Genomic DNA, 144,179 nt, shown 5'->3' with positions numbered 1-144,179 from the left:
TCCTGTTGTGAAGGCTGATGGAGAGAGAGAAAGACAGAAGAGTAATGGATAAACGGTTACAAATTCTGGCCCCCTCCTCACCCCTTCTTCTAATATACTCGTCTCCTGAGGGAGAGGTATCCATCAACGGAGACGGCCGGGCTGTTATGCCACATCACCTCGTGCATGTGAACACAAGGTGACTCTGGAAGAGACGCAGCTCATGTGTGCCCGGTCTTATAAATGCGGCTCCATGTTTCCCCCATAAAGTGTCCATCAGCGCCTTAATGCATCTCCCAGTGAAAGTGACAGAGCCTGGGCTTGCACATTATTAACTCCAGACATTTTTATGAGCCTGTGGAACAGAGTGCTCCTTCTGAATAAGATATGTGTCCAGTGTTCAGTGGCTATACATCAGTGTTTTAGTTTTGGGAATAGCATTACAGCCTCTGATAAGTTTTAGTGTGTTTTTATATGAGTCTAAACCAAAGAGCCCGTAAATACTGTTATGTCATTATTATTCCAATGGAATCAAAATAAATTAGGCTTAGTTTTGCTGTGTTGAATCTATCATGTCACCCATTTGCTTGCATGGGAAATACATCCATATTAATGTTATGTAAACAGTGTTAACAATGATAAATTGTGGCATGGAATCATAAGCAGCTTAGCAGAGTGGGGCTAAAGGCACCACCAAATTGGCAGGCTCATGATAAATGCATGGGATTTGTTTAAAATATTCATCAAATATAAATGTGCAATGAATTTATTAGTGGCTATGAAGGAAATGAAGGAACATGCACAATTTTCCTGACACAAAGAATAAAATATGAATTAAAGTGAGGAAGGGGAATCCTAAAATCCAAGTAGCAGAAGGAGAGTTTTATAAAACTTTACTGTGAAGATTTGTTGTTGTGTTTTCTACATTTAGTGGCTGTTATCAGTGGGGAACAATACAAGCACAAGCACACCAACAAGCACACCTGGAGTCACGTGGTTGGGGAAAAAACCTCGTTGTGCAGTTAATCATTGTGTTGTAAATGTAATATGAAGCACAGTCGGGTCCCTATAATATACATGTAGGCTACCACATCCACGATTGTTTCCTACCATGTGACTGCAGAGGGGCTGCATAGAAGAATAACACTAAAACAACTTACAATTAAGTCGTGCAAGTAATAAAAGCAATGCAAATACTTCAGGAAACTTATCTTGTGAGTCTGCAAAATATGAACGCTGGCTTATGTTCTCAAATATATTTCAGTGGCTATCAACCGGTTTCCTCTGCTTCAAGGCAAAATAGCACCTCTGGGTGGGCGATAAACCACAGCCAGCACATGAGACACTGAGCTGGATGAAAACGCCCAGGAAACGCAACGCAACGCAACGCAAGGCAAGCAGTGTTTGGAAATGTCAAATCCGTGGTCGGTATTAGAGTTTACAGCGCGCCGCATACAGCCAATCAGCTGACTGGAGTCAGCTCAGCCTCTGCCGGAGTTGTATTGGAGAGTGTGAGCTCAGTGTGATAGACTACTGTGCGTAAAATATACCTGTCAGACGCAGCAGCGGTGCCATGGCAGCCAGAGCTCTGCGAGCAAAGTCCATTCTTATACACACGGAATAAGTTCCTTTTAAGCGGATGTCATATGTTGCGCTGCGATGGCAGTTTTCCCAAAACTGATGATGTGAAGTAGAAGGTGCGTCCGTCCGTCTCCATTGACTCAGTTGCGCCGAGGAACGATGCTGAGCAAAGCTGCGGGAGGATTTTCCACTACAGGTAAGATGATTTTCGGAGGTGTTTATAGCAACTAGTATCCCAAAAAATATGTTTTTGCCTGTTAATCCGAGGTAGCTTTGAGATTTGTCTATAATACAAGTGAATACATATGAAGATTTCCCTCATGATCAGCTACATAACATTTGTAATTTATATATTTTATGAGGTACAAATGTGTCATGAATGTAATGAAAATGATGTGCGTGAGAGAGAGACATATGTGAATAAATGATAGTAAAAAAGACAACAGACAGAAAAGGATAATATATACGTGCTCATGATCGTTAATAATTGAGTCTAAGCACACACTCACATGTGCTAAGTGCACATCTTCATGGTGTGAGATTCATTATTTGTGGATGTGGTTTTTGTTGTCTAATGTAGTGTGTAATGGAATTCTTTGTTATCTGGAGAGTGGCTCAGCAGCATTACAAGCATGTGAGAATAGAGACCGCAGGACACAGTGGTGAAGATACTGAGACGGAGTCTTTGGTGTTTGTATGGGCTCAGATTCAGCCACTAGCCCACGCCGATCAGCTCTGACTAGGACTGCATGAGTTTCTGTTCTCTAGGGGTCACGAGGCCAAAAGTCTGCTGCATATATACATGCCTTCTCTGCAGGCCAGGAAGTCATTGCATACATATATGATATATGTAAATCTAAATATGTAAATGTATATATATAAATATTAAGGCTTTCCGTAAGGTTGTTGAACTACAGATGGCATTTCATTTTCTGGTGCTTGTGTTATTTTGCCCAGCCCAGTTTGTTCGTGTTCAGATCTGTGCAACTCAATCGCCTCCCGAAGCTCATAAATCAAGCCCTGCCATGCTCTTTTTTTTTCTAATGTGTGGAAAATCTCTACATTTTCTTGTGTTTTCTCAAGACAGCACTTTCAACAACAAATGACAAATGACTCTGACTTGATTTGCTAATTTCTACAAATACCAAAATATGATGCAGTGGCCCCTGTGGCTTTTATCTTCTTCTTCTTTTTTTCTTCATCATAACACATAGGAGGAAAGATTCATTTGATGGATGAGGTCTTTGTTGGCCAAAAGAGACTGGTGTTGGACTTGAAAAATCAAGTAGTGTCTTTGCTTACTCAAATCTGGACATGCTCAGATTCCACAGTCTCTCATTGGCGGATGTGTTGCCTTAGTGACGGCCTCTCCTGTTACTGTGGGTTTTTTATAACATAAAAAAAACAATTTTTTTTAACTGTTCTTCAAATCATTTGAAAACATTCAGGAGGACTCAGAGAGACCAGTTCACAGACAGTCAAAGTAATCAGTATGCTGGGAAAAATACAGCAGAACCTGCTTCTTTTCTGGTTTCTAATATAGGTAGCTGTGACATGTGGAAGATATATTTCCCCTACATATTTTTCTGAATCAGAGTGTGTGAGATGCAACATTTGAGCATACAGCAGATGGTGATTTTATAGCCCAGACTAGTGAGAAGCGTGTGAGAGGAATGCCGATGAAATACTTCCTGCACTGAATTCATGTCCTCGATTATTACATTACTAAAAACACAATGTGAGCTGTGACTGGATATCTACTGGTTCAGATTAACTGCATTGTCAAGAATGTACCGTGATTTAATTGAACTTCTTACTGCTTTTAAAGCTTTTATGAATCACATTTAATTGTAACGGTTCTTATTTCCAGCAACCAGACTGGCACATCTTTTTTGGACTTCATCCTGTGATCCGCTAAACGTTTGAACCTGTCGTCATGGAGAGCCTCAGTGAGCTCCAGAACCCCCTGCTCGACAAAACCAGCAGACAAGTGGTGCACAGCGATTATCAAGGTTACCAGTGCGACTACCCGAGCCAGCCTTACCAGGACAGCCTCATTGGCTACTACTACACTGGGACTAATGGCAAGCATAAGACTCAACAGTTCCTGGACGCCACATCTCTGCATCTGGCTGTGGAGGCCTTCTACAGGCCCAACTTTATCCTGTACAAGGACGACGTGAGCCTTCACAGCAAGGACTCCAAGAGCGAGAGCTTTGAGACCACGTTCACAGAGAGTAAGGACGCTGTGTCGGATGGAGTTTCAACAGAAAACGCTCTGGATAGCATACAAGGAGAGAAGGATGCGAAGATCCAGACGGTGTCGTACGAGGTGGAGGAGGAGCAGGGTCCTGAGTATGAGGTCAGAGGTCACACCAAAGAAAAATGCATATGTAGCAGTGTGCAGTGCTTGAGTGGTATTTTCATGGATGACAGATGCAGGTGCCTGATATACTGGCTCTCTACAAGCAGTATATAGTTCAATTGTAGCCTGATACACGATTGTACAGGTTTGTCCTGCTACAAACTATATGGGAATAATTACTGTGACTATACTGCTTGAAGAGCAAATTGATGCAAGTAAGAGTCATTTAGAAGTGTTTGAAAGAGTTATGAGAATATGCTATATGAAATTAAAGGCATTACAACACTTACTCGCAACCGTCAGGGCCATCTTTCAGCAGATAGTAAGTCATGGAGTGTATAGTGATGCTTATTATTTCGATTTCCATTCTAATAGACTGCCAGTGTGATTCACGCAAGTTTCTCATCTCTAAATGGTCAATTTGCTGGAGTCTTTCAAATCTAGTGCAGGGTAATTGTATGCTTTTTTTTGATATAATTACATTCTAAAAAAGAAATAACACATCTGAGTTTCTCTATCCAGACTTTCTTTTAGGAGTATAACTACAATCTCCAAAGAAAAGTGAGACAGCAAAAGAGCAAAGTCTTTTCAGAAGTGGTAAAAATCTAATTTCATCCAGGGACGCTTGTGAAGTACCCAGGGCTCTGAGCTGGCAGAGGAAGACGTATAGCACCCTAACTGGGCTGATGATCGCGCCAGCTCTTGTCACTCGGAGGCCTGGCAGATAGATAGAGACATGGCAGCGACTGCCATTAATGCTATAAGTAAGGCTGTGCTGTGAGGCTATTAGGTGGGACTTCACTGATGCATGGCTGTCAGAGCAGGTGAGCCTGGAGCTAAAGTTATTCCATGTCAATTTGAAAGGGCAAATGAATCTGATGAACAGTGATCAAATGAAAGTTGGGTTTCCCAGCTGGAATATGAGACTTCTTGCTCAGCACCTGCGTTTCTTTACTTTCCCTTCCTGCCTTTCTGTATGTGTGTGCGTGTGCGTGTGTGCTTCTGTGCTAAGATTTGTGTGTTCTTGTTAATCATGAAACACCCACACGAACAGTGCCAGATGTGCGTTGATGCATCAAATCAAACACTCAGAGGACTTTCACAGCTATAGAGATTAAAAATAAGAGGGACAGTGTAGAACTGGTGAAGGCACATGACTTGGATTTGAGTCAGACTCGAGACTTTAGACTAAAAAAACCTTGCAACTCGACTTTAACAGCAATGGCCAGAATCGGATTAATTGATGGATTACACTAGTCAGATTTTGTTTTTCGGGGCATATACATACACATTTGCATAATTGGTAAACAAACATTTTGACGCAACAAACAACAAATACTTCTACTACAGAACACGAGATTCAATACTCCTGGGGTAATATGCTACACAATTGAAATACATGTACTAAATGTTTAGCATTATACGACTATATAAGAATTTAGAATGAACTAATTAAATGCTTACAGAAAGTTTACGACAACAAGCTCGAACAAATCACAGTCCAAATCATAGTCGCCACAGAAAGTATCTGTGGAATAACAATGCAGTAGCTGTGAGCCAAAACGACTGCAAAGTTGAATATGGTAATGCAGAGACATCTTACGCTAGTGTGGAAACAGGAATACACAACTCCTGCTAGCTACTAGGTGCTTGTCAATAGCGTAAACATTTAGCGTCCTGAGAGATTTTTTAAAATTCATAAATATATATTTTTTTTTCAATAAATTCTATTTAACATACATTTTTGTCATTATGTTGGGAGTTGATATTTCTGTACCTCTGTGTCTGTGGCCCCCTAGTGACACGGAGGCCCTACGCATGTGCCTAGATCCGGCTCTGCCAAGGACTCATGACTTCACTTTTCACTTGAAAATACTTGATACCTTGCCCCCAAACCATAAGATTTATAGAATAGATTCATTACCTTCATTTCCTGAATCAACTAACATTAGCGCTATTCATTCCCAACTAGTCATTCACTTTGTTCGAACCAATTCGACAGCATCCAAGCAAATGAATATATTATCACTTTGTTGCTAGAAAGGCATTGCATTTGGTGAAGAGCGCATTCTGACTTGTTTGGGTCTCGAAACTCAAAGTTTGAACTCGGGACTTGTGACAAAACAATGACTGGGTCGCCCCTCTGCTTCATACACATGCTAACATTCCAAGATGTGGTCTGCGGCGGTTTCTCTTCATAATACTGTGTTTTTCTCTGCAGATGTGTTTTTTTTATACTTCTTACTGCAACCTATGCACTCACTGTACATCCCCATGGTGCCCCAGCCCTTGTTAGGACACAGAAACACAAAAAATACAAGCTGGTGCAACTTTACAACAGTAATTCCACAGCTAGTTTATGCCAGCAGATATTTGACATCTCTGCGACACAGCAAAAATAAATTGCAGGTAACAAAGTAACGAGAGCGTGTGGGTGTGATTTCCACAACTAACAGAGTGCAGGGGTCTGTGTGTGCCCTGCTGTGGAGTTGACTGTCCCCTCCACACTCTAATGAGGCCTCAGAGAGCGCTGTGGATATGCAGAGCCCCATCAGTTATACTGGCAGCAGACAAGACTGGGAGTTCATCCCTAGTCAGCCGGACTGTGTCAGGCAGGCTGTCAGGAGGTCTGAATGCACCAGTCACTCAGGACTGTTATCAGGTCTTGCTACAAAGATAAAAAGAGATTACTGCTGTTTGTACCCACGGGTTTAATCATGTGATGTCAGATTATGTGGTTATGACCAGCTGCTGTTTTGATGGATCACACCCGGCTGTCCAGGTGGAGAGTGTTCATAAAGCAGATAACAGCGAGCTTCATAATCTTCTCTTGGCAAAGGTAGCAGTTTGGAAACTGTTTGGATAGCACAGCACTGCTCTCCTCCACTTCCCTCGGACATCTAAATAAGGTTTTTACACAGAAATGCCCCAAAAATAGCACAAAATAATTTCATTAGAGCCTGTGGTTTGGTAAATCAGATTAGAAGCTAAGAAAGAAAATTACACAACATGCAAAAAAAAAAAAGAAGTGGTCGTCAGCGCACACGTATGGTTCCTTTCTGCTTTGCCCGCCTTCCAGACTTTTCTTTAATTACCTCTAAAATGGCTAGTTCAGTTCCTGCCTCAAATATTGATTTCTGTTTTGTGCCTTCCTTTTCTCCACTTTGATTGATCCCTGCAGGCAGCAAGACTAACAAATGAAACTTATAGGGGCTATTTATTTAGACAAACATCCACGATGTCGCCGGGACAGCAGAGAGAAGTAATGCGGTGTCCTCTTAAAGGTCACCCATGCAGTCACATTGCCATCCTCGCTGCAGGCGCAATGTGCCAATGTAGTCCGAGTGTTATTCGAAACTATCATTCATTAACCCACTCGGCCTGTGTGGCCTAGAGTTTGAGTATGGAGGCACATTATTGGGAGTCGGTTGAACACTTGCTGCTTTGTAAGACGCCGGGTGTATTGAGGAGAGACGGTGGAGGTCTCTCCCGCTGTAGAAGCAATTTAGCACATAAATGACACTGTCTTCTTGCCGTTTCCCCCGTCACCTCGCAATGATGGAACAATCCATTAATCCTGTGTTATCTGTCAGGCCGCTCATGGGCGTTGACAGAGGCACCAAATCCTTTCTGGCTGAGCACATCCTGTCCTGGGTGGTGGAACAAGGGCAGATACACTGGCCTGGGAGGGTGGGGGGGCACAAGTTGTTAAGCTACGCCACTTTGAAGACGTCCAACGTAGACCCGACTGTCTACACGTGTCAACGGTGCCCCATTATTAGTATTAAGTTGTCAGTCTCGAGATCACTGCATTCACCTTTTGTCTCATCCTGTCAATGTTTGTCTCAAACAATGTGCATAGTTGTACAAGCAGTCATGTAAGAGAAAGTGCATCATCCTCTCCTTTTCTGACATTCAATTGTTCTACATCAACCTCTTTCAGAGCGACAGCTCCAGTGACAGTGAGAGCGAGGACAACTTCATGGTGCTTCCCCCTCGGGATTACCTGGGCATAGCCATCTTCTCCATGCTCTGCTGCTTCTGGCCCTTGGGCATCGTTGCCTTTTACTACTCTCACAAGGTAAAGGCACAGAGTCCTCAAACCTGTCATTAACTCTAATTACACAGCCTTCTATTTAAGGTCAGCGAGCACAAGCACTCAGACAAGTGCCACGGCAGCCCATTTTCCTCATTCTGTGACCCTCCTTGCAGTTGTTTCAGATGATTGACTACGTAAATTCAGCTTGTTCGGACAACTTGTCATTCCTCTGTATTCACTTTAAAACCATTAACATTGAGGTTTGGGTCCAGAGTATGTTCTGTGTGAGTAGTTCATTGCAATTACATTATTTTTAGTTGTTGCATCCTTAGCTGAGCCCTCTAGTCTAATGTCAGCATCTCTCTGGTCCGAAAAGATTACAATCACATCCTGCAACCTCAAGCAAAGCACGCCATTATCTTAATGGTTTTGGAACATCTTCAACAATAATTGACAATTATATCGTACCAGAAAATAATGTGCCAGAAGAATAAGTAAAGGTCAGTCTCAGTCTCTCTCTTTTTGATGGGAAACCAAAACACCCAAATACACATTTGTCACCGTCAGAGGGATAATGACCTAATTGCCATGGTAACTAATGGTTCCCAGAGAGATTTTCTTGTTGTTTCTCTCTTTTAACTGTGGCATAACACCTACTCATACGCTGATGAGTAACACACCGGCTCATTTCACTCTCTGCTTTGTTTTGTCAGACAGGCAAGGCCATCGCTAAGGGAGACTTCTCCAGAGCAGGGATGAGCTCCAGAAGAGCTCTATTCCTGGCTGCGCTTTCCATCACCATTGGAACAGGGATGTATGTGGGGGTGGTTGTGGCCCTCATAGCCTACCTGTCAAAGCCTGGACACGTATAGCGCTGGGTTTGCTCGGGGGGAGATTGAGAGAAAGAGAAGGCAGGATGGGAGGAGAGGAAAAGACGAGGTTGGACACGGCTCCTGGAGGCATGTGCCGGTGCTGCTACCTGGATGTCTGTGAAGCTATATGAAGATAAAAGACTAAACCAGAAAAGAAAAAGATAATAAGATGTTTGGAATATAACTTGGACTGCACCTTGATCTAGACTGAATCTTTACTTCTGGGATGCAACACTCCCACCAAGGTATTCCACCACCACAAGAAGAAGAAAAGACAGCGCTAAGCAGGACGACTACTCCTCCACAAAGACTGTGCTGTACTAATGTCAGAAAAAACTGAGCTCGTATCAGTAAAGAACTACCTACCTTTTATCACATTAGTCGTTTACAGCAGTTTTATTTTACCTTTATAGTAGGTGTGTTCTCTGCCAATACTATTGCAGGTTGTGTATTGTCCACTTTGTAAAAATAATTTATTGGAAAAAGAGTCAGCCAGTGGGCTTTAATGTCATTAAACTTCAAGAATTATACCGTAAATTGATCCAGCCGGTAAACAGAAGTGGACCCTTAACAGAAAGAAAACAAAAGTGTACACAAAGTGTCTAAGCAGTGGTCAAGGGGGTTATTTATGTTTATTGTGTGCTGTAAAGAACGTCAATAAATACTTTTGGCATGAATAATGAAACATCCTCTGCCATGTCTCTCATCCTCTTATTCTGGAGTGTTAGAGCTGTGAGTCCCAACCAGGGGGGATTTTACTTACTTGCAAAATAGGATTAACATTTGGTGTGATGCTGATCTTTACTCATAACCTGCCCATGAACCCGAGCCAGTTGTAACACATTGACACCGTGGTTGTGGTGGAAGAGTAATTTTTGCTTAGGAAGGTTCCTAACCGAGTGAAATGACCTGCAGGTACCAGAGTGTCAGTCATGATACGAGCTGGTCAAAATGCTAAAGGAAAGGAGACGCAATGCTTCCTTTCCGATCTCCTTTAGCATAGGGTAAACTGGACCATCCAGGACATATCGTCCCACATTTCCTTCCTTACATTTAGAGTGAGGAACCATTCCGCAGATCATGTAAGTTACCGTTGTTTATTTAACCTTTTTCCATAACTTGCTTGAATGTTTATGTTTTCAACTTTCAACTATGAACATTATGCTAATTACTGTTTACATTGTAGCGTAACCGATATGGTTAGTTTGCATTAGTTACTTGTACACAGAAAGATACACTGTAATAAATATGACAAACTGTGTGAAAGAAAAGACAATTTCTTGAATTATTAATGTGAAAGCCATTAATAGACTTTACAAAATGAAATAATCAAAGTCTTGCAGAGGTGAGAGACACTGGTGTGGGGCTACCAGTCTGTCCTTGTGATGATTACCTCCATGTTCATCCCTTTGCACAGGTGGTGGCGGCAATGGATCATCTCAGCCGGCTCCAGGATGTCCCTAGCAGTGATGCATGACATGCACGGCAACAATCCTAGGGGCAATCCTTAGGTGTGATCCGCTGCCAGGGCTTTGAAGACAATCCCTCGCCACTGTGCCTTTATCATGCCAAAGGCCCTCTCTGGCATGGTGAGCGTTGAAGCACTCCTCCACTCTTCCCCTCACTGGTTCCCGGTATGGAGTAATGAGGTTGACTGGTGCACTCAGACATGGGTATACTCCATCCCCGTGAGGAAGTAACCAGCTGGTGGGTAAGGGCCCCTGACAAACACTGGACTATTTTGAGCACTCTGGTGTCTAAAAACAGGGTAACCTACAAATGTGTACAGATATATGCCAGTGCGGTCACAGATTGCCTGAAGTGGAAGAGTTCCCCGTTTCATTCAGACGTGTCATCCATCAATGGCTCCCACACAGTGGCTGAAGGCTGGGCTGTTAGCAAGGTGTTGAAAGCCATGGGCCTCTTCAGCACACTGCGGTAGTGTGTGGAAGTGTGTTACATGTGGATTGCGTTACACATCCAATGTACAATATCAAAACACTGTTGTCTTTGACGCAATGACGATCCGGGAGACAGTGTAAGATAACCCATGTGACAGCCAGTAAACCACCAGAAGGACGTCCATATACTTCTCCCTCCTGAAAGGGCCAGCAGTGCCTAGATGGCCTAGACAGGCAGTAGTCATAGCACACATCTAAATAAATATGTACCAGAGGGACATGGGTGTTGTGGGGGGCATACGTTGTGTTCCTCTTCTGTAAAAGACTAAATAAAGTGCAAATAGTATATTGTGTGTGCATTACTAGTGTGCTGTTTTTTCCTGTCTTGTTTTAATTTTAAAACATAAGAGATTTCTGTCAGAAACCTCTGAAGACTTACACATTAGATCAAGAATAGATAGAACAATCTCAGTTATGATTTGATGGTGTGTTAAATTCAAGCATGCTCTGCGATCTATGTTCAACGACAAGATCAGCATCCTCTTACCATTTGTGAACACAATCTTATGTGTCACCGCAATCGTACCCTCCTCCTCCTCTGGTTTCTTCAGTTTCGCTGCAAGGTGAGCACACAGCAGCAGAAAGCTCCCTTTTGCTCTTCAACTCTGCAACTGTGATACTCCCCAGCTGCCCCAACTTCTCAGATGGATGTCATGTACAGTAGTAGATGTGTAGGTTGAACGAGTTATGCATATATTGCATGTTTTATTTATTACTTTTGTAAAATCAAAAATAATTGGGACTCATGATGATTAATATCAGTGAACAGGAGTGCAGTCACATTTTACTTCAAGGAAACATGGTTAGGCCAGAGTGAAGATGTTCAGAAACTCTTTCAGTGTTTGGAACAGTTTGGAACAGTTGAACAAGCTCAAAATATGCAATAGAGGGTCGAAATGTCCATCCATCCATCCATCGTCTACCGCTTATCCGGGATCGGGTCGCGGGGGCAGCAGCTCCAGTAAGGAACCCCAATCTTCCCTTCTCCGGGCCACATCCTCCAGCTCCGACTGGGGGATCCTGAGGCGTTCCCAGGCCAGAGAGGAGATATAATCTCTCCACCGAGTCCTGGGTCTTCCCCAGGGTCTCCTCCCAGCTGGACGTGCCTGGAACACCTCCCTAGGGAGGCGCCCAGGTGGCATCCTTACTAGATGCCCGAACCACCTCAACTGGCTCCTTTCAACGTAAAGGAGCAGCGGCTCTACTCCGAGTCTCTCACGGATGGCTGAGCTTCTCACCCTATCTCTAAGGGAGACGCCAGCCACCCGTCTGAGAAAACCCATTTCGGCCGCTTGTACCCGTGATCTCTTTCTTTCGGTCACGAAATGTCCATGTTTTACCTATTAGTAGCCCATCATTACTTCATCATGTAACAAATTCAATGCAGGAAACAATATTGTAACAACTTATTTTATATAGTTAACCGTTAAATAACATCCCGTTTTTAATCCACACAGTAAATTTGGGACATGATGGCTCGGGTCGATGAAGAGGTAATATAGCCTAAATTAATGCTGTCGGGGTACATCAGACAACAAAGGTTGGGAATCAGTGAACAAGACATGGATTGTGTGGTGGAGAAGCCTGTCAGTGTATTGTCGACTAGAGAGTTATACTGACAATTTGCTATTGCTGGCACAAGCCTCTGCTGTGACTAGGATGGCTCCTCACCGTCTTTTGGCATCATTCACTGTCTAGCCTTGAGGTGACTTTACCTGCCAGAGTGCTTGTGAGTGTCGGGAGCAATTCCTGCTCGCTTAAGTCAGCATATTAGGACAAAATGGGAGCGGCACTTTATTGCCCTCCAGGACCATCATCTACGTCCCGTCCTCTTGCCCCACCTGCCATCCAATCAGAAGACTGTCCTCCAGAGCAACAGCATCCTAAACCACCCAGTGCCCTACAGGTTTAAACATGCAGATAACACACATACAGAGCTCAAGAAGCAAAAGGAGAACTCACTACAACTACATACACCTTCACTGCACCAGGATACAGGAAGCAGATGGCAAGAGAAGCAAGTTTTATAGAAACGCTTGCACAGCCTGACCCCTTATATTTGTCTACGTCCACCTTTGCAGGCTTCTCTTCAAGCAAGTCTATAATGCATGAAATGTGGCTCGATGGGGGCAAAAGCGCCGCTCTTATTAATGGGAGCTGTATGGGGAGCTGAAGTGGGCTCACTCTGCGAGCGAATGCAGCGCTGCATGTGTTTTCTCTCCCTCAATAGATAGGGAGCTTCACCCACGCCTGCTCGCTCACAGCATCCATAGCTAGCTCAGACCAGCTCAGAAGCACACTGATATTATTAGTCATCCACCTCCACATGAATAGAAACTTTCCAAAAGGAAGCAGCAGGTTGAATATGAACATTTGTGCAAATATTTCATTACAGATGTTAGTACACGTTATCCCTTTTTGTGGGAAACACAAGTCTTTGTTTAAGAATTATTCGGTTCTGCATTTCTAAATATAATCCTTTAATCTAAAATTAACCAAAAGTTGTTTTTTGTCAAGTAATACCGCAAACTTTCACATCTACCAAATGACAAAAAAATAATTACTGGCTCTTGCACACAGTAAAGCAACTAAAAAGGGAGAAACATTTCTAGAGGAAAAACAATGATGAATGGGTTGAAACAAAATGGACAGAAACTGAAATGGAGTGGAAATACAAAAAGACATTAGAGCCGAGTGCTACATTAATAAGGAGCATGACACTCTTGACTGTTCATGCGAGTGAAAGCCATTTTTTTCGATTCTTATTGTCGCTTTGATGAAATACCTGTCACCACTACTTTTTGCCCGTGGACAACAGACGCGGAAACAATATCTTCAGTTTGTGCCATGCTTCTACAAAAGAGGATTTATTAAACATTGAATGTCAACATTATGTCCTTTCATTTGACTGACAGCTTTCGAAGATTTGTTTTTCTACCAAATGTCAAAGAATCCCCCCCCCCCCCTGTGAAAAGGATAGAAAATCAATTGTAATACTCGAAAAGAGGACTCAGACATATTTCCAGCTCTTACAACCACAATGGGAGGATGTGAATGAGTAGAATGAAACTGTCCTGAATTTCCAAGCTGTTGGGGAAATCGTGGTTATGTTACTAACCTCGTGGCTCTGTATTGTGTGACAGATATTAAAATCAGAACCACAGTTCATTCATGGTAGATGACAGACAATTGCATGCCGTTTGAAGTTTATCCAGAGGTCATTTTCCATGCTGGCAGATACACTTAATGTATTTTTGATTATTCCTGGGACACTTTCTGGGTCAACAGCAGCACCAATAACGTCTCTGGCAATGGATGAAACCAAAATCATGTCTGGCGCCCGCTGAGATTTCAACAGTTTACATGCAGATATGAAAATCAATTAGCATATAATAGTACCAGCTCAGCATTTCTACACACCAGGAGTTTCAGACAAAGGTATTCTAACACATCCAGAGCCAAACCTAGATGCTTTTTACTGCATCGATTTTATTTTACATGCATATTGACTAAATTAACTAGTGATGTACAGAAAATGATTGGATTTTGCAAGTTGTTAGAAGGGCTAATAACCTTTGTCTACCTTTTGAAAAACTGAAAATGACTTGCATAAAGCAAGTACATAAAAGTAATTATTTATACCAGAGCAACATAAAAGTCTTTGGTTTTTAGGTCCTTCTCACTCAGTGCAACAGTCCCTTTATATTTCAAACAGAGTTAATGGAGCTGTTAAATAGTTGAACAAAAGGAATGGGGTAGATCTAATAAAAAGCAACACCAGGAATCCCATAATGATTCATAGAAAAGCTACTTTTGATTTGACGTCCTAAAAATACAACATTTAACCAACTAAAAATGCCAGCTATTATTAATCTGGTTTTAATAGTAATCTTGAAGGTTTAAGTTTTATAACTTTGTGGTACATATATAATTTAATGTATTGGTACTTTATACTTTTACTCAGCTACATGCATTTGACATTTCACAACCTTTTTTTGCCTTGTGACTTGTTAAGTGACCCTTAAGTCTATGAGTTGTTAACAGTTTCTCTGATAACTATTAGTTTAATTTAAAAATGTTTTTTTTAAATACAAAGCATGAATGCAAATGCATGTAGCAGAATATTATGTCACAGGGTCCATTGTTTTATTCAGAAAGAGTACATTTACTTGTAATAGTTTAAGCATTAATGCATTTTAAAGTAGTACCATAACTAAACCCAACAGTGGTTTTGTTACCCAACGCTTACGCGACGTTGTGTCACTGAATCACATTTTAACCACACGCAAAGCTTCTGCATCAAGTTACTACGCAGAAGGCTGCCCCAGTATCATAGTGAAGAAACATGGCTCCCGCTGCGAGGCCTGGCCAACATTACTGTCCAAAGTAACAAACAACCGTAAGAATCCTAAAGAACTAGAATTAACATTTAGGTGATTTTAAGCAAACATATTGTTTAGTGAAGTTATAGGATCTGTGAGCCAAACAGGTTTTTCCAAAGCACTTTTCAAATGTGCATGAGGAAATTAAGACTTCCCGACAGCAACTGTCGTCAGCATCTATTTCTAAAAACTTCTCCCCCCCATCCACCACCACCCCCACCCCTCTTTCAAACCCCACTTTAATCTAAGATCATCTTTGAAGCATTTCACATATGCACGCTTATCTGCCCTCACACCTTTGTCGCACAGCAACATGACTCTCTGTGTCGCCCGCATTTGCCAGGACTCTGGACTGATAAGGACCTCACAGCCTCATATTCTTGCTTCGCTTATCACCGTTGAGCAACAAGGGAGCAAGTCTGGCTGTTCATGTTTCTCTTCTCTTGATATGTATAGACTGGACTTCTTTTCTTCCTCGAGCGTTCCTCAAAGCTGCCGTCTTGTGCCAGCAGAAGCATAAAAATGCAGCTCTCAGATCGACTCAGAGAGATGTGTTGGTTTATTAATTGCAACGAGAGAACCTGACACTTCACGGGATGGGTTATGTCGGTTTCTGAGACATGAAGCAGGTAGAAATGCAGGCTAGGTAAACCCTCTCACACATATCCGTATGACAGAAACATATGCCGGCGCATACAAAATATCGGCAATAGGTTGATATAAATTAAGGGTAAGTTGTGATCGTTTGAAGGACGCAGACTTTACACGGCAGACATACACAGTTCTGTACGGCAGAAACATGCCGGCGTATATGAAAATTAGCTCAAAATTTGTCAGAGTCCAAATACGTCCAACTTTTCCACAGCGGTGTTGTATCTGACGAATACATAACAAATACATAACGAATTATTATACGCATGTCAAACATTGATATCGTATCACTTACTTATACAAAACGTATCAGAGCGTCTGGACAACAGAGCTGGAGAAGTGCCATCTGGTTCACGTCATGCTGATGCTGGAGAACGGCTAACATGCTGAACGCTAGCTGTACTGTAGAAACACGTTTAATAAGTTACTCCGTCGTCAGGCATCATCTTAACATAGGGTAGGAATAGGGTATCCACTCGTTATCAATACATTGTCTGTAGGATTCACCGTCAGCCGACGTAGCCTATATCTAACGTACCTCTAACGTAGTCACGTAGGTATTCACGTATGTCTAACGTAACGTCTGCATATCTTATGAAACACGTCGGGTACACTTTTCCCATCCGATGAAAAGTTGGACGTATTTGGACTCTGACAAATTCTCGTATGCGCTGGCGTACGTTTCTGTCATACGGATATGTGTGACAGGGCCTTTAGATAATATGAAAGTAAACGGAATACAGTTTATGTCCGCACGGATGAGCAGCATCTGTGGTGAATTCAGGAGGGCAGCTTCAATGGACGGCCGCTGGGGTTGTGCCACACATCCTGAATCTTTCTGGGAAAAGCAGTCAAGTCCAACTTCTAAGAGATAACCAATATCCATTACTAGATCAGGCAGCAACACAGAAGAGTCTTCGTCTATAAAGCTGAGCCAGAGAAGGTTATCCGGGGACACAGAACTCCAATCATCCAACTCTAATCGCTCTAACCTTGTAATCCTGATGAATAAACAGCTTTCACATTCATTCAGTTTGTTTGGAAAAGGGAAAGAAAAATGTATGTTTTTTTTTTAGAGATTTTTTAGAGATTGACAGTTTTGGATATCCAATATCAAGACCACTGATGGTTAATTTCACTGACAGATTTTGCACGGTCTCATTTTTTTGATGATAAAAGGAAATGGCAGCCAGGTGAAATAAAATGGCATTATGTAATTCCCTTCTAATTTTCTCCTGCTGTAGTCAGACTTTAATCTATCATAATGAAAGCACTCAGTAAACAACAACATCAAAAGCAGACTTCAATCAGCCGCTTAATCAAACGGCTTGTGTGGCCAAATTAGCATTATAATTTTAGCACTAATATCCTGCACAAACTATACTGATTTCAGCCAGTTTTGAGTAAATATAATGATTCCTACCCAGTGAAGAGTAAAAGAGAGCAGGTTGGCTATGTGCAATCAAACCCTTGGGATAGCCTTGGGGAAAAAATAAATAAATAAAAAACCTTACAGATTAAAATCAGCCCACAGGAGATCATTTAGCTTCAGTGTGAATCCCGTCTCCTTTAACCCACAGCAGACAGCCTCATCACTGAGAGCATCAGGGCACTGACAAGAGATGAGCATATTGATAAAGATATTAGATCATGTCATGCTCAAAAGCTTGCATTATAACTCATTTTCGAGCAGTCTGACAGATGAATCAATGTCAAGATGTACATGAAGTTTCAGCACCAGGATTTTCATATATTGACTGTATTATGTAAAAGATGCAAGCGGTAACTTGTAATTTAGTTCACATGTACACCAATCTACAAAGGGTTCGAATGAAACTCAACACTGCCCCCATGTGGAGAAAACTGTGAAATACAAGCAGGCAGTAAAACAAACACTCAATGCCAGTTTCCAATATTATGCTCGCTTTTTGTCAAATTACTAAAGTAAACACTATTAATAAAGCACATGTATGTGTGCATAAATGTAATGCGAATATGTACATACATATGTGTTACAGTGTGGAGTGCAGGTAGCAGGAGAAAGACCCAAAGACAGAAAAGGAAGAGAAGGCAGCAGGAATAATTAAATGGTTTACATTCATTGAGTCTATAAGGCAGTCAAGGTCCCGGGCAAACAGGTCACGGGAAACACAATTCCAAACAGAAATGGTGTAACGAAGACGAACAAAAAACAATTAAAAACAAAGCAAGTGGCCCGGTATGTGAAGGGAATGACTAATGGGGAAGTGGGAACAGGTGAGCAGAGGTGACTTCAGGTCTAATGAGGAACAGGTGAAACTAATCAGTGCCGGGCTGTCAATCAAAGCTGGCGGGAAAGCACACAAGGGCAGGAAGTGAACAAGTGATCTGGAACGAGAGGAGAGGAGAGCTGAGTAGCGAAATAAATCAGGAAGCGATGCTATGCTTAAATAATATGAATAAATGCAACAAAGAAAACATAACCTCAGGTGCAGGGCGGGTATGACAATATACTTTTCATAAGTACGAACATCCTGTAAAATACATGTGTGCATATATGTAGGCCTATATATATATTATACAAATACGGTTTTCATGCATGTCTCGTAGGCACTATTTATCTGTTTCTATATGTATTGGGCCACATATGGAGTTTAGAAGGCAAACAAAAACTATCTCGGAAACAATCAACCTTTATTATGAAATTGTTTTCTCAACTAGATTTCAATTTAATTCCTTAACTCAGCCATGAGGCCAAACTGCTTATGAGTAATAGAAAGAAGTTGATCACAAAATAATTATCATAGAGAAACATTAGAAGACAAAAATGATGCTTGGATAATCCTTTCTAAAAAATCTGTTAAATGTAATTTATTTATTTGTATTTAAATGTCTTGTACAACAGCCAGCTCTACATGATTCTGAAACATACTTGGACTTTAGTTGTACTGATAAGTCGATGCAGCAGAGGGCAGAACAACACCACATTTCCAAAGCTCTCCAGTTTAACTACAGTTTGTGTTTAATCTCAATTCAGCAGCATCTGGAGTCTTCCCAAAATGATCGGCATGCATGTAATCTTTCTATAACCAATGAAATCATATTGCTCACAACCCCATCAAAAATAAATAGAATGTTAATGTTGCATTAGTCAAAATCTTTCCATAAACCCTCTGATCTCACTCTGCATGGATTGAGATGATATGGTCTTCAACAAGCAGACTGTCCATCATGAGGGATACTGTGAATTACCTCCTCATATCCAATGCAAACAGCTTGATCTTCAGCAAATCTGTTCCATCATAACGTTTCTATTCCACTCTCAGGGGATTAAATAGCTTTGCACTTTAGAGGAATAATCCTCACTCTGTATATGTCTTGGCCTCAATAACTGAGTTGGGTTTGAGGGTCTGTGGAGGTGAGGACTTGGCCTATTGCAAATCATTTCAGTCATTCATCCTAAAATGGTTATTGGGCTCCATGAGAATTCAACCTTAAAAGACAATTTGTTTAATCATAGTTCTTGTGATGTGTGTTGCTTAAAAGGTTGTGTAATTCTTCTTAAATGTAAGACTAAACCAAATGTTCTAACTTGTGTGAGTTCAAAGATACTTGCTCTGATACTGCTGCCAGAAAATCCTTCACTAGTTTTAAATTTTAAGTTTTAATAAGGTTTTGGTGTAGTTAAGGGCCAAAGAAAGTTAGGCTCAGTCATTGTGTCAGTCTTGCTCGCTGCTCTATGAGGCCGTGCTTTGAGTTACATACTGTGACAATGCTAACATGCTGATGTTTAGCAGGTGTTATTAATGATTATTTACATCATTAAATCCTTTATTTGCCATGTTCAACATGTCAGATTAGCCTGTTAGCATGCTAACGTTGGTTATTAGCACTAAAGACAAAGTACAGCTGAGGCTGATGTTGTCATTAGTTTGTCAGGTTTTTGGTAATAAACCATAGTATTGGACACATTGAAATTGTGACCTGATGACGGCACCATATGAAACGTCCAAAGTCCTGAGGGGAACATAAATGTCTGCACAAAATGTCCTGGCAAACCCTCCAACACTTGTTGAGATATTAAGAGTTTCAAACAAACGACAGACTTGTTTGACAGAAAACTGAGAACTACTTTTGTCTGTTCGTGTGTGTAGCTGCAGACTTGTGAAGGAAGCACGCAATGAGATTAGCCTTTCTGTCAGGTTCAAGGCGATGTGTTAAAGGGACACTTCTGCTGAACATACTGAATCTTTGTCAGCTCAGGGAAACGTTTCTGGAGTTCATTTCATGTTCTGACCTCAAAATAAAATCACAGTGTTAATGGATGAGGATTTATGGTGTCTGAGTCCTTCGTGTATTTTTAATGTAAAACAAAACTTCCAGAATGCAGTGACATGAGCTTACTCTTCAAACCTCAAGCATACCTCTTTTCACTTCTATGTTACGCGGTCAAGCATCTTCCTAAACCTACATTTGAAAATACACCAATCAATACTATTCCCAGGTTTATTCTATCAACATGTATTATTACTCCAGTCCATTTCCTATTCATCATTAATTATTGTGTATGAGTTTATCTATGTCAACAACGTAATAAGCAACCTTTTCCCCATCCGGTGACATTATGGTTCCAATCTGAGGGCCATTCAGTGCTGAGACGTGCAGCAGCATACTGATAATGGTCGTCCCTTGCCCTTTGAAATTGCTCTCTGTTTAATTGGAGTAGAACTCAATTGTTCAACTCATTAGGAAGCCCCATTAGCTAACTGAGGATGAGATGTTAAATGTGATATGGATTACGGCTAATGCAGACACATATGGACGTGTTGTGTAAAGCTGAGTTCAAGTGGCCTGATCCAAAGTTTTATGGTGAAAATGAAGATTGCCAACATATAAAGCTGTTAGACTTGGCCTAAGTATATGGATAAAAGGATGAAACAGCTTAAGAGGCGGCTGGTGATAGTATTTTTCAAGTAGATTTGAAATCAGGCGGAGGTCATCCTACTTTGGGGGGTGCTTTCACTCTCTCTCCTGTCCCAAAAGCACTGGTCCCCTTGTTCAATCTGAAATTGAAGGCTCTCAACTGCGACAGATTATAGGGGCTAATCCAAGCATGCAGACGTGGACTGTGTCCTAATGAGCCCAGCCAGCAGAGCATCAAGTGACAACAAGTAGCTATTCCAACAACGATGGCAACTTTTTTAGAGCTTCAGTAATGCCTTAAAAGCTGACCATGTATTTGAAAGGAAAGCAGAATAAGTAGACATCAAAAAAGACATTTAATAAAAGGTGATTTCTATTTTATGTTTTGAGTTATACATAATTTTTAAATAAAAACACAAACATTTTTTAAGACAAGAAAACATATGTCAAATTGTGCCTTAGTGAGAGAGATTAATATATCAAGTATATACAGTGCGATATAGGACAATTACTTTCTGTCGGTGGGATGGTTCTTATTTCAAATTTCACCATTTAGTAACTGTACAAGCAACATTAAAATGAATGCAGATAATGAAATGCACTTGACTGGGCATGTGTCATTGCTAGTCCTTAAGTAATATGATATAACTGTTGTATTTGATAACATTTGACTCATCTGGCTCTCTATATATAACTGTGGGATCTATATACACCAGTATTAACACTTTACTCCCACTCAGTCAAATCTCATTCACTATGCATAAGCAACAATAACTGTAGGTTTGGAAGTAAATCAGAAAAAAGTGCATATTGCATCTTCTGTGCAGCAGTGACGACCAGACGAGTTTTCTTCTTAAAGAAGTCCAGATGCAGGCCAGTTTTAGAGAAGTCAATGAGAGATGAAAACCTGCAGGACAGTGAGTTATGTTGGGTAAGTGCAGCTAGCCCACTGCATTCACTCATGTGAATAACAGTCCACAGGAAAGTCTCTACGGGCTTTTCTCCTCCTCTGCTGGACTCAGGGGATCACCAGCTTTGTCCTCGGCCGCCTGTCTCTCCTGTTTGCGCTCCAGCAGTTTGTCCTGAGAAACCGTCCCCAGCACTTTGGCACTGTGCTCCTGTGCCTTGGCCCTGAGTGCAGCAATGCTGTTCTCTCTCAGTTCCTCTTTAGAAATGGTGGATTTGCCCTCTGACCTCTTCTCCTCTGCTTCAGCTTCTTCCGCCCTCTGAGAGCTCGGCTGCTGCTGCTGGGGCGCATCGCACTGTCCTGTCGCCTGGGGGGCTGCTCCATCTGTGGACTTTTTGTGCATCCCTGCAAAGAGTTGCGGGTATTCAGATTTAGAATAGCGTCTGTTGATTGGTAAGCCATCTTGGACTGCAAATAGCAAACACAAATAGTTCCGGTTTAGAAGATAATGTTTGAATGGATGTGTGACCGGCGTAGACGATGAGAATGTTTTATGTAATGTAAAGTCTGTGCCATGTCTCTACATGTAGGAATGTGCTTTGCTTTAAAGGGTCCGGCTTAGCTAAATAAAGCATCTACCATCTGCACACGTCACTGCAATGGGGTTAGGAATACGCGTGAATAACTTTCAAACAACCACATAAAAAAAGGCTTTACTGTTACTAAAGAGACGAGCGGTAAATATTCTCTCCACACCTATTAAAACAACCATGAACTGTTGACACAGTGAGACATGATGCTGAATATATGTGGAAACAGTAAGACATCAGCCTCACCGAGCAACCAGGGGGCACAGGACTCCATGATGCCATCCTTGGCAGACTTGAGGATGGACTCTGGCAGGGGGATGGAATGCCTCACCATGGCTCCATACAGCCCATACTCAGCCATCACAGTGCTGCGTCCCCAGCATTTCTCCCTCTTCCTCCACTTAGCTCTGCGGTTCTGGAACCATACCTGTGACCGGAGGAGAAAACACCCAGTTATTAGTCTGCAGAACTTTCACCTGCAAATAAGACAAATAAGTGCAGTGAGGAACACGCAGTATGTAGTGGATCACTTGAACACTGGTTAGTTTGGCTACAAAACACTTACGCTCGTGAGATGAAACTAGGTGCATTTTTAAAAATGTTTTTTTTAGATTTATAGTTATTACCATAAATATTGAGATTAGTGTTTTCTTTTACGGACAATCCAACTGCAGCATCCAATTTACATTTCCTTATGTGCAAGATATAACTATTGGTATCACTTTCTAATAAGGTTTTATTACTGATTAATACATTATTTACATATACATTTATACCTCAGTTAAAAGCTATATTTGAGACTACATTTTGGGTAGTTGGCTGCTGTTTATCCTTTCTATTTGGATTTTTGTCCATATTCTCTGGAGCTGTTTTCATTATTGATGACTTAATACTCTTTATACCTGCAGAAATGATGACGTATTAGAAAGTGTAAACCCATCAGTATTTATTAATGCATTAAAAACATTTATAACTGCATTATTAAAAAGGATAAACACCATAAAATGGGATTTTTCACAACCTGTGAAGCTTTGGTAAATGATTTATTAACCATTACTAAAGCCATTCTTAATGTGGTTCTCAACTATTTATTGTTTGTGCATGAAAACTCGATTTTCAGCATTTCTGTAGTAGGTGACCTATTTTGGGAATTTCTAGTGAGATTCAAAGTAACTTAAGATAACAACTGCACCGTTTGGATTGAGTGTATTGATTTCCCATAACCTCCTGGCTACAGGTGAGGGATCTGTGCCTCCTGTCAGTGCTGATCTCCAGCTACCTGTGGCCGCATTATAGATGGTTTGACACATCATGACACTTCACTTGGCCCCAGCCAACAACAGTTTGAGGCTCTGCAGGCTCTCTGTCAGCTCAGAGAGAGGCCAAATTGATAGCATAGCACAACACAGGATTGTTAAACACTCTGCTTAGGCACCTCTGTGAGGAGAGGAGGGGGCCGGAGAGCAGATTCAAGCGAGGGGATAGATATTAAATTGAAAACGATCAAACTGTTTTCATGCTTTTTATCTTCTTTTTTTCTAGTAATTCTGACGATAACCCTTATTTCATACACGATATAAAAAAAATGATGAGAAATTGCTTCTCTGGTTCTCAAAAGAAGCCAGTGTGGAAGCTGCGAGGAGGAGTGACCCAGGGGCACGGCGAGGCTGATTGAAAAATAAGTTAATTTCAGGCCCAATCGATGGCGGGCAGGCGGGCAAATATCACGGGAAATTAAACTACCGGGACTCGGGGGAGCAGCGCTATTGACCCGGGATAATAAATTCAATGTAGTTATTTTATTTGAACTCCCTGCGTCTCTCCAGCAGCAGCCAGCCAAGCATCCCGAGCTCGTCTGATTTAACTAATTACACTTAAAGAGAACACTGGGTGTTAATTTTATTTAGGATACAAGCAGGCCCGGGTTTATTTATTTATTTCCTTTTTATTATTTACTCGCGGCTGTACTGTTGCAGCGCGTAATGAGAATGAGATTAAAAGGTGCCCCGGCAGATGGATGGTCCAGGTCGCACTGCAATCTTCTTCCGCCTTGATAGCTTGATTAGGTCGTTAGTGGCTCCTTCTCCGAGAACAAATTGTTTCACATCCAACTGCGCCTGATGAGAGATTATCTGTCCTGGCGAGGAATGCTGGAGCTGGAGGAGAGCGGGCTGTGTTCAGACGGGAGGGGGGGCATCGCTGATCGATTTACGGGGCTCTCTTAGCCCATCGCCCCTTTAACATGAGAGCAGCTGGCGGCCTCTACTCAAATATTACAGGAGTCTATTAGCACTGATGGGAAAGTGAAGGATTACAGGTGAATATTCATAAGGCACATACTAATATATGCCTCATAATACTCACATAAATCAATTAGAAAATAATAATTAATTAGGTTTAAAAGACACTATTGCTTATTACAAGAATGATCTATGATGCGCACTTTGCAATGTGCGATGTCAGTCCATATAATTATATCGAATCTTTTAAACACTAGGAAGTTAATATTAATATTAGCTTAACTTCCTCATTTATTTAGCTTTGATTAGCCAGGCATTCTTTGTGTATAGCCTATTTTATAGAGAGTGTCCCAACGAGAATAGGCCTAGAGATCAAACTTTATTTAAAAACATTATTTTAAAAATTATAATTTTACGGACCTATTTGAGTCCTTTGCTATTCGTAGGCTACATAGCCAAAAATGTCAATCAAAACGGCCACAATGTCTTATTTCCTTTTTAAATGATCGCATTTTTATTGGAAAATTGGCTAAAAGTATAATCTTCTAACAACCTTGATGAATTGATACATTTAAAATATAGACTAGTTTAATTATAAATTGATGAAAGCTGTAGCTAATTCATATTGAATAATGAAAACCCCTAACCCACATGAACACAAGAAAACTGGCAATGAGAAAAATTAAAATAAATAGTGTAAGCATGATGGTCCAAACATCCACAGTAAAATCTTTGGATTGAATGATGCCAAATAATTATGAATACCTTAAAAACACAGGATGTATAACTAGAGTGTTACCTGTATCCTGTCTTCAGGTAGCTCTGTTTTCATGGCCAGCATCTCTCGGGCATAAACATCCGGGTAGTGCGCTTCATTAAAGGCCTTTTCCAGCTCCTCCAACTGATATGAGGTGAATATGGTACTGTGGAGACGGGTTATCAGTTTAAATATGTAGATATAGTATAGATAATATTGTATCCTGCAGATAACAAACTAAAGTGTAAGACAATCTGATTTTAATTAAAAAAACACAAAAGGTAAAACAACATTGAACACATTTCTATAAATAAAAGCCACTTTCAATAAACGAAGACGTTTGTTATCCATGTGTATGGATATAAAAAAATAGCTTTTAGTAAACCAAGCTACATTTCTGGATGACAGTAATGACAGAAAATACAAGCAATCTGTGGCCAACTTGTAGTACATTCTTCTCAGTAATTTGACTAGTTCATTATCTGTTTCAATAAGCCTATAATAAAAACAAAACAAAAAACAATTAGCATTGCACATTGTCAGTCAGTGAATTTCTGCAAATGTATGAATTCTAAAACTGTATAAAATGAACCATTATTAACCAGAAATCAACACTAACCGGTGGCGTCTTTTCTTGCGTTTCTTGCTCTGACTTACTGATGACTTTGAGAATTTTCGTTCATTTGACGATAAATCATCTGAGTCTGGATTTTAAAAACAGAAGAAAGCATTCAAGTTAATAACAAGAGCGTTTTTGAATTTTATGAATAAATATCTTAAATAACAGTTGACACTGTATTTTATTATCAGGCCATTACATTTTAAATATTTCATTTTAAATTCTCACAACATACATACTAATAATAATAATAATAATAATAATAATAATAATAATAATAATAATAATAATAATAATAATAATAATAATAATAATAATAATACTGCTATAAAATAATAAGAATGCAATGGACACTAGTAAGAGAGAAAAAAGAGAGAGAAACAAAGCAATGCACAGTTGCACAGTATCTCCAAGGTTAGAAATAAGCTATACAGAAATATTGTAGCGGTGAGATCAGAATTTATTCAGAATAAATATAAGGTGGTTGCAGATCACCTGAGCTGGCAGACTGGCTGGTGTCCAGCGGCCCTACGGACCTGCTGAGGGGCTGCAGGTGAACATGTTGTGCGTCCGACAGCACAGTCTCCAAAAACGCTGGTTGTCTGTAAAACGACGGAATTCCACCAGGGCCGATTAATCCCATCCCGACACCCATCCCCATGCCGGCGGGGCCCAGCAAGGACCTGGCTGCGATCAGGTGCGCCCCGGCCGGCAGCGAGCTCAGCGGGCTCCTCGGGAACACGGACGGCTCCTTATTCAGCCCCAGTATCTCCTGGATGCCAAAGCCGGTGCACCTGGGCGGCGGATGGGTCGCGCTGCTCTTCGGCTGGTGGCTGCCTCCATTTGCACCCAGAGAGGTTTTCTCCGATAAACGTAAACTTTCCGACAGCACGGCGCCTTGTTTCCCCGTCATGGTGTTTTCAGATGCTACTTGAAAGGGCCTATTTCTTACAATACCGTTTTACAGGACGGTCCCCAGTGCATGATCCTCTGTATAACACACCAAGAGTCCTTTAGAAAATGGTCCTTTTATCCAACAGGTCCATCCCAACAAGAGGCAGGAGCCAGCAGCCAATCAGCTGCAAGGATTCCGGATTCCTGTGGATCATAGATGCGTTATACGCCCTCTCGGATACAAATCTGCATTTTCCTCAGGACTATATGGATAAACGAGGAAGGGATTTAGGCTAAAGAAAGAAAGGAGGGAACGAAATGTCTTCAAGGCTGAAGGCTGCAGGGAGAGGGGTGAAATACTGAGGATGAAAACTGCATGAATCCTACACTTTGTACAGAGACATTAAATATGACAAATATAATGATTATCAAAACTACAATTTTACATCAATACATGTATAGTAACAAACACCATACCTTGTTTAAGCCATTACAAACTCATTGCAGATATATCATTGCTCATATAATTTTTCGTTAGGAAATCAGGCCTAATTAAATCTCCTATTTCACACCTTTTACTTACCTTTGAAATGCTGCAAAATTACCTCAATCTCCTAGAATAAATCAGTATGTATTGCCTTTCACTGAGTGGTTCACACACACGCACACGCACACACAATTCAACCACTGGCTCACACCTCAACCACTGGCTCACACGAATGGATAATTGATCTCCAGATGCTATGGGAAACTCATCACACGCAAATCAAAGGCCCTCCCAAAAATCGGCAGCTGGACGATATGGACCCACACTGCGCTGCACGGCCCTGCACTGCGCTAATCCCACAGCAGCAGCACAGACTACAGAGCAGATTAAATCACTGGGACATTTCCCCGGAGTAGAGGGAGAATTATACTGAATATGGGACACAAGTGTAAGACTAATACATAATTACCTGACCTAGTATTAATGATTCATTGTATGCATAATAACAATAATAAACATTTACAAAATATTATTATACAATAAAACTCATCTGAACATTATAATGAACAATGTCTAATCTTCATAGGAAAGTTATGTAGGTTTAAACATTTTATGGGAAATTGTAAATTGAAGAAATATGCTGTTTGTTTTTCTGCATTTTTATTTAACGTCAGTCTTATTTAAAAAATAGTTGTGTATATAATTATAATATTTAAATAATTGTGACTTAATTGCAGAAAAAAACAAAACATATGCTTAATGTGGGTTAATTGATTATTTTAAATTACCCTGAAACATTCTAATAATATTAAAGATGCAGACCAAGTTCCTCCTTTCTTGTGTTGAGTAAAAAAAAAGAATACTTACTATCATCATTTTACATATTTGTGCAGAACATTTAAACTCATGGAGTGACATGAATACGTTGATTTCCTATGTTCTTATGGAATAACCTTTAGTGTTTATTGGCATGAACTCTTTTGAGGTATGATTTTCAACAAAAAAATAAGGATTGGCCCATGTTGTGCATATAAAGTGCAAAGTGTAAAGAATGGCTTCTGATAGATTTACTTTGCACACATGGCATCATCAAAGTGATAAGGAAATAATATCTCAAGTAAAATAATAAACACATGCCTTACAGAGCAAAACAAGAAAACGCTGGGGAACTGGGCCACACATGGCTGTCGCGTGGATCTACACAATACACAACATGACTAATGTAACCTAAACCTACACAGAGCCTCAACAGATCCGCCCAGCAAGGTCATATTTTATATCAAATAGTGTGGAATGAGCTTCTGATTAAGAGGGAGAAAAATTGCTGCAGCAATTAGTGGCCGGCCAGTAGAAAATAATTAGGGCCTATTTAGCGGAAATTCTATTAATGAAGAAATCAATGTTATAAGGGTATGCTAATGAAACATCCGCTTGTTGGGATCAAGTCATATATTAACATGGAAGGGTGTGAGTCAGGATAACCCGTCAATTACAGGCAAGTTACTGCCCCCTCTCACTCCATCATCATGTCTGCTGCAATCTATACAGGCCTTTTTTTTGTTTGTTGATAGTGCAACACTTCTCCTCTCTGTATGGCTTTTAATAATCCATCTCCTATGAAAATGGTTGCACGCTGATTTACATGCAGAAGAGAGGCTGCCTAATAAGGCTCTAGATTAAGGGAAGATTTAGTTCAGTCATTCGTGTAGATTGGGTTGCCCATCAAAGACCTGCAGGATCTGACGGGTGCAGATTAAAAAGCAAACAGCTGTTGGACATTTTTTGTTTATCTGCATCCCTCCCCACCCCCTCAACCCAACATCCTTTCTCTGCTCCCCTCCTGTTTCCACACATGGCATTTTTTAGGCGTATAATACAAAATTAGGAACAAAGTACTCTCAAACCTTTACAAATGATGTTAACAGCCCGGATATGAATAAGCAGTGATAAACGCATCCATGCCTGTAACCTTCAAACAGGTATACCTCCGCTGCAGGTCAAAAACGGATAAGCAGCTGCAAGCAAAAACCGCCCACTATAATGAATATCATAACCTGCTGATGTGACTGCTAAAGCTTGAAATGCATTGGTGATAATGAATGAATAAGCAGACAACTTTTTCTTTGCAGGAAGGTCACAGCAGCACTGGAAATACAACTGAATGCATTAACTGAACAACAGCAGATAGATTTTTGCACATATATATGAAGGATAATTTCTCAAGGAGTCATGAACTTCTGTCTATTTTTCTAAAGGTTGATCAAATCTGTTAGTGCTTTCTAAGACTAAAAGATTGTGAGCAAATGTTTCCCCTCAGAAATAAAGATCCTCTTATGCAAGATGCTGCTGTGATTCAGTCTCTAGTGCTAAATCCTAGGTGTTGAAACAAGGTGCAGGACAACTTGATGCACACATGTAGAGCCGAGTCAGGGGGAAAACTAAAGCACAGCCAGAGCCTTATGCTTTCCCAAAGCACTTGCAGGGCGTGATGTGATGCGAGGCCTCCACCTCCCTCTCCCCCAGTACAGAAAGAGTTTGCAAGCCCCGCAGCTTTCTCATGGCTCCTCCACAATGGCATGTTTGGTAGCTGCCCTTCGGCATTGCTTAATTAGGCGAGGAGTTGATTAATTTGCACTAATTGACAGCTAATTTAAGGACTCAGGGCACATCGGATTGACGTTTGTCGGGGCAAAGAGGCTAGGGGAGGTCAAAGCAACGCACTGCTGCGGATGGATGGATGGAGGAGCTCTGATCTTTTTTCTTTCTCCATATGGATGACCAGCTCTGCGGGGACTGACCCGTTTCTTGAAAAGGCTGTCTGGCTGGAGGGAGGCTGCGGGTGACAGGCAGCCACCAGTGCGTGCACCATATTAGGGATGTCAGGTCGCTTACCACGTCAACGCTCAGCAGACTGAATGTTCATCAAGTCAGCGTCAACAAGTGTCCAACCAATCCCAATGACAGCAGGGTCACCTCCTGTTAATACTGGCAAAAACGTAGAATTGAAACATTTCACTCTCACTTTCTTATGAAGGGTTTAAAGGTTGCAGTGATGGAATTTTACTAATAAACTCAAGTATTGTACTTAAGTAGAATCACGACGTACTTGAGTATTACTCTCACTACATCTTCGAGGTAAAAAATGTAGTTTTTAAAATTGCACTACATTTATTAGACAGCTACTTTACAAATTAATAATGTGCATAGGGCCTACAAAACACATGACCCCCCCCCCCCCTCGCGTTCAAGGCTTCACAAAGTCCTCTCCCTGTCCCATGACACTCCAGCAGCACACAATGAAGAAGCAACTCTCTCTGAAACATACAGAACTCTACCAATAACAAGGAGGGGTGAGCCAGGGTCCGCGTGAGAGGCGGGAAGCCACTGAGGCAATGGCGGCATCTGTCCGTGTGAATCGGAAAGGCGATTAGGGGCTTATTAACGGCCCGGGGAGAAGTGTAACTTGTTGGGAGTGAGCGGTCAGAGCCGCAGCGACATCTCCAGCCGAGAACAGTCCGAGGCATTGTCTTAACTAATTATGGCGGATGGACTTCTTTTTGTTTCCCATTCGGTATGCCTGTCTGATTCGCTTTTTGCCTGACCGCTAGCTCCGACAACGCTGAAGTGTGCTAATTAGAAAATAAATGGTCCTAGTAATTATGTCAGCTCTCATTAAAGGCGATGACAATGAGCAATATTATTTTTACGCAATGTTTTGTGTAGGAGACCCTGCTTCCAATGCTCATTAACTGAAAAACATGCCCTGGTAGACGGGAAAGCACTCTCACGGAGCTCCTTACATGTCCGCAGCCGGAGAGGTGCTGCACTTAAAAGTTGAACTAAATATTCACAAAAGTTAGCTGCTTTGGCTGCAAACTTTATCATTTAAGGGGACTTTAAATAAAAGGCAATCATCTTTTCATTTTAAAACTTTATTATACAACTTCACAAATTGCAAAAAAATGTAAATCATGTTAAAATAAAAATACGAATAAATAGGAAACATTTGATCAAGGCAAGCCTAAAAGCGACAGAGATATTCAGCGAGAAGTAATACATCATTTTTTAGGTTTCCATAAATGTTAAGGCATCTAACTAAAGGGGACAACAGGAAAAGACCTCAGCTGTGTGAATTTTTGCTCCAATTTACGGGTTGAGTCTCAGTCTCTGAACTTTGCTGTGAAGGTCTGAACATGTACAGAGCACATTGTTAAATGTATAGAACAGATTCACCTTGCAGTCCCCACATTTCTTGTTGCTTTTAAAAAAACATGTCACTTCTTAGGCCTCTCCAAGATGTTCAGGAACTTCCCCCTGGTCATTTCTCTGGCTGGAAAACAAATAGACACAACATCACATATTAAAGATGAACCACTGTTCAGGTTTAGAGATTTCTTTTTCATTAGTATGCATGTAAGAGATCAAGACTCTAGCTTGCTTTACACCTTTCCAACAATCCTTCATAAGTTGGTAAAATCAGTCTTCCAAAACATTTGCCTGCAGCTCTAACCACTTCAGAACTGTTGTTTAGTAATGCAAAGCATGTATTTAATATCTACAGTGTCACACTGGGAGGTAAATTATACAAACATCTGTTCATTCAGGACATGGAAAACAACATAAGATGGAAGCGTAGCTACCAAAGAGTCTTGTGATTTGCTTGATTGCTGTCTCAATGTAGTGAGGCACAAGTACTCAGAACTACGCATGCATGAAAGTGTGTGTTCGTGTGGATGCAAGATGATTGAGAAGAGAAGCAAAATGTCTCCATTAACCTCAACGTGGGATTATGGAATGTGGCCATGTATAGAATAAGTGACAAATGTCTAGCAAAATAAGAATAAGGCAACCACGAGCAATAATCATCTAAGCAGTAACAAAGACTATAAGCAGTAAATATGGTTATTACAATTAGCACTTTACGCCGGTGGTTTCCAAACCAAAGGAGGGTTAGGAAATAATGCAAAACATTCTGCTACACACAATTAATGTTCATGGCTATGTTTTTCTTATTTTATTCTTATGGAAATTTGTATTTCTTGAAACAAAAAAACATCAAATAATCAAAGACGACAAAAACATTCAGGTTAATACATAAAGTAACGTATTAAAATGTTTGAGAAGCTGTAGATATTTTTGCTTTGTTTTAAAAGGAAACGAGTCTAAAAAGAAGTGTAAAAGATTGGGAACCAAATAATCTGGATACAATTGTCCTGAGAAGCTGTTTCCCTCCTGTATTCTCGTGTTTGGATGCTTGAGGCTGGAGCTATAGTTGACACTGCACTAGCATGAGATGAGGCTGGATATCTTCTTGGATTTTGCATTATTTTTGGCTTAAAATTCTATAATTTCAATACTGGCTATTGTTATTTTCTCTCAGAGACCATATCAGTAACCCCTGTGAATGAATGTAGCAATACTTATACAAACATTACAGCTAAATAATTGACATTATTAGTATTGATTGCAAAGACTTCCCAGCTCTACACCCTGTGGAGTCCCACCGACATCTGTGATGCAAGTACAACACATTGTTAAAATTGCTAAAGGCTCTACACACCAGGATGTCTGGGAGGGATCCGGTTAGCTCTGTGCCATAGACAGTCCTACAACAGAATTGTCCCTGCTGAAGGCCCTTTGTGAAACCGGTCTTCACCGGGAGAGCAATCATTGCTGAGGCTTTTCTGTCAAAGACAAACCCTTGTGTCACCATGGAGACTGTAGGGACTTTCCTGCAGCATCATTATAAACCCTGGAGATGCACCATCCAGGTACAGTAATTACTCTTTGTAAAGATAAAGAGGATTAGGCACTTTGCTGTGATACAGTCTTTATGAGCTGCAAAGATCGCATCAGCGACTCTATTCAGTTTCTAACTAACCTTGTACATCAGACAAACATAAGACTACAGAGCAGCAGAGAGAGGACTGATTTCAAATGCATATTTAGCAGAAAGTCATCCAACTTCATGACACCAGCAAGAAGATTATGACCAGAATCTCAGCTGGCTGCTGTCTGCCTGTGTGAAGCCCCCCCCGCCCCCCTCCTCCTCCGCCCACGCCGGCTAATGAAATAGCCGGGCCAGTTAGTAATTTAGATGAGTTGCCCAGTGTGGAATGATAATGGTGCATCTGGGCGTGGGGGCCACGTCACCTTGAGGTGTCCCTCATTAGGTTAAAGATGATGCTAATTGGAATGGGATGGATTCATTTTGCACTTTGCTGTCTCTTCAAATCACCCTAAACAAAGTCATCAGGGGACCCCTGGACATGCATAGGGTGCTCAAGATTGAAATGAAGCCATCAAAATCAGGAGAGGGAAAGCAATTACATTGGGATGACCCTAAAGCCACAAGTGAGCTGATGTCACTTTCTTATTAGGAGCAGTTACACTAGGATCGGTAAAAGGGTACTTCTGATTTTTAAAGGTGTCATGCTTCTCTCTCACTTTCTCCATCGCTTGATGAGCCCAAACTGTAAAACGGATCAAGGATGGCTGTGCCACTCCTCCCGAGACCCCTCGCCCCACTGAGCGTATTATTAATTACGGTTCAGTTCAGCCTCCCCTCTCAGACAGAAATATCACTGATATCATCACATTAAAGAACCTGTTAAATCACATAAATCAGTGCTCAATTTATGATGTCTGGCTATATTTTTATGAAAAGGAAATATGGGGAAAGGTGTTCAGCAAGTTATTAGAGAATATGAAATAATGCAACACAAGATGAACATGACTAAAAGCATAGTGGGACTACCGAAAGAGCTACAGAGGGACTTTGCAAATGTGTTAGTATGAAAAGCACAGGTGTTGCTGATCACACTAACGATGGCTCTGTTCTATTCAGGAGTCCCAGTGATCCATCGGTGCCTTTCCATCCAGCTGTTGTTGTGTGCCTTTTCAATTTGTGCATTAAAATACCTTGAAATATGGAACTCGAAATATCACAAAGAAGTTTCTATGTTTGGCTGAGGGGGAGAGATTGCGTATTGATTCGTTTTCTGCGTAGTTTTCGTTTGTTTAAGGTAAAACGTCATCTCATTGGGCCTTCTTCTTCTGCAAAGGGTTAATGCCGCAGGACTTGATGTGCCAAACTTCTAATATTTGCATAAAAGGTAGTGGATGGTACTGTGCATTCATCCACCTTCTTTTGCTGATGATCATCAATTATTTATTTAGAATTTGTGCTACATTTGAATGGAAAATTGACGAGTGTGACAGTGAGCCTGCATTCAATACCAGGACTCTGAAACTGAAGCAGAGAAATGAAATGTGGCCATCGCTAATTTAATCATTTACACCTGTGACTTGTCGAATGTCTTCTGTGAAAAAGGCAAACAGGTAGAAAAAATGTCCAAATAGAATTCTCTCGGAAATGTAAACGTGATGACAAATGGTTGATTTCAGTTCAAATGTGTTGCACTAGCTTGCTACATAGTGCTCTATTTTATTTAAAAAATATTTATGAATAAGTTATTTTTGCTACAAGTGTAGAAGATGTAAATAAACAGATTAAGTTAAAAAAGCCTTAAAAACACATACACACACACGCACACTCACACGCACACTCACAGGCTGTGTCATACAACAGGAGGGATCAATACTGATTAGTGGGAGTTAGAGATTTGTTTAGTTGATTAGAAAGGTCAATTACTAATTTTGTACTAAGTTAATCAGCATCTTGTTACCACTGCCATCCATACTAAAAGGCACCTTATGGATTCTGTGGGCCATCTCCTTGGCCTGTTGATTTGTTCCCATCTAATTATCATTCAGCTCTATCTGGTCTGAGATTCCAGCACAGTGTGGCGTGGTAGTTTAGTAAACACAGCCACATCATACTGTATAGAATAGTTTCTGACATATTCTACATTGCAATCCAGTATTATGTAAAGAATATGAAATAATTATCATCCATAAATAGACAATGAAACAAACCAAGCCAGGCTATCATCAGAATTGAGGGCTGAGGACATCTAAGAGCAGATAAAAAATAAATAAAGGCGTGCTGAAGGCTCCTGTATCCCCCGGCTCCCACATCAGTCCAGTAATCCTCTCGCTGTAGATTTTGCCCTGGTTAATGCTGCTAAGGCACATTACAACAGAGATTAACCTATATCTGCAAACAGTTAAATATTCCCTGAGGCTATTTAAAAAGTTGCCCTTATCCCGAAAGCTAAACAGCAAGGTAGTGCTGGGTGGTAGGGCCAAACTCCTATATCAATCCCACAGGCTGTGTTATTCCATATCTTAATAATGATATATATCACATGTATATAGCATGTACTATGGTAACTCAATAAATACATTATTTATATGAAATGACCACATGGCAATGCTTATTTTTTTATACTCCTGTTTGAAATAAATACGAGATGAAAAAAAAATAGTAAGCCTAGCCTATATCACGATAGAAATGATATAGAAAAATATGTACGATAGAGCATTTTATACATATCGTCATATCGCCCAGCCATACAGCAAGGATTAAAACTACACTGTAGGAAATCCTGAGAAATGTTTCTGCAATTTTCTGTTCTGCACTAGCAAATAATGTTCAATGGTTGAATCTCAGGTGGCTCAAATGTAAATGCAAGAGGAAAACGCGTCGGTGTAACATCTTACTTTCCCCTCGTTTACGGTGAGTGATCTGGGTGTCATTGTCACAGCCCACTCCCAGCCCCCACCACGACTCCCCTGTGTATAAAATGAGAGTAATCATCACTTCGCCCCCCGCAAATCCCCCCCCCCCCCCAGTTGCCTCTCATGATGGCACGCTCCCAGTGAGCCGCTAGACCCCTGTTAGCTCCAAAGACAGATGACCACCTGGGTTAACTGGAGTCCTGGTCCCCGGCCCTGACTGCCCCAATTCACTTTCATTAAGAGGACTTATCTGACCCTCACTGCCCATCTCCGAGTGCTGCTCAGCTATTACGGGCTGTAAGCTTTATTTAATGGATTTAACGTCCTCCTTCGCCGCCCTCCTCCCCGGAGGACGAAGTAGACACAGAGGGAGATGACACACACAAACACACAGGCAAAGAAACGCTCGGAGGCACACACATTCAGCTGACGCCCCTACTGCACCCCCATCTTGCAACACATACACCTGACGCTCATGTTTGTGTTCAAAATTCAATTACCCACTTATTGATACTTCACAGGGATATTTAAGATGCAGACACGAGCTGTGATTTCCCAGGGGAGCCACTGGTTCCTCTTTATGTCCCAACCGAGAGGGCCCACCCCTCCTCCTCCTCCAATGCATTTTCGCCTGGCTGATATACGCACACACACATTCACACACCAAAACAAACACATCTGCACCTCCCAACCCCTGCCCCAGCCTATGCCTGTTCAAGAGGTGTCCTTATTAATAGGCAATCAGTCAAAAATCATTCATTAAAAAGCCTAAAAGGTTTTACACCCACACTATGATTAGCTGGGAAAGAAAATCCAATGAATTCCTAATGCCTTTATGGAAATGAGGTGTCATTTCCGATCTGCTCAGGGAGGCGGCAGGCTGGCAGAACTGAGGAGCGGTGTGTGTGAGTGTGTGTGTTAGGCTCTGCCTGCCTCTGCTTTCACACAGCTCCGACACTGATCCTGCTTGAAATATGGACAGGCTCCATCAGATACAGCTGCAACCTGCTACTCATGTCGGCCTGGTGTAAAATGTGTGTTGAGCTGCTAAAGATTTTCTAACAATGGGGCATCACTATAGTCGCAGCCCTTTTTATAAAACAAAACGCCCAATCATTTAAAAAGATGTTACTATGGGAGCCAATTTGAGAGAACTCACCACACAAGACCCCAAGGTTACTGAACATTAAGATGATAAAAACTAAGCTTCAGAAACTGAACCATCCTTGAGGCTTATTTCACTTTCCACAGAAGGTGTCACCTTCAAAGAGGTGCGTCACAAAGCTGCCATTCATCGCAACTATGAGCCCACGGAGACACAGGAGAGAGGTGAAAAGACGAGCACGGCGGAGTAGTAGAGGTGAGGAGGAGGAGGAGGAGGAAGGGTAGTGGCGGAGGGGAGGCATTCCCTGTTCTTCATTCAGCGGCTGTCAGCTCAGGCACTTCATAACCGCCCGCCTCGCGGTCAGCCCGCCTGATGGATTGATGGAGGCACATTAGCACCAGTGGGGCCCAGTGAATGCAATCATATTCAGCAGCGGCATGCTTCTAATAGGCCGGAGATTGATCCTGAGGGTGAGGAGGAGGAGGTGGTGGTGAACGGGGTGGTGAACGTGGGCCCATTAGGAGCTGTCAGGGCAGGGCGACCTTCAGTCTCACCTTCACACAGGGAGACGCAACAGGGGTCAGCCTGGGTCTACTCCGGGTGGCATCCCGGTGCAAGAGAGATGATGTGCTACAACAGGTGGTCCTACAGAACACACTGGTTGAGCTGGTTTTATCTAGATATCAAAGTTTTATCACTGTTGATAAAAACATCTTGATACCTTTTCCTCGCCTTAAAAGTTCAAAGGGGAACTAGGCCCATTTTCAAATGGCGTTATTCCTGTCGTCTAAGAGAGTCAAAAGAACAGATTTGGAGGGATGAAATCCTCTTTTTAATGGTCACACATGCAGAGCACACACAGTGAAATGTGTTCTCTGCTTTTAACCCATCCTAGTACCAGGAGTCTAGTACTAGGAGCAGTGGGCAGCTCATAGGACAGCGCCCGGGGAGCAATGGGAGATGTACGGTGCCTTGCTCAAGGGGGGCAGGAGGTGAACTGGGACCTCTCCAAGTAGCAGTCACACTCCATTTTTTTTTTTAGGTCTGGTCGGTGACTTGAACCAACAACCCTACGGCTCACAGTCCAAGCCCCTACTGACTGAGCCACTGCCGGACATATAAAACATATTAGTAAACATGAAGTCTCTCCCAAATCCCAAAACTAGAGAAAACAAACATTTTGTGAAAACAAAATCAGTCCTATTGATTGTTTATGAAGCAGCTCCAGACTTTATACTTGATGACACCACAAGTTTGTGGCTTTGAGAGAGTAGCTCATGCTCACACATATTGATTGAACCTCCCGAGGCCATGCAAGTATATTGGACATATATATATAACATATTGGAATTCTTCATTTAGGTGGTGTTCCCCTTTAAGAGACACATTCTTTCTAATGTATTTGATTTTCTATATTTGGGTGAAAATAAGAAGATCCAGTTAGGCGATGGCCTAGACACAATTTCATAAATGTAATTTTAGGTTTAATTCATCTTTCACTATAAAGCGGTGATTGATTTCATTTTATATTCTCGTTTAGCTTTTATCCCACCCCCATGGTGAATATATCAAAGACACAGTTCACTTGAACTCTCATAAATTTCAATGACATAAGTTTTTCTGTAGATTTCTGCAAAGTGACATTATGGGAGCTGGTCCATGGACTATTTGTAAATATCTCCTGAAAGCACCGTCCCTGGAAATAATAACCATATTATCACTCAAAAACCTCACTCAGCCCTACAAGCACTCGCTTGTCGGTAAAAAGTTTGTCATTTTCTGTGATTGGTTTCACTTTGTTAAGGAGCAGAGTCTACATTACAAACATTTCCTAATTACCAGCCCGTCCTACATGGATAGGTGTTAAATGGTATTCAGTAGCCTTGAGCCCACAAGTGTGATAGAGCACCAACTCCAGCAGTTTGTTGCGCAACAGCACCGGCCCTCCAGTGCGTCCCAGAGGAACACTCAGCTTTCAATTACCTCCAATAACAGCACTTATCAGAGTCTCAGCGTTCCCCAGAGGCTCAGGGCTTGATGCCCGCGCTCAGCGGCCCACGACAGGGGCATTCATCATGGGGTGGAGTAACAGCTGTGGCCTGAGGAAGAGGCACGCGTCAAGCCCCTCTGGGACTACGCCGGGCCAGCGTCACACAGCCATTATTGGGGGTGCTGGTTGAGGAGGGGGTGGATTAAAGGAGTGTTACATCCCCCCGTCACATCCATGTTAATACATATGTACAAACATGAGTATACAGCAGTATGTTCCAGCGCACAATTTGCAAGAAAAGGCAGAACCCAACACAGCTTAGGTGTATTCGAGGCAATAATGTTTGGTCCAGTTCCCCTTCCTCACTGCAGTAGGGGAGTTTTCACTGCTTGATTGCGCTGTTCCCATTAACCAGCTTCCTCTTTAATGGTCCACATGTTGAAGGGGGAGGGGCAGTAAATCCTGTCCCCGCTGCCCTCACTCTGCCGTGCCTCAGTCTGCGGAGTCTCGTTTACGGATACTGAAGAGTGCACAAACATGATGAAAAAGTAGCTGAGATTTACAAGGCCTCCCCTGACAGCCAGGAAAAGAAGAAAATTAAACCAGAGAGCATTAAACAGGCACCCATTACAGGGCTGCTCCGACACCAATAATAACCATCATTGTGTCCCGTCATCCCGAGGTACATGACATGATTGCAAAGCCTGCAGGCCTGCACCTGTGACATCTAACATCTTTATACCAGCCAGATTACATGCTTCTGGGGGTTTAGGGAACTCAGGGAGATTAAACACTTTTACAACTAAATTTCATTTGCGACTTGTGGTCCATGCAAATACAACACATGCTACATAATCTATCGCCTGTTAATGTGCAGTCACTCTTATCTAGGCCTGTTCATGTGGATGCTGGTGCAGTATACACCATTGCAGACAACATTTCAATCACTCTGGAGTCAACTCCCCTGCCTCCTAATCTGTTGATCACTTTCACCTTATGCATCCCTCAAATCTCATCTAAGCCTTCTTCTTCTATTATGTTTGGCATAGTTGGATTCATAAATACAGGCTGTCTTTATGGAGCTTTACAAAGCAGTGTGCTCATTACAAGCCTCAACAAGAAGGCCGCAGTGCAATATTTCAACGCCCTCACTGTCCACATCACTTTGCTTCAATTACGCAAGTCTGTTAAATGTAAATGACTTTGGAAAAAAACATTTACATTTATTTATATATGTCCATTAGGAGGGGGGGCTATAGCACGATTCTTCATTGATTGTGTGCTTTTCAGCCCTGGAAAAATAAAAACCCATTTTTCTCTTAGAGCACTTAGCCACATCTCTAATCCACACAGATTATGACAATGGAGGCAGTGGAGAATGGATTAAAAACAATCAAATACTTTAGCACTTGTTTGGCTCTTGTGCGCATGCCCCTGTTTCTCACTTTTTCCAATTTAACAAGATTGACCTAAATCCATTACTTTAAGACCTCAAAGTCAACTTGTTTCTGCTGTTTGACAGGAATGGAGAGGTGATTTTATATGGCAAAGTTCTGTCTTTGGATCAAAACATACAATCCTATGTGCAGTCAACCTGTTTGGGTTTGGAGAGTGAAAGCACATAAAGATGCTGTGAAATCCTCTCGCTAGAAGAAAGGCTATGAGCACCATCTAGTGGTAACAAGCGACTTACGTGCAGCTCCTTTGTGTTCATCTGCATACTTTGCATTTAGATTGAAGTGTTTTATTAGAAGACGTAACAAATAAAAACATTTGAATACAACGTATTAAAGTTTATGTTGTTGTTGTTTGTGCATGTACTTACACTCCTCTAAGCCCAGCTGGTAAGCGAGGTTCTGAAGTCCTTTGACCTTCTCCATCAGGTTGGCTGTGGTCAGACTACCCAGCTCTAAAGAATGATAACAGGAGCCATAATGAAAGCTCTACATGTAACTAGTTTCAACACAATGTTATCCCATTTGACAGGATTATCTACGAAAACTATTTCTGTCCACAATCTTCCTGTTTAACACCAACTGAAAACGTTACAACTTTTCTACTGCTTTGTACATTACCTTTCAACATTTCAATGTCCTCACTCTCTAGTTCAGCCATCCATTTGGGAGGCGAATTATTGATGGGCTGTGATGTAAGACACAAAACAGGTCTCAGTGGACAACAAGATTTGTAGATCAGGCCTATATATATATCACAGTATGTCAAGCCTATTTAATTATCTAGTTTGTAAATCAAAGCGAGCCACAGTGAATCTAACTCACATTTTTACAAGATGCAGCAAATTCTGCAACTCCGGGCACTGTGTGAGAGATTACAGGATATAATCAAGATCATAGCAACGTAAAACAGAATCCCATAGAGACTAATTACACTGGAGGGAGAACGTTGACTTACACTGCTCTGGCCACAGGTCTGGTGACGCTCTGTCCAACTTCTCAAAACTTATCAAAGAGCCCTCAAAATCGTCACCTGCCAGAACACAGAATGTATTTTTTACATTTGTGGAAAATGCATACATTGCATATTTGTAAATAATGTAATATATACAAGTGTGAGCAGAGACAAACACTTATGATGGTTTTAACCAAAGTGACTTAAAGTACTGTGTAGTGTCAAATTGTCACTACTAGGGTTAAATATATATAGCTGGCCTTACACTAAATATTGCAAATAGACATAGTACTGACCCAAACTATATTTTGAAACAACAATGTAATCCTTTTATGAAGAAAAGTTCAGTTGAGGTAAAAAGAACAAATTATACAATATCAACATACCATACAATGTGTGTGTGTTTGATGTGACATGAAAATAATTTGCCACTTTGATGCAAATGTTATACATTACAGATTGAACGTGCTTCTATAATGAGAAATGTGTTGTGTTTCTGTAAGTTAAGTCATAAAGAAAGCTCAGCCACACTATATGATAGCACACAAACATGCATAAACACAACACACTTATTATACAGCCTAAAATATGTACGCAATACATTACAATAACACTAAAGGAAAATAACAGTTGTACTTTAAAAATGATAAATTAAACAATACGTGATTCATTTACAGTATATACTTTACATAATGATGTTAGTCATCATGGTAAGAGGCATGAGGTCAACAGTACAGAAAGAAAGTAGCACCAGTCTTAACAACTTTACCGTTGTGTGCGAGACAAAAGCGGGAAAAATCGAAAGACTATTGTAAGTAAAACCCATAACTAAGCACGATGTTGTGAAACAAAACATTGTAAATGTCACTCAGAGATTTAGCCTGTACATATATTTATAGGTAACAGCCCATAGTTTGAGCTGTGCGGGTCCGGCTGAAGGATGCTTGTTGTTTACTGTGCTTCCCTGTACACTGGGGATAGTGAAGGCTTTAACCAACGGGAAAACATCTCCAAACTGTAAAATAACAACACTAACATGTGTATTTTGTCGCCTCGGGATGTCTGTGTGAGACGGCATAAGAGTCACTTGTGATTTAATGTCCTTAAACATGTCGAAATTACAATTTATACACAGCATAGCAGGGTAAGGAATTAGAATTTACCTCCATTTGGAGACGCCATCTTCAGAATGAACACGTGATGAACGACAGCCAATCACAGCAGTCGTCCTCGGAGTTGACGTGTCCCTGTGCTTCGCCAACGCGCCACCAGGCGGCGCACTGGTTTATTGTCAGAGTAATGCAGCATCAAGGTGAAGCCAGAGCAATACAATACATTATGTACATTGTTTTTGTCCAGGTGGGGTCGGTTCCTACATTAACATTCACAGCATAACAGATTTGACTACATAAATAAGTTAATACAGCTGCAAGCAATCTATCATATATATTACAATGTTCTCTAGTTTCATGTTTTTAGCTATTGAATAACTTATGTCATTATTTTATATGGGGAATACATTCTATATTTATAAACAATTTCAGAGATAATCTGATTGTAAGCAGAAATGTACACATCTTGGTGGTTTTATTGAAAGTGACTTAAAGTAGTGTGTCAATTTGTTTTGCCCTTCAAGCTGTGTTGATACACATAAGTTATTACATTTTCAAACTTTAATGGTATTCATCATCTACATTACCACCTCCAAACTGATAGAACAGTCCCGAATAAATTAAGGATCACAGATAACAATCTTTTATTTTAGGCTTGTTTTAGGGTGCCATGGAAATGTAATGTTTGATTGTAATCAATGTTTTATGATCATATTTCTGTATTTGTGGCATGTCTTGTGTTACTGTTCTGTAACTCATTATTTCTGAATAGTTTGGCCAGAACACTCTTAGAAAAAAGAGAAGTTTAATCTTTATAAATTATCATTTAATAAATGAATACAAATAATAAAGACATACCTCATGCACGTGTAGAGAAAATAAACGTGATTGTGATCAAAGGCAAAAAAAATGAGGAAATATTGATATGAACATAAGTAACAACAGACTACAAGAATATCACCGTATATTTATCATACTCAAATGTACACGACACCAAGAGTCCGTAGTAGTATTACAGTATAATGTAAAAACAGAAGCCAGTACTGGACAGCACTGATGGCCAACTACAATATAAAAATACAGGGCAAAGATCAAGACAAACTAAAATGTAAATACAGTCTCTGATAGCCTATAACTAAGTACCAAAATGTGTTTTCTTAAAAACTGACCAACACGGAGATGCAGCAGTTGAACATCAGATTTCTTTCACTAGCTCCTCACAGGCACTTAAGCTTATTATTGTGTCAAACTGTACACATATCCATAATACAAGATGTACGATGTGTTGTTAGTTAAGGCAGCTTGGTGATGCTTAGTGTCTATGTCTTTATTCTCAAATACTTCACAGCACTCTGGCTTTCATATTGCACTGACCAGGTCTGTCTCATAACTCTTCACACATTATAGACAAATATAAAAACAAATACTTGGATAGAGATTCTATGGTAGTGTGTGCACCTTGTGAAAATTAAGACCATCAGTCTGTGAGACACATGTTTGATTAAAGTCCCTCAGAGTCAGAACAGTTCTACATCATTCGTGCAAAGCTGACTAGAACTCCCAGGAGTCCATCCACTTCAGGCCGGCCATGGCGCTGCCCGGCTCGTGTGCCAGAGGACCCTTCATGCCGTAGGAGAGTGGATGAAACAGGTAGAAACTGACAGACGGAGAATAGATTACAGGGATTTATACAAAGTCAAAGAAACACTCTTAAACTTGAAAAATGTGTTATGAGGTCATCTGAACCCTGGCTAGCTGTTCCTGCTTCTAGTCTTCAGCCTTAACAGACAAATACCAGAGTGCATCCTGAAAGGCATTTTGAGAGTATCAAGGGAAATATGTATTTAAAAATATGACTGAATCCTGAACATAAATATAATCGCAACACTTTTGTTTTTGCTCCCATTTTTCAGGAGCTGAAATTAATGATGAGATTTGTTCTATGCAAACTTTCTCAGGCTTTCTTCTCTCACATTTTGACCACAGATTTATTTCAATCTGTGTTCGTGGGCATGGCTCCTTTGCCAAGATGATACAGCCCCCTGAGTAAACAGCATGATTATTACCTCATAAATGCCTTTTTCTTTTAGAAATACATTTATTTTTTATTGGAATTCAGCAGCAAACGATTCCACAAGATGATTGTAATAATAAATGTCTTTTTACAAAATGAAACTGCATTTTAGAATGGCCTTTGATTGTGACCAGCACAAGGCACACATGCGTCAAGTGGATGGATTATCTTGACAAAAGAGAAGTGCTCAATTAAATGAGAGAGAACTAAGCCTTGTGTGCATATTTCAAAAACAAATGTGTTGCATTTAGATTTAATTCAGTGCATCAATCACAAGAAACCTCATTTAATGCAACACACATCACAGACTCATGATAAAGCAAGAGAACGTTTTCCTTCACAGCAGTCACTGTGGCGGGTATCTCACCTGTAAAGAACACTAAACAGAAGCACCATCTGCCCGAGTCTCTGCAGCCAATCACAATAAGGTGGGCGGAGAAACAGGTCCGTGCTTTTCAGCAGAATGTCGAATGTGATTCCTGTGAGAAACAAACAGAATGCTTCAACCCCGTGACCAACACGACTGCTTTGTATCAGTCGGACACTGTGGGCACCCACCAGACTAAACTGAGACAACTGATGTGGTACCTGTTAGCATGCTGCTGAAGAGCATGGCAGGGAAGTAATGGTGGTAGTAGAGGATACGGCCCATTATAAAGAAAGGTGCATAGTGCAGCAGCCAACCGAGGAGGAGCAGTCCTCCTTCCCTCAGAAGCACAAGAGAATGCTCTGAAAGACAGAGTGGAGTACACAACATGTATTTAACACTTAAATCATCTTTTGTAATGCTGCTGCTGCTGCTGCAACCACGACCAGTCAGTGCCACTGTCAATAATTATACCTATTCTTTTTTGGCTCAATGAGAAACCTCTTTGGAGGGCTATAGACGCCACTGCCACCATGATAGGATACAATCCCAAAGTGGCCATGTTCATCCACCAGACCACCTGAGAAAGAGTATTTAATCACGAGTGTTACCGTGCGTTCAGCGGAGAGCAACAACAGGAAAGATGAAGCAAGCCGAAGAGACTTACAGGGTTCCCCAGCAGGTAAACACGATACTCTGTGTCGTTCACTCCAGAAAACCTCAAGCCCTTTACAGAAAGGAACCAAGAACGTTTGTAGTTTAAAGTGGTTAAGCCTTTCATTTGAATTTGACATAAATACACTTTTTACAGTAGATCATTCAATGCACCTGATAGTTGATGGGCCAGTGCCAGGGTTTTGAGTTCATCTCATTGTCTTTGGGTTTCAAGCCACTGTTACCCTAAAAAAAGACAGATTTTATGTCAATAATAATGATTTCTGAGAAAAACATATGCTTTGAGCACAAATGAATGTCTCTTACTCGTATCATGACAATGTGGGACTCCAGTAAGATTTCCATGAAATGGGGCTTCAGCACAGACAGACTGATGTTGGGCACTACCAGAACATGAGGAAAAACAACATGTTGGTTAGTGTTTGACATCGTGAAGTGTAGTCAAAAGCGTAAAAAGCACAAAGAATGTGTTCATCTTACATTTGGCGTTGATATGATCTTCAATGTTCCACTGAGAGCTTGGAGTCTCCTTCAGGTAGGGACTACATGTCACCTCCACCTGTTCCCAGCCCCTGAACACAAACACAACGTGCACTTTGACTTTCATACACATGATGCATCTTGACCAGAAAAGGAGCAGAGAAGACTTGCTTTACCACTTTGGGAGAGTCTTGCCAGAGGAGTAAAGCACACAGCCCGTAGCTCGGTGCAGAAAGCGGACTTTGCTACGCAGCACCTTCACCAGGTCGCCCTTCCGGCCTCCACACACCTCCACCTGCCACAGGTCATTTTTGTCACCTGTGCCATTCTAAGAACAGGCCAAAAGTGGAGATGTGTTTTAGGCTTGGGGACGTACAAATACAAAATGCCATGCAATCAGAATCTGATATCTTATTAACTCAGAATAATCAATAGTTTGGCAAACAAGCAGTGAAAACAAACTTCACCCAGAAGTCGTGAAACACGTCATCAGTCAAAAGTAATCCCTTTTAGTGCAGCTTTAAGTTGTGGCTCTACTCACAGTGCCATAGCCTGTGACCTGGAAGTGTTTCTTCGTCAGAGGGGCCTCGTGGAGGTGACCGTGAAGGTTACGGGTTGTTCTGCAAAAACATGAACATCATTTGAATCATTTAAAATCAGTGGACATTAAATATGTTTTCATTTCACTGCTCTGGAGTCATAATACTTACTCTTTGTGCTCCAGTCGAATGATGTCACCGTGACGAACCAGATCGGGTGTCCCAGATTGAGCTTATTAGAGATGAATAGACAATAAGAGGCTCATACATCATTTCCTTATGACTTAAAATGATAAGTCATAAATGCTATTGGTGTCTCTGAAGAGTAAATCAACCCCATCTGCTCACATTCATTATCATCCTGTCTGTGAACAAGCCACAAGTTGTTGTAGTCCTTGTGGAGATAGGCTGTCACCTGAAAGGGAATAGCAGAGTAAACTGCTTATATATAATAAATACAATTATCACAGATAATAGCATATTTCATTATGTTTTTGAGAATGTTTCACACTGTAGCCTGACCTGCTGCTGTCTCGCTCCCACTCCCTCTGGGTATAAGTGCCAGTGAGAGTGCAAATAGCCTCCAGCGATGCGGAGGTTTTTTACAGTGATGGTGGAGCCATATGCCAGGTCTACATCAGAAGGACATCAACATCATTAGAACACACAAAAAACAATAACATTTACTGAAAGGTGACAGTGAGACGTCATTTAAAGCAGCAAAGAGCAACCACACTAGCCACTTGTAAAGCCTTCAAAATAAATGAATGTTACTTTGTGAAGACAGCTAAATGTGCACACACATTTCATCCCATCTGGCTGTTATCAATACTAAGGGCATGCCTATATTTCTTTTTGCCCTCCTTTTACATGTTCTTAATAGTGGTTTAGTAAACTGCTGAGTTTTATTGTCACGCGTGTTTGGGACTCACACTCAGGCATGGAGGCATTGTGTAGATTGTTCCCGATCAGACGGGACTGAAAGGCTGAACTGAAGAAACCATCTCCCGGTCCGCTGGTGAGAGAGAACAATCAGGATGACCCAAACAATGTAGCTATTGAGCAACACTGAGAGTGAGGTGAGCAGAAACATCACACTGTATCCATAATGTAACAATCAGACGCACCTTTTGTTCAACACAACAAAGTGGATTGCAAATATTGTAACGTAGAGGAAGAGTGGAAGCAGAATGAGTCCAACAACCCGAGCCAGGAAGTGCTTCGCAATTTCCACCTGGAGCCAGAAAATAAGGTGAGAAGGTGAGAAGAGAAGAGCCTAAAGGTCTAGTGCAGTGGTCTTCACTATTTTTTACGTGAGAGCCGCATTGACAGGACAAAGTCAATAGGAGAGCCACTTTTACCACAAAGTATGAAAAGCTACATCCAGTCATAAAAAGCCTGTCTGTTTATTAATCTGTCATCTCACCCAGAACATACAATATGCAATGCAGCCAACCAATACAAGCAAGATTACCTTAATACTGGGATGATGTTGTCAAACTCTGCAAGCAATATTTTCTTCTGAAGCCAAAATCAGTGTTTCACAATGTTTGAGTCTGAGAAGGTTTTTTTTGCCTCAAAAGATGCCTCAGTTAATCGTTCAGCTGTATTAGTTGTCCTGTGTACGAGCCTTTGTTGTCCAGAAACAGAAGAAAGCTGCTCTATTTTTTTTTTACTAATTTCTGTTCCAGGTGCGTAAGTTTCGTTGAATTTTGGATGAGTCGTTTAGAAATGCGGCTCCAAATGACTTCTCTTGAAACCAGAGCGGTTTGTTTGCACATTAAGCACAAAGGGTTCGACTCGTGGAGGACAAATACAAACTCCTCTGTCCACTTGTCTTGAATTTTCCTTTGCTCGTCTTGTATGACTCGTACCTTTCTTTCTTTAACGGGAGCAGCTGATGCTTATTTTGTAATTACCTTAAGTTTATTTATTTATATATAATAGCCCACCATGTATCTACCCGTCCAAGAGCACATTCACCATTGTAGTGCTGATAGACCGCCAAAACTGGCAACTCTGCAGTGAGTCAGTGTCGGCCGAGCAAGTTTAAATATCTTGTTTCTGTCTATATTTGCATCTTTTATCAATTATTATTATCAATTATTTGTAGGATAATAGAGCAGACACTTTCAGTGTTTTAATGGGTTGTAATAGCCCTGCTTGATTTTATGAAATATCTGTATTGACTCCATAATCATATCTATCACCTCTTTATTTAGCCCACTGCCACGCGAGCCACCATCGCGAAACGCGCAATGAGTAACGTGTTACTCGTCAACACTATCAGGTGCCAGTACAATTCAAAAATATGCTTCTGTTTACCAGTGAGAGGCTAAGGTCTCCCAAAAGTCTCCAGAGATCCCAGACTGTGTTCAATCCCACCAGCAGGACGACAAACAGTCCCACAAACTTCACACCCATTGCTCCGGCAAGGTTTACACCAGTCAGTACCAGCCACAGCCACCAGGAGGAGGTAAAATGCCTGAAAACATCAGCAAGCAACAATCAAATGTGTGTTTACTGCTTAAAAAGTTAAATAAAATGACCACATTGTAAAATATTCCTATGTACCACACATTAAACAATATGGGACAGCACGATTTGTTGTTGTTGTTGGAAGATTGCATCGCATATTCTTCTTTAGACTTCATATCGTGAACATATATTGTTAAAATCCTTGGACAATTTTGCACATTTCTGCACAAAACTACCACTTTTACAAACTGAACAGCTCGTTCGTTTCATTTCATTCAGATGTATTGTACATATTTTGTAATTTTTTTATTGCAATTTTCTTCTATTCTGTATTGTATTTTTCATTTAATTTCCTCTTACTATGTTTATGTTATGCAGCAAGACACCAAAGAAAGTTCCTTAGAGGTGAAAACCGACTTGGCAATAAACGGGATTCTGATTCTGTATTGCTTAAGTAGTTAGTGTTTCTGAGCTGTGACTACAGTTACTGTATCATAGCGATTAATCTCAATCTTCAAGCAATCGGTTTATCATTTGGTGAACAAAATGTCTTAAATAAAGACATTTGTCCATCACAAGACCCACACCAAAGAAAGGTTATTCATCTATTTATTATTAGTATTCACTTTTAAATGGTGTGAAATAGTAAATAAGCAAGTCATCACATATGAGAAGCTGCATCCAGCAAATGTTTGGCATTTCTACCTGAAAGAATTAGTGGAATAATTTCTGATGTACTGATTATCAACACAGTAATCCACCAACTAATCACCCAATACTTTCACCACTACCTTGCACAGAACAAGATAGAACAAACTAAATACAAGTCTCTAAGTGTACCTCTGCTGGTTGAACTTGACCATGCTGAGCACGGCTGCCATGATGAAGAACATGAGTATAGGGTCCAACAGGATGTACTGGGAGATGGTGATGGAGCCAGTGTCTGTCAGGAGGACCAAAATAAACACAAATTAATTCTCTGTATGACAAAAGCATGATTTAGTATTACAAATAGATGTCTTTAAGGTAGAAGATACTCTTCATATTTATTGAAATTGCTTAGTAATATCAGCAAGAGAGGCAAAAAATGAAATAATAATGGGGGATATGGAAAATGACTCAAAAGGCCATTTCTCTAGTGACAAACTGTGCATGTAGAGGTTCCATCCAGAGCTACATGCTTTACAATTTGAGGTTTTTTTTCAGGAAAAACAAAGATACTGGAAGGCTGAGTTGTCCGTGTATTGCAACTTCAACATGTGTGTGAGTTGTGCTACTTTTTTTTTATTTATCTTTTATAAAATGTGATTGCTCACCAAATATGAGCAGGGTGGCAGTGATGAGGGCAGCAGTGTGAGACTGAGACAACTCCAGTACTATGAGGTAGGCAAAGATTGGGAGACAGGAGCCCAACATGGCACAAAACTGTAAGACAAGAGGCAGGACAGGCACATCGCTTAATGTCTGGTCCTTTAAAACTTTAAACATTTTCATATTGCATTGCTATAAAGATGTATTGTGTGAAAAGCAGCATACCCCTCTCATCCCCCAGTAGTTGTGGTGTTCATATTTATCTCCTGGCTTTACGAAAGGAAAAGTGCCATCATAACCGGTCATGTAACCGGCGAGACCGATCAGCATCTGCAACAGATTAATGGAGATCAGTAGTCATACTAGAGAAGTTTCCCTGAAGACACTACACAATCAGTGATCTCACTTTTCCAAGAGGAGGATGGACATCGAAAAAGAAGGTCCTGTTGATGTAGTAGCTTCCCATCTTTCCAAAGTGCGTCTCATCCCAGCTGTGACACCAAAACAAATCAGTGTTTATAAAAATAGCCCATTAAAATGCACAAAATCTACATGCATGTATTGCTTTTACTCACCACACGTGAGAGGGCTCTGTTATCTTGTAGAGGCGTGTAGAGAAAGACAGCCCCATCACCAACATCAGCAGCACTTTGCTCGGGGGATCCTTACTGAGATGTCCTCTGGCAGAAAACTGAGTAGATGTCCCATTGGAAGACTTGGAGTCATCTTCTGACAAGTGTCCAGCAGTTTGACTGTTTTTGTCCTCTGATAAAGGAAGGGATGGGGTTTGGAGGGTCTTCTCTGAGGTGGGAAATTTTTTCCTGTTTCGTAGTGTTGAAGTGTCCCCTGTTTTGTTCCATTGTGTAATGCATTCTTCCTTTGCCATTAGAAAATTAAACCTGTAATAAATTGTCCAGACCCCCTTCTAAACTGGGTAGGTCAAATATTTTGGTAACACTATTTAATATATCAAAAATAGCTAGCCAGCAGGTGATATCTAGATGATGTGTAGCTGTGCTGTCTGGGACAAATAGCTGTATTTAGCATAGCTAGAGATCATCAAGATTTAATACTGGAGCACCAGGTATCAGTTCTCAACATTGTAACGTTATATAAAAGCAGGCTATATTGACAGCGAATGTCTCATTTCCATATATGATCACACATACTATTATTTTGTTACATTGCAGCCAAGCTATTAAGACATTTTCATCGATAATAATATACTTATCCTAGCTTGCTAACCCTGTGTCCACTCGTCAAATGTCGGCTTTCCTCTCAATAATAGAGGATACTTGTTAACTGTCTCTATCGCCTGAAATTACCTTTTTATTTTTCAAAGATTTACATTAGCAACACAGCGAGAGCACGAGAGGTTGGAGTTCGAGTCAACGAAACACGTAGAAAGCGAGGTGGTTTCTGGGAAGTGTAGGTCCACTGTATTATTTACGTGGGCATGGTGCTTCAAAAGTAAACATCATTTCCCAGAATACATCTGGAATATTTCCTCGTCCCCGGTTAACCAATGGGAATAAAGTTACAGCAAAGGAGTGCTGTGCAGTGCTATTTGGCCACTAGAGGGCGATGTCGCATAATACATCAGTTTCTAATGATGATACAATTTCTTCTCTCCCCTTTATTAAAGATTAATGCAACTGGCATTTCTGTCCCCAAATTCTAATTTATTCTAATATCACACGGATATAAAGTATCCGGTTCATATACGTAGTCAAATACCCTTACACCAGTGGTAAGAAAGTTAAACTAAGTGCATTTGCTCAAGTGTAGGCCTACTGTAAATACAATTTGAGGCACTCTTTATGCATTTTCATTTTGTGCTACGCAATGCTACTACTTCACTACATTTCAGAGGAAGATATTGTACTCTGTACTACATTTATTTCCCAGCTATAGCTACCTTTAAGATTAATATTAAGAGAGCTAACATACAACTTTGCATTATGATGGATAAACTACCCAACAGTATTTTAATTAGGTAATTAGGTGCCTTTGCCAGCTGCACCATTAATATGCTTCTTAGATGAAAAAATAATTCTTACAAAATCCAATAACTACAGTATTTACTGTATAATAGTCATGAAACTTTAAATGGGTCTTTCTGCATAATAAATACTGTTGATAGCTTAAAGTTCAACAATTCAGCACTCTAATGGAGTATTTTTACATTGTGGTACCAATACTTTTACTAAAGGATCTTAACATGTCTACCATCACTGCATAACACACACTTCTGACTACTTACATCACACATTAGAAGTTGTAGAATATTACATACTACAACTAACAAACATACTGTTCTTGTTTTAATACAAATAGCTTTCCATCGCAGAAAATAATTAGTGAATATAGAGTACATACATAAGGATAATTCAAGGTGTGTTGGGTGCAATTTTTCAAAGTAAATTTTCAAAGAGATTGATATTTTTTATGTTTTTATTTTGATGACTGATAGTGATTACAGCCAAGAGGTAAACAAAATGAATGAGCATGATATTTCGAATGACCACAGCTTTACAACAAGACATTTATCGCAAGTTATTTGCAGTTTTGAAAGGCTTTAAATAGTTGACTTAAATGTTAGACTTCCGGTCCGGGTTAGCTGATGGATTGAACAGCACAGGAAAGTGGACATCAAGTGGAAACATTTGTACAACTGTAGGCTTATAGGTTACAAATGCATGTCACGGGTATACATCATCAACTTTAGTCATCCTCCAAAGTTGGAATTAGACATTTATGTTTATGCGTTGCTGAGAAAAAGTTCAGTCCATTAGACAAATAATGCCATTATTTCCTAAACCTGAATATAAAAGACAAAAAGGTATAAGTGGGAGTTCAGAAACCAGATGAGTAGGCCGATACTGTCTATGATACATTCATGACATTAGGATCTAACAGAATAAAAGAAATAATGTTCACAATTACTAATATTTAGCCATAAAGTTGTGACGCACAGGAGTTGGTGCTTGCATTTCAAAAGCATTGTCTTTGTAATGAACTTGAAGAGACAAAATGTCTGATTAGAACAGTGCTGCCACTTCCAAAAAATATATTTCATTGTCTGCTCCACAGGGCAGGGTATACACACAGTTCCTCTGGTACAGTGTCAGCCACTCTCCTCATACATAAAAAGATATGCTTTAAAAAACATTTTTTACAGACATAAATGTATAAATCTACAAAGCTATAATGCCAGATTTTTATTACATTTTTAAGTTTTATGTCAAACAAAAATATTGGTTGTGCTATAATGCATTAAGAGAATATGTAACAAAAATAATACATAGTACTAGATCTGTACAAAATATACCAAACCTCTCCAACGAAGCCTGTGTCTTTACATGCATTCAGAGACGCACACATGGGAATGATGTGTGATCCTGGTACATAAAACTTTCACTTCAAGCTGTGATATTTGTGGAAAATTAACTTTTAATTAATTAATTAAGTAAAAACTTACCTTCCTGTGGTTTCAGAAGTCAGGCTAGAATGTAGCCTATAAGTCATGGTACATATGGTTTTTACAGACGTATAAAACAAGTTAATACTGTTAAAAAGAAAAGAAAATCGGGATCAGCAAAAGATGTTTTCCTACTTCATTTCTGGCATTAAGATCGTGAAAATGGTGTCAAACGAGGAAGGCAGGTTATACCTATTGCACCTTTAAAAAAACAAAAATATTACATAGATCATCATATACATCTACAGTCTTTCCAGGTCCACGTAAAGGCTGACGTTTTTAATGTGTACGTTTGGCTGTGTTGACTTCTCAGTTCTCGCTCCAGAGATTCTTCAACTTCAGCTCGTGGTTAATCTTGAAAAATAGAAAGGCAGTTGTGGGAAAAGTTCTCTCCTTGAATTTCGGATATTTATCAACCCTGGCGTCCATTTAGTCCAAGGTCAATGCTCAATTACAATGACTGAGAGAGAACATTGGTGAGAGGTTTGACAGTGAGGCACAAGCTGATTTATGAGTGGCTGATGACATTCCTTCTTTTACAAAAGACATTTATTATCTCCCCACGCCGTCAAGAACAAGAAAACAAAAACAAGAGGAATCCAAGTATTCCCTCTGAAATAGGTTGCTTTCTTAGTTTGCAGAGGCCCGTCATGTAAATGAAATAAATAACACAACAAAAAGAAAGTGACAGAGAAAAAATTACGTGGAAAATATATCTGCATATCAATATGCCTGGGGTTACTGAATGAAAAAAGATCAGTCCACAAAATCCCTTTAAGGCAAATGGATATCTGGTGAATACTAAATCTCATGTTATACATTCACTGCACAATTCCTGGTCCTCTTGAATGTGTATGAGGGGGATATGAATGTGTTCTGTGCTGAATGCGAGTGTATGTATGTGTTTGTGTCTGTATCTGCGTGCAGGGAAACAAGTTTGGACGTCTAAGCGTTACTGTTGAAGGTTTAGTGCCAGGCCCTTGGGGAAAAGGGCAGAGGGGTGTAAGGTGATCTTTGAGGGAGTAGGAAAAGCCAGCAGTCGGTCTCAGTTTCCTGCCTCCACAAGCCCAGACTCTGGGATCTCTGGGATTTCTGGGATCTCTGGGATGCATTTGTGTGGCTCTGCGGCGGCCACGAAGCCCGGCAAACAGGTGCACTTGTACGACCCCTCTGTGTTGGTGCACAGCCCATTCTGACACAAGGGCACCTTATCGCTGATGTCCTCACACTCGTTTATGTCTGCAGGAAGAGGAGGCATGAGTTAGTCAGCAGGGAGATTTCGCAGCTGAATCAGCTGCCTACGCCACATCTGCTGCTGAGTGGCCTTATGGGTATATGAGGAGTGGGATGCTGGAATGCTAAAATATTAATTTCACTTTCACTGTTCTTTCTGTTTTTAGCTTTCTATCATATCCCTGACCTTCATCAGCAGATGGAGTTGAAAAAAGAAAAAAACTTTGAAACTCAACTTTGAAACTTAAGGCCCTGTCACACATGTCCGTATGACAGAAACGTACGCCGGCGCATATGAGAATTTGTCAGAGTCCAAATACGTCCAACTTTTCATCGGATATACAGATACGCATGTCTAATCTATTGATATCGTATCACTTACTAATACAAAATGTATCAGACGAATACCCAACGAATGCATAATGTATACAAAAATATGGCGTATACAAAATATCGGCAACACGCTGGTTTACGTAGATATAAGGTAAGGTATAAGTATTCGTTAAGAGCAAGCGGTGTTACGCTGGGGTGCGTTGTTGAACGCTGATGTTTTGAGCATGTTCTAAATTACCGGATGTACCCGACGTGTGCTTCATAAGATATGCAGACGTTACGTTACGTTAGACATACGTGAATACGGAATACGTACGTGAATATTTACCTACGTAAATATAGTACGTGAATACCTACGTGACTACGTTAGAGGTACGTTAGATATAGGCTACGTTGGATAACCTATTACTACCCTATGTTAAGATGATGCCTGACGACGGAGTAACTTATTAAACGTGTTTCTACAGTACAGCTAGCGTTCAGCCGTTCTCCAGCATCAGCATGACGTGAACCAGATGGCACTTTTCCAGCTCCGTTGTCCAGACGCTCTGATATGTTTTAAATAAGTAAATGATACGCTATCAATGTTTGACATACGTATAATAATTTGTTATGTATTTGTTATGTATGCGTCAGCTACAACACCGCTGTGGAAAAGTTGGACGTATTTTGACACATTTTGAGTTAATTTTCATATACGCCGGCATGTTTCTGCCGTACAGAACTGTGTGACAGGGCATTAACATGGAAGAAAAGTCTTTCAAGTGCTCAGACAAAAAAGCAAATTGAAACACCTATAATCCTAGAGCTGCAATGATTAGTTGATTGATCGTAAAAAATGAATCTGCTACTATTTTCCTAAAATGGTCGGACAAAATAAGAAGTTTGACTTAATCAAGAAAATAATCCGCAGATTCATTAGTCGCACCCCTATTCAATTCCATGACAACTAGGCAAACTCCACGTGCTGATGAAGATCGTGTGATGTGCTCAAAAGCTCCACAACAACTGCTGAATGGGCCTGGAGGGGAGATTGTTGAAATTGTTATGCAATCTTGTGAGCAATAAACAAGGGCGTTTTAACTACTTTCACAAAAGTTCACATTTGGAGGATGATATTGTGCAAAATATCTCATCTTTAATCAAACATGCCGTCATGTTGCGTGTCAGCTCGAACACAGAGCTGTTCAGAATGACGGTAAAATGAACAAATCAACTGGATTATGTTTCCTTTTGGCCTTCAAGTGATTTTTCTTTCCCTTTTTCAGCACGGGAGGTCTGATTGTCATTTCACGGCAGTCCATCTCAAATGACCCTCCTTCTGTTTATGTCATGTTCTGCTGGGGAAATGCTCGTGGTGATATTTATAAAAGGAGGCATAGCACGAGTTGCACAGCTCACATGTGTTTCCACCGGTTTGGAATTCAATCACTTTCCTCAGGAAAACCTCTGGCCTTGGAGCTGATAAGCTTGTACGCATACAGAATATTGTAATCATAGCATTTCATTACAACAAGACAGTCTCACTTTCTTACAACACAAACAAAGTACACTTAAAAGATATAGTATCTCACGTAATACGCTAAGATTCAAGGCCTCCTTATTCTTGGCAGAGTGTGACTAGGGAATTTCTGACCAAAGGGCAACACACGATGCTTTTGAGAAGTACGCTGCTTTCATTAGTTCGCCATAAAACATAACTTAATGCAAGGTTGTTACATTCAAAGCTCTCCTTGAGCTTGATGATATACAGCATGAAGGGTTACCTCACTGAATTTAATCCAAGACCTGGCTCCAGAAGGCTTGAACCTGAACTTCACTGCGGTTTGATTTGGAGATTCAACACCACATTTTGATTCCCTATTGATTCTAGGATGTCCCTGAGTCTACATGTGGGTGGTCTTATATTAAAGATGGAAGGGAAAGAACTCACCTAAACAGGCCATCTTGCTTAGGTCAAGTTCGTAACCGTCGAAGCAGTCGCAGGTGTAACCTTCTCGCACACGAACGCAGCGGCCGTTTTCACACCCGTTCAGGATTCCACATTCCTCCGCTCTGAGACCCTCAAAGCCATCGTAGCGCTCTGATTGGACACAGAAATATGGAATAGAACATGTTAAAAATAAAATATTTAGATATTGTTATAATAATTCAGAACATTATCATTTATTTGGAGTTTGTTTTCAGTCCACCTGAAGAATGAAAGTGCAATATTGACTTGCTATTAGCTCGGTTTTGTTCTTTACCAACTGCTGAAGGAAATATCTGACTCTTAAGCTTCTAAACTCTCTACTTTCATACCAGCTAGTCTCTAACTTCATATGTCTGCTCGTAGGAAACAGGTAGTGTACAGCGGGGCTTTAGAGCGTTTTCACTGAAAACAGCTGCCTGCTGCTGAAAACGACACTATGAGAGCTGTGAGGGTGAACCAAAACAGTAACGCTGCAGGCCGGACAGCTAAACAATGAGCTGAAACGTAACAGATTTGGGTGATAAATCTCACTTGAAATGACTCCTTCAGCAGATAAGTTTGTACTTTTGTCATTTTACATTCTGCTATTTGTACTGATGAGTTTGATGACTTTGCCCATCACCGGTCAGCGATGAACCATCTTTAGTGGACAAATATTGGAGCTCTTTTACGATGTCAGTGACTGAAGCTTATAGTTTTTTTTATACACCACTGCATTACAGCATATAGTACACTGTATATTATACACAAATGTTCCGACCTATGAACATATTGTGGATGAAAACCTCAGAACGCATTTACCCACCAGCATAGGAATTCACTGGCCGTGGCCGCTGCTCTCGTGGTCGTGAAATGGGGACACGGGAAGGTGGCTGTTGGACGCTGTAGTCATTGAAGAGAGGAACGCCTTCAGGGATGTCATAGGGTCCTGCATGGCTGCCATAGCTGTCCCAGTACGGAGGAACAAAAGGCTCCACAGGATCCTCCGGCTCCTCAAGACCGTACTCATATCCTGGCCGCTCTCGCAGACTGTCCGTACCTCCTCTCCCAGGCAGGTTGCACATCACTGCGTAGTCCTCTGAACACAGCAGCACACGGGGTGGAGTTATATATGTGATGTTAAAAATGATGAATATAAAGACAGTAATTATTAAAGAGTGTAATCGATGTGCAACCTGCTTCTCACCAGAGTCTCTCTGGGGACAGAAGGCACACTGTCCACTCCAGGCGATGCCGTACAGGCAGCAGCATTCAGTGTATGTAGTTCTTTCTCCCTGGAGGGGCTCTGAACACACGTTGTCCCCCTCCAGACGCTGCCAACAAATATCCATGTGCACATCGTGATCAGGCTCTAGAGTTTCTGGGAGATAGAATGAGGATGGTGAAAACAAACACACACAGCTGTTTATATCACTGAAATACTACCACTGTGAAACTTATCATTTCAATTTAAAATGTTGTTCCACCTTCTGTGGTGTTGAGGCTGATGCAGCGCCGGCGCGTGCTGTCCAGGACTAATGGAGGACTGCAGAAACAGTTGAAGGACCCGGCCGTGTTCACACACGCTCCATTCTCACAGGCGGTTCCAAATCCACACTCATCGTAGTCTAAACATTTACAAAGTGAGGTACATAGACATTAAACTACAAACAAAGTCAAATTCAAAAGTGATTTAAATGATTAAGGTGCAACACACAACATTTAAATCAGCAGAAATTAAAACTATTCTTTTCTCACTTTCACTCTGCCATTTTAGTTTGTTTTGTTTTTAACTACTTAATGTTAACATTTTCTTTTCCTCATGCTAGCATAACTGAAAACACCAGTGGTGGAAGAAGTATTGAGATCCTTTACTTCAGTAAAAGTACTAATACCACACAGTGTAAATACTTCAATCTATTACTTAAGTAAAAGTATGTAAGTATTATCAGAGTTGAGGATGTTGGATGGATGGAGTTCAAAATCAGAATGTAGTTAAAAGCAATGAGGTTTATGGGAAATGTGGTCTTGATAAAAGTAGCCAAAACACTAGCATGAGTCATAGGTGAGCAATCATCTTGAATACAGTTTAAGTTGAAATACCTATATTACACAATGACATCCCAGTTTATCTGTTGCTGTTATATGAATGTTTTCAAATGTTAGAAACTTAAAATAAATGCCATTTCTTACCCACACACTCAAGCCGTATGTTGTCGTAGTAGAAGCCGGAGCGACAGTAGCATGTATACGTAGAAAAGAGATTTGAACACTGTCCATTTTTGCAAATGTCTGATCCGAACATCTCACACTCATTTGCATCTGAGGGATGAAAGAGAATCACACCTTGGTATTACATAAGTGAGATGGAAAGTAGCAACAGTCAAAACATTGGCACCCTGCTTTAAACATCATTCCCTCCTCTTGTAATAAGGTGTCAAGACACACTGTGGTTAAAGTAATTAGTCAGGTATGAAGGCAGGTATCCCTTTAAACCTTGGCTAGCTGTGGAGACAGCCTCGTAAAAGTGGTGAGGGAGTCTGTCTATCTGGCTTTAAAAGTAAATGCAGGTGGTAAAATACGCTGCTGACATTGCACCTTTCTGTGGCAATTTAAAGTTTTGTGGGAAGGGAAGCTATAAAAGCTTAGGGATATCAATAAAATACATGAGTGTGAATGTGAGAGAGTACCTATATAAGGGCGCTGTTCTCCCAGATTGTGTGTAGAGGAAACAGGCAGGGGTAATAATCCACTGCCGTGAGGGCACAACTGGTTGTAATCATCTGAAAAATAAAAAGTGGAATCATTAGTGAAAGAGAAGATAAAAAAAATGCACAAATGATTCTTTATTCTGATTCTGATTTCAAATCCTCTTGTTGTACCTCTTCCTGGCACAGGACAGGCGTGGATCTCGCAGTTGTCCCCCCAGCCGGCCCCCACCGTGCAGCAGCACTCCTGCTTGGTGGCGTTGCGAGACAAGACGTTGTCGCAGAAGTTGGCGTCGTTCAAGTTATAGTAACACTCTTTCCTCTCCCCCGGAGTGGACGGAGGGACTCCAGGGGCGGGTGTCGGGTGCATATCAGCTGTAGATGAACAAAGGAAGCATTTCTTTAGGACATGGTAGGGGTTTGGTAATTCAGGAGGGCAAACTGAACTAAAATCTCCCTTTTATAACATAAAGTTACAGTAGATCCTACACTTCAGCAGCACATCATCACACAGCAACAGCATCGAGTGGCCACATGCCTCCAGCAGGTAGTGCATTACCCTCGTCTGCCACTGCTGAGCCTGCTCATTTGTCCAAAGGCATGGGCTCCGGCATTTCACCCTTAAGCTGCAGGCTTAGCCAAATGGAAACACTGGCATGTGAGTCAACACACCATTCACTCTCACATGATTGATTAACACACGTCAAAAGCAAACAGCGGAATGTGGCAAAAAGGTACACAAAGGCATAGCTGGGGTTTAGTGCCCAGGCAGAAGAAAAAACATCCCCGCTGAGGGCGCGCTGCTTAATAATGTAAATACGCCCATTTCGTGTACACATACGCCTATCAAGCTGGAGAGGTGATGGTGTTTCCATGACTCGAAAAGCCCTTTTCTCTCGTTCTGAAATTGCAATACCTTGCATATCTGTAACCTCTGCACTTAAGATGATTTTAGCACAGAAGAGAGCAATGTGTCTTTAGCGCTAATTGCCAATAGCGGCACCTTATCCCTGTTTGTCTTGGTGAGGAAATAGGTTTACAGTAACTAGGCCCTTAGGGTATTTACTTGGCTACACTGGAGGAGTTACTTCATCGTTCATTCGAGGGATCAGGCTAATATAATTTTTTTGTAGGCATCCCACCCAACCATGACCCTAGCTTATAAAACAAATGGAAACAGCCAGGTCAAGAGACGAGGAGTAAGTCATGTCCACCTCGTCGCCCTTGTTTGGATAATGAGAGATGGCTCATTAAATCAGGGAAAACTCCGTCTCCCAATGATGGGATGGAGAATTAAGTCCCGTGGGTCACTGTGAGTGCTAGTCCTGCTCCATTACCCAGGGAGCGGCACTGGCTGGTGATGGGATCAAATTCCTCATTGTCGTTGGGGCAGATGCACAGGAAGCTGCCATCGAAGTTCTCACACAGGGCCTCCCCGCACAGCGCCAAGCTCATCTCGCACTCGTTCGTGTCTGAGAAAGACAGGAGAGGAGGGCGTGAGGTCAGTAAAGGATCAGGCACGTACGCACAGGCATGCGTTCAATAAGGTCATGGTGAGGACACACAAAATATTTTTTTTACCATCTTGTTAATGGAAGAATAATTCATATCCAATTAACAGAAAGGAATAGTTCATTAGTGCACTATAGATACATATATTTAGAGCATTTGTTGAGTATTTTCAGATGCGGGTTTATACACATTAGGAACTCTAGTGAATACAACATGGCAGCTTTAGGGCACAGAGGAATAAGTAACATCAGGTTTTGGCGGTACAGACGATACGTGTAAGTATGATAATTCATAGTTGGCTTTGATGAAAAAAAGCGCATCACCAACACTTATCTTTTGAGCAGTAATGTACAATGAATATTTATTGAAGAGCAGTTACAGACCGACACATTTGCTCATGTCTCCTGGGGGGTTGGTATAGCCTTGGTCACACTGGCAGCGGAAGGAGCCGTCCGTGTTCTCGCAGAAGCCGTGCTTCCCACAGATGGTTTCATTGACACACTCATCAATATCTGCAAGGCGAGAGCGCACAGAGAGGTGACCACAACATTAATATTTACAACGTCACTCTGCGCAATAGACTTTCGAACTGCCTCGGTAAACACGGTGCCGCTTTTTCCAAAATAAACATCACTACCATTGTGCCCTTACAATAACATGAGAAATCACTGCCATCATAACACAACTAGAAACGGTGTACAGATTAGACAATCCATTAAAAGAGTTTTCAAACTTTGGTGTTTGTAAATAAACTCAGGGAGACTTGTGGTGTGGATCTGGAAAACTGCAAATATGTTCTTTGGTCGTGTCAATGGAGTAAGAAGTGACACTTAAGTCACCGGGATGTTGGCGAAGTGGAAGAGATGGAGAAGTTTACAACATGCAGCCAGCATTCAGCATCAGACACTTTACGAGCAGTTGGAGAAAGATGGCTGAGTGTCTAGGTTTGGCACAAAGAGACTTTTTACAGCCTTCTGGAGTTGATTTCCATCCCAATCAATGCACATGTTTAAACCCAGTTTGATGTGTTTCACATCCACTGCAGATCTAAAAAGGTTCTGAGCATAGGACTTAATTTAAGGCCCAAAATGATAGTTAGGGATCCTATCGTAGCCTACTGCCAACTGTAGTTCATTGTTTGCATGGCAATAAATCGTAAAACAAGTTTAATAAAACCAGTGGAGCACACTCAAAGATGACATGTCTCACACTGAGAGAGAGAGAGATGTGGAAGTTGAGGCTGTTAACACTGGACCATGTAACAGCACTGCTGATTCCCTACCACTCGCTGTTTAAAGGCAACATTTGTGAGCAATCTTATTTCTTGGCGTCTCGAGTTCAGCAGAAAGGCCAAAGACTGATACTGCTGGAGGGCAAGTCTGATTATAATTGTTTAAAAAAACAATCAGAGAGTTTAATGATCACACTGAAGTCACATGAATTTGTTCTCGGGTCAGTTTGATTTGCCACTGGTCAATGATAAACCGGTTAAATCTGTTTCAGGGTCACATAACCATAATTTATCAGTCGTACTGAGCTGTTCATTTTACTGTGCTTACTTGTTCAGAGCATAAAGGTCGATACAAAATGACCTATTCATCTGTTTCAATCTTTGGTCTGTAAAAGCATCTTTTGACCATAAATGTATGACAAATGTTTGAAACAGCATCCGTTCCCTTTCAGTTAAGAAATACAAAAACAAAGTAAAAACTATGCAGTCAGAGATCAAATGAAGTCAGTCCTTGTTCAGTGTTTGCAAGTTGTTAAGTGGGGAACATTATGACAGTTGATCTCATAAAAGAAGAGAACAACACACTGTGTCTGCTTCATAAAAAGCAGGACTGATTTTTTTGTTGACTTTTTAGCTTCATAACACAACTCCATGACCACTCTATTCATAGTTTCCATGACTAATAGTAACTCCACAGGCGTGATCACGAGTTTAAGACAAACAGGGGGAAAATGCTGACAGTAAGATCACAACAAGTTCAATACTTAAATTACATTTTGATCAGTTCCATTAAACAGTCCTACCCCTAACATCAGTTGGGAGAAAAAAGTCATGTCCAGTGGCATTGTTTAAAACAAATTGGTTTATGGAGTGCAAAGCACAGTCATTCAAATATTGTCTAACCAGTTTTATTTAGCCTCTGAGCGCTCATAAAGGCTGTATTAACTGAAGAAAGGAAGAAAGTGGGCCAGAAAAACCACAAGCCATTTGATTTGAACAGTGTGCTTGGCCACGGTCCTTTCTTCCCCTCCAACACAGACAACTACTTTGTCAGGCTTGCTGGGGGACAAGTCCTCTGTCAGTGTTTCTGTCCTGACTTGGCCACTTCTCCAACATGCCTCCGGGGTCAGAGACAGGGGCTCCCACAAGCTAATAAAACTGCAGAGACAAAATTGCCTTTGTCGTTTGTAAAACCTTTAACATGAAATGCTGAAAAGGATTGCGAGAATAGACTTGTGGGCTCAAATGGCTGCGAGATGATAGAGGGAGAATGGATGGACACATACTGAAAACCGCCAACCCATTGGATTTGCATTTTGCAGCTGAGAATTGCGATGCCAAACTTGTGTAGAAGTGGCAATTTATTTTGGATACTACTGTATAAAATATTACAAGTAATCGGAAAATACATTTACCAGAATAATTTCCCCAAAGCTCAATCAAGGGTATTGGCAGATTAAGGTGAAACGTATTATGTATCAGAGTTTGAGGAACATTGTGAAGAGCTTAAGTGGAGTTTGGAATGTTAGAATGACAGCAGCTGCCAGCTGGGAGGTCTGGGAGGGACACGATGAAAGCTCTCCGCTAAAATATAAAATAATCAGTGTGTGTAGGCAGATTTTCATCTGTAACATGGAACAAAATCTGTTGCAAACCACATGTTGTTATAATGAGATACAATCAAAGCATCATCTCGGGAAGCAATCAGAGCATCGAGACCAAAACAATTTTATTGGCCTATGTTTGTCTGTGTATCTGACTCGGGTGGCAGCATTACTGGACCGGCCCTTAAGATCTGTCTTCCAAGCAGAGAGTCAGCTTCCTGATCACAGCACTAATGGTTTGTGGGAAAAAATGAATAATACGAAATAAGAGAACTCCACCAAGAGCTGGTCACACCAGCAGGACGTGGGGTTGCCTTTCTTAGTATTTCCATGTAATAATCAGTTACGTCAGGACACATGCAGAGCTGTAAATTGCCCCGAGGGAAGTACCGCAGAGGGTGAGGAGTTCAGTTGAGGTGGGAGGGGCGACCCGGCCCAATAGGCACCTATTACTAATGGTCTGACCCAGGAGGACCTGCTTCCTGGATCCGGTGATGCTGCGGTTTGGGGGGGTGGATTGGAAGTTTAATGGTGTGGGTATCTGCGCCTTTTGTTAAATTGGAGCACATGGTGGCAGGAAACAATAATATAGGAATCAGTGACTGTTGGCTCACCCTCCGCAGTGCACACTTATTCTCTGGGCAACCCCTTCTCTGATTGGACCCATATGCAGAGGTTATTTCACATGCGACTGGGCAAGGATGACGTGAGGTATTTGTTTTCAGGGAAGCATGTTTGTGCGCTTAATAGATATTACAACTACAACCTGTGCAGGGTTAACTACAGCGGAGGTCAAACTGTCATATTATGTGTGTAATTCTAAGAAAAAAACATCATCATACATCTGCACAAAGGCACGATCACACACACATGGTAAAGTCTTTAGATTTCTATACGTTTAAAGGGGTGGGAGGTTGGCAAGAGCGTGACCACAGACAATTTCCGCCCTTGGGCAAGCCTTATTAAAGACTAGGCATAGCTTGAGGGAATTTATGAGCATGATGGTGAATTACAGCTAAAAAACAATGACCTGCAACTACACACATACTGCCTTTTTCACATGCCCAAAGGAGCCCTGAGTACAGCATCATAGCAGTCCCCACAGCACAGTTGTGGAAAGAAACTCTGTTTTCCCCTTTTGTATTATGGCTTCTAAATCTAAATGAGTGCTGCGAGCAGAGCCAAAGATAACCGCTGCCCTTTCGAAGGCCGGTGAGTAAAAATAAAACAACGCCCCTCACAGAAACTGCAAATTACAGTGTCTGGCCTTCTTAAATATTTGATGATTTTTACAAGCAGACAAAAATGCCCTGGAGTAATTGAGCTCCCTCCCTGGACTTTTATTGGGGTGACGGCAAGCATCTCCCCCAACTTGCAATCGGGAGGTGAAACAAGTCACTTTTGTGCGCAGTGCTGAACTTCTGAGGGTGAGGGTGTTTGGTTCTCAAACTGGGGCTGTGAGTCAATGCTGGGCTGTGTTTGTTGTGGGGTCTAGTGAAAACATGAACAGCTTGAGTCACAACATAGCAACGGGGGAAAGATGGTCAGACTCGATCATAAATGGGCACACATTCAGAGGAGTTGAACTGGGAGTTTTGCAGCTCATAGGGGACAATGTGAAGCTTTTTCTTAGTTAGTTAGTCAATATTTAATTTAAGTTTGATATAAACATGGTCAGTTTTTGGTCAATAAATCAAATGACTATATATAAAAAGGAAAAAATAAATAAATGAAAGGAAAATAGAAAAAAGTGTTTGTACATTAATAAACATTAACATGCACCATAATTTAATGTAATTTAGAAGCAGTGTTTATGTGAGTATTATGAACATTGTGTCTGCTTTTCTTCAAGGTCTGTCCACATTAACAATGTATTCTCCTCAATTCGCCACATATTTATCAGTCCTGTCCTAAAGTTGTTCGTATGATGCCAACTCTGTGAACCATTCCTGAAAAGGGGGATCACCTGGGTTCTTCCAGTTATATTTCTTTCTTTCCCACCATTGTACTGGTCTGAATAAAATCAGGAGATCTAATGTGAAGCTATTTAAAAAAAAAAATCAGGTTCCACCTAAAGGACATATCAGGTAAGAAAATTTGTAACTCATAACACATAATAATACAATAAAGCAGCAGAGGTCAGCAGCTGGTTTCAATCTGGCCTTATCACACAACAGGCCCCGGCACTCTTCAGCCGGTGCCAGACAGGCAACACCATAAAGTGCAGTGAGGAGGCAGCCACACGTAGCCGGGGATCAGGGTGATGGAGGGGGCGGAGGTCTGATCTGTCACCGATCAGCATATTCTCCGCTGATTTCCATCTGTTGATAGTCCAATAAAAACTCAGGGTCATGAGAATATGTGAAGCCGCACGGCACTCCAAATGCATCTCTACGATGCTTACAGTCTCTGGTTCTCCTTCTCTAACACAAGCGGGGATGCAAAAAACCCACAGTTAACCACATGCGCAAACATAGTCGCGCACACATACGCACACAATCACCCGCAAACACCCACAGCCTCCATCTGCAGTCCAACACATCATTCCATTCGGATGCTCTCAGACTGCTTTCCCCTCCGTGCCTGTCACTCTCTGCTGACTGTTTGGATTGTGTCTTAAAATGAGGAAAATATTTGGATTTTTTTGTTTTCGTCTCTCGTATTCCTCATAAACCAAGACTTGTTGTTTTATGGTGCTATGAGAGCAACAAAGACGAGCAATGCTGCGCTACAAAATAAAGAGTGATCTGAAATCGTTGTGCAACAAACCACATTAATATCTCAAGCCCAAGGTGTCTAATCCTGCCAGTAAACACAGACAGCTTCATGTACTCTGGTGGTCATGGAGATGTGTCTGTTGTTGTTGGCCAGCTGTAGGCCCAGATGTAGCATGAGTACAAACCTAGCAACCCAGGTGACCGGACTCCTCCATAGGGAAGGAACAGAGGTAAGACCCGGACAAATTTATCCCCTCTCAGAAGTAGAACAGTGGTGATCAGGTTCCACCATGTGTATCTGCCAAAGGCGCTCCATTAGCTCCAATGTCCGGAGGATGAGACCATTATCAGCTGCTGGCCCCACACACCGCCTCCAATGACAGTGCACTCCTCTTTCTAAAGTGCCCCAATTTCAGGGGCTACTTCTCCTCATCTCCCCTATGGCCTCTTGTGCAGGAAGACCTCGAGTACCTGATAGCTTTTTGATTCACATCAGCCTCTTTGTGTCGGCATGCCAAACAGATATCATTATCTTTGCACTGAGGGAGAGTCCTGAAGAGTATGTGGAGTGCTGAGTTGATTTGAGGCTACACTCTCCTCTATCTTTAACTACAGCACAAATTGTGAATGGTACAAAAGTAGTTAGGTACATTCAATATATCATTTCTTTTGCTTTAGTCTCAAGACAGTTGGCCTCAAAATCTGCCAGTTTCTTCTTAACATAATTGCGTGTGCTAGTCTTTTAACTATCCTGCGGTTTGACCACTCACCACAGTCTGTGGCGTCTTCTCCCTCAAGGCCAGGCTGGCAGCCCATGAAGCACCGGTAGGAGCCGATGGTGTTTTCGCAGCGCCAGGTACCACACACTGAGCTTCCAAACTCCTTGCACTCATTCTGGTCTGTACAGCAAAAGAGAGCGAGACAGATGTTGGTTAGTAACTGACAAACAGAGGCACAAACGCAACCACATGTGCAATCAGACACTGACACGGACGCATGCACCCCGCCCCCCCACCCACACACACACACATAGTCCCTCTACTGCTCCACTGCTTCTAGTGTAATGGCTGTACGGCAGGAGTCGGCCAGGAGGCCTGTGGTGTAGCTATCCTCAGTAAACGCAGCAGGCAACAGGAATGGCCAAGAACAATATTATCACAGCAACCAAAGAACTTGTGAAGGAGCTAAAGGGAGACGTTCCAGAGGGAGAAACACCTCCTGCTCACAATCGGGTCATTCATACTTCCCTCAGGGGAGCGGGAGTTCAGGGCTCCAGCCATGTTATCCAGGCACCCCTTGCTCCTGGGACCATGGTGGAAAGCCTCTAAGCTAAGATTGGACACTTATCCTGGAGCCCAGTCCCCACTGCCTATAGATAATCAATCATAGCAAACTGCGCTATACCGGCTACGCTTAAGCCTAAATGTAGTGTGACGATCAAACAGCTAATGCTGACATGTTGGTTTGCACAGAGAAACCTCAGGACAGAGGTAGGGGTGAACAATCATTATGACACACATAACAGAACATCACAAGGGAGTTTTATGCCGTCTTACCTTCACAGACAGCCGTGTCAGCGTTGAACTTAAAGCCAGCCTCACACAAGCACAAGAAAGAGCCGTCAGTGTTGAGACAATCGCCCCGGATGCACACATTGTTCTTACTGCATTCATCCACATCTGAGGCAGAAAGAAGGGGGAAAAGATTTGTTACATGTTGATTATCACTAAATATCCTCATATATCGTCTGTCTTCCTTATTTCCAGGGGGAACGCCACTCCTTTAGAAGTATCACAAAAATAATGTGTAATCAAGCGCTTGTCTGAGCACAAGATGCATTGGCCATTTGGACCACTTAACTGTATACTGGCAAACAGGAAACAAAGGAGGCAAAAAACATCTACCTCAGCTTTTCAGGCTGAGAACATTTCCCTCCAATTCGTAAAGAATTAATACCGAATGCGACATGCTTGATTGGATGTAGATTGGTTGATAATTGTGGCATTACAACATTACTTGTAAGGCACTGCAGAGGTTGGGGAATAACAAGAAAGCTGGGGTAATTTATCGCTGGGTTAAAGCCCATCTTCCTTTTCCAATCTTTGATTATCAGATGAATCTTTCCGAGACGACAAGGCAAACAACCGTTTGCAAAGATAGGGCGAAAAAAAGAACAATAGCCCAGACTATAAGCAAACACATAAATATGCTGTGATTTAAGGGCTTGAAAGCCTGCATTTAAAGGAACAGCAGGGCCATGGCACAACCTGTTGACTAGGATTACATTTAGATGTGTTTTAGTCTGCTGTCAGTCCTTTCTTACGTATGTTCTGTTCTCTGCTGAAAGACTAGCCTGGTCAAGGCCAAGCATCACCTGACTTAACCCATCTTTCAGTCCCATAAACTCATAACCTCATACCCTCATCCTCCCTTCTCCTCCCCCTGCAGGCTCATGTCAGAGGGGTCTGGCTTTCATTGTGTCAGCACTGTACACACAATGGCAGGCTGCAAGAAAATATACGACAACTGCTGATTTATAGGATAATTAGAGCCCAGTATTTGTTGTGGCGGGAAGCCAAAGTACCTGATGCAGACTAGTTTGCTCCGAGTCTGTGTACAATATCTGAGGCGCTCCAAAGCCAAAGCCTCAGAGGAAGAATGTCGCTGTTCAAGGACTGACCCTCCTCTACTGTAAGTCAAACTTGCCCATTAGAGGACTGTGCCAGCGTCTTGCAGAGGCCTGGACCGAGAGATCCAAAACTACCTGCTTCACATCACGGCAGGATATTTCACCGCCAGACATCCAGCCGTTTACTTAACTTCACCTCTTACTGTACTTGCAAGACACACCAGAAATAACACTGATCAAATTCTGGCATCCTAGCCAAAGCTATTTGTTGAAAAGCCTTCCATAGCTGATGATCAGGCTACATTTTTTTCTCTCCCATTGCTGTGACCAGTGGGTCACTGGGTGCGGCTGGAATAACATCAAACTGATGTCCGAACGGAGAGTGAGCTGAGACAGTCGATGAGGCCACGGCCCATTACACAGAAAGGCCGCCTGAGCACCCATGCCAAAGTCTCAGGCCTGGTATCAGCACCCAGGACAGTGTGGTGACCCTGCCTGCACTGAACTTTCTCCAATTATTACTCTGCCTAACCCAATTACACAAAGCCCATAAAATCATCTGAAAAAATGTCCCATTGCTCTCATTACTGTACCTTGGCAGCCTGTCCTTCCATCCATGGTGGTATATCCATCAGGGCAGATGCATGTGTAGGAGCCTTTAGTGTTCAGACAGTCTCCTTCTCCACAGATGCCCATGATGGTTAAACACTCATTGATATCTGTCACAAATATACACACACAGCTGTGTCAAGATACCAACATGACGTAAGCCTCGAGAAGCAGTTCACCACTAATGGTATATTTGATGTGTTAGACAACTCAAAGTGTGTGTGTGTGTGTGTGTGTGTGCGTGTGTGTGTGTGTGTGTGTGTGTGTGCGTACCTCTGCAGGACGTCCCATCAATCATCTCCAGACCATCAGGACAGAAGCAGCTATAGGAACCAATGGTGTTGGTGCACTGGCCTTCCACACACAGGCTGGGGTCCTCACATTCATTCACATCTGTATTGACACACACACACACACACACACACACACACACACACACACACACACACACGTCATCAGTATGACATATTCACACAAGCTATAAATCCCTCAGCCAGTTGCCCAAATTCTGTCATTTGGATGACAAGCTTCCAGACCACAGTGAACATGTCAGAAACGTTATGCATCATCGACATCAGCAAGTAATGACTTATTCTTCTACTATAGCATGTCATACTGTGCTGGAGCAGATGATTGTACAGCAATCATACATTTTAGTGACCGCAATAAACCACCCACTGTGCCGTACCGTCACATGAGAGCCTGTTGGGTGCCACTGTGAAGCCCGGGTCACAGGCCATGCAGGAGAAGGAGCCCTCTGTGTTGGTGCAAACACCCGCGGGGCACACACTTGGGGTCAGGCACTCGTCAATGTCTAAGAGACAGGAGAAGAAGAACAGGTAGTTCCTAGTTTATAGGAGCCTTTAAAGCAGGGGTGCCAAACATGCGGCCCACCAGAGGGTCCAATCCGGCCCATGGGATGACTTTGCAAAGTGAAAAATGTGTTGTTTTGATCATATAGTAAAATACTGAAATTGTACTTTTTTTACTTAAGAAATGTCAGGTTGTTATTAATGTTTTGTAAAAAGATAGTTCATTAAATTTGAACATTTTCAGAATGTACGTGTACTTTTTTGCACTAAAATCAAGGGAACAATTTGGAGTTGTCGTTATTTACAGGTTATTATGCTGTGATTTCACTGGTCCGGCCCACTTGAGATCAAATTGGGCTTTATGTGGCCCCTGAACTAAAATGAGTTTGACACCCCTGCTTTAAAGAGTCCACTTTTTGATCTCTGACTGTCTTATCTGTTAATGTGCGTGTGTGTGTGTGTGTGTGTGTGTGTGTGTGTGTGTGTGTGTGTGTGTGTGTGTGTGTGTGTGTGTGTGTGTGTGTGTGTGTGTGTGTGTGTGACTAACATACAGTAAGCGAAGCCCTCTTTATTAGATCACACTGACAGTGTTTTATTAAAAAGAGTGGAAAGATAAGTATGCAGGACGGTCATCGAATCCAAAACAGCAAGCTATTACAGGTGGCACATAATTACTGTATCTACAAACAGTCACTGGCTCGCTGTTATGTGATCATTGGAAATTCCTCGAGCCGGTACAGATTGTATTTCTTACGGAGAAAAGAGTGTGGGCCATTGTTAAGTGATTGAGGCGGCTCCGTTTTGCCTTTGGCTGAACAGAGCGAGTTCAACAGGGCGAGCTCGCCGCAGTACGTGTAAGGCAGGGGAGTGGTTGACTTCATTTCAAATTAAGCCCTTAATATTTTCCATGGCATCAGAGACAACCATTAAAATCCTATCAGAGGCCGACTTGGACTCCGGCTTGTTTTATAAAATATTTTCCCAGCGCAAAGACACATATCAGTCGGGGATCTTCCTCTTGGGCTACATCCACGCTTCCATTCAAAAACACACCACAGTATATATGACTAACTGAGGCCATGTTTGAATACATTTAAACACTCATTCCTTTTCTGCTTCCCATGAAGTCATGACAGATCTAACCTCCTTGGATTCGTCAAAGCAGCCGTTTCACTGCATTGATCTCATAAATCATGTCAGGACAAATTACTGAGCACTGTAAAGATGTTTTGTAATCATGTTCTGGGTCTAATGCATTCCTTTTTGACTCTGGTCTACTGTCACTCTGGTACGATGTTCACCATAGTGACAGCTCACAGGTACAAGCAGGTAGGTAAACACAGAGGTAGTTTTACCTTCACAGCTGTAACCATCCTCAGACAGTTGCAGGCCGGCTCCGCAGCTCCTGCAGGCGTAGGATCCCGGGATGTTTAAGCACAGCTGGCCATGGCACACGTTAGCCACCAAGCACTCATCCACATCTGGACAATACATGGACACATCATAGCACAGATTAACATCTCTGGCTTCAAATAAATAAAGCCCAGCAGTTATAATCAGTTAGATCGGTAATCACTGAAACTAGAAATTACAAATGTCGACACCTCTATCTTTTAAGATGAGCTATCTGCAGAGCATTCGCCTGACATCATCTTGTTCTATTTGAGGGCTGGTGTTTCATTGTGTTGAGCAAGGATCAGATGAGCGGTACCAGAGGCGGAGGGGTCCGGGATCCAGCTATGATGTGATGTCTAGATGGAGTATTTTGGGATTTTGGGCTTAGATGATGGGGCTTTGGGATCCAAGCTGTCACACTTAATGTTGTTTATATACAGCCTGAAGCATCTGGGAAACAAGTTCCACATAGCTGGCACATTCACCATCAACTGCGGCTTTGTTGGGTTATAAAGCAGTACTTCACCCCTAAAATGATCATTTGTATATCAATTACTCACCCTGTTGTGAATAAAACTTTGTTTTTCTTGTCTCCACATTGAACGAAGAATCCAAAAACTGAGAAAATCTTGCTGAATTGAAGTGAATTGTTTAACCACAGCAAAACTGTATCAAAACACACAACTCATGCGTTATAATCCAAGTCCCCCATTTACTTCAATTCAGCAAGAACTGCAAATTCCCAAATTTAAGGTAAAACGTTGTGAGTAATTGATATACAAATGATCATTTTGGGGGTGAAGTATTGCTTTTAAGGCAAGGTGTGGCATGTTTGAATAGAAGACGAAGCTACACACACCTATGCTATATACACACATAACATTCCTGCACAAACACAAGCAAGCCTCACCATCACACTGTTGTCCATCCTCAGAGACTCTGAAACCAGGTTGACAGACGATACATGTAAAGGAACCCTCTGTGTTTGTACATGTTCCCTGGGGGCATGTAGTGGGCAGCGCACACTCATTAATATCTGGCATGAAAACAACACAAACCGTTAAACATTTGCTGCAGGGACAGAGCTTCTATACAGCCAAGAAAAAAGAACCACATTCCTGGTGAAAGGCAAGAACCACTAAACCCCACCAGTGTTAGTTATTTCAGGCTGAATAATATACATATGGTGTTACGCAGGAGTACATTTTTGAAAAGTGGTGTTGAATAAACCCACCTTCACAGAGCTCTCCGTCATATGATACACTGTACCCCGTAGGGCAGTTCTCACAGGTGTAAGAGCCCTCTGAGTTTAGACAGATCCCGTTGGCACAGGTAGACAGGGACTGGCACTCGTCAACATCTGGGCGAAACACACGCACAGACATGCATTGACACTGATCACTAAAAAGACTAAATGATATGTGGAAGAGATTCAGTTGCACAGGAGTTTTTAAATTGTGAGGTGACAAACCGCCCAGATGTGTTGAGTAAGTCTTCAACAGTTGTAACAGGACTAATGTTTTGTACTGAATGAGGAGCACAGCTGGAGATTGAGTTTACCTTCACACCTCTGCCGGTCTTGAGACAGTGTGTAGCCAGCCTTACATCTGGTACAGGTGTAGGATCCCTCCGTGTTGGCACACACGCCATCAAGACAGAAGCCACCCTGGGCACACTCATTCACATCTGGAAACAGACATATCATATTCACCAAAACCATGCAAACAAATTGCTACCGGTGTTTTTCAAAAACTGCAGTTAAATCATTAAACAGCCCATTTAGTACCTTCACATCTCAGTCCATCTGCAGATGGTCCGGACCCAGGCCTGCAGTTCTGGCAAGTGTAGGAACCTGCTGTGTTGATGCAAATTCCCGCAGGGCACACATTACCAGTTGCACACTCGTTGACATCTAACAAAAAGAAACAATTTGCGGACATTATACTGCTGCGGAGAGAGCTCCACAAGTTGAGAAGTATGCAGTGATGAGTTACGCCCAACAGCTCTAGATAATCCTTTGCAGACCTTCACAGGCTTCGCTGTCTGAGGTGACTTGGTAACCATGGTTACAGGTGCATTTGTGGGTGCCGTCCAGATTGATACAACGGCCGTGGAGACAAATTCCAGGAAGCACACACTCATCTACATCTGGAGGGAAGACACAGAGAAGACAAAGAAACGGGCTTTAAATATTAAGAAAAACGCTTTTAACTCTTTGTAGCCTTTTTTATAAAACATCAAATGTGCCACGACGCTTCTTTCGTAGCTTTGTGGAGAACTATTCACAGAGCTGTAAAGTCAATAATGTCTGTATGACCTTCTGACTGACAGTTACCTTGGCAAACATTGTTCGTTGAAAGTTCGTATCCTTGGAAACAGTCGCACCTAAAGGAGCCTTCTGTGTTGACACACCCACCACGGCTGCACACTGTTTGATTCAAGCACTCGTTTACATCTGGGGACAGAAGAAGTCAGGAGAGGACACAACGCATATGAGACGGGGATTTAAGGTTTCACCCTGACACAATTATACGGTGTGATTAAAGGGTCAGTTCATCCACATTAAAAGTCTCAGTCACTCTACCTCTGGTGGTATCTAGACATGCAGACATTGTTTCTGATTTCTGCCGCCACACCGATACAATGAAAGTAAATGGTGGTCAGTTGTGGTGCTCACAGCATTGAAAAAATATATTTAAAGCAATCAGCAGGAACATTTCTTTCCCAGTATGTCCCAGTTACTTTACATAATCTGGAGAAATCGCTGCCAGCTGTTGTTTTGGAGACAATTCTTGTTTTTGAAAGCAGTTCCAAATAAGTCTTTACAGCAAAAGAAACATTGCTGTTGAATTTTCGTTTTCATTTCTTTAGGCAGAAAGGCAACAATAACATACAAAGAAAGACGTGTATACAAAATAAGGGTTGCATCAGTAAAGGGGAAACAATTACAGCATGATTTGCGTGCAAATAACTGTAAAACAGCAGTCATTACATTACATCAGCGCCCAAACCTCATTCATGAAGGCCTTTTACTATTTGCAGCAGTAGCTGTCTTTTCCACATCGTGAGTCAGAACAGTTAACCCAGGAATTATATTAGTGGAAGACCTCATGCAGAATTAATGTTTTATAGTGGAATTTATCAACTGTTAACAATGGCAATTCTTCAGCTGAGGCGAAGGTGTGGGGAGAGAAAATCTGATTATGTGAGAGTAAGAGGCAGAGAATGAGACATTAAAAGAGGAAGAGAAAGAGGGGGAGAGGAAGGAAAAGTACTTGTCTGCAAAAGGAGGTGGAGAGAGGACGTGATAGAGATGCTGAAACCGAGAGCTCACACAGTGTAAACACAGCTAGAGAGTCACAGACTGGGTTTTGCTTGCCTAGCAGTGGGCACTGCCAGACGTCTGGCCCAATGCTTTGTTTCTGCAATCACCCGGCATCTCTCAGGCCTCCGCGATAAGCCCTGACAGGGGAATGGAGCTGTTTTCTCTATCACACCAGCAATTAGACTTATCCACGATTCGGCCAATTGGGCCCAAACAACTGTGCTACCGTCAATTGACTGGAGCAAACACTGGAAGCCCTGCGCTCATGTTGCCTGTTTTATGTGACTCTCGCAGCGCCAGATGTATACTGTGGGCCCGTTAACGCTGTCTCGGTGGATGTTCGGAGTAAAAATATTTACCTCCACTGTTATCCCCCATTTAAAGGTTTCCTCTCAGTTGCTATTTATACACCACATATTTACACAGAATGAATAATATTAGTGGACTCACAAACAGAAAGTAGCTGAAGTGGTGTTTTCTTTGGAGGCAAGGAAATCACGAGGCTTTAAATAAGTCGTCAGACTCACTGAGAAATCCATTAAAAAAAGAACTCAAGTGCATTTCCATATTTTCCACCCTCATTCTGTATTTCAGCTTTTCACATTTCTGGAATAATCACTCCGGGAGCTTAGGTTTCCAAACAAATTAGAGGGGTGCAAGGTCATAGAGAGGGGATGTGGTAAGTAACACCAGTCAGGCTCTTATGTAACCGGGCCACTTTCAGGGTGGGAGCTGCTAGCTTAAACACAACACACACAAAATGTAGTTTGTTGGCCATTGGTGTATTCAAATATAATATTCCACAGTTCAAAGTTTTTACAGCGGGCCACAGACAATCCTATGGGTGAGAGAATTTGTTTGCGTGTCGGGACCTCGTCATCGTCGGGAATTGATCCTTTGACCTTGTCATACATCTCCTGTGATTGCTCGGTCCTCTCACCCAGCCCAGCAGTGGTAATAAAGCCTCCGCTGGGCCCAACAGTACAGTGGCCAGAGCTCTCCAACAATAATACGCTGTTTGTTCAAGGCTGTGGCCAAGAGAAAATATTTGGACTCTCCCAAATTGAAGTATTATAAACAATCTTTTTACGGGGGCCAGTGATATCAAAATATCAGCAATAACACAGTGAATGTGTTTGAATAATATTGGGGATATGCAGAGGCTGCCGGGTGGAGGACTTGATATATTACACGTGGAAACACTGACTGGAGAGAGAGGGTGGAGGGTTGTGAAACAGCCCTGAAGTGGTCCACACTTGACATATAAAAATTCAATATAAAGTCTTTTTAAGCGTGAAATACAATTTATTTCATATAAGTTTAGTGAGCAGAGTGTCCCTTTGAGCAAAAAGCCACAATTCAGTGAAACTAATTCAGCTTGTGGTATTTGGTGAATTGTACTGCATCATAAGCTGTCAGCAAGTCATTAGGAGGAACGGCCCATTGCCATGGCGCCTTGGTTATTTTTTTGGTCTTCCCAACTGGGAGCAGCAGCTTTTGTCTACTTAAATGTTACCTAATACAGAAAGCTTTTACAGTGTCAGAGGGAAACCCAGCTTCTTTCCATGCAGTGGTCGGAAACACACGTAGGAGTTTGGGGAGTGGTGGTGTTGCTGCTGCTATGATGGGTGCGGGGGATGCCTTACCCACACATCTTTCATCGACAGGCCTGAAACCTGCGCTGCAGGCCTGGCACTGGAAGGAGCCCGGAGTGTTGACGCAGACACCGTTGGGACAGGAAATGGGATCTCTGCACTCATCTACATCTGCTCAGGGAGAAGGTTGGACAAAAAAATGTAATTCGTTGTTACTAAAACAATGTGCACACTTGAGGATGCACAAATGCTAATATAAACAAACACACAATCCCTCTGTCACAAACTGCATAGTTTTCTTCCTGGCTTCCATTAGAGGAAAATGTGTTTTGTTACTGGGCTACACATCTACTCATGGCAGCAAACAAATAGGCTTGGCTGAGATTGCGCTGTTATGTGAACTTTATGTGTGCGTAGGCGCCTGTGCATGCATGCATGTCACCTTCGCATTGGCCTCTCCAAGACTTGGCGTAGCCACTGTGGCATTCACAGGTGTACGATCCTTCTGTGTTGACGCATTCACCATTCTGGCACTTGTTGGGCATGCTGCACTCGTTAATGTCTGCCAGTTTGAATGAAAACCAAGGAGAATGGAAAAGAAAGTGACCATTGTGTTCCACAGTATTACAGTAATTAGGGCAGGATGCTTTTTAAATGAACAGTGCTGAAAGACAAGAACTTGCGCTGCTCTAACAGAGAGTCAGAAAGCTAACAGCCGCCTGTCGTAGCTTTCATTCATTGGAAACATTATGTTTCTTGCTGTCATTTGGGCTGTGTCTCACCTTGACAGAACTTCCTGTTCTGGGTGATCACCTGGCTGTAGCCACTGTGGCAATGACAGGTAAAGGATCCAAAGCTGTTTATACAGCGACCTTTCCCTCCGCATGGTTCCTCGTCACACTCATTCACATCTGCAATGGGAGACAGAGAAAGAAAGTAAAGGCAGAAGACAGAGAAGGTGAGTACAAGTGATCAAATGCAGCATTACATTGCAGTTCCATTTCACCGGCAGAGACTGTAAACTTTCCAAGCCCTGACTTTGGAGCTCTTCTGCTGCGCAGGCATTCCTCAGTGATGAGCCTGAGCCCAGTCGAGTAGAGCAGAGGCCTTCATCATGAGGTAAGGGATCACAGCAGCGTGGCAGCTCTTTGGATGGCCTGTAGGCTGTTGTCAGGCATCACAGAACAGGTCAACATAAACAAACGGATCTCTTTCATTTTGGCTCGCCTCATTTCTCAAAGCTTCTGTGCCGTGTAACGTTTGGTGTTGAGGACTTGCTTGCACAGAGATGATGACAGACAGAGCCACTGGAGCCTCTGGTGTCAGCATGTGTGTGTGTTTGCGTGCCCCTTCTTTCTGTTCGAGTGTCCCATCGTTACCCCTGTCCATCTCCCTCTCTCTCTCTCCCATCAATGCTTACCAATGCAGTTGGTCTGCAGTGCGCTGAGCTTGAATCCCGGCTCGCAGTTGCAGGTGTAGCCAGTCTGCACAGGAATACATTTCCCCTGGCCACATATGGTGGGAGTGGTGGCACACTTGTCAATGCCTACGAGAAGCCACAGAGAAGTGCACAGTCATTACTCAGAGGGCAGACAAGAACATTTTTGACCTAGGGTAACGTAACATTACGGACACTGTAAAAAGAAAAACTGCATTCCATTAACACATGTTGTTTTCCATCGGACCCCGTCTTGCTGTTTTATAGGTGAGGTCTTGGATGAGAGGACATGTTTTACAGCACTGTAGCGTTCTAACAGGTGGTATGGAGCTCTTACAAAGAGGTCAGCGAGGAGCAGGTCACGCGCAGTAAAGCCTGACATTAGTGCTGTTCTTGTCTTTTTCTGTCCAAATGGACTGTGAACAGACAGTGAACTGGGCCCCTCTGTCAGGTTAAGGAGGGAAAAGCTCACTACAGTATATCTTTCTCTGTAGGATTACTGTAAACTCTCCTCCCTATCACTCTTCCTCTCACTGTCTCCCAAACACACTTTAACACTGTCGTCCTCCTTTTTTTCATAAATCTGGCCTCTGTCAGCTCAGCAGAGCTTACCCTTCCAAGAGGCACACTCAGTCTTGATTTCTCGCCCGTTCACCCTCTGTGCTGTACGGCATCTTCAAGCCAAATTGGCTCTGGGAAAAAGGGTCAAATAAAAGCATAATACAAGCTCTCCCCGGTTTAACTCTGGGTAAGCCTGAAAAAATGTCTTATGAGATGTGCTGCTGTCTGCCAGCAGTTGACTGAGAGCATAAAAAGGGAAGAGTTATTGTGCATGGTCGTCCTACTGCTCCATACCACCTGGCAATTAGGCACTAGGGATTTTATATCCAGTGTTTAAAGGAATAACGTTGTTAAACACAGCCCCCACTTACTTCAATTCATCAACTTTTATTTCTTTTCATTTTGGACTCATGCAATGAAAACGAAAACGATGAAAAGTTTTCTTCAAGAATTCAAGGTAGCACTGAGTAATTGATAAACAAATGGTCATTTTGTGGGTGAAGTATTTAATATTTGTATTCTAATGTATGTTTTTTTACCTGTGGCTGAGCCTGTGTGGGTTGTGTCCTCTGAATCTGGACTCAAGTTGATGATGGAGGAGTCTGGAGAAGTTTCTGTGAAGACGGATCAAGACAGGGTGAGTGCGAACAGTGAACCACTAACACTGTGACCCATAGTAAATTCTCCTTCTCTACAAGCCATACGAGACACTGCTTGTTTTCCTAGCCACTACTGCCTCAGCTGTCACTCACAGGGCAGCTATGTAAAAATGATCTACTCTTTCCTTTCAGGCTAAAAATGGTACAACGACGACAATAAATCAAGTAGACTCATTGAATGTAGTCAACCTTCAGACTTTAATGTCAATGTTTTCGCTGGCGTGAGGGCAGAGCAGCATTGAGACAGCCACTGGCGTGAGCAATTCATAGAAAACACTGTCTGTGCCTGACTGAAACTACTATTAGCCCGTGAGCTTCGAGATCAAGCCACAAGAGGCATTAAACAACAGCGTTGAGGCAGTAGAGTTGTATGATCTGTATGTGTAAAGCCAAGAGACAAATACCTGGATATTTCAGTGGTGAGTCAGTCACAACAGCTGGCTAGAAAACAAGCAAATATGTCAAAGATTGTGGTTACATTTCATCAACATGCTCATCTTCATACAGTATGTCTGCTTGTGTCGTCGTATTCTGCACTAATTAGGTATGTGTCTCTACCAAAATGTGTTCTGAATAAGTTACATAATCATAACAAACCCTCCAGCTGAGATAGCTAGAGCATATCGTTGTAAGATAAACATTTCAAAAGTATGTGCCAAGAGGTTGACAGGGAGGGAGAACTTACCGGGCTCAGAATTTCCACATCTGCCACGAGACGGAAAGAAGAGGAAAAGTTTATCAGTAGCAAAAAAGTTGCCATTTTGTTCGTATTAACAAGTACCATGACTGACTACACGCAACATACACAACAGCCCATGTTTTCTTTAGGCACTTGTCTCGCAGCTTCGGAGGTCTTTATTTCTAATAAAACAAAGCTTATGGCACATTTATCCTTTATAAGCCAGACAGAGAAAGTAGTGCAGACTACCGGCCAAGGAAAAATGCAAAGAGAGAAAATAAAAGATATCTCTGATAATGAAGACAAACATCTCTAAATATTTACAGAATTGTCTCCTCACATAAATCAAAATGTCGTAGCTTTGCCAATAAAGTATCTCACGAGCATTAAATCAGGAAGATATATTTCCCTAAAATCCTGAGGATTTAGATGTATGGCCCGTGTGGATTACTTGTGTGCATTTCTGTGAAGCTCAGAGGGGTTTCAATTTGGTGAAAACATCCTGCTGATGTTTGAATTCTCGCAACAAATCTAATCCGTTAGCATCCTGTAGAGAAAGAAATCACTCGGGTGTCCTGCATTGTATATGTCACGGGTTGTGTTAAAAGTTAAATGTTTGGAGGCCTGAGTGCATAACATGTACAGAACATTCAGCGGCAGCAACTATCCATCGCTTTGTCCTTCAGAGTACAAATCTTAAAGTCAGCTTGGCAGAGATTGAATGTACCAAATATTTCATCCTCACCTTTCGGCTCTTGGGGTGTCTCTCTGTCTGGGGGAGAGGGATGGAGAGGCTGCTGTGGAGTCAGAGGGTACCGGGGTGCTTGTGGTGTCTCAGGGTACTCGGAGTACGGGGGTACTTGAGGCTGAGGGAAAGTGGGGCTCTGCTCCTCCTGTGACACTCCTGTGCTCTGCAGATCCTCTTCCCCCAGCTGTCTGTAAGAAATCTGCACATCAGAGCGCGAGTAGGTGTATCCGTGACCTGCTGGGCAGATCTCCTTGAAATGGTCTGAAGAGTAGGAAACACATAGCAGCGAACAATGAGCCAGAGTTTAATTGTGGCTCATATTTCTGTCTGATATTCATAGCAATGCCATAAGCCATCCGTGTAATATTGTTATGTTGAGCATGCTGTGCTTTACTGCGTGCTGTGAATGAGGGGGTCGAGTTTCGGGCTATTGCCGCAGAACTAGCTCGCTGGCAGGCCAGTGACAGCTGTCACAGCGAGCGACCAGCGAGGGGATTTGGAAAGATTTTGGGATATCTGCACACTGAAACAGACACAGCCATGCCAGTGAAGGGAAGAAGAGGATCATGTAATACTGACTGACCTTTGAACTCTCTGGTGTAGAGGCGTGTGAGTGAGAGGCTAATGGAGGATTGGCTGGCTAGATAAAAGGAGGGAGACTGCACCTCTTTGTGTCGGAGCCCAACAAACCTCAGCGATGGTGAATCCATTACAAGTGAGAAGCACTGTGTCCCCTACCTGACCTGAAAGCTGCAACTTTACGCCAAAAGAGTCTGGAATAGAGATATGAGTAATGACAGATACGCGGTTTGCTGTAAATGCAGGAAATGTGGATATGATAGGCTACTGAATGATGAATTTAAAGTGGAGGGAAATGGGGCTATATATGATGAGGAGCCACATCAGAGGGACTGCAGTAAATATGGAATGATAGTCAACGGACTCCTGTTACCAAGTCACAAGTAATGGGCCTGGCTGCTTGGTTCAGAACATGGCTCTAACAGCTTGTCAGGCCATACAAAAGCCAGAAAAATAATCAGAGGCTGTGTGTACTGTGTCAGTCCTGGCTGTGCAGCACCATGGAGGTCTGTGTGTCTGATATCTGATCTATGACAATCCCAATGAATCACTGGCCAGTACAGACACTCCATAAAACCAGCCTGTGTCTCTCAGAGACTTTGAAGATTAAATCAGTATGGAAAAAAAAAAGATGACAACTACTTCCCATGTTTCACTTGGCCAAGCAGTTTATTTCTGCTGTGAAGCATTGCCGGTCTATTAGTGGGGTTTCTCTCTGAGGGTTGGAGTGATAACACAAAACTGACTCCCACTATTATGTAGCCTCCAAAATATGAAAACGGTTATGTTTTTGGTCCTTTTCCACCCCAAACACTTTTGGTTATTTTGAACTGGTTTACAAGCCGGACAAAGAGCAGACTGAGAGGTACATATCACTTTCCTTGAGCTTTCACTACCATTGCTAGCACTTGCATAATAATACATGTGACATTTTTATATCCGCAAAAGCATCCCAGCAAATATTTCAGTTGAAACAGAAATGGAAGGGTTAGCTTGCAGATGGACGAGTTTTGTATTTAAAGGCACAATGAGTAGGATTTGTCGGTTGCGGTTTATAAACACAACACTCAAAGTTGGCCCCGGCTCCTCGGTTCAACGAGCGTTACGGTGCTTGCCAGCGGGTGAATGTCAACCCCAGATTCACTCTCGCTTTGGAACGAGCTTTGTCCATTATATTTGTGTTTTTCGGCATTGTGTCCGCCATAAACGTACATATAGCTTTCTATTCCAATCTGGCACCTGGTCATTTGTATAGGGTTATAGGTTGACGGCCAGAAATGTCCCCACCACTGCCTCACACTTCTAGTGAGTGATATGTGATGATGGAGGGATTCTTTTTGCATGAGTCTAGACAATAAAATCCTACTCTTTGTGCCTTTAAACATTGTAGTGTGTAGAGGTGAATTTAGGACACATGTGGCTAACTTTTGGTGGCTTTACCTGATCCCGGCAAAGGACAGCGATCACACCCAGGGCCCCAGGCCTTGCCCACCCGACTGCAGCAGCAGATCTGCTTGGTGATGTGATGAGCAAGCGGCAGAGAACATGTGCTTGCTGACAACGATCGGTAGCAGAATGCCCTCTGGTCAGACAAAGCCCTTTCCGCTGGGGAGAGAAGTTGATACGTTCATCTTATTCCAATACAATACATGAAAAATTGTCAAGAGCCTTAAATGATGTGTTGCAATACTTACAGACACAGTGGCTCCTGTCAGCGTCTAACATGAAGCCTAGTTTACACATGCACCTGTAGCTTCCTTTGGTGTTCAGACATTCAGCGTTCTTACAGAGGCCAGGCAGCTGGCACTCATTGATGTCTGTGAAATATGCAATACGTCAGTCATAGAGTATCTAGTACATTCTCATTATGGAAATATTATGAAGTCATGTTTTTGATTTGTTTTTTGAACTCACAATACACCCCTTAGCCAAACTTACAAGTATTGATTACAGATTTGGTGTACTGCATTTCAGATATACAGATATACGGATCCTTCATGGTTGCAGAACAGCAGAGATGATGTAAGGCTTTAGTAAATAATTTACACCTTGAAAGGTGACAAAATATTTCAATAGGTCATGTCGTCACCAGATGATGGGAGGTGATGAAATATGGAAACTTTCAGGTTTCACAATTGTGTGAAAGCAAAGAGGAGTGATGACATGAGGGAAACATATTAATTTGACCACTGTAAAGCAGGATGCACTCAATCATGTATAACCTTGTGACTTCAAGATATTATAAACTCTCAGGGCTGTAGTAACCTTGGCTTTGAAATCTGGACACTAACAGAGAAAATAGAAGAATGTTTTAGATTTTCTTCGACAGTATCTTTCCTTTACAGCGTCCAATAAGGTCAAAGCATCCTTTGCTTACGTCAATGAGTGAACGTTAAAGAGGTTTTTTTCCTCTGCCTGACCTGAACCATGTGCTGGAGTGATACAGTGGCCAGTGAAGTTTGCTTATTGCTCCAACAGCTCATGAGTCACTAAGCCAAATTAAGGCAAGCAAGCCAGTTAATGTGCCAGCCAGGAGCATAGGAGGACATATTTCAGGTGCTTAGTCAAGCGATCACACTGGGACCAGGTGAAGTTTGTTGTTCTACCGTGTTAAACAAAGAGTACATCATTAGGTCTTTTCCCATTGCTTTGACGACTGGAACCCGACAGCCTGCCACCACAGATTTTCCCAATCTTAATGAATCTGCTCTTGTTTTGTTGTTTTGCTTCCTGCTGGAAAAAGTGAGTTTATAAGGGATTGGGGCTGATAAATTCAGTAGACTGAAGCTAATCCAGAGAATGCCTCAATGTTGTATTTGTTGTTTGTTCTTTTCTATCTGTTGCCCTTTGTTTTTCCGTTTCTCTTCGCTCTTTTCTGTCTCTCTCAGAAGGAACTGGTTCTAAATCTGAAGATAATGCCAAAGCCTCTATGTTATGACAATATAAACAAGCCTGCATATCTGTTAGCAAAAGCAACCTGTTTGGATGAGCAAGGATGAGGCACATGCTGTTAAAACAATGACGCAGACCACAGATGTCATGCCTGCCTGTCCTGATGTGCACGCTCTACGGAGATAGGAACAACAATATTCTCATACAGGTACTGTGGGAGCTCGGGTTTAATTTAAGCAGCATGCTATCTGGTCAGAGTTCAGGTCAGCGTTGGGCTCAGCCTTCATCACATGGGGTCTTTAATCCATGGTTCAGTTGAGTCCCAGATTAGTGCTATTGTTACAGTCTGCTGCTGGGTTGATTGGGATTGAAACTGACTTCCATGACAACCTGTCTTGACCAGCACTAATCTCAACATCTATTTTGAATCTATGCTTGGTTGCTTTCATTGACAAATAGTCCTTGTGTGTGTCCATCAGCAGCTTTAATCATGGTTGTTTTTTATTGTCTAATGATACCTATTGATGACTGCAATACACCTAAGAAGTTTCCAAACTCCACATAAAGTGTCAGCCAGTCTGCTGCGACCTTACTTGACCTTGGCCACTCTTAACTTCTGGAAAAACCAATACTCACATAAACACCAGCAGAATTATTTATTGACGCTGTAAAGGAAATTGGCAGCATTACTCTCTAAATATGTATTGGCTGTTATGGCTAAAGGGAGTGTTTAGTGACTACTTTGAAAGTCTCAAACCAGACATAACTTAGTGAGCCAGAAATGCATCCATTCAGAAACTGTGAAGAGAGGGAATGCACATTCTCAAAATACAGCCAAAGCGTCCCCTTATTGGGAAAGTACATTTTCACAGGCCAATCCTTGCTTTATAACCTAATATGTTAAGGTCTCAACCTATTGACCCAGGCAGTATTCAATATGATGAATGTCAAATGTCAGTGTTTTTGAATTGTTAGGAGATTTTATTAAGTTGATCCAAAATGTCCAAAGAGTTATGTATGAAGTTAAATGCGTAATATGATTGCACATGTATCTATGTGTGCTTTCCATCACAGTTACAGATGGCCAATTTAGCTGACGTAGTTTCTGAGAAGCAGCTTCTGAAGATAAGGAATCATCTCTGAAGTCAGAGAGCAGCGTGTGGATTTGATAGGGCATATTATCATCACAGAAGGGTCAGGGGATGTCAAGCAGTAAATTATGCCTATTGCAAAATATGAGACAAGCTCTGATTTGTTCCAATAAAACGCACTGCAAATAGCTCAGTTTGGCAAGCTGGAAGCCACTCTGATAATAATGACAACATCCCAGAAAAATCAGGTTTTTGTCTCCTTAGCAGTTGCTGCAAGACCTGAAATTAAAAATAATTTTTCGGGAATGGAGTGGCAGCTGAACGGGACCGAAACTTTAAAGCACTCCAGTAAATATAACTGTCAGCTTTGCTTTTTTGGAACTCAAGACATGAGGAACATCTTGAAACAATCACAAAAGAAAAGCATGAATAATAGAAAGATACATTTCCACATGTGTTGGATAGTTGACACACTATTGGAAAAATAAGTGTGTCCTTGTCCACAGGTCTTTGTTTTTATTAGAATGTGTTTCCCAGCTCAATGATTACCTGAAAACACCTATGGTACTGTACTGTGCGGATCAGAAAACATGTTGAACTTGCTGAACCCAGATGAGGCCTGTTATAGATGTAGTCAAAGCTGTCCATTGAACCGTTATGTTGTTGCACTCCATAGGTTTCAGTAAGCTTTGCCTTTTGGATTGTGACACCATTAATCAAGTCATTGACCCAGCTCAAGTAGACTGTCAGAAAAGCAGCACTTCTATTTTGAAAGTGTCAGAGTCGGTTGCAATGTTCACGTTTTAAGCAGTGCATTTTTCCTGTGTCTTTCAACTGGGGTTTATTTGTTCATGTTGGCCAACTCCTGTGCTGTATACTAACACCAGCAACACATATAAATAGTCTGAATTCTCTAGTGGGAGACTGTCTACAGAGTTGACACTGTGGGTGGTTTTGTGGCTTCATGAACTACCAGCCAGCTCACAATTAGACACCTCTGGGATGCTGCAATAGGGGAAAATACAGTGTTTGCCTGGGAACAGTTTGTTTTTACATACAGATGGTTTGGTGAGGTGGCAGTTATACTGTTTTTTCTTCTGCTGGCACACATAGGGAGGCTGAGCAACAAACAGGTCTGCAACTAAAGCTCCCTTTTCAATAACTCAGAGAGCCACATTTACCATAATCACACTCTGCCGTACCATTCTCCACTCAGAACCCCAAAGACCAATTAAAACAGCAGCCCCAGGTGCTTATTGGCTGCTGAACTCTGACCGTGGACGAAGGATAATTGTACCCTTGACCTGGTTCTCATAGGGGCCAGACGTACAGCAAGGAATACTTTATGGAGCTCCCCAGGGCTCAATGTAAGCATGGAAATATATGGGCATTCACGTTTTTATCACATCCATGACATTATATTTAATATAACTCTGTTTGTTATGGGTAAGCTACCTATTAAAATATGCAGTTGTTTAATAATATAACATTAAAAAAAAAGATTGAACTACACATTCTCCAACATATTTTATAGCTTACCTTGACAGTGTGTGAGATTCATTTGTTTATACCCTTTGGAACATTCCACTTGTCCGTTTGCAATCACAGCATATGCTGCAAACAGAAAGAGAAAAGCACAGCTTTAGAGGAGCAAAATGATCTTTCAGTGCCTCTCTGTCACAAAGCATTGCATTTATCGCAGAGGGAGAAGAGGAACTCGGCTTTAGGAGGGGACCATATAACTTACAGATGTGTGCATCTTGGCGAGAGGGAAAATGAGGGGACTCACAGCAGGGCCTCGTGGGACTCCAGAGTGAATGTGTGGAAATGGATCCCCATCAACCTCATTTTTAAGACACCACTGCCATCCAGCAGAATGGAAGGATAACACTCGACGTCATTTATAATCATATTACTTATAACTCTACCTCAACCCCTAGGGACAGATGAAGGAAGTGCTTAGATCATAAATATGTTGAGGAAGCCTACGTGACAGCCCTGACCTTTATCATCAACAACAGTGCGAATCTACTTAAACAAGAGACTAATACTTTAACTGTGCACACTAGGAAGGATGATTGATGTACGGCTTGCACGAAGATGATTGGCTCGAAACGTCTTTCTGTTTGTTTTGCCAAAGTAATAAAAATCATGTGATGTGTGCTTCAGGTGTGTACATTAGGATTGCTGCAATGAATAGCCTATTGTGGCCATAGTGACATTAAAACATTATGCCATTACTTATTCGGCACGCCGTCAAGCCCCAGCGTGCGGCATTACATGTACACAGAGGTCAATGTGACTATCACATGGCAAAGAGAAAGTTTGTGTTTGACTGTCTGTATCTGTATGTTTGACAGAGAGATGGAGCAGGTGTGTATGAGGTTCTATAGGTTTCTAAACAGAGACAGGGCGATTATTAGTAGCAGATCTTTCCATGACATAAACTGAGGTGAAGAGTTTTGCTTCATATTGTGTTGAAAGGATGATTCAACCTCAGATTTTGGTGGGGAAATGTGTTTTTGGGTGAGGAAATCTCTACAAATAACGACGTAGTTATTAGCATGACGGAACTGTTTCTCACTGTTACAGCCTCTTCATATTACAGTCATAAATCAGACAACCTAAGCTTCAAGCTTCCTAATCCTGAAAGCCATGATTCTGTTTGGAACATAAACGCATTTGTTGAAAAGTTGTTTCTGCCAATATTTAAAAAACGAAATTTGGCAGCATATGTACAGCAAATGTACATCTTGGGGTTTTCAAATTCATAAACATGGATAGGTATTTTACTTTTCCAAAATATGATATGGTGGAATACAACTTCACATTCATTTTCACTTGCATCATCACCCAATGAGAGCAAACATATTGAGATATCATGGTATCCAACATTTCCCACTTACAAAAAGCAGGAACAAACGACAGTGATGACAATCCTTAGGATTGGCCAGAAAAAATAAGATTAATAAGATTACCAAAATACAGCATTGCTTTGAACTTGCTGCCACAACAACGATGGGTTGAAGACATGGGTTGACGCATGCAAGAAATACGGTCACAGCCCAGCCAGCAACGAAAACAGATCTCTTCCCTGGCAGAGTGCGCTGGGAAAAGGAGAAAGGTTGCTCTGTGTTTGTGACCAAAGCTCAAGAAAAACAGAGTGTTGATATCTCCAACTGAAAGGAAGATCCGGTCAGATGTAAATGGCTGGATGCCTGACTGCGGGCAAACAGGACCAGACGAGATCAGCCACCTACACCACCAGACATTATAGGCAAACACATACAATGAATATATGCTACGCCGCTATTTGTTTCAGAAGCTCAGTCGTTCATTTTCGAAACTGGAAATAATTAGGTACCACGTGGGTTGAGGTTCCAAACCCAGTGGCCATAAAAAAAATACTTTTAATACGTACAGGAAACCAACACAGCAATCCTGTAAACATCTAGCGTCAAAACCCAGCAATCAGTCATGAGTTTGTGTCATTTTCCCAGGAGTGACTGGAATGTGTGCCACATGGAGGCTTTGGGAACGCGGTCCTGGAAGCTGAGTTATGTTTTGGTCCTGCTGTGACCCAGTGGACCAGGCTGGGTCAATGTACCTGAGGGTTGTCAAAGCAGAAGTGGGTCAGCATGAAGGGGGCAATGGGAAAAAGGGGGGAACTGTGTCAAAGCAACGCCCCTGTTCCTGTCTGCCCACCTTTTCATCTTCCTCCGCACCCTCATAATCCCCCTTTCAGAGTAATGAGCTGTTGTGGTAGGGCCGTGGGCACGACCTCCTGCAGCGATGGGATCAGGGAAAGTCTGGCCTGAGTGACAGCAGGGCGCACATGCCAAGGGAAGCCCAGTGGGGGAGGTCCGGGTGTCTCAATAAAGCTTATTAGCAGGAAGGTGAGGACCTCTGCAGTCAGTAACAACTTCAACATGAATCTGAGAGGCAGCTCATTTCAAAACTTGAGAGAAAACATTGAGATGTTGTAAAAGTCTTGAGCTTTTAAGACCTTATTATGTAAGAATTACCGCACAGATATTAAGCAGTGATGTAAAGTTGGCATGATTCCACATATACCAGACACATTTACAGTATATGTTCGTAAAACTTTATTTGCATATGGGACCCAAGTTGGCTGATTGTATTCAACATTTCCTCATCTGCTTCCTGGACCTAAACATGCTTGTTATCAGAGTTCAGTTCAGTACGTCTTTATTGTTCCCTTAGGGCAATTTGTTTATAGAAAGGTTTAAAAACCAGCTGGTGAATCTTGCTGAAAGGTTGATAAAAAACCCTCCTACTGTACGTACAGTAATTACTAGATGCCTTGTGTAGGACGTATTTTATATAAGATACAAAGAGTTTTGGCTGTTGGAGTATTCGATTCATTTTAAGTTTGATAAAGTACTGAAGTTGTGTCTGAATCCAAGACTACTGTACCAGCAAATCAGAACCATGTCTTCTGAACATTTCCCTCAAGACAAGATGATAAACACCAGGTTTAGAAATCTGTGATAACTTGGCCAGGTATTTTGATTATTGTGCAAGAGGATTTATTCATGTGTCCGTTCTCATGCTTGTTTCTATAGTCATTTGTGTAGAAAACATGGAGATACACAGGCAGTGGCTTGCAAGAGTGAGCTCAAGCTGCGCATCATTAGTGTCGCCCTTGGTTACAAAGACTGTAGGCCCAGACTGGTCTGTATCCACAGACAGAAGCTTCCAATTGTCGTGTATCCATTTAGCCCTGTTCAACAAAAGACTTTATCACCCCTTACTAATTTATTTTCCATCTCCATTCAATGGTGTTGTGCATTCCACTGGCAACTGTTCAATAATATTTGCTTAAATTCCTTGACCTGAAAGTGTAATTCAAATTCCTTTTTGATAGATGTTGCTATCCTAAATTCGATCAGAATAAATCCCTCTTTTAAACATGAAAGTAAACATTGCTCCATGCAGAGCCCTGCTGAGGGTATTAAAATGAAGGGACAGCTTATGCAAAATGAGAGAGAAAGTAAAGAGAGAAGGAGGCAGGAGGCTGAGAACGGAGAGTTTATATTCAGATGGGTTCCTCGGCTGTACAGAAATCTTTAATTGCTAATTTGGTACAATCACACCGTAGACCACCCGGCCCGGGGGCTGTTCTTCTAAGATGATTGAGAGGTCTGGTCCATCAATCACAGGGCTCAGAGCCCTCCACCAGCTTCCCCAGGGAACTGCCTGGGAGGCAACCTCAGTGTTGGGCTTCTCCCCTTAACCGACTGGAAAACTTGAGAATGCGTGGGAGACGGAGGATGGAGGAGGGATTGATGCCATCCACAACACAGGAACAAGAGAAGTCGTAATTCATTGGGGGCAACTCTATAGGAAAACAACCAACACTAAAGCCAAGTCGTCCTCAGGACCCTTTCCAGCAATTTACTTTCTGACATGTCGCCACAGGACAGACCGGTGCCGCCGAGAGAAAACCAGGAGCAAGCAGAGCTCTTTAATCATCACGGAGGGTTTCAGGTCTTTTGAGTCTCAAAGATGGCAAAGCCATCCCTTCTTGGCCTTTGAGCCAATGCTTGATTGGAGCAAGCAGCTTAAAGGGAAGTCATTTGCTTTCAAAACAGAATGTCTCCTTGGCACGCGCCACATCTGCCATTCTGGCACGGTCCATATCACATGCCCTGTAAATGTCCCTGCCAGTGAAGCAAAGGCTAATCAGTTAGGACATGGGGGACTAATATCAACATCCTCCTGCTGATGCAGATATAGAAACAAAACCACTGTACAAGCTACAAATTATTTGCTCAATCATTAACAGTCTTAGTTGTGTGTGTATCATATTGGTATTACCATTCCACAGCACATGTGAAGCAACAAAAATGCTTTGATTAGATGATTTAATTTTAAAATCTGTACTCAAAAAATACTTTTCACGGTTCCTATTCACGAGAGTATGCATTTTACATCTCTGTTTGTAGTTTGACAATTTTGCTTAACGCCCTTCTCCAACATGCTGATGGCAATGGAACCCGCATCAAACACACATTTAAAACAGACCCACATTCCTCTATAATCTCCAACTCACTGCAGAAATATTAACCTCCTGGGCCGGTTCCAAAACGAGGCATGCCACGGTACATTCCCTATAAAAATGTGCTTAACTTTGCTTGTATCCAATTAAGAAAAGCAACACTAATTTCATATCCATCTGCCTCCAACTGGGATTAATGTCTCATAGTGGTTAGGTCTACTCAGCGCTGATTAGCCAGCTAATAGATTCCATCATTCTAGTTGTGAAGGGATAACACTAAGTCAACATCAATGAATCAAACGCTGTCAAAGAAATGTGACGTCTCTATATAATCACCATGAGAAGCTGCTGTGGAGCTGTTCCAATACATCTGTTCTCTTGCTGCCTGTTTCTGAGGCAAAGTCATCGCATCTCTGGGTTTTGTTGGTCATTAACAAGTATTTGTGTTTGATCAGCGCTAATAAAAAGTAATAAGTGCAGGCTTTGGCCCCTCGATGGATGTCAAATTTAATGTCCGGAGAATAGATGGGAGATTAGGGGGGGGATGAGTTCATGTGGGAGGATCTGTGGAGCCCCCTCCGTCTTTGCCTCATCTGACTTTTTTGATCTAAACCTCATGAAGAATAGTGTCCTCATTACAGAGACACAGAGAGGAAGGAGGGTGGGGGACAGACGGACAACTCCCTCAGATAGACGTGGAATAGAAAGCAGGGCAGTGCTAGAGCAGTCATGTCATGACGACCTTGATGACCCAGGGAAGTAGAGTTAGAGGAAGCCAAGGCTCCTGTGGGTGTGATGGTTACTTTAGGCCTTGGGGACGTCTGATCTGGGAAGCCTACCAGGCTCCGTGCCTCGCAGAAGGGGAGAGTCACAGAGAGGGAAGCTGCCCGGCAATGACAAATGGGGAGACCAACGGCTTGTGGAATTCCATTTTGCTAAGAAACTCACGGTGAGGGAGGGGCTCCGAGCACAATTATGAGTCGTGCCAGCACTACAGTATGGGTCAGTCTTGGACCACAGCAAATGGTCTCCAGTGGGCATGGGGAACCTCAGATTACTTTACTAATAGAAATGTACACTAACACTATCCTGGCTCTTTGCTCTTTAAGGCTAAACTTCCTCTCAGTTTCTGTCCTGTGCTACCAAATTTCCTCCTCATTCTCATTTTCACATGACTCAACAAGTCACTGGGTAGCAGTGGGAGGGGGCCTTTGACCCCCTGGTCCGATTTGGTATCGCAGCTGGTGTTAGCCCATCGCAAGAGTTTTCTAGATTGATTGGCGATTATTATATAAAAAACAGCTCTGCAAAAGTGCAGTGCTGTTTTTTTTCACGCCTCCTCCATCATCAGAACCAGAGGGACTGCAGTCTATTCTGGTTGATCTGGATCTCATTATGACCCAGGAATCCTCAGCATGTGACTTTTAAAAGCTCTGGCTCCTGAAGGCTCCGTCTCCCACTGAGATGGGACGTACTGGCATTCATGCTTCCATAAAGTCAGTCCTCCTTCACATACACACACAGACCCAAACATTACACACACATAATCTCATCCCTTATTGCCAAAGCAGTGACCTTGGTGTATATTAATAAATAATACCCAGCTATATAATTGTGTTAGCTTTGATGAAATGCATATACATTCACACACTTTACAAAGAGACACAACCAGACTGCAACAGCAATACCATCATGAGTCTATATTTGCATAAAGCACTGTGCTAAATATTAATTAATACTGTGCCAGTCACTATATTGACTGAGGTTCATGCAAATGTAGTGACAGAATGGGCATAGAATAGGTCAAGCTCAAGTAAATCTAGAAAGCATAGACTTACAAAAACAGAACTGACGCCATCATAGTATGTTGGCGTCATCTATAAATGCAATAAAGAAAATGAAGTAGCAAAGCTTCCTCTCAGTCAACTGTGCTTTTTGTAACCTGCTATAAACTGACCAATGGTAGCGTTACACCCCTAAATACAAACTGGGCTTTCATGACATCATTATCACATACTTAACAAGAGACACTGGAGACTCTTATAAAGCTATACAACTTTTCCCTACATTGCAAGCCTACAACTGACCCATTCACTATGAAATGAAAAAGGACAGCATCGTTTTTCAGGGGCTGTTGTCTCAGGTTATATATCATTCCTGTCAAACATGTCAGAAAGCATACATCTCGGCCAGTAAAGGAGGAATGCAGCTGATACACCTAGCCAAGTGTCTAAACTGAGAACAATAACACTCACAAGGAATTCAAAGCATTTCTCTTATTAAAGCTCCCTCCAAGACTTCTGGGACATACTACATGACTTCATTTTGCCTCTCTTTCATTCTCTCTATTCTCTCCTCCCTGCCTGCCTGCGTGTGACCTGGGACCCCAGGCTTACAGTATGTTGCCCCCTAAAACAACCGCAAAAATGATCGAATGGGGTATTCACTTTGTTTCTCCCCACAAACTTCAAAGGAGGGAAGGGGAAAACATCTGGGAGCCAAAAGAGATCGTGCCTGGGACTTAGGAATCTGGCATGCCAAGGGAGATAGAGAGTGGGAGAGAAAAGAATCGGCATCTATGCTACACGGAGAAGACAGAGAGGGATGATGTCTGCTTCTGATTAAGGTCCGGTCAGACGTTAAACAGGGTACGAAGACTGTGACAACCAGCTGACATCTGCGGGCATGGCCGTAACATGATTGTATGTGCGATTGCCAGGAAATTTCCCCACGTGCCATCGATGCTGCCTCCCCTGAGGCCATTAAAAACAAGTCCTGCACCAGTGCCGGGATATGATCACGCAATCCTAATAACACCCAGAGCTGTCAGTGTCTTCATCTACAGTGAAGGGTGTCACCACCCACCCTGCCTGCCGGCGTGCAACCACCCTGCTGCTGTTTCTCAAACCTACCGCAGCTCTGGCTGGGAAGCAGCTGAACTGCGGCTGTTCATTTCCTCTGTCAAGGCCGCGTTGGCTCGATCTGCCCCGCAGGGTGGGTGGCACTCCTGCCATGTTCTCATCTTAATGCTAAATGTGCTTTCATTTACATCCCGGTTTTGGTTTTATGGAAGCGAAAACAGCTTCATTCTCACAAGCGGGTGCAGGGCCAATCATACAGCACCTCAGAGGAGTTTAGAGTTTTAATTAAGGATGCTATTTCTTCATTCTCATCAGTAAACAGTATGGTTTAGGCCTGTGATAAATGCTGTAAAAGTATACAAAGCTGCTAAGGAATAACAGGTACCACTGACTAAACACCTTAATATACAGAACTATGAAAGTAGAGGCCAGCTGCGTCTTGTTGTTTTGAACCAATATGAATAACAGCACAAGAATACCAAGAGATCAACATACCAAAAGCACAACAGAAAATAATACCAACAGATTTAGACCAGATTAGAAATAGATTAGATTGTAGTCTGTAACGGAAAAGAGCGGAACAATAAATTGCTCAGATTTCATGGCTTTAGTCAGGAGGGCTTACCTGGTTTGGTTGGACACTTTTGGCACTTGTTGAGACCCCAGGAGGCGCCCACACTTCCACAGCAATCATCCTGTTTGGTCAGGCCTGGCAGAGGCTTGCCACACTACAACAACACACATCTGCGTTAAATCTAAGAAATGAGTTCTGAGAATGGGTGTTACATGTTTGTGCATGCATGCTTGTTTGTGTTCAAGTGTGTGTTGTTGGCAAGGGCAGAGTGTGTGTGAATACCTATCTGCAAGGACAGAGACATCTGAGACTAGTTAGCTGGAGGAGGACATAAGCACTGGGTCTCAAGAACAACTATGAACCTCTTGGCATGCCTTATTAAGGTACTTGGCTAATTGTGAAGATAGATTCCTATCAGACCTTACTTATTGGATTTTTGGCCAATAGAGATTTATGAAACTAAAGAGGCAACAGAGAGGACATTCTTCTGGAAAACACCAAACTGGCAGGAGAAGAGGGAAAACTACCGGCTCAAGCTTTTGTCTCTGGGACAGTTCTATTGGGGTTCTGAAAAATCATTGTGACTGTCTGAAGGGTTTAATTTCAAACTCTCTATGAAACCAGAGTAGAGAAAATGGGAGCTACAGATCCACACAAAAAAACTTGTTCAAGGAATAATGCTGGCAAAAACAACTCTACTGTAGATTCTTATGTTGTAGCAAGGCCATCGGGGGCGTAATGAATAATACGACAGGAAAATGCAAAATACTACGAAACTAAGATTACGAATATTATATGTCAAGGACTTTTATTGTGAAAGGTAAAAACGAAAAGAGATCTGGTTTGTGCTGCCTTTGACAAGGTTGAAAGGAATAACAAAGTTTGCCATCTTGGTTTGGACTACAGAGTCTCCGTGTTGTGATGTCTATATTTCACTACGTTACATCGGCGTTCTGTGTGAAAGTATTCATGACAAAAACAACAAATGTATTGACGTGAAAATTAATCCAGGTGTGGCGCCAAGCAAATATGTTGTATTAAGCCTTTGATTAGCCAATGTTATGCACTGCCACTTAAGTACTTCTCTTTTTTAACTTCTTTTTCCCTTTGATGCATGTCCGTTTTGACCTACATACATTTGTCTGACCATGCAAAGTACAGTAAATCTGTGAAGCGTGGAGGATTACATGGACTAGATTTCGAAACTTAACCTGTGTCCTCTGAATGCATCCAAACTCATAACATCTTGGGGAACTGATGGAACATGAGATGACCAAAGTGGTCAGAGCTCAGAAATCCTAGACTTGACATAAATGATAGTCACAGACCCACATCCTGTTTGAGACAGCAGCAATCAGAGAATGCAATGGGACGGTAACATAACGGTACCTGTTGTAAAACAACCCTTTCACTCACCTATGATGAGCTAGGATACACCAGGTGGATTACATCAGCTAGTGATGACAGTGCACATAGTGGGTTTTAATGACTTAACAAAATACCTGTCCGTCAACTGTTTCCTGAAAGCATCTTCCAACAGCTCCATTCTGACGGTTGTGCGGTCTGACGTGCCCATTCCCGTTGCCATTGGCGATTGGGTGCCTGTTGCTATGCTCACTGGTTGGTTCATGTTCATTCCCAGGCTGGGAGCGCTGCTGCACAGAGTGAGCCCCATCTGTGGTGGCCAGTCTCTGCCCAGGCTGGACCCGAGCTACTTGGTGGATCTGGACTTCTGCATCTGCAGGGTGCTGAATGTGGACGTTCACCAAGGATGGGTGGAGTGACACTAGAGAATGGAGAGATTCACAGTTTACTAAAGTTTATAGTTTCAAATTTTGGATAATGTAAGTGGAAGCATCCTCAGCAAAGGAATAAAAGCTGTATATACATCCTACAGAAGCTTGTTCAACGCAGACTTAGCTTGCTTCATCAACAAGTTATGACATGAGGAATTCCCCGCAATGAAGACACTCTTTAAATATGACAAAACAACAACAACAACACAAGAGCTTTGGATTATCTATTTCGTTTATCTGGTTTGAATCAAATCATCTTAAAGACCAAAAGCAGATTTGTTGAGGAGCTGAGAAGATGTTGCAATGTGGAGAATAAGCTCTTTTGTCCTTCTGACAGAGGGGAAGCATCTATCTTGAAGGAGTGCCAGGGTTTTTTCCCAGAATCCTAAGCCACTCTCATGAATCATAGTTGCACAGACAGATGGCAGCGAGAGTCCAAGGATAAGAATTCGACCTTATCAAGTGTCCAGGACATGAAACTGAGTGTATACGTACATACCGACACGAGGAATCATTTCTTTGTTGTGACTTGACAATACAGACATCGGACAAATTTCATTTAATTATGATTATTTGATTTGATTAAAAATGGAGGACGGAAGATTTCTTATTGGAATTTAAATTATCTAAGACCAAAGTTCTGCTTCTAGTTACTGTTAGACAGAGCAAGATGCTGAGCGAGACGCATGGAGGGAATTCAAAACGGATATCAGGAGAAATGGAAAGTGAGTAAATCTCTTATATTTAATCTTCATGATGTGGTCGTGGTCTGTTTCTAATTATCCCATCTGTTTGGAAAAACAGCATTGTGCGAACAATATGATGACTTCCACTTAGTCATCCATTAATTATTCAACTCAAAATAGAGTCTGACCTCCACTGCTGCCCAACAAATAAAGAGCACTACAGGATAACTTTGATAATCAGGAGAAGCCGAGGAATTGACAAAGAATAAAGGCCCCTGTCACACCAGCATTTGAAAAAGTCGAACCCTCCTCTGTTAGAGTATACATTACTTTACAAAAGAGGAATGGTTAGCAGACTCTGTAAAGTAAAAAATGAAACAGGAGACGAGCTGGTAGCTAAATGACAGTCTTACTGAACTTCCTTTCCCCTCTTCATTATCTACAATTCCCAGAACAAAATGCAGGGGGGTGTAAACAGTAAAGCACAGAGAAAATTGTAAATTTAAACTGAATAGTGCTAGCCTGTTAATGGCTTGCTCACCAGCTACAGTAGTTTGACAAAGTTTCCTACAAGTAGTCACTATGGGTGACTACTATGGGCAGCAGTAGCACCGGACCCTTATGGACCCCTTGGGCACGAATAATATAATAGCTGCCCACTGCTCCTAATACAAGTTGGGTCTAAATGTCACTGTGTGCTGTGTACATGTGTGTAACCATTAAAAGAGGCTTCAAAATCCTCAATTTCCATTTATGCCTTAAAGGGACAGTTCACCCCAAAATCCAAAAATACCTCCTACCTGTAGAGTTATTATCAATCTAGATTGTTTTGGTGTGAGTTGCAGAGTGTTAGAGATATCGGAGAGATGTCTGCCTTCTCTCGAATATAATAGAACTAGATGGCACTTGGCTTGTTGTGCTCAAAGCGCCAACAAATATATATTTGAAAAACTCAAGAGCAATGTCTCTTTCCCAAAACCATAACCCGGTTACTCAAGATAATCTACAGACCTTGTTGTGAGCAGTTTCAAGTAGGAACTATTTTATTTCTACCAAACTACAGCTGCCAGCTGGTGAACACCTCTTGTCCATGAGTAAATGCATGCTTCCTTCTGCGCAGTGATACGGTTGGTGCTTTTGCAAAAGTATTTTTTGCACCAGCAAACCTTTTAAAGAAGTCAGTGGGAGGTCAAAGTCTGCCATTCCATCGGCCATAGTGCGGCGGTATTACCTTGCTGATTGGACAGCGGTAGAGTGTACATGGAGTGGGAGGGAGATTTTGGTCCCTGGTGGCTGGCATCCTTGTGGCTGTGAGGGGTGGGTCTGGCAGGAGGTGGGGCTGGCAGGTGGCAAAACTTCCCAGTTGAGTTTGAAGGACACCAGCACATGTCCCTGCCGATGCATCGGCCTCCATTAAGACAGGGTATCTGACAGAAAACTGCAGAGATGAGGAAGACAGAAACAGGGGTGAGTGCTTCAGAGCTACAGAGAAAAAGTGAAAAATTTGTGAGCGTACACAACACGACACATTTAATTGCACAGATTTATGCATCCTCATTAGTAGGATCCAGTAATACAAAACAGAAGGGGTAGTTCTAATAGGAAAGGCATGTGCAGTGGCTTCATTTGGACAAACTTTTTTTGTTGTTAGCAATGGGCATGCCGTTCTTTACTTTGGCCCCACCATTTTCAACTTTGTCCTCATGCTGCACCTCCTTCATTGGCATGTTTTGCCTCACTTAAGTGATAACATACTTCTGTGCGTGGTGATGAGTGATGATTCATCCAGTAATAAAATAGAAAAAATAACATGTGCATGGATATCTGTATGGAACACTTGCTTAACTGGCAGCGGGAAAACAACGCAAATTGCCAATCAAACTATCAAATCTTGGATACAATTTCAAAGGCAGGCAACTGGCTCTTCACCGTATAAGTAAATTAAATCCCAAAACATGTTCAGTGTACAGTTTGATTTATGTTTGCAATTTACCATGGGGAGAGAAAGAGTGGAAGGGCCGGCACTGGCCAGATGCTGTTTGACAGTATTGCTTTCACAGCCCTTTCACTGGCCTTATCTTTTGCCATATGGGATGGATGCCAGCCCAGCACCCACATACCTGGGCCTGCTCCCATCTACAGATTTGCTCTTACCTGACCTCCCCTAACTCAAAACATCAAAGACTATAAAGTGAAAAAAATCTATCCAACCGTGACGAATAAGAAAAGAACCAACCTTTTTTATCACAAAGGATAAAAAGGTGAAGCGCTGCACCTTTCTGGCTCAGCAGCACCACACACTGCAAATATAGGACTGCTTTACAAGACAGCTAGTGATGGAAACATGCTGCGAGCTGCATCCTCTCTGTCTCATTGAACAGACAGACAGTAACACACTAACAGGGTGCAAACAGGGAGCAGAGAGAGATTTAGGGAATGAGCTACCTGTCACATAGCATTAACAACATTGAGACTGGAGGAGGAAGAGAGGGAGCGATGGAATAAGAATAGAAGAGTAACAGACAGACAGTGAATGAAAAGGATTAAGAGAGGAGAATATGAATAGATTGAAAACAGATAAGAGACAACAATGGAGAGAGAGAAAGAGGGAATAAGCAAAGCGAGTGGAAAGACAGACACAGAGAGAGAGGTCGGTGTCCACACACACAGGAAGGACTCCTGTGATTAGACATGCTGGCTAAATTATCAGCTCAAGGAGGCTAACAAATCCTCTCAATGTGGGATGCAGGTCTGCACTGGTCTTTATCAGGCTAGTCCCACCCCGGCATGAGGCAGGAACTATTCTTAGCCAACAACCTACTGTTGACTCTGCGCACAACTGTCTGCCTATCTGTCTGTCCATTTAACAACCTCAAACAAGCAAACAGACACGTACACACTTCTCACCCAATAAACGGACTTCTACCCAATCTAATATCAGGCTTTAAAGTAAATGTTGTGACCAGGGTGCGTAGAAGGGGGCTTGTTATAATTATCCAGCCCGATTTTACTGCACCGTGTAGGGAACATAACAACAGCATGAGATAACTGTTTGCTGTCCACTTGACATTCCTTGACGAACACGCACACTCAAGCAATAACAGGATGCAAGTTAAATGGAAAGCAATCTCTTTTTAACACACTCTTTAACAAACGCTTTTGCGTAATGAAGGGAGATTTCTCGAGAATGAAAAAGGGGCATAAAAACAAACCCGCTGCTCAGAGAGATGCCAGGAATGTAATCTTGGGGGAAGGCCTCTGCCAGGACGCTGAAGTGTTTGGAATATCTACGCCATGTTCCAAAACCCCATTAATGGGCACATCAATCTGCAACATCAACCTGTTTATATATTCATAAGTCAGCTAGGTCCTCCCCAAAGAGCCTAGTGCACTTAAGTAAAGGTTGGTTGCATGTTTGTGCGCCTGGTTGAGTTTGTATTTATCTGAGTTGTGACTGTAAAGGGTTTGTATGTGTATGTGTGTGGTATGTGCCACTCTAATCCAAAAGTAGTAATTAGTCTGAGCCTCATCTGAACCCTTAAAACTAAGAAACTAAGAAACATGGCGGGGTACGACCCTACCCTTGGCATTGACCGCCCCTTTCCTTCCCATGGACACTCCTGTGTGAATTCGGAGCAAAGCCCTCAGGATAAATGGAAGGTTTATTGTAATCCCTATAAAATCCTGTTCATGCTGCTACTCTTTCTCTGTTTCTGCCTCTCCTTCTCCTCTTTCATTCGTTCCTGCTCTCCCAGGGAGCATGTAAAATGGTTAACGGCGGGGCCAACCGCGAGGTGTAAACCGCAAAGAGATGAGGCTAAGTGTTGGGAGCGTGGGACCACCAGCTCCACGTGTGTGTGTGCGAGGGGGAGATTAGCCCCCTATTACAGAGCCCAATTTTAATCTGGTCACCCCCATCTCTCCCGCTTTCCCTGTGTCTATTTCTCTTTGACAGTGAGAGTTTTTAGCGTAGCTCTCAGCTTTAATCTCCACCACTCTACCTCTTCTTTGAGGTTGATATTCAGAACCGACAGCATGCCACTGGGAACCCATTTTGTCAAGCTCACCCCATAAAAAAAGGAATGAGAAAGTAGGATGGAGAAACAGGGGAAGTGTGTGAGTATCAGAAAGCAAGCAAGAGAGGAGAGAGGAGAAGAGAATAGGAAGGATGACAAGCAGACAAGACAGATAAAGGTTAATGATAATCAGAGGCCCCAGAGATGTCACTCACAGAGTCTGAAGCCCTGGTTCTTTGGCTGCTGCTGTTGCTGCTGCTGCTGCTGCTGGTGTGAGTTCTCGCTGTAGACCGTGGTCATGTCTCCCTTCTCACAGCTGTTGTAGCAACGCCCGCCGCTGCACACCCTGCGGCACAGCATGGGCGTGAAGACGATCTTAATGCGGTCCAAGTTGGAGGTGAGGTTGGCCCCTGGAAAACACACACATACCTGGGTTAGGAGGAGCAGCAGCAGAGAAGAGCTGGAGACGAGCTGCATCCTTCCTTCTTCAGCCTCACTGTGACACACTCCCATTCTGGGCAAAGGGAGGTTTATAAGTGTGCGAGGGTGTGTGCTGACGGCTGGGCAGTGGCACGCTGCAGCTGAATGAGCGATGCGCAACAGGCCAGCAAATAGGGGGAAAGAATACTATTAGGTATCGGGCTAGCTTCCAAGCCCTTTATCTTTTGGCGAAGGTGTTTTGGATGTGTATATGTGTAAAGGAGACAAAGAGAGCTTGAGTGCAAGTTAACATTGTGTAATGGTGGGAATCTGTTCAACAGCCGTTGCTGTGGTACAGGGCGAAAAAACAAGAGAAGCTTGAACAGCAGACAGCTGTGTGTGCTGGATGGTGGATCAGAGGAAGATGAAGTAAGAGGAGTATAAAAAATTAGGAAAGACAAAATCACATTTCTTTTTGTTGTGGATAGAGGCGCCAGGGTTCAGTGCCTGTCATGTCAGAGAGGTGACAGGGCGTATTCCCAAAGATATCAAAGCATTAACACACAACCCACACACTGCTCACACTCCTGTCGAGCAGATTGTGGACCAGCAGAGCACACACACACACACACACACACACACACACACACACACACACACACACACACACACACACACAGACACAGACACACACACACACACACACACACACACACACGCACACACATGCACACACACGCACACACACACACACTATATGCAGCTTTTATATCAAATGTGTGTCTGTCTGTCTGGTGTGATGCAGACTACAGAAGGGGGTGGGGTGGGTGGACAGTGGGAGAAGGAAAGTGCAGGCTGGGAAGCTGCCAATTTTTTTTTCTTGTGGCTAATGTTCCATTCAACGATGACACCATACATGTGTTAATTGAGCCACAATGTTTGTTTTGACGTGGCTAAGGAGAGTGGAAATGTTGAGTATGCATGTGAAGTGACAACAGATCCAAGTGTATTCATTTCATAGCGTGTAATAGATACTGTATGTCTTTTGTTCTTACCTGCTGGTAATAATGCATTGTTGAACTGCCCGTGCTGCTGGCTGTTGCTGGTAGGCCTGTGAGTATTATAGTGCCCATTGCTATGCCCATTTCTGTGTCCGGGCCTGTTCCTGTGCTCACTGCCGTGGCCGTTAACGTAGCCGCTGCCGCTGGGTAGAGCGTTGGAGGTTATAGGCCCAGAGGATGATGGATAACGTTTCACAGTGCGGGAGGTCCCAGTCTGCTGAGGGGAGGAGTCAGGGGGTCCCCGTCTCACTTGGGTCCTGTCATTCACATCACAAGACCATAAACATATGACCTCAGGAAAACGTTAATAGCCCACACGTATATACACTCACAAAGAAACACCCATCAGCAACGTATGCGCATCACCGTGAAATCTATTTAACCGTGGTCAGTGTGTGCAACAGAAAATAATATTCCATGCTCACTTAGGTCATAGCTTTGCTTAATTGATTTTATAGATGCGACACAATGATTTGGAAATCTTTTTGTTTTAATCAAATTAATAATACCATATCATTCTTTAAGCAAATAAAGAGTTTCTCAACACATCTGCTGTAAGTCACAGAGCCGTGACCCTCACTAATTGATGTAAAGATTCTGTTTGACATTAAAGACATTTTGCAAGAGAAGATTTTTTCGCCACTGAATAACACAAAATAAAGGCTCAGGCAACAAAAGGAATAGGACGTCCCAGTTTGTGTGTGGCTGGTCTGCCTCGGAGAAAAGTGTGTGATTAAACACATTAGATCTCTCCATCTACAAAACCTTTCCATCACCCACTGTGTCTGCCTGACTAGATTATGAACTCCCTGTTCTGTCTGACTGTGGCCAACCAGGGAGTAACATCCTGAGTGTTGCGCCGGGCTGGAGGAAGTATTAAAACTAGGGTCGAAGAACAAAGCTTGTCCAGGGCTGCGAGGGCCACGTTTTTTCACCGGTGAGCATTTGATTTGGGTCAATTACTGAGCCTGTGTTGTACGACCTAGAAGTTGAGCTCATGTGTGCGACCTGGGGGAGGCGTGTGCCTCTCAGACAGACGGCCTATGTTGGCTCTGGGGGTGTGCTGGGATTCAGCCCTGCAAAAAACATCTGGATCCCACTGATCTGCCCAGACAGACAGCCAGTCAGCAGAGCAAGACAAAGATGAACCATGTCGGGTAGATCAGAGGAACAGTTCTACAAAGCACACCTGTGGCCCTGTAAGGTAATCGAGGCTGTAATCAAACCCCAAATGAGGATATAAACCATGCATTAACATTTATTACATGTGGTTTTTAGCCACACACCACGTATTTACACACTGAATCAGCTCTGTCGACCCACAGACGCACAGTGATAATCAGGCAAATAAACACATGTGTGCAGCTGCACAAAAATGCCTACGTGTACACACACACACACACGCACACACACACACACGCACCCTGTTCCAGCTGTGCTAGGTGTAGCACAAGCCCATGCATGTCTCTTTATTCACAAACCACATTCCTGTTGCCAAGGGGATCAGGACACTAAATGAAAAGGGGAAAAGGGAGACAAACATTTGATAATGGTGTCTCACGTCATCTTTTCGAAAGACGACAGGCAGCACCTATGTCTGACAGCTGCTGACCCAGATCCTGAATCTCTAGGGCGCGTCCCGGGATAGGATGTGACACGGGGAAACAAGAGGTGCTGGTGTCAAGGTGGTAAGGACTTACAGGAGGTGGCTATCCCAGCTACACTATCCACTCCAACTAATGATTGGGTTTTTCCACCGCTAACAGTGACACCTGGCCTGCAAGCATCCTGCCTCACTTCCTAGGCTTTAGACAGATGTTGCTCTTTCTGTCTCTCTCACTTTCAATGGCAAAGTGACTTCCTCCCATAATGAGCTCACCGCTGCCCTCTCTGCCTGCAGAGCAGGGGGCGGCGAGGGCAAGCACGACTCACTCTGCACGTTTGATGTCATTATTAGGAACTTCAAGGCCTCGGCAGTCCAAGGAGGAACCATTCCCCCGCCTTGTTCTGGGTGACTTGAAAGCAATTTTAAAGACCTCTGCCAAGATTGCACACAGACAGATGGAAGAAATGTTTTGTGTATCAAATGATGGCCATACAGTTTTAATTAAATAACTGATGGTGCTGATAAGAGAGCTGCTGAATGAGCATATGCTATAAAGACAGAATAGAGGCAAAAATAAATGATTGGGAAAAATAAATTGAATTAATAAAATGTGTCTGTCATTCAGTCTTCAGATCTAAGTGAACTAAAAGGGCACTTGGAAAGCGCGGACCTCCACCAAGACCGTATCTATAAGTGAAAAACAATGCCCGTATCCGCCCAGTGATTCAGATTCGCTCCAAAATGTAATGGGTTCTTCTTTGGCAAATACTACACCCTTCCATAAAGTTTCATGAAAATTTGTCAGCAGGATTAGCTGACAAAAACACAAAAACATAACCTCCTTGGCGAAGGTAATCCGTTAATTAAATACATTATGGCAAAAAAAAAAAAGCATTATGGACACCCATGATGTTGAAATCATGAGGCCAAATAATTTAGACACTTTGATTACATTAGGGAGATTCATTTGCATACAGTCCGATGCTTAACAGGGTCTAGGACATGACACGTATTATTTTAAGTCCAGAACATGTGCTCAATAATTACATTCAAAGTGAAACATTACATTTTTCTAAAACGATAAGTCTCGGTCCAAACATTTGATCAAAGCGTCAATTTATATCTGATAGCAACGGAGGCCTCCAACTAAGACATAAAGCCGTTGGCGCTGTCCACTTCCACTTATTTCACATGTACAGAAAGCAATTAAAACCAAATTTAAGGAAATTACATATTACAGTGACGGCCAAGAGTATACACTGTGCATGAAACAACTGTACCGCTTCCAATGCGTTGCAAAAGTATTATTTGGCACTCAGTTGCTATATATCTTTGAACTTATCACAGCATTACGACTTGTGAATCTAAGCTTGACAGGCAGCATGAATGGCAGTTCCAGCCGCGCCTCTTCTCGATCCAGATGAGTTGGAGAGGGGGCAGTTTTGGAGCACAAACAGCTCACAGTCAAGTCAGGACCAAGAACTGGATGACACTCAAAACGGCTCCAAACCCTATGATCTCTGGGCTTCTGCTGATGCTGTACACAAAACCCGATGAATTACACTGCCAAGCAAAATGCTAGGTGTACTTTGAAGTTTTGATGAGTGTGTTGGGGGAGGGGGGGGGGGGGGAAGAAATTCAGTTAGGAGGCTTTGTTTAAGTGCCAGGAAAGCGGCTTGGAAAACACCACTTCCAATCATCCCAGTGGTGACTGTGTTGTTTTTGTGTGTTGCCCACTGGGAAACGGGAGCCTCTTAAAAAGACAGGGAAATTCTGGATTTATCTGATAATCCGGTTCACCCAAAACATTCACACACAGTGACCAAACCATCTCCGTAGCCCACTCTGCATGACGATGCCAGAACTGTGTTTATGTGAAGCACTGCACAGTAACGTGTGGGCCACAGCTGATTCATTCACAAACAGTTCAGCCTTCTCTCACTACATCTCCATATGAAATAAAGTATATTTGTCAGTTACAACTGAATGTATTTCAGACGGAGAGCCTAGCTTTTTCTGGGCTTAGAATGCTAAGTAGGTTGGAAAGGATTGTGATATTAAATGGTTTTTCACCGGCCCTCTCAGGCTGTGGCTCAGCACAAGTCTACCTTCACAAAGCTCATTTTTCATTTTGATTTGTTTGAGAATTCCAAAGTCTGAACCCACATCTAATGGCCTCGGATTGTTGGCTTATGGCAGCTAATGCAGAAAATAGACTGATATGAAGAGCGTCTCTGGTTGTTGGATGGAGCCATTTGGCTTTGTACAGACTGTCTAAACAAGACCGTCTGACAGCAGGCAGAGGTGTCTGGCATGAGCACCCTAGTCTGGGTCACACCGCTCAACCCGGTAGCTTCCAGCCTTGTCACTGTCTCAGTTCTCTTTGAGTTGGACTGGACATGACCTTCAGAGTGACGAGGGGGCAAACCTAAGGAATCATCAGTAGGTTTACGACCACAAGACTCGCTCTATCCTCCTGGGGAAAATCAAGCCATTATTCTTTTTATTTAAACAAAATGTTTAATGGCTCCATTTACCTCTTTCCAACGTGGAGCGTCATCCAAAAAACCCTATTACGTAAGAACTACACATAATTAGGGCAATTTGAAGGCTACTTGGTAAATGGGGAAGTAAATGACGGTCATCAGAGACCAAGTGTAAATCAGAGTTTACCCACATTCATCTCATTCAGGGAAAGCATTAAAGGTCCATTGTTCATTTCAAAGCTTGCGCTCGGACATGCGGATCATCAGTCTAACTGAAGGGAACGGCAGAAATCGGAAAAAAAAAAAGTGTGCATACAGCAGCTAAAACAATGAAATCTTTGTACTGCTCGACCACTGCAAACACTGTTGGCAACAAAGGAAGGGGAGATTTATGAGTGAATTTCAACATGCACTTTTGCCTATGAGCGGTGCAGAGCACTGTGTGAGGAGTACACACTTATTATGGATGCAACAAAGCACATTGACCCTGTTCCAATTCCTTTTAAGCATTCCCTACCAACTAACAGTTAACCATGCAGCCCTTTTTAAGAGGAGGCACTGAGAAACTGAGAAACACCTTGAAAATGGACAGAGATAATGTATCTGTCTGCTCTTGGTTTTAAAGTTGAGACTGTCAAGAGAGAGATATTTTTCGGCAAGAAGCTCAACAACAGATGGTGCTCCACATTTCACAGACTAAATCTTGCAGACAAGGAAGAAGAGTGCAGACTGTTGAAACTAGTCCCATGAGGTGTTATTCAAGAGCATTAGCAAAGACATACACACTTGACTCTTGTTCATGTTTTGCTATTCAAAGCCCAATAGTGTTATGAATCTCTGTGACGTCCAAGAGATTAACTATGATGTAGCTAGGAAAAAAGAAAACATTCCAGATTAGCAGCACCGATATTATCATAGGTTGACTAGGATTCCTGTTCCAAGTATGACTTGTTTGCTTCAGAATTTAATTTGGCAAAAAGTCATCTTTTATAAATCTGATATTTGATAAGCAATGAATTACTAATTGGATATTTTAAGTCTATGTTGTCCTTACTTTGAGAGGAAAGGGTTGTTTTCCCATGTTTGATCTAGCTCCCAGGGCTCCCAGGCCAAGAGGGAAGAAGTATAATTCAGAATTTGGTCCATCTTAACAGCCTTGGTATATTTTAGGAGGTGAAAGAAGTCGTTGCGGGCTGAGAAAGAATCAATCCTCTCCTACCCACCCAGTCAGTGCACCAAACCATCTGTACCACCAGTGGTCAAAACCCCACTGTGGTCACACAACTCATTCCTCAGGCTTTATGCAGAACGGCCTCAACCGTTCATCATTCGCCACTGAGGTCCCTGTGTGTTTCTTTCAATAAAATCCTGAGGTTTGAACCTAAGCATGCACCAGTACATATAATATCAAACCCCAGGGGCATTTTCATTATGCTGTTGTTGTGTGTTCCTCATAGCAACATGCTCATTCAACGGCATGGTGGTGAAGTTTTTGTTCGTTTTGAAAATGTAAAAATAACTCGACACCAGCCTCTGTCATATGAAAGTCACCCTAAATTACAGCTTTTTGTGAATGTTTAATCTCCGGCAGTTAATGTTTAACTTCCACTGGCTACTCTCACAAGATGTTTTTCAAAAGAATTGTAAAGCTTTGCATCACATTGTTAAAATTCACTGTAAACCTTGTTGTTGACATTTTGTTTGAAAGAAATAGTTTCACATTTTGGGGAATACACTTGTTTTCTTTCTTGCAGAGAGTTAAATGAGAAGATTGATACCAAGAAAATAAGCATATTTCCCAAAATGTTGAATTGTTTATTTAAATAGCCTGATTATACAGTGTATATATACATATATATATGTATATATACATATATATATATGTGTGTGGCTTATATTCGAGTATCTACTGGGACACATAGATGTGCTGTGTACTTTGATTTCACATAAGAGAGGTGATAAGATGTTAAAAATAAAACAACGTTTCAGTACGGCACCACAAGAGCAGCAATGAACGGGTCACATTTAAAAAGAAATGTATGAGCAAACAATGTATTCTTGGATACATGAATAATGAATGAATAATGTCATCTCAGTGAATAGTCAGAATACACAAACTACAGATACAATGATAACATTTTGATCGAATGCTCCATGGACATTCATTTAACATTGCAAGTAGTCCAATGTGTCCGATACTATAAACTAGAAATAACAGGAACACTCCTAGTCATAAAAACATTCGCAGCGCTTTAACAATAAGCTCCTTTCTACCAAAACACGGAGGACATGTTCTTCTCATATACATGGCTGCATAAGGCCAAACATCAGTGAACAATTAAAGCCCAGTCACTCTTTGATAACATCTCTAGTCATTATGACTTGGATGATTGTCGGTCCTGGCAGAATATTTCCCCTTATGAAAATCTGGGTGTGTCTGAGGGCTTATCGCACCAGCCACTGAGGCTGGATTAAATCATGTTCTCTCTGTCTGGACGGCCTTCCAGGAATCCTGCTAGTAGCAGCCAGAGCCTGGGTGAAATGAATTATTGTGGGGTTGGATTGATTCAGAAAGCTTTTTCTGTTTTCCCGCCTCAGGGGATGAAGCTTATATTAGAGCAATAACTGGGCCTAGTACAGAATTGAAAGCAGCAAAGGTTCTCGAGAAATTGATTTAGCAAAGGCTATTATTTGAATCAATCAAAGTGCTACACACACAAATGAGGAGATAAGTTACACTTAATTTTATAGGTTTAACTTCCCTTACCGCCTGCATGGAAATAGATTATCTGTAAAATTGACCTCATTGCGGTTTTCAGACACTACATGATCAAAACATATGTCTACTGCCCTTTACTTAATCACAGGCCAAAATCTGTGAAATAAACAGTTTCCTTTTCCTCTCCGGGGGGCCTGTAGCAGTGCCAACCTGTCTGTTTTCACCTCAGCGTTTATAAAGTGAGGTATTAAGCTCTAAGAAATCCAGAAAGTCCTGATTCTGGATGGAAGCAAAGCAGTGCGGTTGGGTCGGTTCAGGGGCCCGAATCAAAAAGCCTGGAGACATGGTGAGCTGAGAGGCTATTCAATACTCTCCAGTTTATTGTAGTTGCTCTGATCATTCACTTAGTGGAATGCCACAAGACAGGTCAGCAGGAAGAGCCATTACAAAGTGCTGACTGAGACTATGCCTACGCTGTCACGTGTCAGACCGCTCTGACAATAAGCCAAAGATGGTCTCCAATAAGGGAAGTGATTGTGGGAAACTTTGAACCGGTCTGTAACATTGGTTTGAAAAGCAATAAAACCTTTACCAGAGGTTAACGGAGAACACAAGGGAAAAATGCAGACATGAAGAAGGAAAGTTGAGTTTTGACATCTGTATATGAAAGCAGAAAGTCATGTGTGTGGGATGTCTATGTTTACCCCATTTGGAGGTCTTCTTCACCGCTCAGCTCCACAGGAACCCGACATCCCAAAATATGTCTGGATTAAGTGGTTCCATGCTCAACCATACAGCTTATTCATGCTTTCAACACCATGGCCCATATCTGCGAGATGAGGCTGATTGTTGCTCTCTCCATCTGTCTCAGCTCCGGGGCTGGAGGCTACAGCCCATACTGGGATAGGCGCCCCTCTTCCTATAACCGCCGTACAATATTTGTCCCTCCGACAGCTGCATCTGCACAGGCCTGCCTGATGAGAAGGATTTGGCTGCAGACGCCGAGCCCGCTGGCACTGCGGCCCAGAGAACGTGTTTCAGATGACGCTTTGGAGAGTTGGGATGGAGAGTGAGAAAGACATATCTGTCCCACGCTGAGTGCTGAGTTCTCTATGGTCCTTTGTTCCCTCTGGCCTAGCAGGAAGCCAAACACTCATGGGACTCGTTTGGCTCTGTGTTTGTAGAAATAAACATACCAACTCTTCCTGGCCTGGCTGTCAATATTGCTATGTGTTAAACTTGCTCAAAACTGAACAGTACATTTAGACACACTTATTACAAACCATATGCTACATCAATCTTGGTTCGTTTACTTCACTCATACAATATATTGTGCAAAATTCAACATTTCCTCGCCTTCCTGTGGCATGTGGTGAGTTCACCTGAGGACAGCGGGTCTCCACAGCTGAGTCTGCACTTTGTTGACCTACAGTAGCACAGAGGTACCAAAACCACAAAACTGTGGCAGAGGATGTCCAGCCGTGCTCCGGAAAGCCCTCTCCCATTCCGTTATGTAAATGTCAAACTGGAATAAACTAACACTACATTACAGATTACTCAGATTACAAGTTTTAAAATAAATATGGTACTCGGTATGTGATGGTTGATTATATTTGTGGTGCTAACTAAGCTAATGTTTAACTGTACACAAGTAGTATTGTGCAGTTATATACCTATTTTAATATATGTATTATTTGATTTATTCATGTACTATTGAGGTAACATTATAAATGAGAGAGACATCTACTTACTTTCTTTTACTTTCTTCCTTTCATTTGGTGTTGTTGATATTGTTGATTTTCAAGAATGTGATGTTTGAATGTCTTGTCCTGTCTTTTGATTGGACCACAGGAAGAATAGTTGATACTGCGGTAAAATCTGATGGGGATCCTAAATATAGTAAATATCCCAAGTGAAAATACACCAGGGCCCATGGTCAGAGCAAACATAAAGATTAGCACCAGCACACAACACAAACTCGCCTGCAATCCACAAGCAGAAAACCAGTTAACCTGAAGCTGTTCAAGTTCATTTACAGTCTACCCACGCAGGGATACAAATCACAGCTCGAGACACTGTCATATGCCTGGTTTAGAAGCAAAATAGAGCCCTATTCAGCCGAGAGCAGCACATACAACCTGTGGGAATAACCCTGCACTTTGCTCCTCTTCTCTACTTCAGCCCAACTCCCCATCTGCAGGCCTCCTCTATTTTGGCAGCGGCCGAAAAGGGAGACAAGAGGACGATTCTGGACACGTCCTCTTTGAGTAGCAAAGCAGACTGCCAGGTGGTATAGTAGGAAAACTTTCCCAGGCTGAATGTTTAGATATACATTGTAGTCTTAAGAACACATATACCCGATCAAAGCATCAAGAGTATTATGAGATGGAAAGCTACTGTGGGACTTGCGCTGCTCTTTTAATTTATTATCCTCTTATGAGAATCTTGTTGAGCGAATTTCCACTCCTGCCTTTTAACGTTTATGATCATATTTTATTCAAGCTCTGTTACACTTGATACCTCAGAGTTTTCAGTGATCTTTGCTACCAAGAACATTGGTGATGATAGTAAAATAATATTTCTCTACAGGTGCTGAGGTCACCTAGAGAGTTTTGACAGTGGCTCCCGTCAGCGCTGGTTGTGTGGTTTGTCTGGAGTGGGAGTGAAAGCGACCAGTGATCCATGATTAACATGGAGAACTCCCGCTATGACCACAGTTTCCTCTGAGAAACGGCTGTGTGGCAATGTGCAAAGCCTTGAGTCAACAAGCCACATAACCACCAGCCCTATTAGTCACCAGGAAAACAGTGGGGCTGATATAAGCATAACAGTTAAAGCAGAGAAAGCCGCATGCATCACCCTCTTAAGGGTCGTTGTCACTGGTGTTTTTGTTTTTCTTCAACATCTCAATATGTTACTGGGTGTTAACACATTTGTAATCATCCCTGAATTAAAGTGCACTTTGCAAAATTGTACAGAACAATCATGTTAATGGGCCAAGACATTGATGCATTGACATTTTAATTTGAAACATTTCAAATAAAGAATCAGTGATTATAAACATTCTTCCTATTCAATACCTCGACTCAGGCATCTACCGACTCGACTACTTACCCGGTACCAGTGCAGGCTCCCAATGTTTAAATTCTATATGTGTCACTGCCTGGAACTCATTGGAATAATTTGTATTCAATATCATTCCCTTTTTCAGTTGTAACATCACACTGAGAGACGTTAAGATATGCTTATGTGAATGATGCTTTTTTACTACATCAAAAACGTGTGAACAATGTCCCCGTTGTGCGTTAAGATAACTTAAATAACCGACTAGATAATTCCTTCTTTCCATAACACATTCATCACGGTGGTGTAGAAGAATTCACTTTATCCTCTAGTTATCAAATCTACTGTATGTTTAAGTTCTAGTACAAAAAAACTCTCACTGTACAGCTCTGTCTTCAGATAGCTGCTGCCAGCTGTCCTGATTATGTAACAGAGACCAGAGAGAGATGACCTTTGGAGGGATGACCTGCTTACTGCACACACATCCTGCACTGCCCTGCTCTGTTTCCTGCAGAGAGGACTGATGTCAGAGAAATGAGGGGGTATAGAGTTGATATGGAAGACTCATAGGAGGTGCTGAATACGTCCTCTGTGCGTTATCACAGTTCCAGCTTAGCCAGGAGTGTTCACCACTGGCCCTGACCTTTCATACTGGGAGCTGACAGACTTAGCTGTGATCTGCAGGATCTCGTGCTCACAGGGAGAGAGCCTTTTCACTACTGCTGAGCACAGTGCTCACAGGAAACGCTGGTTAACAGTGAAATGTATTTGGTCAGAGGAGGAAACAGATATATGTTTGCCAGCTGCATATAGGATGTACCTATTTTAAATGTAACAGTTTATTCCTACAGAACAGGCAGCTGGGACATTTGAGACACAGGGGAAATGGTCAGAGGAGAGTTGGAGGACAGGAGACAGGAATACAAGAAGAGGTAGGGAGTGTATTCCCATGTCCCAGAATCCCACTGAGCAGAAGGCTCCTCATATGTTTTGTCCATCCCGACAAGACTTTTATTCTAGGCCGTCAGTCATAAATGTGCTGGATTCATTCGGTAGGACTATTCAGGAAACAGTTTATTCTTCAAAATAGCATTTCAGGAGGCGGTGGACAGATTTGTCACCATGAAAATGATTTTGCGTTGTGAGTGAACACACCTAAAGGTTTGTTTTGAGAAAGCTGCGAGCTTAGCTGCTAGCCTGGGCAGGATAGCAGAGTATCTCAGGGTTTGACTCTGATAGCCTTGTCCATTCTAGGCAAGAGTTTTGGGTTCGACACTGTAAATCCTAAAGAATTCTGTATTATTTAAGTATGCCATTGGGTGCCAACAATTTGGCTACTAGAAGACCAGGAGCCTAAAATGATATCATGTCTGAGAATGTTGCACAACGGACAGATGTTTAAAGGGACAGTTCACCCCAAAATCAAAAATACATATTTTTCCTCTTAGCCTACCTCTAGTGCTATTTATCAGTATATTGTTTTCATGTGAGTTGCAGAGCGATGGAGATATCTGCCTTCGCTACAATATATTGGAACTACATGCTTGTTGTGCTCAAAGCGCAACAGAAAAAATATATTTGAAAAACGTTACTCAATATAATTCACAATTAACTTGAGCGTAGTTTCATGGAGGAACTATTTCCTTTCTACAGAACATCCCTACACAGAAGAAACTGTGCATCTACTCATGGACGAGTCGCTTTCCTGAGCTCACTCAAGCTCACCTGAGCTGGCTAACGTTACAGCTCATCCGAGGAGGACATCATTAATGTTTTCATTTTGTGCTGTCACAAGCACAAGCCTCAATAGTTTAGTAAAAAACACTTACAAGAGTAACCAGACCACAAAATCTCTTTTGGTTGCTCAATGTCTTATCTAAAAAAGCCTGTGTCTAGATTGAAGCGCCGGCCTGCTGAAAATTGAGTTAAGCATCATCTTCCCTGAGATGTTGACAAATCGACCGCAGACACTACACTCTCCCTGTCTGCCGCCTGCTGGCATGTGCACACAGTGGGGTTTCAGAGCTGTGAACCGAAGCTGACTGGACAGTGAGAGGTAAGACCAAGCAGCAGGTCTGAACAGCAGAAATTCAACTGATTTTGAGACTTTTTTTTACCTTGCTGAGCGAAACAGATTACTTTCTCTCTCTCTAATAATTTTCTGTTATTATCATTGGTTTTGTTTCCTCCCCCCTTGTCTGTCTCATTCCTTCTCCACACTATTTCTTGATCTTGGCGCCACTTTACAGGCTGGGTCAGTAACAGGGTGCTGCTGACATAACAAGCCAAGTCCGCTCCAAGAAAGACATATATAGTACCTCACACCTTCTCTAGTAGGGAAAAAAATGAAAGGACACTGGCTGGGTGCTGCATGTATGGGGTGGCCTTTGCTCCCTCAGTATAACAGTTGGGACAAGACCAACGTGATCTATCTGTCTGTCCTCCCCACTCCTCTTCTTACTCCTTAATTGAGCTTTGGCACTGGTGTTGTCTCTATCTGAACCTCACTCTCTGTGACCTCACATTGCTCGTGCTTTCTTGGCTTTGGAAACAGTGGAACCTCAGCCTGATATATGAAACCAGGACTTACATCCACCACTTCTCCGGGGGAACGCTGTCCCACCCCTAAAAGATCATTCTGGGCCGAGAGAATGCAGAACATTTGCAGCAGTTCACGAGGGCTGAGCTCTAAATGTGAATTACATAAGCAGTCAAATAGCCTCCTGAAAGTCAAGTATTCAAATTATTCTTTGATTAATGTTTAAATCGAGACATTTTACTATTTTGGCAGAAGCTTTTAGTCTGTCCTGCAGATTTCTATAAAATCTGTTGGTAACAAGAACTAATAATAAGATGTGTCTGGGCTGCGTGCTTGGAGATTTTGCACTCCACCAGAGGGAAATGGCTCATCTTGAACTTAACAGCACCTCTTAGTCAGCTTCAGCAGAAACATGAAAGATGGACACAGTCATAGTAGGGGCATTTGTGACTCAGGAACCCTGTCTGCCTCTAAATGTTGAACCTGCAGCCTTGTCTCTTTCGATTTGTCTCAGATCTGTGACTCAGGACGCAAAAATGTCCTGTGAGTCAAGAACAAAGACAAACATATGCACAGCAACTGTGCAGTCCTCAAAGGTCTTGTATTGATTAGAAGATTTACTACGACTCCAAATAACCGTTTTGGGAAGGAGGATGTACAAAAACTCTTTTATGAAGCATCTGCCGAAACATTTAGGAGTTTCACTGAGCTACCACAAACATGTGGATGGCTCAGCCAACGTTATTCCATAACACCAGCAAAAGCACAAAGTTACACAAGACCCTCACAATTAGCACGAGAAGCACCATAAATATTAGATTTAATTGAGAATGTTTAAGTGGTTTGGTGGAGAGAAATTACTCAGATGACAAACCGGCTAAAAAGTGAATTAGGACCTCAGTGCCCAAACTAATTGTGGCACTTTAACCGACTGTGAGCGGATTAGAAAAGCACTGGGCCTGCATCAAAATGGAGCATAATTTGACAAGATAAGTCTGAACCTGTAAGCAATAAAGATCCGTCAAAATTCTTCCCGGAAACAATTACTCCCTTTCAACATCCTTGATCAAGAATATAGTTCTTGCCATGGTAAAGCGATTAATCAAACCAAAAAGTTATTTCCAACAAAATTGGAACTAAAACAGTCAGACAGTTCAAGCCAAGAAACTATTAGGCCTGTCTGATTAGCAGTCTTTGGAGAGTTTGCTGAATGCACTAAAAGTGGCCTTGCTCTGAGCAATTATTAGTTGGATACATTATAGTCCCAGTTATCCCAATAAATCAAAGAACAAAGTCAAAGCCTGAAGAAAATATAATCTCCCGGCTCTATTTTCATAGCAAATAGCATGGGTTAATACTCCTGTCTGGTAAATCATGTTATATTTTCCTACATTTCACAGATTTACCTTAATACTTTTTCAAGCATGGAAGCAAATGGCAGGAAATGCTGACTTGCTTTACTTGGTATTTGTTTTACTTACAGTGTATCAAAGATTTAACATATGAACCCCTTCATCTGGTTTAAATTTATTGCAATGATAAATGCAACCAGCGTTCAACAGGAGCGCAATGAACTACTGTTTGTTCAAGAGTGTTTAAGTAATTTATAACAGTGCAGTGTATCAATTTGTTTTGCTGTGAGCCTTCCTGTGTGACAGTAATGGTAGCTAAAACAAATATCTCTCAGTGAAAAGCCACTATGTTCACAAAATAAAACAAAAAAGGACAGAGGGAAAGTCAAGCCTTCATCTTATTTGCTGAAATGAAGGTGCAGCAGTAGATGTGCTGTGGCATCAGACCAATGACGGCAGGGATGACATTGTAGATCAGGATTATAAATCCCGCTCATGTTAGAAGTTCTAGTACCAGCATCTTATAGAGAGCATAGAGGAAGCTATTGTACCTGTGTGGCTCCTTTTACTTTTATAATTACTCTACTTTATTGGAGTAGAACTGGTCCACAAGCAGGAATGGTTTGCAGAAAGTTATGAAACAAGAGTTGATGGTACAAATACGTCTTATGAATAAATTGCGTGAACTTATTGTCCCTGTTAATGACCAAACTAACTATCTTGCTTACTAACAGTTAATGCTAGCAGCTCTTTTTCTTACCCTCTTCAATATGTCTTTATTAAATGAAATCATGTAGAGTCATGAGAACTCGAACGGCACAGTATTGAGAAAATAGAAAATGTTTTTTTGTGGTCCTGTCTAGATGGTAACCCTTAATTTGAGAAATTTTTGCGAGATGGTTAAGGTTAGGCATTTACCTAGACAAAACCATGTTGGGTCTGACCAGCACTAGCATGTTCTTAGCTTGCTAGTGTGATAGCTGTTGGCTCCTCAGCTACAGGAGTTCACCAGCTAGCCTGGAGTGACTGGGCAACAATTTAGAGTTAATGGAGGACCCTTAAAAATTATTTTTGGTTATTTTTGACCCATCCTTATTTGGCAAAGCTATAATAAGAAGAGGGAAGGCAGCACAGCTGCATCACTTACACAGGCTGTCTGGTGGTCGCAGGTCGTAGGTTCTGAACCTTGGTGGTATCGATGGCCTGCCTTCCCGACGGCCTTCTCCGCGGTTGGTCTCTCTGGAAAGGGTTGGTCCCAGGTTGAACACGTCTCAGGGCGCCTCCATCACGGATGTACACCTGCTCTGGAGCCACCTCCTCACAGCGGGGCCCCTGGAAGCCTGAGCGACACACACAGGTCTGTGGCCGGCTGCAGGAGCCACGGTTCTGGCAGGGGGGCTGGCAGTCAGCTGAAGAGAGAGCACAGATGGAGATCAGGTTTTCAGCAGGTCATGCAAGAGCATGTGCCCCCCTTGTAGGAAGGAGCAGTAGCACAAATGGCTTTTCCTGATCTCAACACCGGGGCTCACTTTAAATTGATTCAATCAAGGGGCCATTAGTTTCACTTCTCAACCCTCTCTGTCCTTTTCATACAGCAGAGAGCCTGGAGGGGCTGTCATGTTCAATTTCTCTTGAGTCTTTAACTGCCCTGTTTAGTCTAAATGTATATGATCACTTACATGAAATCCTTATCCAACTTTTGGCTGAGTTGAAGCCTATACTCCAGGTTCATGGCTCACTTTAGCGCTGCCGGCGCTTCTATACGGAGCGATTTCCTAAAAATACCTTTCGTCACTGATCTAGAATCCAGCGTGGGCTTTCACTGTAACACAGGAAGCTTGAAAAGGCAATAAAAGTAAGAGGTCATAAAAACATGAGCGAATGGGAAAAAACTGAAGGCCAACTGTAAGTAGCTGACACTTCATCCAACAAATGGCCTGTATGTTTTATTTGAAAAACAAACAAAGTCCCTCGGGGCTTACTGTACTTTAAAGATGAATGTATGCATAATATTATCAATAGACTGCAAATACACGGTGCTGAGGTCATTTCATGGTCATGGAAAAATAATCTGTGTCACTCTACCAGCCCTCCCCACGTCACACTCCAGATACCGAAAGAACCCGCGGCACACAATTTAAAGTAAACAAACTCTCGATCTTGTGACACAAATGTATGTCGTAGACGGCACTTGAGGATTTATGACATTATCCTCAAACAGTAAATCAGGCCACTGGTCGGTGGTGGCTAAAGCAAACAGCGTCGCTCTGTCAACAGGGCTATGGAATGCTATTGACACAGATGCTGTGGACACTGACAGATCGCATGCAGGAACGCTGCCACAGCTCTTGGCAGTGAGGAGTGCTGGCAGTCAAAAAGGGCCCCACTGGGTGCGAACAGCGCTCTACCTGCTGCACGCTTCCTGTTATTGCCATTCTGCTCAGACTCTGGAGTCACATTATGTTTCTTTTGAGTGAAAGCCCACTGGACCCCGAAAATGCTGTTCCTGATGACACGAGCTCAAAAGTGACAGAAGGAAACATGACAGCGCTGTGTAACAAACGTATCGTCCGACTTTCATTTCCACTGACACATTCCCACAAGGAAAGCCAACTCAAGCTCTGTATTTCAGTTTACTCAGATCATGGTGCACGCTAATTAAAAGACCACTGCATTACGCATCGTCAGCCTGCGGTGTAGTGAGAGAAATTTACAAATTGAGGATTAAATATCAGACCACTCTCTTCTGCTTTTTGGTGAACCAAATTGCATTTAGACCAACCAATTCACTCAAGCCTTTCGTTTTAACTACTGTGAGGAAAATGTAGCCCCTTTTTTGATGAAGCATACACATTTAGAGAAATGTGGGTTGTGGATTTGTATAACTTGGTATGTGATCCGAATTTTCCATCATGGGATAAAATAGGAATTGCCTGGGCTCTGTTTGGCAAGGAGTTAAATCCATCATCTAACTAAAGTACGAGCTGGCTGAGTGCCACCGCCTTGTCCGGAGTCTGTTTAACCTTAAGTTTGGGGATGAAGCGATGGATCTAATAGGCCACAGATTCCAGAGACATTATGCAGCAGGGGGAGAACTTGGTAATGTGTGAAACTGCATTCTTTAAATAAACTGTCTGAATTGAAATGAGAAACAGTATGGGTAAGAAAAATAACCCAATAAATGGAGGCTCGTGGCTGGTTTACGATGGGATATGTGTTCAATCGGGTGACGTGCGGCCCGTTTTCAGCTGTGTGAGGCCCAGAAATGACACCAGACAAACATGTCGCCTGTGCTGACAATAAAGTGGACAGGTCAGTGACTCTGGGCCAGACATGTGCCCCACATGAAGCATGTTGCGGGGTCGCGGCATACGCTGCCGCTGCCTGTCTGTGTTGTCCCTGGGCCCTGCCTCTGGGCTGTTGAACACATTGTCGCAGTAATTGCTGTCATGCAGATTTGTCTTGCACATCATTAAAACTAATTGGCTCACATTCCATCCATTTCACAAATATGTGCAGCAATTATTACTTTGCGAGAGTAATAATAAAATGGGAATCCATCGGAAATAAAAGAGGAGAAATGGCAAACATTCCTGCCATTGCCACTTCACCCTTAATTATGACAAAGACGGGCAGGCCAAGTTTTTGGAGATTGTGTCCAGATCCAGTCATCTGAAAAGAGGAAACTATTAGAATGTAGTTGCCAGCTTTGAACCCTCCAAACAAACTGATCCAGACAAATCAGTATAAAACACATTATTAGTATGGAAACAGCACTTTCTTTGGGCTTAGCTAAAATATCTTCAACTTCACATTTAAGTGAGTCTGAGTCTGTATCTTTTCTCCTTCCAGTCCTGTCAAAATTAAGCTACATAAGGCTAGTTTAAGGAGGTCTAAAGAAATGTCGACGAATACGGTTAATCCAAGTATCCATCTTTCTACAAATTTGGATTCAGTTGGGAGTTAAAGGATCACTTTTGTAATAATATAAACCATAAAACTAAGTTTTTTATAGTGTCAAAGTTTGTGATGAGGTGATTGCACAGTGATTCTGTACGTATATTAAAGTAACTGCGGGGTCTTTATTGAGGTAAGCACGGTTCAAATTTCCCTAGTCGGTTACAGTTACCTGTTATAAGCTAAAGTTTGCATGTGCGTGTATATCTCGGGGAAATTACCATTCTCGTCCCCCCCCCCCCCCCTCCGCTGGACTCTAATTTCCAATTTGGAGCTTGTTTCCAGTCCATTACAACCCACCAGAGATTCACCTTCCCCTCTCTCTGACTCGGAGTAACACAACCCATCAAATCTTTACAGTCCTTTCATTCAGCAAGGAGCAATTTGAAACCAATATCTGACATAACTCAAACATGTAGAGAAATCTCCTTACTTTACGCAGGTCAACAGTGCTACCAGAGGTAACTTGACATTTTTGAAAATAATATTGATAATGAAAGCTTAATCGCAAGAATCTTGGGAAGGACTCTCTACAGGCTGAGCGCATTACGTGCCATTATGAGATTTGGAGACTGGGAGCTCCTCCGGAGATTAGAATTTAGTAGAATACGACAAAAGGCTCGACTAAAGGCCCTTTCAACGCTGTAACTGAGAGACAGGAAGTTGGAAAATAACAATGCAAGATAAAATTATGGTTGCAGCAATTTACCTACAACTGGCTGTTTCAGTGTGGCCGAATCTGAATATATTCTGGTAGATAAATTAAAAGTGTTAAAACTATAGGTAGAATGTGTGTGTATACATGTGGATGCAACGTGAAGAGCTTAAAGCCTCAATTTAGTTTAAAATAGGTTCTAAAATTGCACATTTAAATCTAAAACGCAACTGTAAAACTCTAGTGACTGAATATGTAGTGTGGTAAGCGTCCTGCAATGACAGCAGAAGCCTCCACATGAAATAGGTCAAGTGTTTAAGATTATAGGAGGCAGCGGGAAGAGGCAAGCTTAAAAATGTGCTTCTCATCCGGACTCGCTATCCGCTGAAGAAGTAAGAATTGGTCTATTGACCAGTTAATACAATTGCCTCTCAATGCTAATCATTTCAAGTGAGTGTTAATCTCTTTACAACATGTGATTTCCACATGGTTGCCAGTGCGAGTGCTATCATTTCTGGCTTGCCAAATGCTAACTTTGCTGTCTACAACCAAACTGCTATTACTGTAACTCTAAAGTTCAGAATCAAACTTCTCTATTGTTCTAATCAGAACCAGAACAGAGGGAGTCTGACACTGTTTGACTAATCCTTTATTTTCTCTTTGTGGTAAATCTTACAAGGGTACTATTTCACTAGACTAAGGTGCCTCTGTAATAGATGCACATATTTCAATCAATGTGGACTTTTCGGTCCAATACAGTAGTTGGAGCTTTTACTTCCTAACCCACCTCAGCTCCGTGGGGGGATTTTGTTAACCTACAGCTGACCCATGACACTGTGTACATTACTTTTAGCCATGCTATATCGTGCCTCCACCGCACCCCTCAAACTCCCACATTCAGCTTCTAATGAGCCACATGCTGGGACGCTCTGTAGAGGATATCTGGATCTGGGGGCGTGCGCCCGCAACTTGTAAAGCTGACTCTGTGAGACGTGGTGTGCACCAAAAAGCCACAAACCCCATCCTCCTGAGGGATCACATCCCAACAACTTCCATATGGTCTTTAAGCAGGAGAGCGCCATGATATATGGTTGACTATGGACTGCCCTAACATCACTGTGGCCTCAGCGAGCGTGTGTGTGACTGAAGGAGGTGCTGGTTGTTAATGTTGCTTTGTAACTGTCAATCAAGCCCATTCTTGCTTTTTAGGCTTACTGCTAAGAGATTTGCGTGAGCCAGTCTACTTTTTTGCATCATGAAAGCATCCAAAAAGAGCAACAAACACAAAGTGTTATTGAAGAATACTTTTCAGACCAGGTGTGTTCTACTTCTTCATTATTATTATTATAACAGCTCATGAACAAAGACGTACAAATAAACAAGAAGGAAATTCAACAGGAAGACGTCTAGGTCCAGACGCTGAGTAGTACATCATTCTCACCACACTTTCGTCTATGGTAGCAATTACAAAAACATGTGGTGCAGGAGGCCAAAACAGGACCCAATTGCAACCTATAAGCAGACACACCAGCTGGAGTGGGGAAGGCAGCACTTCTGGTTTTAGGGAGAAGAGCTAAGAACGAGCTGTCCAGCATGTTAATGATGAGTTTTGGGCCGATGGGGTGTGTATTGATTACAGGATCTGTCTAATGGGCCATAACTCTCTGCAGGGCTGCCAAGGGAGTGTTATGCCCCTTGACTGTGAACGGTGCAACCCCCACAAATCCACACACAACATATAAAGCTAAGGAGGGCTCTGTGGCTGTCTGTGCAGCAGTAATATCAACCCCGGCTCAATGAAGTCACCAGAAACACCAGCATTTTAAAAACCTCCTCCTGTTCTTGTAAAACTGAGGATGCTGCTCATGAGGTTTGGTTCTCATCGGTGTAAGGTCTCTTTTTTCCAAACCTTAAGGGAAAATAACTATAATTTCTTTTCTTTTTTTGTAATTCAAATGCCTCAATGCTGCAGAATGATGGCAAATGTATGACATACATAGTGAGATATTACTCATTACTTCACATAAACTAGGAAGTAAACTGTTAACTCTACAGCTGCCCATCGTATGTTGTAGATTAAAAACTACACATTTCACACAGGATATTGACTCAAACATATCAACAGTAACTCTGCTGAAAATCTCACGCATTTAGCTATAAATTGGTATCCTGATGTCTCAGTGGGTCATGGTGCACCCTGCGTCATGTGCTTGACTCTGGCTCATGACCTCTAACTGCATGACATACAACCTCAACAGTGCAGTTCATTCATTCATTTGTTATGCACAATAAAATCTCTTCTTTACCATTAAAAACATCCATGTAATGGGTGTAGATAAGTGCAAATATCACAGTGCTTCGCGCGTGCAACTGCCTTTGAGGCAACTATTTGAAGTGCAGCACAAGTTTTCCTTTGAACCCAGAGGACAAAGCTTTCTGTAAGAGTGAGTCCAAATATATGTGGATATTCTAAAATATGTGTGTCAGGGAGGTTAACAAAAAGCAAACAGACGGCTTGTATCTATTAGGTGAAGATGGTAAATCTACATTTTTGGAGGTCAGAAAACGTTTGCACGTGTTTGTCCTTGATACTTTACCAGCTGCTTCACACATGTTGCAGCAAAAGAAGAGGATAACTGTAAATGGGTTTCACACACAAGAGCAACTGTGATAAATGATTCACTAAATAATTTCATTAATAAATTCAAATAAAACCCACATTGTAATGTGTTTAACATCCATGAAAATGTCATGGTGAACAGCTGAGTCGAGCTCTGAACATGACTTACATGCTCTCTCGACACCGGAGGGCTTCAATCCTACTTAAACTACACGGGGGACATGGAGGAATACGGGAAACATGCTACATATTATAGATTTTGTTTGGAAAGAGAGGAAGAGTTACCTTGTCATGGGAGAGGTAAGCAAAAGAGAGAGAGAGAGAGAGAGAGAGAGAGAGAGAGAGAGAGAGAGAGAGAGAGAGAGAGAGAGAGAGAGAGAGAGACTTTCTGCATGAGGAGTTATTTTAGGGTTGGGATGGGGCCCTGAGCGGCACAGCAGGCCAAAGAAAGCTGGAAGGCAATCAAAAAGAAACTCTCTCTACCGCGTTTCACTCTGTCAATCACCAACTGCTTAAGAGACTGAAAACAACTTTATTCCTCCATGTGAATGATGCACCTTTCATCTGCACTCTCTAAGACAACAAGGGGTTTAAATCAAAGGACATCTGTGTTTTTTTTTTACAGGGTTATGCTCTCACTGTTGGCAGCAAGTTGCCATATGCATCGCGTGCTTTCGCCAAAATATTGTGATGTATAGTGTGGTGAAATGAATCTAAAAGCCGGCACTTTGGGGAGAACTATGAGCTCAGGATAAATGTAAAGCCAGTTCCTGTCTGCGCTGCAGGGAGTCTGAAGTCCCCGGTCTGTAAGTATCCTATATTGTCCCATACGTTCACTCTGTGTGTGGTAGCCTATGCCATTAATCCAATTACTAAAACAGCCATGTCAACTGGAGAAGCCAGAGCAACACAACATAAATCTGATGTATAGTGACCCTGCCAGTATGAGCTGCACCAACACCTACTGGAGCATTCCTCTTCAGGCGTGAGAGCTGCGTGCGGTTTTTAGTGACATAACTAGTGGATGGATTTCTAAGAAATTTGATACAGACCTTCATGTGCCCCTTAAGTGAATTTAAATGTGTCCAATGCTTTGTTTATACCTGCAAAACAAATGGCACTCCTGCAGTGTCAGCTGTACTTTGTGCTCAGTGCTAATTAGCTCCACCAAGGAGGTTATGTTTTCAGTTTGGTTTGTTTGTTTGTCTGCAGGATTACAGAAAAACTACTGGCCCAATTTTAATGAAACTGTGGTGGAAGAGTGTAGCACGGGCCAAGGAAGAGCGGATACACTAATTATTTTTCACATGGTGAACATTATATCTGCTAAACATAGACATTTCAAAGCAAAGCTGTGTCTAAATTAAGTACAGCCTCATAGACCTTTGTTTGTAAAACCAGGAGGTATCTGACGTGCCAAATAGCTCTTTTAGCTCAGAATGTCTGTGTGTAGCCTCCTGGTAAACTATCCAAGAATCCATTTACAGCTAGGTATGAGTGAAAGCCACATTTAAAAGGTGCAAAGATAAGAGTGAAGCCTCTGAAAGCCGATACGAAAGAGAACAGATAAAATTCAAGTCTATTTATCCAGTAACCCTGGCTTTAAAAGGTCTTCATTTAATAGTTTTTTTTTCCAAGAAATGTTGTAAACCAAAACTTCAAAACAGTAATTCTACACTGAAGTACAACACATCTAATTGGGGGTTAATGTATTTACCCAAAAACTTGTCACCAATTCAGACTTTCATCCTCATACCACAGCTAAGTAGCTTACTATTTTGTAAACAGATTTCTGTAGCAATTTCCCAACACAAACACATTTTACAAAACAACTTTCTGTTTTCTCTTTTTGGCGATTACAGTCAGGTTACAAGATTCCCACGGCTTACTATAACTGGCGTATTTTATAAATGATGTTGTTGGTATCTTGGTGAAGCATATTAGATTTCATGTTCTGTAGAGATTTTCTTTCAGGCTGAAGACATTTTAAACATTAAACTGACCAGCTGCAGTCTTCAGCACAAACATTTCATCAGTTAACACTCAGAGTAATGCAGCTGACAGACAGCCTTGTATTATAACTCAAGACAAGGCTACTGGTGGGCTGCGTGAGGATACAATATGGCCTCCCTCTGCTCTTCATCTCAGCAACAATACTTTTTGAGGAACAGATGTGAATCTCAGCACAGTGGGGAATAAGTATAAGTGCGTGACCTAAAAACAAGATGGTTCATTCATCTCAACGGGAGCTTCGATCCTGTCTTCAAGTTAATAGATGAAAGTGCAGCCAAGCTTACACCTGGCCTCACTTTACCAGACTAACACAATGCAACACGCACACAAACCTTTGGTTCTCAGCCACTATTAATAAAATCAATATTGGTCAAGTCATAAAAGCTGAAGTTTCATCTCTACTTACAGCGGTTAACTTAACTAGAGGAGAAATAAACATCAGCAGTGGAAATGCAATGCTCTGTTCTTACTGGATCAAAGCTTTCTATCACACAAACCCTGGCTATTTCCAGCACATGGAATTTACTTTAATACACAAACAAGTCTGCTAACCATCCATCCTGAAGCCGAAAACAGAGACAGTCAGCGCCAAAACCTTCCATGACATGGGCAGGACGGAGGCTTCAGAGAGCCAGACAACAATCTCCAACCAGACCCACAGAGACTCAGACGTAGACTGTTTTATAAACACATTTCTAAAGATATGTAGGCGCACTCCCTGGACCACTAGTGATCCAATTCCTGTCATATATTTGCACTGAGCTCAACACAATTGAACAAGGACATATTGTTTGGAAGCCATAAGTGTAGACACCCAATCCAACATACAGCTGACACTTTTAATATTAGACATTACTTCAATTCCTTCAGCGTGAATTTCCTACGATATGTTTTTACTTATGCTTCCAGCCGACAGGTTTGTTCCTTTTCTTTCCCCCACTGTGAACATGATTTCTCGTGCTGCCATCTCCTAATAAAGCAGCCTGGGTCTCGGAATAAAGATAGCCTGAGCCTGTTTTCCTCCACGGAGGTCTTCTACGTGGGGGCTTCCAGTCCCAGCTCCAGTCTGGGGCCTTTGTGTTGGCACCTTGCCGGCCGTGGGGCTTCACTCAGCTGATGATAGCATAGCCTCCAGTCAGACCTGGGTGAGGGCCAAGCTGTAAGAGGGTCCAGATGGTTGGACAGACCCCTGGCCTGCTTAAGATGCACTGCCTTGTTTAACACAGGCGCGTTAGACCGAACCTGTTACTTTCTGGCAGATTAAAAGTATTTACCCTTTTAATTTGAGTAGCTGCAGCTCCGTGTTAGATGTAATTTACACCTTGGTAAGTGTGCCTTTAGCTGGGACTTGAGAAAAAATGGAAGGAGGCTTTGCCCTGGGCAGGAGGGAAGGAGATCTAATTAGGAGGCTACTGGGGCCAATCAGGTTGTGGTGTAATCGACCGGCTGAAATGTGTGTTCACTGTGTGTGCATGTTTGTGTGCTTGTGTGTGTGTGTGTGTGTGTGTGTGTGTGTGTGTGTGTGTGTGTGTGTGTGTGTGTGTGTGTGTGTGTGTGTGTGTGTGTGTGAGATAATTAGCAGATAGAAACATGGGAAACAGTAAACAAGTCAAAAAGAAGTAGGCCTATAGCTAGCTAGCTGCTACATAGATAGATAGATGCCAGCTGCCATGTGGCTTTTCCTTCACTCGTAAAATTTAAAGATAACTCTCTAAAAAAGCTCCAATTCCAACCTGTTATTTCAGTCTGCAGCAACAATGGTGGTCGTAAACGTGAAATTGAAACATGACATGCAAAGAGTAAATTTAGTGTAAGCTGTATCCATTTCTGTGTTCAATTCTTTATTGCTTGTACCGCGATAGAGAATATTAAGTCAAGATAACAAAGCAGCATCTCTATTTGTTTCAGATCTGTGGAAAATCTGCAGATTTATCATCGGAATTATGCGGCCACAGATTTCGTGTGGGCCATAAGACTATGACCTAACCAGAACAATTTCTGCATAAAAGTTATAGACAAGGATATCAATGTTGTAGCAATTTTGCGTTTCAATAAGTGGACAATTATTTGTTCACAGCCGGTGTCTTCTAGTCCACTTTAAATTATCCAGCAGTTAGGATATCCAATACTGCTGAGGGCAAATAAAATAAGAAGCAGTTCCACCCATAATTAAGGGCTTCTGTTATAAAGAGAGCCAAGTGCTAAGTGATGGTAATTTCCAATGCGAGGATATTACATGAAAGGAAAAGGCATGGGGGCAATAACACTCTAGGAAAACTTTCATTGGGCAATTCCACTTGACAGGACAGTCATTAGTAGCCATTTACTATGTTATTTTTTCAGTCTGTGAGTATAAGATTTTAAAGCCTCTCTGTCTGAGAAGTTTACTAGTTCAGAAAGCTCTACATAATGCATGTCAGTGTGCTTGTGTGCCGCTTCAAGACTCCATAATCACATAATAATGACCTTGGTTTGCAAATAATACAAAAATGTGTCTTTAGTAGCTGAATGAAAGAGTATTCAGGCAAATTACAGATATAAAAAATGTACAAAGGACAATTGAGGTTTTTACTTACGTTTTATGCAGCGATGTGTCCCTGGTGCCAAAGCCCAGCCTGAGCAGCATTGCTGACCTCCACAGACATTAGGCCTGAAAAGACGACAAGATGAATGAAGACACTGACGGTACTGCTTCAAGCATTCATTAATAACAAGGGCCTTTTTACAATCCAGAGAGCAATAACAGGAAACTCACACCTCAAATCTGTGCATGACTAACTGATCTGATTGTGAAGTTTCAGATAATTCTGATGTGGCTGGCCTATTGATATGAACACTTTAGAGATTACACTATAATTGCATTTTATTTGATAAATATTTCAGGGCAAGTCACGAAACTCTATCTGAACGTGGACCCACAAGTCCCTCTTTCTCTTATGCGAGAGTCCAGAGTGAAAACAAATACAGAGTTATCTGAGCCTTGAAGGGATTATGCGATACACACAGGACTTGAAAAGCACCCTGCATCTTCTATAAATCACTGAGCAAATGAGAGATGACAAGTTTTAAACAGTTATAACTGGATTCTTTGCACTCTTTAATCCGCACTTGCAGCGCAGGCCAATTCTTTGCAAAGAGATAGATGAAAAGGCAGCAGACCGCAAGAGCAACTTGAGGGCAACAGTCACTGTGCTGGCATGGATCTGTGCCCCATCATCTTTTCACAAGATATTACAGTAAGTGGATGTCTGACTCATGGTGATTTGAGAAGATAACGGGAATTGACTCATTGACCTCAGTCGGATGAGGCTCATTAGATACTGCGAGTCTTACTGAGGCGTCACAGGGATAACATGCAGTTGTTTGGGCCCTCCGGCGGGCTTAGCTTTGTCATAAATCAAACACATCAGGCCAGGCCCGTGCCAAAGACATCAGTCATCACATTCAAATTCCGCGAAGGGATACATGTATGTAATGGAGAACTTTATACAACATAATTAGGATCATGCCCCAGGTTAAAATATAGATAACATCATGTTCACACCTAGTTATATTTGTGTTTCAAACCCAAACATGAGGCGGTGGGGTATTGTTTCACCAATGAGCTATCTGGATCAGTCCAAAGTCTGACAGGTGCACTGAACAGAAGGGGAGTCATACTGAGTCATTATGTATGTAAAGGAGAATTAAGTAAACCCAGCGCTTCCATTGCCTCCGGGTACATTAAATGAGTGAGCTGAGTGGGACTTCCAAGAGGAAATGTGTCATAAAAACACTTTCTCTAACAAGTGGTGGGTGATTCATCCTCAGCTAATCAATCAAAGCCGTGCAGACCACTATAAGGTAACGCCACCTTTATGCTTCTTTAAAACTCAAAGAAACCCATTCATTCAACACTTGAATGTGTTTTTTGGCAATGTCAAGCAAGGCAATAAAGCATGTTGGATTGAATACTACAGGCAGCTATTTTCTTTATGCACTGCTTTAAATAGACAGCACCTCAAATCCATGCATGAGTGCAACAATTTGGCTGACAGATATGATAAAAAAAAAGTTGTTTTTAAGGTGTGATGGATCAGGGCATATTGATGGTGCCCAATATAACACATTTCTTCCATGGTCAGTCAGTAAAACGCAAATATAAGTACTGGACAACATCCCCATCCATCATTTATCGTGGGTGTTATTAATGTTTAGGCTTAGGGAAGGTGAGTACACATTATATGTATGTATGTATATTGAACCAATTGGATGAAACCTCCTATTCCCCATTAATTGGCCATATAAATAATCAATTTCCTTTTATGACACACACAACAGATATTTCTTTTGTATTTCAGTGTCATTCAAACCCCCCTTATTATGTAAACGCTTTCCCCTCTGGTGTGTATCACTCTTTGTCCCTATGGAACAAACAGGACTCGATACTTGAAGGTTCATTTAACAAAAAGAAAAGGGCTTTAATATGGAAACAACCCAGCGTCCTGTTTGGAGTTTAACAGAGACAAGAAGAAAAAAATAGGGATTTGCAGCATTGAGAGAGGGCCATCGGAGAAACAGGTGTTTCTGATCACTAGGCAAATTTGCAAATGTTCACCAGCCAAGGCACCGGTTGAACCACATACATGGCCACAGGCGAGAGGATAAAACTAGGGTGCACACATTGAAGTAGTCTGCAGCCACTCTCCTAGTTTGATTTAAATATACGGTAATGTGTACTAATGGGAGGAAATGTTGATAAGGCAGTGCTGCATTACTCTCAAAATAGTTTGCCCATTCCTATACATTTGCTGTTCATTATAAGCCTCCACTATCAGCCCAGTAATCAGCATGCAGTGTTTAACCTCAGCTATTATTACATGTCCTGCCATGACCCTGATGATTAAATACATACATTACAGTAATTCATATACAGCTTTCACCTACTGCCCACCTATATCCATGCAGCTTTGTATTGATATGGAGCCACACTTTGTAGCCCTTTTCTGCGGGTCATATGTTACATAATTACTTGGATTGCCTTACAGGAAGAGATATTCTGCCTTAGTGGGCCACAACCACTTTACAGTAAACCACATGGACTCAGTAAAATAGGTCACACAAATTCCTTGAAAAGTACTGCTCATACTGTGAACTTGAACGGCTTGAATGCACGGCTTGATAAAGCAAAGTAAAAAATGTTTTGTAGAGCACTGTAGAGCACTTGGCTGCCATTCTTACCCAACAAGTCTCCTTGAGCTGGCAGAGGCGGGCTTGCTGCTCTGCCTGCGGTTCACGCCGGCTCTATGCTGCTGGCTGCCTGGGTGTCGGGCGGTGCGCAACGCACCATCCCGCGGCGCAGAGGCGAGGTCTTCCCGAGAGGCGCCTGCAGCATGAGCCGGTCCTGCTTTGGATATGTGCCCTTGGGATGATGTGCCCCTTGGCAGGCGGACCAGAGTCCTATACCGGCTGGTCCCAGGAGAGGTTTCACCCGATGGTCCGGAGGATGCACCGTCCTTTGGTCCCCTTGGCGAGTGACCTTGACTCCTCACCCGGGATTGCTGCTGGTTCCAGACTGCCCGGCCTGGTCCTGCACCCTCTTTCCTCTCACCTGTTGTGTCCTTATGACTGTCACTAATTCGCACCAGTGCAACAGTCAAAACCATCAAAACAGCAATTCCTGCACGGTTCATTTTGGGCATGCAAAGTTTTGAAAGTACCGCGTAAAAGGGCAGATCGCGTTACTGATTTATGGAGAGCCACTAAAATATGTGCAAATAAAATAAAAGCCCGCAATTAAGCTACACGAGTTCAGCAATACGACATCCTCTCCCAAGAATGAAAAAAGCCTGGATACCTCTTCATAATGACCAGGTAAGACTTTGCGCAGAATGTCTTCAGGTTGTCAAATCAGCACCTATCAGCTTCTAACAGTCCAAAGTGAGAATCTCTAAGCTTTTCTCCTTCCACCGATTAAAAACTGTTATTTTAAGCAAACATTATTCCATCTGTTTTAGTTTATGTTAAACAAGAAAAAGAGGCGCAAAAGAGAGCAGCGCGCTGGCTCCAGGGCTGCTGAAGCTGTACTCCTACTCCAAGTGAGAGAGTTTGAATTGTGCTCCCATGAATATCACCACCTCCTTGGATCTGAAGTCACCGGGAATGTTTGTAGGGATTGCATGCGCTTTGCAAGAAGAAACTCCCCCTTGCCGGCTGTATTGTTGCTTCACTCACGGCACCGCTCGGTCCATGTGCCCACACGCACTTTCTCTGCCAAGTGACATCATGTTACTGTGCGTCTTTTCTGTGATTCCTTTGAACAAGACTTTTGGAATTCTCGTGAATGCAGCTGCGTTAATCGCTACCTTCTATTTAAATGTGAATTGGCAGGCTACTACAATATCATAAAACTTCAGAAACCAGATGTTTTTCTTTAAGAATCCACAACACTGATTGCTGGATTATTTGAGTTAATGCAGTCTCTTTTATAGTGACTTAAATTAATTGAGTGAAGACTAATTATTTCATCTTATCACAATGCCACAGCACAGTGTGAAGCCCTTTGAGTTCAATTTACAATGCTGCACTTCAACTTTTATAGATTACAGCATGCAAAACATGCATCCTGGCAATTTGCAGGCTGACAGACGGGAATGGGAAGCTCAAACTCAATCTGAAATCTTGGAAAACAGGTTATGTAACAGATCCTATTCATCGCCCCCCTCTCATCCACGCTGCATCATCAATTTTCCTTCTGACTGTCTGGAAACAACACATTTCTCTTCTCCCATAAGATCTTAAACAACCCAAAGAGTTGGCTCACTCCTCTCATTCAACCCACAAAGATGCACGTCTGTCTCTCTCATGAGTAGTCCCTGAGCACCATTACCACTCACCGGACTGCCATCCAAAACACACAGCAGCGGTGAGAAAGACTAGTAGTCTGCTCATTCATTCTCCTTTCCACTATAGCTGAGTTTTTACCATTGAAATTTAAATAAAGGTCACTGTATGAACACTTTGAAGAGACTGAAGCGTTGTCTTTCCTGTCGGATCGCCAAGGAAACATCATGTCCGTGTGGAGACTTGGGCTGAGCGCCACAGCTGATTACAGCTCATCTTGCAGCCCGAGAGAAATCTAATTAAAGAAGGAGGCTGCATTTGTCTCATGACTGTCCGACATGCTCACTCCACCCCCAGGCATGTTGCCTTGCTGGTGTTGATGGCCCCACTGAAAAGATCATGGCCAGTTGACCCCAGCATCCTAGAAGGTGACCAGGGCATGCACATTCAGATCTGTTCCTTGCTATCTGCTCAGGCACCTTTGTGAGCGAGCAGCTGGCTGCAGCCCAACTGTTGTTGCACTATAGCCTCAATCAGCGACTTAATCTGTTTCTGTATCACACTAAGTGTTGTAAGTGGTTCTCAAACCGTTTTTGGCAGATGTCCCCCTCCAGCCCTGTCAGTTAAACTCAAATTATCAACTGTCATGTTCCAAATTTTAGACTTTTAACTTGATGTTGACACAATTAACTACATAAAAGTGGATATTGTTACAATAATATCTTCACACAATTTGGTCATTGTGGTCAAGTTTGCATTTGCACTACTACTACTTGGAGTGGCAGAAATTGTACATCTCAATTTTGTATCCATTACTTTAACTATCTTCATTAAGTTGCCAGTTTATTAGGTTTACCCAGGTAAAGCTAATGCAGTCTAATGTAATGTCATGTAATGTATTACAACAGCCTTGTATTAAATTGCTTTATACTGAAAGGTGTTTCTATTATTTTGAGGGTAGGCTAAATAACTGGAACTCTGTGTAATGTAATACAGTAGGCTACAAAATGATACAATTGAATAAATTTCATTCTAAAAGAGTTTTAACAAAAACTGAACATTATAACCTTCAGGAAAAATGTATTGCAGGACTGTTGTATTAGACTGCATTGGTTTAAGCTAGCATTTCAACCCATTATTCATTACTTTTAGCTAACGTTAACTGCTCCACTGCTTACTTTAGCTTGCTGAATATTTCAATTGTTTATACATTACTTTTAGCCATAGCCTATTTATTTCAACCTTTTAGAAGTAGTCTCCGTTCAGCTATTTCAACTAAATCCATTACTTTTAGCTAACCATTTCAACTGTTAATCCATAATAAAGCTACATATATATTTTACCATTTATCGATTACTTTGAGCTAACTTCTTCACTGTATAGACCTATCCATTACCTTTAGCTAGCTGACTATTTCAACTGTTTATCAATTAGGGTACTGGCTAACCTATCCATCTCAGCTGCTTCTCCAAACATTTTAACTATTGATAGCTTAGTTAGCTAACTACTTCAATGGTTTAATACTTTTAGCTAACTATTTTAACTGTTCATATATGACTTTACTAACTGTTTTAGACCTTTCTGCTCACTTGCTAACTAGTTTACACAAACTCAAATGTCCTCTTACCAATAGTGCAATTTATCAATCTAGATTGTTTTGGTGTAAGTTGCAGAGAGTTGTGGATATCAGCTGTAGAATAGATGCACGCTTTCTTCTGCGCGGTGATACGGTTAGCTGGTGTACTTTGGTAGAAATGAAATAGTTCCTACGTGAAACTGCTGACAACAAGGTCTGTGGATTATCTTGAGTAACCGGGTCATGGTTTTTGGAAAGAGACATTGCTCTTAAGTTTTTCAAATACATATTTTTTGGCTCTTCCAGCACCACAAGCCGAGTGCCACCTAGTTATTATATTTGAGAAAAGGCAGACATCTCTACGGCCGATATCTCCAACACTCATTTGAGTAAGTGAAAACTAATTAGCAAGTGTGCAGAGAGGTCTAAAACAGTTAGTAAAAGTAATGAATGAACAGTTAAAGTAGTTACCTAAAAGTATTATACAGTAGAAACAGTATTATATAGGCTATTAATGGGCAAATATCTTGGGGCAAACTTTCACTTTAATATGTAGATATATTTTTATCTCAAATCTTAACTCTCTTAATTAGTTGAGCAATTCAACAATCTTTCACGTACCCCCTGGCATCTGCAGAAGTAACCGCTAGAGCACAAGTACCCCATGGTTGGGAATCGCTAAAGATCTGCTAAGCAGAAAGTGGGCCTTAACATGGCCCAATTTGATACAATTTGCAGCATCTGGAGGAACTCTAGAATAAATACCAGGAGGATGTCTCTGGCTATGACCGACGCTTCTACACAAAGAGTCCTTTGAAAACTCTGGCATGACAACCAAGCCACTCCTATCATCTTTCAAATGCAGAGCAGAAATATAACTGCATTACACTGCACAGATTCATACAAAGCACAGGGTCATAGTAACAATAACAATATTCAAGTCTTGTAATTACACCGACACAACAACTTGCATGCATGTTTGATGAAGAAAGCTTAAGGTGGATTTGATTGCTCTCCATACTTAGTGCTTTTAATTCAGTTCCTACATAGTTTTCAGTGCAAGACAAATGTTTTGAAGCTACTGAACACACACTCACTACCAATAGGAACTACCTCTACACGTTTACCTGTCTGCATGAACATCCCAAGAAAGACACATCTGCATCCATTAGTTGAAAGTGACTGCCTCGTCACCGTTGAGCGAGTGGAGGGTCAGAGTTCAAGTGTACCCATTAGAAAGCCAAACTGTATCATTACACCCAGAATGTAGGGCTCTCATTATAAGCAAGTATCAACAGAGTATTCTTAGCCTCGCCTCCAGAATTTTAAGCGATCTATGTGAATCGGTCTCTGTGATAACTTTCAATAGAGAGCACCAACAAGGAACGTCAATCTCTTCGGTAGCTACCTTTTGCCATTTGTATCAAAGCCCTCAGCGCTCATTCCTCTTTGCCCAGCAGCTAACATAATACTGACATTGTTCAGACTGGGCAGCAATGAGGACCTGTGGGAAAACGTGGAAAAGAAAGGTTCATTTGGAAGAGAACCACTTCGTAAAAGCTGAAATTATGTGCTTTATTAGTGTAGTTTTTTTTCATTGAACATGACAGCTTTTCTTTAGAAGGAATATTACAGAAGACGTCCATTGTGCTTCATCACAGGTTGAGCAGTGTACATAAAGCAGGCGTTCACGCTACAAGAGGAAACAATTGAAGATGGAGCAGGATAAATGTAATGTGCTCAGGCCAAGGACTACAGGGTCTTTCCCAGCTTGCATGAATGAGGTGCTGTCAGCTGGGTAGAGAAGTAGGTCACATGGGTGTTATTTAAGACAGGCACTTCCACTTCGCCTTTCATGATATTCTTCATACTTAGTTTTTCTACATGGGTGTTGCGAGTGCTCGCTCGAAAAAAAAAAGAGAACTGTGCTTCAAAGCCATACTGTACATGCAAGGCTCAGTTACTGGAGACAAAGGGAGAATATATTAACTCCCATCTGCGCTTTCAAATAGTAGAGCGATCCAAGTCAGACAGACTTTAGCGCCATTGGCTATGTTTCTGATGCATGTCATAGCACTGGCAATCATCCACCCTACATTACTTCACGGCTGAGTGATCGGCTCAATCATTTCTGGATGTCAGTTGTTAAGGTAACAAAAGCTTTAAGCTGCCCGATGTCAGCGCTAAAAGAAATCAGCAAGAAAACTGTAACAAAGATTAGATTAAGTACTTCCCTTTTTTTTTTTTTTTTTTTTACAAATGACCCTTTTGCCCCCTCTGAAAAGCTTCACCAGAGAACAAGCGGTTTGGGCTTTTGTACAGAAATCATTATAGATCATACATTACAGCACAGTGATATAGATGGACTCCTAGCAGTAGAACAACCAACATGGTGCCAACTGCATCAAATGAAGTCAGGCCTCGTGTCAAAGGTCCTCCTGGAGAAACAAAAAAGACTAAATTCATCTTCCTATATTTTAGGTTTTGTTGATGTACTGAGTGAGGCTGTGATACTATCAGCAGGGTTCTGTGAGGTTTAAGACGAGGTCAAAAGGACAGTTTTCTGCCTGACTTGATGGGGGCTAAATTGTCTTGTCTTGTTCCTGATGTTTAGGGTTAGTCAGCAGGGGCTCGGAAGACAGATTTATTGTTTTTTCTGCTGGTGTAATAAACTGTGTAGTGGACAAGGGCAAGGCAACTCTAGTTACTGGCAAATGAACCCCCATGGAGCTGGTTCCCTGAATAGTTCTGCTCCCTGAATATTTGAGTTCAGGACGCTGGTTCTTGAGATAGGAATTCAAGAAAGATAGACACAAAGGCAGATGCTGCCCTCCTGCTTCCATCTAGGGGCTAGAAATGCAAAAAGTAAACCATCTCTGTTATTTGAAATGTGATCTGGAAAGCCACATCACATAATTACAAAGATATCTGATCACCACTGTCCATTTCTCTCCCCCAGTTAACTGAAAGTCAAATTTGTTAGACCAAGGAGTTGATTCAGACAGACATATAGAAAGAGGAAGATTCCTGTGGATTTATATTACAGTTTATGGTTCTCATTTACCACTTTACAATGTGTTTGTCGATGGCAGCCTTGGTGGGCTGTTGAAATACGGGCGAGCTAATGTTTTTAACTCTGGTCATTTAAAAAAAATCTACAATTCTGTAAATGCTTTCTAAATCCACCACTTCAGCCTTGAATTTTGTGGTGTAGTCCTTCTGTCTCTTGAAGTTTGATTTAAAAGTGTCTCCAATGAACAATAAACAGAATGGTGTCACGCTACTGCATGTTAAATGCCACTGGAGCAGATTCAAGGGTGCATCATGCTGGCAATTAAATCTAATTAGAACTTGCCATAATCTTTCAGAAAACATGTATTTCCCAAAGATGTGGGGCCCTCCTAGTCATTAGCTGTATATAGTCTAAAACATTTAAAGTCCCATGAAATCAATCACAACATAAATCAATACTGGCAGTAATGTCTAGATAAGTGTTGGATGGAGATTGTGCCCTCTGCAACATGCTTTCTTGTAAATTCTTAGTATTTAGTTGGTATGTTTTCTTTGGCTCTTAGAAGAATTGACAAAAGAAAAAGCAGATGGAGGGGTTATTGTGTGTGATAGATCATCCTGGCGTTTCAACTGGAGCTTTCTTCATCCTTCTCCCCTCCCTTTCAATTTTCCAGGCCCCTCACCCTCGATTTAGCGTGCCCCTCTAGCCATTGGTCCGGGCCCTGTGGGCTTCTGGTCCTCCTGGCTGTGACATGGCCACAAGGCCTGCTGGACCAACTCAGCTGCTATTTACCCTAAAGGGGTGATAGATGGGCGCGCGCCTCGCAGCTTCAGTCCCCGTTAACGGTGTCTCCACCAACCGACCATAGAAAATCAAGGTCAAGCATTTTCCACATTAGCAGCTTTACCAGGAGGTTAGAAATGGATATCTGCTCCAATTACCCGACATCCTCCCTCCCACCACAGGAGAAAAAACGGCTCCACACACTTATCTCCCAACATTACTAACTGATGGCTCTATTCAACACAGTTTCATAACAGACAACGTGAATGATGCGGAGTCAATCTTAGAAGGGATATTTTAGAAATTGGGGCAAAGGTGAGACAGGAGCCTCTGAGTTCATGCCAACTGTCTGGCACCAAACTGCCAATGACTTTCCGGTAAACCCGGTGTGTGCAACTGGGGCAGTAAAGAGCAAGAGGATTTATTGAAGCCTGTCTGGTCATATTGTAAAACAAATTCCCAGTTTTTACTAAGTTAAGAGGCTACATTGGCTCTATTTCATCGTCATGTAGATCTTATAAAAGTGGTTTTATTTTTGAACCAGGACCTATAAAAATACAGTTCCACTTACACAAAGTGCTGTATTCGACTCACTTGACTGCTTCATTGGCTCCAGAGTCACCACTTACATTTTCAACAAAATAGCCTATAATGTTAGAGTAAAACTTATTTTTCTAAATGCCCCAAACACTTGCATTCAAATGTTTGTGTATTTGCAACTCTGTCTGCTATAATTCACTCCTGGAAGTTTTGAATCTTAATGCTTGTTTAATAGACCCACAAAGTTATATGAGGGTTTCTTGAAAAACACTTTTTTATTTCACCCCTACGCCGCCCACTCAACAGTCTTACCGCACACAGAATAAAGGAAAGATTTACTAAAACTGTCAATTGTTTTGGTATTAGACTGCAGCCTGTTGAGTAATACATGTTAAGGTCTGTTTACCTTTGCGGGTGGGGAGGATGATGCATAAGCCCCATTTTCTGGTTGACTCACTGATGACACGTGCCTTCCAGCCTCCGACAGGACAACACATCAATTTGGTATGGTGCCGTAGTGCGGGCCAAACTAATTGCTAGCTGTGTTTATCAAGCAGTGTTACTCTTCCTATATGTAGCTTCATGTAATGTTCATGTTTAATGGCTGCTGATCCCGCTGGACGGGCCTCATGCTTGGTTAGCTGTGAGCAGAGAATCATGTGCTCTCTTCAGCAACAGTTAGGTGAATGAAAAATCTTCTTCACTGCTCCCAATTAACAGTGAAGGTCGAGCGCCAGAAAGTTATGATGCGATTTAACCCCCCGCATGAGGTCAATTTGACCTGAATAGCTTCCTATTAAGCATGATAAATTTGTTATTTTTCAATCCATTAAACCTTTTCCCCATAGTCCATTTAGTCAGAACAAACCATTGGTCTGCCATTACCTACGTTCTGTTGACCGCAAGCTAGCTTTAAGGAAAAAGGGGATGACACAACAATTAGCCGAGATGACTTCAAAGTGTTTTCTGCCACAGGCTTTCTCTAATTATCAGTCACCAGTGTTGGGTGGGGATCCCTCCAGTGCGAGGGTCAATAGGGTAACACCAACAGCAGCATATAACAAAGACCAAACTTCAGTCCAGCCGGTGCGAGAGCCATCAATGAAACCTTGTTATGACCATGGGATCCATGGGACAGGACTGAGGGGAAGAATAGGCGTGTGAGGCTCAAGGAGGAAGCCTCTCTGACTGCGCTGACCTGTCTGTGAGAGCCCCCCGGGCAGACAGATACCAAGGCCTCCCACAGATGTTTGGGGAAAAGTGCCCTATTCATCATGACACTTTTGTGGAATCTCTTTGAACTGCTTTTATATTTTGTGTCAAACCACAGTAGTTCAATGAAAAAGAGAGATATATGGATAGATGGATGTATAGATTATTCAAAATGGGATTTCCACGTCTGTTAAGTAGGCCATAGTTCCTGGATGTCTACCATCACTGCCCCCCTCATAAATCACACCCCTGAGGGAGCTGTTGGGCTGGATGTGTTATTGTGCAACACTGTCTACAAGTCTACAAGCCTACACGACACACACACACACACACACACACATATATAAATTGGCAAGTCCACAATTGAGTGTGAAGTCATGGCATTGCATGGTCTCATTCAGCCCATGTGGAACTGCCTTTTCCTCCCACTCTCCCATGCTGCCGCAGTGGGGTTTGAATCACCCAAGGCAAAGATGACAAGATGTCAAGGACAAGAGTATAAACAAAAAACAGCCGCGGAGCCAATAAAACTGCTCTCCCCATCAACTCGCAAAAAATAATTTCCGCAAAAAGAAAACACAGAGGAAGAATAATTTCTTCTGTAGACTGTCTTTTGTTAACATTCCAGTTCACTGTAATGTAAAAGTGTTTATATGACTCTACCCCAGCCTGCCGGTACAGCTGAGTTTTATATTCGAGCGCTCCGTAGGGAGCAGGAAGAGAGGCCCCGTGTGTCCATAGCCCCGTCTCCTGAGCAGCACTAAGCACTCAGCAGGCTTCAAGGGCGAATGTTCATTAGGGAGCCAAGTTTTAATAAGCCCGCAGACAGACATGCTGCTAAACAGCCTCAAGTGCCAGAAGAGGTGAGTTTACTTATCCTGCTGATCCTCGTGATTTCACATGGCATCATGAGCAACGCATCTACGTACATGACCCAACGGTCACTCGCTGAACATCGTGTACCATCAGGTCGGGGAGTGAAGAACGTGAAATACATTTAGTTTTTGGAATCGGTGTTGGATAGATGCGATTGAGTTGAGTCTAATGGGACAAGCAATGTATGTTATATTTCAACCTTCATTTATCGAGTGAAAGTTGAACATGTGCAGTATGCCCTTCACACTTACACAGCTGTGCACATTCACACCCACTCAGTGCAACTACTATCTGTGTTACGGCTAAATGCCTTGCTCAAGGGCATCTAAGAGAGAGAAAGGCGTCACTTGCCGCAAATGATTTTCCCTGCAGGACATGGGATGTAAACCAGCAGCTGCAACTAGATGAAAATGTGCCAACGGGGCTCTTGTTTTCTCATCAGCAGTGGCTGAAGTATTCACATGTGGCATCAGGGTAAGAGTAACATCATTTAAATTTACTCTATTACAAGTAGGAAGTAAGATGGGCATAATTAGGTAAAAGTATGAGAGTATACCAGCAAAATGTACTTAAAGTATCAAAAGTCAAAATCCCAATAATGCTGCAGAATGGTGAGCAACATATTCTATCATTGAGCCTACTGTTACTGACATATTAACATGTAAGCAGCATTAAATGTTTGTGCTGTTTATGCTCATTTTAATGTTGGGTAATCTGTAACAAAGCATGGTATACTATAGGGTCAAAGACTTTACATGTAAAAATGTATACAAATAGTTTGTCATCTCGTAAAATACACTGATTCACTTTCTTGCCAAGACTTTGATACCACTCTCATGTCTGATAGGGGTTTTGTCAAATAAAACATTTGCGCCCATTTGTTTTCGTGGTTATTATTCAATTCAAATTCGGATAATTTTCCTCAAAATACGAACTTGTAAGCCTCTGGTACGACAGTTTAACCATCTGGCACCGCTGAACATAACAGTGGCATCAATCTTATCATCCAACTCTTGGCAAGAGAGTGAACTATTCCTTCAATCTGCAAAGTTTAGCCGTCAGAACAATGTAGTGGAGTAAAATGTATAATATTTCCCTCATAAATGTGGTGAAGAAGGCTATAAGTAGCATCAAACGCAGGTAAATGGAGTACAATTGTGTTTACCTTAAGTATGGTACTTGAGTAAATGTACATTCCACTACTATATCATATCTGTCAACCGACTACAAGAACAGCTTTTTTATTCAAACGAATTATACTCTATAATTCAAAGATAAGAACAGTGTTTCCACAGTGGGAGCTTTGCTTCTTTCTCTATGACAAATGTTAGGATGCAAGACAGCAGTAATACATTATGTAATTAAACATGAAAACACAAGAGCATCTCAAGGTTGTACTCTTTCACTCTGTCATTATGGAGGGAATTGAGTATGATAACTGACCCAGTGTTGTTTCTGTAATCTCAAAATGCTCTCCAGTGCAGCATGAGTACCCAGCCTCCATTCTTCATGGACTGTCTTAGCCCAGTCCAGACCCGTGTTTATCTAAGCAAGAGGTAAATGTACTAAATGAATAAATACAGTATGACAGCGGAGTAGAAAAATACATGATGATTGACATGACAATTATCGAGAGCTGTTACCAAAATGATAACGTCATAAAATTGTCCTTCAACTGTTTCTACTTTACTGCGTTGGCCCCCGAGATAAGATAACCCAGAGAGGAATCAATCACAGTGCTTGTATATTAAGACTGCGTGGGATGTTTAGATAGCGTTTAGAGAAAACGTTGGCTTAAAATCTGGCACATTTTGCTCTGTACCAGGTTTTGTGTTTGGAAATTGTCCGAAGGGCTGCAGAGGATTTCATAATGAGCAAACAGAGACTGGAATGGAAGGGTGTAGTTGATACTCATTAAACAACCCAGTCTGTGTTTGTTGTTTGTAGATTGATCCAGAATATTTTAAGCCTCCCTCTGAAAACATACAGGATCTGTGGCGTTCTAACAAAACAACAAAGACAGATGCATATTATCCACAAAAAGGCCTGGCGAATATTAAAAGCTGTTCGAATTCCTGTTAGTCCGACTGCTGGTTTCCACCACCTTATTGTTTTCGTCTCGCCAGTTGATAGTGTGTGATGAGAGGTTTGGTAATTATAGGCTGTGATTGCTTGCAGAGGGCCCAACCATCTGTCCACCATTTAGCATAAATAATTATTCTTTGTTTGCAGCGAGGAGTCGGATCTACTTATTAGATCACTGCGTCATCCCTTAAGATGATGGATAGTGTTGTGTAGGGTCACTCTTTTATTGGGGAATTGATCAAAATAAGTTTACTCAGCGTATGTCTGAGACATAGCCACATCTGGAAGCAACCTGGAGCTGTTAATCACAAACCTAAACAGAAAATAGCTCAATCTCCTTGTCGCAAACACCCAGGAACTCCTTTAGTTGCATAACTGCCTTTGTTATGTCATTTTCACACAATGACAGAAAATAGGAGTTTTAATATTTATGTGGTGATAAATGCCGGGTGTCTGTGAATTTTGACTGGAAACTTAAGTGTTACATATTGGAAGTTTATTTCCATGCAACCTCCTTGGAGAGGTCTTTCTGGGCAAATACTTTGCTGATGTAATGTTTACTCTGCCACAGAAATCTTGCTGTTGCATTCTCTGATGACTGCAACAAGATCACAGATTAATTCAGCGGATGGAAA

At 42.1% G+C, this 144,179-nt stretch overlaps 5 protein-coding genes across 11 annotated transcripts; 1 reads left to right on the top strand and 4 right to left on the bottom strand.

Moving 5' to 3' along the window:
• The first annotated feature begins 1,451 nt into the window (after nt 1-1,451).
• On the top strand, nt 1,452-10,159 carry LOC115026975 (synapse differentiation-inducing gene protein 1-like). 2 transcript variants are annotated; one of them, XM_029459925.1, is made up of 4 exons: nt 1,452-1,756; nt 3,431-3,922; nt 7,869-8,006; nt 8,682-10,159. In XM_029459925.1, the coding sequence occupies exons 2-4, from the start codon at nt 3,497-3,499 to the stop codon at nt 8,721-8,723; spliced, it is 606 nt and encodes a 201-aa protein (XP_029315785.1). In that variant the 5' UTR covers nt 1,452-1,756; nt 3,431-3,496; the 3' UTR covers nt 8,724-10,159. The 2 variants fall into 2 exon arrangements, with proteins under 2 accessions (XP_029315785.1, XP_029315784.1); XM_029459924.1 differs by having other exon boundaries at nt 1,456-1,756; nt 8,678-10,134.
• An 11,091-nt stretch (nt 10,160-21,250) lies between these two features.
• On the bottom strand, nt 21,251-26,758 carry vsx2 (visual system homeobox 2). 2 transcript variants are annotated; one of them, XM_029460969.1, is made up of 5 exons: nt 26,341-26,758; nt 25,846-25,930; nt 25,269-25,392; nt 22,476-22,656; nt 21,251-22,107 (listed from the first exon to the last, which is right to left on the bottom strand). In XM_029460969.1, exons 1-5 carry the CDS (start codon nt 26,756-26,758, stop codon nt 21,722-21,724), a joined length of 1,194 nt encoding a protein of 397 aa, XP_029316829.1. In that variant the 3' UTR covers nt 21,251-21,721. The 2 variants fall into 2 exon arrangements, with proteins under 2 accessions (XP_029316829.1, XP_029316830.1); XM_029460970.1 differs by having other exon boundaries at nt 21,251-22,044.
• Nucleotides 26,759-31,142: 4,384 nt separating this feature from the next.
• lin52 (lin-52 DREAM MuvB core complex component) lies at nt 31,143-42,648 on the bottom strand. 2 transcript variants are annotated; one of them, XM_029459938.1, is made up of 6 exons: nt 42,537-42,612; nt 41,377-41,451; nt 41,244-41,281; nt 41,040-41,106; nt 40,790-40,873; nt 31,143-31,556 (listed from the first exon to the last, which is right to left on the bottom strand). In XM_029459938.1, the coding sequence occupies exons 1-6, from the start codon at nt 42,553-42,555 to the stop codon at nt 31,501-31,503; spliced, it is 339 nt and encodes a 112-aa protein (XP_029315798.1). In that variant the 5' UTR covers nt 42,556-42,612; the 3' UTR covers nt 31,143-31,500. The 2 variants fall into 2 exon arrangements, with proteins under 2 accessions (XP_029315798.1, XP_029315797.1); XM_029459937.1 differs by lacking the exon at nt 31,143-31,556 and adding an exon at nt 38,441-39,484 and having other exon boundaries at nt 42,537-42,648.
• Nucleotides 42,649-43,432: 784 nt separating this feature from the next.
• On the bottom strand, nt 43,433-51,869 carry pomt2 (protein-O-mannosyltransferase 2). 4 transcript variants are annotated; one of them, XM_029461387.1, is made up of 22 exons: nt 51,735-51,820; nt 50,985-51,174; nt 50,816-50,900; nt 50,635-50,739; nt 50,415-50,523; nt 49,939-50,041; nt 48,946-49,105; nt 47,748-47,854; nt 47,553-47,635; nt 47,143-47,252; nt 46,969-47,035; nt 46,792-46,852; nt 46,623-46,701; nt 46,258-46,409; nt 46,082-46,173; nt 45,908-45,984; nt 45,755-45,826; nt 45,594-45,653; nt 45,401-45,506; nt 45,148-45,288; nt 44,927-45,038; nt 43,433-44,142 (listed from the first exon to the last, which is right to left on the bottom strand). In XM_029461387.1, exons 2-22 carry the CDS (start codon nt 51,047-51,049, stop codon nt 44,037-44,039), a joined length of 2,052 nt encoding a protein of 683 aa, XP_029317247.1. In that variant the 5' UTR covers nt 51,050-51,174; nt 51,735-51,820; the 3' UTR covers nt 43,433-44,036. The 4 variants fall into 4 exon arrangements, 2 of the variants coding, with proteins under 2 accessions (XP_029317247.1, XP_029317246.1); XM_029461386.1 differs by having other exon boundaries at nt 50,985-51,866; XR_003834407.1 differs by lacking the exon at nt 45,401-45,506 and having other exon boundaries at nt 45,538-45,653; nt 50,985-51,869.
• A 980-nt stretch (nt 51,870-52,849) lies between these two features.
• On the bottom strand, nt 52,850-132,318 carry LOC115027487 (latent-transforming growth factor beta-binding protein 2). Its single transcript, XM_029460849.1, has 41 exons — nt 131,858-132,318; nt 129,214-129,287; nt 118,540-118,801; nt 103,622-103,884; nt 102,362-102,556; nt 99,362-99,568; nt 97,151-97,434; nt 95,700-95,802; nt 87,731-87,805; nt 83,903-84,025; nt 83,649-83,813; nt 81,627-81,890; nt 80,888-80,907; nt 80,607-80,643; nt 80,083-80,157; nt 78,965-79,090; nt 78,327-78,455; nt 77,987-78,106; nt 77,596-77,715; nt 74,960-75,079; nt 74,650-74,772; nt 74,411-74,536; nt 74,185-74,310; nt 73,859-73,984; nt 73,535-73,660; nt 72,585-72,710; nt 71,106-71,231; nt 70,691-70,810; nt 70,402-70,527; nt 68,736-68,858; nt 67,950-68,078; nt 62,011-62,139; nt 61,453-61,587; nt 60,290-60,490; nt 60,098-60,190; nt 59,601-59,729; nt 58,895-59,035; nt 58,615-58,788; nt 58,234-58,506; nt 57,390-57,539; nt 52,850-55,129 (listed from the first exon to the last, which is right to left on the bottom strand). The coding sequence occupies exons 1-41, from the start codon at nt 132,316-132,318 to the stop codon at nt 54,936-54,938; spliced, it is 6,219 nt and encodes a 2,072-aa protein (XP_029316709.1). The 3' UTR covers nt 52,850-54,935.
• Between the last annotated feature and the right edge of the window lie 11,861 nt (nt 132,319-144,179).

The sequence above is a fragment of the Cottoperca gobio genome, chromosome 22, assembly GCF_900634415.1.
Source record: "Cottoperca gobio chromosome 22, fCotGob3.1, whole genome shotgun sequence".
Classification (NCBI taxonomy): Eukaryota; Metazoa; Chordata; class Actinopteri; order Perciformes; family Bovichtidae; genus Cottoperca; species Cottoperca gobio.
This window is presented reverse-complemented; position numbering and strand designations above follow the sequence as displayed.

Bases quoted from the DNA above. Each gene is read 5' to 3' on its own strand.
- lin52 (XM_029459937.1), bottom strand. The intron at 41,282-41,376 runs GTAAGTCAACGT...TCTCTCACACAG, and splicing joins AGACCTGTGGCCAGAGCAGT to TGCCCGGAGTTGCAGAATTT. The intron at 41,107-41,243 runs GTGAGTTAGATT...CTTACATCACAG, and splicing joins TTGCTGCATCTTGTAAAAAT to CCCATCAATAATTCGCCTCC.
- vsx2 (XM_029460969.1), bottom strand. From the start codon at position 26,758: ATGACGGGGAAACAAGGCGCCGTGCTGTCGGAAAGTTTACGTTTATCG. The intron at 25,931-26,340 runs GTGATCTGCAAC...TTTAAAATCCAG, and splicing joins CAGCCAGTCTGCCAGCTCAG to ACTCAGATGATTTATCGTCA. The intron at 22,108-22,475 runs GTGAGGCTGATG...TGCTATTTGCAG, and splicing joins CTGTGCCCCCTGGTTGCTCG to TCCAAGATGGCTTACCAATC.
- pomt2 (XM_029461386.1), bottom strand. From the start codon at position 51,295: ATGGCAAAGGAAGAATGCATTACACAATGGAACAAAACAGGGGACACT. The intron at 46,410-46,622 runs GTGAGTAGAGCC...GCCTGTTCTTAG, and splicing joins AGGTCACAGGCTATGGCACT to AATGGCACAGGTGACAAAAA. The intron at 46,174-46,257 runs GTAAAGCAAGTC...GTTTGTGTTCAG, and splicing joins GGCAAGACTCTCCCAAAGTG to GGGCTGGGAACAGGTGGAGG.
- LOC115026975 (XM_029459924.1), top strand. From the start codon at position 3,497: ATGGAGAGCCTCAGTGAGCTCCAGAACCCCCTGCTCGACAAAACCAGC. The intron at 3,923-7,868 runs GTCAGAGGTCAC...AACCTCTTTCAG, and splicing joins AGCAGGGTCCTGAGTATGAG to AGCGACAGCTCCAGTGACAG. The intron at 8,007-8,677 runs GTAAAGGCACAG...TTGTTTTGTCAG, and splicing joins CCTTTTACTACTCTCACAAG to ACAGGCAAGGCCATCGCTAA.
- LOC115027487 (XM_029460849.1), bottom strand. From the start codon at position 132,318: ATGCCCAAAATGAACCGTGCAGGAATTGCTGTTTTGATGGTTTTGACT. The intron at 78,456-78,964 runs GTAAGCATTGAT...CTCCCATTGCAG, and splicing joins ACTGCAGACCAACTGCATTG to ATGTGAATGAGTGTGACGAG. The intron at 57,540-58,233 runs GTGGGTAAATGC...GTGTCCAATCAG, and splicing joins GCCAGTGAATTCCTATGCTG to AGCGCTACGATGGCTTTGAG.